The sequence below is a fragment of the Dendrobates tinctorius genome, unplaced genomic scaffold (assembly GCF_039654945.1).
Source record: "Dendrobates tinctorius isolate UK_male_01 unplaced genomic scaffold, ASM3965494v1 ptg000020l, whole genome shotgun sequence".
Lineage (NCBI taxonomy): Eukaryota > Metazoa > Chordata > Amphibia > Anura > Dendrobatidae > Dendrobates > Dendrobates tinctorius.
Window position 1 is genome coordinate 21,856,223 of NW_027361688.1, and position 144,179 is coordinate 22,000,401.

The following is a 144,179-nucleotide window of genomic DNA, read 5'->3' on the forward strand; positions in this document are numbered from 1 at the left end:
TTTGAATGGAATGAGGAACTGGCGAGGTCCTTCACTCGACTGAAGATGGCTCTCACAGGAGATGAAGTTCTGGCCTATCCAGATTATGACCAACCATTTTTCTGTATACTGATGCCAGCAATGTGGGACTGGGAGCAGTACTGTCACAAGTACAGAATGGCAAAGAAAGAGTGATCTCCTACACCAGCAGGAAGCTTCGTCCCACTGAAAGGAACCCTGACAACTACAGTTCCTTCAAGCTGGAGTTCCTCGCCATAGTCTGGGCTGTGACTGAACGATTCAAGCATTACCTAGCTTCAGCCAAGTTTACCAACTTCACGGACAACAACCCGTTGACTCACTTGGAAACTGCAAAACTAGGTGCACTGGTGCAGCGATGGATGGCCCGGCTGTCTAACTATGAATTCACCATCAAGTACCGAGCGGGGCACAAGAATGCCAATGCTGATGCGCTGTCCAGAATGCCCAGTCTGCCAGATGCAGGAGAAGACCCTGAGGCACTCGAAGAAATAGAGTTACCTGCCTTCCACCGGCCAATTGCGGCCCAACGTGCCCAAGGAGTGAGAAACAGACGATCTATCGTGAAAGAAGCCACCCTAAATCCATTGCCTCATCATGACTGGGCAGAAACCCCGGATAGCGACCCCGCAGTCCGCCTGGTAAAGGAACTACTGTCACAAGCTGACTCACGCCCAGCTCCAGATGCTCCTGAAGAAACCCAGCAGTTGTGGAAGGAGAGAGGCCGGTTGTTCATCTATGCGGGAAAGCTGTGTCGAAGGAGTATCAATGCCCGCACTCATGAGTTGGTCTGGCAAGTGGTAGTCCTAAAGAGGGAGGCGTCAATGGTCTTGGAAGCATACCACAATGGAGCTGGACACTTCGGATGGAAGAAGTTGGAGGCCTTGCTCTGGGAGAGGTTCTACTGGGCTGGTATGAGGAAGGCCATTGAAAATTGGTGCCGGGAGTGTGGACAATGCAACCTGCGCAGGAAGGACCGTAACAGCCAACGAGCTCCTTTGCAGCCAATAATAACCAAACAGCCACTCGAGTTGGTAGCCCTGGACCATGTGAAGCTGGTTCCAAGCCGTTCAGGCTACGTTTATGCTCCTACCATCGTTGACCACTACTCGAGATTCCTGGTAGTCGTGCCTGTCAAGGATCAAACAGCCAGGACAGCAGCCAGAGCATTCCAACAGCACTTTTGTCAACCACACGGATATCCCGAGCGAGTGCTTACAGATCAAGTCCCAGCCTTTGAGGCGGAAGTGTTCCAGGAATTCTGTAATTTGTACGGTTGCAAGAAGATCAGGACAACACTGTACCATCCACAGACCAATGGCAAGTGTGAAAAGATGAATCAAGTGGTGATCGATCTACTGAAGACCTTGTCTTTGGAAGAGAGGAATCTGTGGCCAGAAAAGTTGCCAGATCTGGTAGACCTCTACAATCACATTCCTGTGAATTCCACCAACTACACTCCAGCCTACCTAATGAGAGCGAGGCCTGGCAAGCTGCCTATTGATTTGGATATGGGAGTCCTGACACCTGAAGTGACATCACCAGATGCTGACTGGGATACAGAACGGCAGCAACAGTACCGTAGAGTACAAGAGTGTGTAGAAAAGAGTAGCTCAGGCGAGACAAAAACAAGAAAAGAACTACAATCAACATGCACCTGCAGTTCCTTTGTCACCAGGAGAACAAGTCCTAAAGAGGAAAAGAAGGATGCATAAATTGGATGACCAATGGGAAGCTGAACCCTACAGCGTCTTACCATCAAACTTCGACAACACCAAAGTGTGCCTTATCAGTAAGGATGGAGGAGAAACCTCATCAGCAGTGTCGAGAGATATCTGAAACTGTGCCCTGACCAGCTAAAGGAAAGGATGGAAGAACTGCAAGTACCTAAAAATAAGCGCTAGGAAGGAGACTACACAACCCATCTGCATAGAGAGATTCCTAAGTTGCTTCCAGGCTAGCCAGCTCCTGTGCCATCTGTTATCTGGACTGCATTTGCCAAGCAAAGTAAAGGTGAAGAAACTGCACCCTGTTGTGTCCTTGCCTTCTTCCTGCAAACTCTCCAGCACTGCTACATCTCTGTGACAAACACTACACCCTCTTCCTCAACACCTACCCTCTTCATCTACTCGGCCCTGGGACTACAGCCCTGCCTGTGGAGGGCTACACCATCATTGCTGCACCCCACCGCTGCTGTGACATCCCCCTCTGAGAGACCGGCCCGGTACCCCACAGCTCTGGGAGGGCTACCCACCTGTCCATCAGTCCATCTTATATACCTTCCCTCTGCCCAAAGCTTGGCACCTTCCACCATCAAAGAGTGAAACCTCGACAGAGCGTCAACATTGCCATGTAGTTTCCACTGTAGGTACCAGCACCAGTACCCAATCCCCAGGGTTGAAGTGTCTCACCCTCGCTGATCTATTGTACACTCTCGACTGTGCCTCTTGTGCTTTGAGAGGGTGATCTTTCACAAAGGGCATCATCTTGGCAATTCTCTCTTGCATCTGGACCACATGTTCGATTACACTCCTGTAGGGTGTAAACTCCATCTCCCAAGTCTCATTTGCTACATCCTTTAGTCCATGGGGGTGTCGGCCATACAAGCGTTCAAATGTGGAGAAACCAGGAGAGGCCTGTGGAACTTCTCTGATGGAGAATAAAAGGTACAGCAGTAGACAGTTCCAGTCTCGTCCATCCTTCTTTACAACCTTCTTTAACATGGCCTTTAAGGTTTTATTAAACGTTTCCACCAAACTGTCCATTTGTGGGTGGACTGAGGTCCTGAGTTGTGTGACTTGCATGGTTTTGCACAGCTCTCTCATCACCTTTGACATGAACGGAGTCCCTTGATCAGTTACGATCTCCTTAGGTAACCCCGTTCTGGAAAAGAAATGGACCAACTCTCGAGCTATCCACTTAAAGGAGGAGTTTCATAGTGGTACGGCCTCCGGATACCGAGTAGCATAGTCCAGGACTACCAGGATATACTGATGCCCTCTGGCAGATTTGACCAGGGGTCACATTAGATCCATAGTTGTGTGATCAAACAAGACCTCAATGATGGGCAACAGCACTAAGGGGCTATGGAAATGAGCCACTGAGGAGGTCAGCTGACATGTGGGATAGGGCCTACAATAGTTCATAATTTCTCGGTGACAATCGGGCCAGTAGAACCTCTGGAGGATCTGTAGATTTTTTCTACCCCAGATGATCACCTAACACATGCGTATAGGCCATGTCTAACACACTGTATCTGTATGGCCCTGGCACCAGTAACTGCTTATTTACCTCACCTATCTGCTTGGTGACTCAATATAGTAATTTCCCATTTACGGCAAAACATGGATATCAGGTGTCAGCCCCAACTCTTGACTAACACCATTAAGTACAATCACATTATCAAATGCCCCTTTTAGTCCCCGAGTTGGGTTGTTCTAAAGTTTCCCACGGACAACTCCAGCTCAGGGATGTTGGCCTCCGGGGATGTTGCCTCATCCTCATCGCTCACATGCACATAAAAGGGAAACCTGTCAGCTGCGGTTTGCAATGAGGTTTCTTTAGGAGCGACCTGGCTGTCGTCTGAGCCACCAGGCGACCTCAGTTTCCCCCACAACTCCCAAAACAAGGCAAAGTCCCGCCCTATTATAATAGGGTGTAATAGGTCCTTAACTATGCCAACCTCATGGGACTTGCCTCCACAGTTTGTGTCCATGGCCAGTCTGGCCACAGGGTAGTCCCCAAGGATACAGCGGACATCCACTATCTTCCCAGAAATCAGCTGATGAGGAACTGTGGCCCTCGCTAAGGTTATCAAACTTCCCTAGTCCAACAGACCAGTCATTTGAACTCAATTTTACTGATACGGGACATGCCTGTTGTTCCGCGCCTGGTTAAGGGACAGCACTGCAGACAGGGAATGCAAAATATGAGCAGAGCAGTCCAATGAAGAAGTCCATTGGCTCAGTGCTTTTTGAGTCACAGCGCGGCTGTGGCCCGGAATGAGACACCTCCAACAAATCACGGTATTAGATGGGGCCTTGGGCAACAAATCACATGCTTCCTAGGCCCTTGGATGCCTCCGGATGTGGCTCTAGCGTCTAGTCCCATTCTCTTGACTGTCAGCCGCCCTTTGGGAAGCCCAGTATGGAAACGTTAAAATCCCTTGAACTGAACTGAAATAAATTAACTTTCTGCAGATATTCTAATTTTATGAGATACACCTGTTTGTAAAAATTTGGTTTTCTATGTCTCCAGTGTCCTTAGCCTTTAAATCAAAATATCCAGTTGCGCAAAATGAGGTTGTCATGAATTACCAGAGTGGGATAGGTGTAGTGAAATATGTATATATATGGATGTATGACGGGCAGTAAATTGACATATGCTCTAGGCTGCAGCTCTTCACACAGGCCATGACCTATGTTACTATGTTATCCAGAGAAAGAGACAGTCTTTCTGGTCCCAACCCCAGGACCCCAGGAGATTTCCTGAGAACACACAAAGTGGAAACATTTCACACCTTCTGGTGTCTTTGATGGAGAGACACCAATTGCAGCATGACACTATTTACTATGAGAAAGGTCACACAGTGTTCAAAGAAAAGTAATGTATTCATTGGTAAAATAGCTGGGATCCAGTCACAAACCAAGGATTAGAATATTAACATGAGAGGCTGGTCTAGAAATCTGATCTCCAGGTTAAGCTATAAATTAGGCCTGTACACATAGAAACCGGTTCACATGTGAGGGCAGCATGGACAGCTGATGTGCTCCATTTCATATTTCCCCCTCCCTCAGGGACAGAGTACCAGACTGCAAACTTCGATATTTCTGCAAGTTTTCTCCCTTTTATTTTATCTCTGTTTTTACATATTTGAATGTCACTTTTTATTTCCATTTTTAGATTCTTTTTATTGTAAGCACTGTACTTAAAACTTTAATAAGTCTGAACCTTGTTGCTCTAAAGAATCCATAGCCTTAGAGTGTGTGCTCCTGGTGATTGGCACATAGTAGTAGTAGTACCTCTGGGACTCATCGCCCGTGTGTTCGGTGAGTGGTGGCAGCGTGTATGAAATGGGGGGTGTGGTCTGTGTCGGGTTGTGATTTATGCTACCATTGCAACATAGGACAGAGGTTGAATGCTGGACTGAGTGAGAGGAGATACATTAACCCTTGGATTTATGTCCTGCAGGGGGGGGGTCAGCTGCGGACTGTTACCCCTTTCTACAAAGGTTAAAAGTGATTATTCCTGATGTCAAGCGACATGAAACTAACACTGCATTTGTCACCACCCTGCAAAAGACACAGTATTTATAACGACTTGGAAAAAAAATTTCCTAAAACAGTCTTTGCCAAACCACTGAGAGTTTTCTAAAACTTTCATGTGGGTACTAATAAGAAGCTTCAACTTCCCACAATGAAGGCGTGTGAATGTTCTTAAAGGGGTTGTCCAAGATTAGAAACAGTTGCACTTTTTTGCTTCTAGAAACAGCGCCCTCCTGTACATGGGCTGTGTCTGGTATTGCAGTGTTTCTTTGGCTCCCATTGGCTTCATTTGACTGAACCATAACATGGACGGCAATTTATATTGCAGACATCCCTGGATAAAGGGAAATTGGTGGCTAGTGTAGTAATTTGCTCACCTGCTAAGCTTGCTAGAAGCTTGTAGAAATATGTCAGTGGTTGGCTGGATCCCCACTGGTATGTAAAAAACACTAACATTCTTAAAGGGTTTGTCCAGTCCAGGACTATCATGTTTTTATATTATGATGGGTAGCTGCTAATTTCCTGCCTGTTCTACCCAGCTCCACTCAGAGCGATCACCGACCGCTCCTGCCAGTGATTCAGCTGCTCCATGACAACAGAGCAGCTCTGCCTCTACCGGACTGCTCTGTTGATGGGACGTGACTGCCGGACATCATGCTGATTGACAGTTGGCTCCCTGCAGTTAGGCAACGGGGAGCTAGCTGTCAATCACACGACGTTGGCAGTCACCAAGCTTTGGCTCTGTCGATGTAATGTCAGCGCAAGCGGCTAAATCGCCAGCAGGAGCGGTTTGCGCCCTCACTGTGAAGTCAGAGATCAGCGCTGGGCACAACAGGTAGATAGTTGTGAATTCTCTATTCAGTGATGACAGATTTTCTCTCCTTTTGGAAATAGATGACAGTTGGTGCTTTTAATCTTCTCCGGAGAGACGAGGAGCTGGAGGCCAAAGCATACATTGTGCTGCAAGTTATCCTGAAGCAACCGTTACAATTCTTCATAGAACTTTATGAGCACCAACTGTCATGTCCCTTCTCAGTAATGGGGAAGCCTGTAGTCACTGAAGACTAATTTCACCCATGAATTGAAAATTTTGAGAATGCTAGATCAGTTCAGGAAGAGAAAAAAAGCAGATTTCTCTTATAAGATATATTACAAAGTTTCTTGTTTTCATGTGTACTATTGATTTATTGGGGGGAATGTTTTTAAAAAATAAAACAAGGGTTTCTCTTTAATGATTTTGCTCAGTGAAATGCTTAACACATCTGGATTATGAACCACTTTATGACTGGGCAAATTTCTGCCTACTTGTCCTTACTGTTTTTAAGTATTTGTTGCTTTAATGGCTGGGTTATAACTTTTTGCTTATTAGGACTTGTTCACACGCTGCATTTTTGCAACGCGTTTGTGTCAGGGGGGCAAAAAACACAATGTATTACAGAACCAGCAAAGTGAGCGATATTTCTGAAATCTCATGTACGTGCTTATTTTTTTCGTTTCGATAATTCTTTCAGCTTTTTTTACAGCGTTTTTCACACATTCAAATGAATGTGGAAGAACGCACGTAAAAACTCATGCATTACAGTCAGCGTTTTTCCTGCCAGCACTTTTTTGCTGCAAGTACTTAACGTGTGCACATACGCTTATGGCTCATTCAGATGTCTGATTTTCTCACGTGGGATAAAAACGGAAGGATTTTTGGGATCAGACTTTGATAAGAGTCAGTTTTTCTGGAGGGAAAAACGAAAAATAAAAGTTTCTCCATCTTTTCTTTCCTGACAGTCCGTGAAAATCGGACCGCGCTTGGATGTCATCTGCTTTTTTCACGGACTCATTGACTCGCATTGACAATTTTGATCTGACCCTTGGCTAAAAATTGGATATGTCTCCGTGATTTTCTGCGGACAGCTAGGTCCACGAAAAATCAAGGACATGAGAACGGCCCCATAGACTATAGATACGAGTGCTAGCCATGAAATCCATGAAGGTAATTGTACGTGAAGAATGGACGTCTGAATGAGCTCCTTGGCTTTGCTTCACCTGGGTTAAAATACTTCGTCCGCGGTATCTAAATATCCTGGCTCGGGCAGAGTGACTAGTTGGCTTCTCCCCTAGGACCCACAACCAGTTGCACGATGCCAGTTTCTCCTCACTATGTTATATGCAATTATATTCTTTTTTATGGTTTTTGGTCACTTTAGACCTCATTTTGGAGCAACTTTGGTCACAGCTAAAAGTATTGATTTTGGGAGTTCCGATCAACTCAGCACCTTTCTGGACACCCTTTATTGTCCTCTGCCATGACCCTTTCGTCCCACAGGAGATGAAGACCCATTTGACAACTTAAGTGCTGTGTCTTGTCAAGTTGCATTTGATCAGACATGTCCCTTTCTCTGTCGGAGCGTCGGTCCCTCTCTAAGGGAAGCTGCGTGTCAGCACCAGACATGTTTAGATGAAAATGTAACTGAAAAGCCGTCTGTTACGATTTCTCCATGGCCCGTCTGATTTTTGAGACGGGCTATGACAACACTTTTACTCACATGACGAAACAAGAGACTACAGGGGGCTTTTAAACAGAGTGGATCTCCTGCTGTCAGAAAGATTCAGGTGTCCAGGGTCTCGGCAAAGACAATGGGTATGGTAAGCGCTGTTAAAAATCTGGGTCATGTTTGTCTTCCGTTACGACCCTTGGGGAAATGGAAGGACAAGAAGTAAATGAAACATTCAGTTTTCTATTTTGCTCGTATTTTTTATTTATTTTTTTTTATTTTGCTAGGATTCCATTTCAGTGGCTATTATGGAGGTCAGTAATATAATTTTGGAGAAATGTCTCTCTACAGTAGACCATTCACCAAGGAGGACTATGGCTAAATAAACTCTCAAGACATAGGGCGGAATACATTTGTATCGATCATGATACTGTTTGTCAAAATGTCCCATTTAATTGGATGGATTGTACAAAAATCCAGGAGTTTCTCACCCAAAAAATCCTATTTTCTAAGAATGGAATTGAATTTCCACCCAAATACCTTCGAGTTTTAAAGATGTATTTTATATAAAAGTACCGTATTTTAAAAATATCTTACCTGGTGTTTCAGGTGACTGTTCACAATAAGCATGGGGAATAAGACTATTTCTGCCCATTACATGACTACATGACTGCATATTATACCATTTTCACCCACTGAAGGCTCTATTTCTACTTTCCAGTTCTCTCTGAGCTAGTGGGTTGAAAATCATAGAATCATAGAATCGTAGAGTTGGAAGGGACCACCTGGACCTTCTGGTCCAACCCCCTGCTCAAAGCAGGATTCGCTAAATCATCCCAGTCAGATGTCTGTCCAGCCTCTATTTGAAGACTTCTATTGAAGGAGAACTCGCCACTTCTCGTGGCAGGCTGTTCCACTCATTGATCACTCTAACTGTCAAAAGATTTTTTCTAATATCTAATCTGTGTCTCTTCCCATTCAGTTTCATCCCATTGCTTCTAGTCTTTCCTTGTGCAAATGAGAATAAAGATAATCCTTCTATAATGTGACAGCCCTTTAGATATTTGTAGACAGCTATTAAGTCTCCTCTCAGTCTTCTCTTTTGCAAACTAAACATTCCCAAATCCTGTAACCTTTCCTCATAAGACAGGGTTTGCAGACCGGTCACCATTCTGGTCGCTCTTTTCTGAACTTGCTCCAGTTGGTTGATATCTGTTTTAAAATGTGGCGCCCAGAACTGGACACAGTATTCCATTTGAGGTCTGACCAAAGAGGAGTAGAGGGAAATAATGACTTCACGTGATCTAGACTGTATGCTTCTGTTAATACATCCCAGAATTGCATTTGCCTTTTTTGCTGCTGCATCACACTGTTGACTCATATTCAGTCTGTGATCTATTAGTATACCCAAGTCTTTTTCACATGTGCTGTTGCTTAGCCCTATTCCTCCCATTCTGTATGTTTTATTTTATTTTTATTGCCCAGATGTAGTACTTTGCATTTTTCCCTGTTAAAAACCATTCTGTTAGTTGCTGCCCACTGCTCCAGTTTATTTATATCTTTTTGAATCCTCTCTCTCTCTTCTCTAGTATTAGCTATCCCTCCTAGCTTTGTGTCATCAGCAAATTTAATCAGTTTACCCTCAATTCCTTCATCTAAATCGTTGATAAAGATGTTGAACAATACAGGGCCCAGGACAGAGCCCTGTGGTACCCCACTTGAGACATTCTTCCAACTGGATATGCAGCCATTTATGACCACTCTTTGGGTCCGATCACTAAGCCAGTTATGAATCCACCTAACATACTTAGTGATTTTTTTCAATAAGGATTGTGTGAGATACTTTGTCAAATGCTTTGCTGAAGTCAAGATATACTATATCTACAGCATTTCCCTGATCCACCCAATCAGTGATTCCGTCATAGAAGGAAATTAAGTTAGTCTGACATGACTTATTAGTAGTTACAAACCCATGCTGACTCTGTTTAATCACTCCATTCTTATCCAGGTACTGACATACATATTGTTTAATAATTTGTTCAAAGATCTTTCCTGGTATAGAAGTCAGACTCACCATCCTATAGTTGCCTGGGTCCACCTTCTTCCCCTTTTTGAAGATAGCTGTTATGATTTCATTTCTTAAAACACAGCACATATACATGAGGAATTTGGGCTCCTGTTTCTATGTAGGACATGTTCAGAATAAGCAGCAGGGAAGACATTATGGAGCATGACTGAGCAGTGTAGCTGTGAATGCTGCTTTGAGAGTGAGCTAGCACAATTACTGTAAAAGGAGCAGCTTTCTTTTTTCACTCTAGTCAATTCTCCTCCTACTTCCCCTCCATATAGAATTAAATAGGCACCTATAATCTGATATCTCAGTGAGCTGGCAGTCTATCATTATATGGAGCGCCCTCCAGAGGCTTCAAAAGGAAATACTTTTCTGTCTCTCCAGATATTGGATATTGGAAAACAGCCCCTGTATTGAAGATGAGGTATGAAAAAAGCCTTTGTTCAATGTTGGGTGCCAACACCTATGTGTTTTTAATAACTGCTCATCACCTTTGGATTTTCAGCTTCTATTAGGTAAAAAGGGGTTGTCCAAAAATTAAATATCATATTCCTTGTGCATATCGTAAAAAAAAAATGTTTACCATTTGCCTGCTATTACAAGAAGGACCCCCATCATGTGTTATGATGAGTCTTTTACTTACACAGTATGGCGTCATCTGGTGTACAAGACACGTGCTCAGTCACTCAACCCACAGCCAGATCTCTATGACCAACATAAATAACTTTCTGGACTGCTTGTTAGGGACGGAGCAGTTAAATTACAGCTGAGAAAATGCATCCTGTATGGAAATTGAAAAGGGACTATGTCAGCTGCCAGAAGGAGAAGGAGATTGATTTTATCCAAAGTTAGACCCAAAGGCACAGATTAACATAGAATACAACGGAAACATAGAGGCAAAAAAAATAATTAAAAAGTATATTTTTAATGCAAAAAACACTGTAAATAATTTAAAAAATGGTATAAAAATGTCTAAAAAAAGATAAAAAAAGGACAGCACTTGTTCTGAAATGCCGCTTCTTTTCAATTCTGTATGTTATTGAAACCAATAAAATATATTTAAAAAAAAAAAAAAGGACAGCTCACTTTATCCCTATTATCCAATGGAAGACAATAAGGAACATGATAGGAAGCTTATCAGCCGTCCCTTATCTGCAATTACATGTGACAATTGCAATTAACTGGAGGAGCGCAATTGATCAGTTAAGATTAATGAGACACTAATTTGTATTTTAGGAGATAATTGGCAATCTTTCAAGACGGTATGGGACAAGTGGCAGCCACTTCAAGTTTAGATTACTTTCTAGTATGTCAGCTGCTACGTCTTTTAATTATTGCACAGGATACATGCAGGATATAGTATGCAGACAGAGCTGGGGATCAAAGGGCGGACGCTCCCTTCCACACTCTGATCTTCGCTCTCCTTCTCTTTCCTACCTGTAGTATTTGTTTTTACTTAGGCTATAATTATATATATATATATATATATATATATATAGAAACAGTACATGCATGTATACTGTATATACAGTATACTACATTTTATATAAATCAGTGGACTAAAACAATCAGAGTAGGAAGCAGGTGAAGCCCTAAGCTTTTGGGATCCACAAATACTGTGATATCCCCACCTGACTGACATACAGCTCCCGGCAGACAGCCATAAGCAGCGTCATGTACTGGCTTCACAACAGAGTCAGTAAACGTTCAGAGCATCAGTGATCCTATTGAAGGTCTTCACTCCCATGCTTAACCATCGGACCCGCCCCTGAGGGACTCATCATTACAACATCCTTCAGGCTGCCCACCAAAGTCCAACCTGTTTACCACCATGAGGTTTTACATCCTCTATTAGTTAAATTTTAGTCCGCCGTATCTTAGCTGCAACTTCCACTTGACTACTCAACCGCAAGGCTATGACAGTGTTACACTTAAAGGGGTTTTCTGTTTTTGGAAAACCCATGTCCCTGGCTGACAGCGCTGCAGCCAGTCACTGAGCTCAGGGGAGTCAACGTGACATAAGCACTGCAGACAGGAGCAGACACCGGGAGCATACGTAGACGCCCAGCACTGGACCCGGGGAGGGTGAGTAAAGGACAGGATCACCCTTCCCTTAGGCTTAGAAGGTTAATGGCAACTTTATCTCATTTTAGCCATGATATATGAAACATGGTGTCAGATATACAACACCTACTTCTACTAAGGCAATAAGCCATGCATCACTATAGAATGGCATTGGTAGATAGTGATTGTAAGAGGGCAGCAGGAAATGTTTCCTCCAGTTCTTCCGATGTGATAAAGAGATAAGAGAGGAAGTTATATGTCTTTATGCGCCGCACCCTCCTCACGGTAAGACAGGCACACACACACCGGGCTTCCAACTGCTAATGCTTTTTACAATGCACCTATGGAAGCCATTGGAGGTATAGGATACGCTATATAGACAGAAGTATTGGAACACATGTTTTGATCATTGTATTCAGGTTTCTCATCCAGTACCATTGACATTGGAGTATAACTTCCAGCCCTTCATCCCCCCCACTGTGTATATAAAGTTAGTTTAGGACATTCTTCCCTCCTAAATCTTCCCCCATCACCTGTGAGTGATAATATTGAGAAGTGGAAGGAATCACAGCAACTCAGCCACAAAGTGGGGACCACATAATGTTACAGAGCGGGGGTTCAAGTAGTCACCAAGTCATCATATCTGCAGAATCCTGGCCTCCTCCGGTATTAACATCAGCACAAACACTGCGCCCCGGCCGGGAGCTTCATGGCTGAGCAGCTGCATGCAACCGTACATCACCAAGCACAATGCCGAGCGTTGGATGGAGTGGTGTAAAGCCGCCATCACTGGACTCTGGAGGAAACGTGTTCTGTGCAGTGATGGATCACACTTCTCTATCTGGTGTCTGAGTCTGCTTTGGACGAGAACATTACTCGTACTGTGAAGGTCCAGCTCTCAAAACCCACCAATCGCTTCACCCATAGGACAGAATCGGTAAGCTTATCATCTAGAGCAGTGGTTCCCAAACTCCAGTCCCTCGCTGACCCCAACAGGTCATGTTTTCAGGATTTCCATAGTGTTACACATGTTAGAGAATTCCAGATGCCTTGATGATACTTCCATCACTTGTGAAATGCTAAGGAAATCCTGAAAACATGACATGTTGGGGTCCGCGAGGACTGGAGTTTGGGAACCACTGTTCTAGAGGGAGCAGAGCACCATACTGACTCATAGACTTTCTCCTGAGCCCATAGACCACTCTAATCATGGTCCAGCATATCTAGAAGGGGTTAACCATTTCAGATCGTGGCATTTAAATTGTGAGGCTGAAGAATCTCTAACATCATCAATGGGCAGACAATTAATCCAAGGACCAATGAAGGATCCCCAGCACTGTCTAGCCATATGTCTTGTTGTTAATGCAAAAAAAAAAAAAAAAAAAAAATCTACATAAATGCACATTTTTTTAACAATAATTTAACTTTACTAAATGCAAAACATAAAATAATTTACATATATTTGGTAGTTTCAAAATTGTATCCACCCGTAGATTAAATTATTAGCATCGATGCATGGTGGATTGCTTTTTTACATGTATTTATACATATAATTTAAATGCTAGACCAAGCAAGCAAAAAAAAAAAAAAAAATCGTAAAATTGTTCTTCTTCATATGGACATGTTGCACAGGCATTCACATACATCCGGTGTTACCACGCAGCAGTTCCAAAATTGAGCCTCGGTGCTTTTTTAACTGAACCGGCACTTGTCATGTCATCATTTTTACAGAAGAGGGAGCTCTTTGCAGCTTGGATGAAGAACCTGGATGTGAAGCAAACAACACCAAAGTAAAAAAAAAAAAAAGATATAGAAATAAAGAATATAACTAAATCATTATGTTTAATATATCTCAAAAATATTTTTCGTTATATATATATATATATATATATATATAATGTACCTATACAAATATATACTGTATATACACACACAATGGGGACAACAAGTATTTGATACTATGCCGAATTTGTAAGTTTTCCCACCTACAAAGAATGGAGAGGTCTGTAATATTTATTGTAGGTGCACTTCATCTGTGAGAAACAGAATCTAAAAATAAAAACCAGAAAATCACATTGTACGATTTTTACATAATTAATTTGCATTTTATTGCGTGAAATAAGTATTTGATACAATAGAAAAACAGAACTTAATATTTGGTACAGAAACCTTTGATTGTAATTACAGAGGTCAGACGTTTCCTGTAATTATTGACCAAGTTTGCACACACTGCTGCAGGGATTTTGGCCCCCTCCTCCATACAGATCTAGAGCTCTTTCAGGTTTCAGGGCTGTCGCTGGGCAACATTGAGTTTCAGCTCTTCAAATCCAAAGATTTTCTATTGGGTTCAGGTCTGGAGACTGGCTAGGCTACTCCAGGACCTTGAAATACTTCTTACGGAGCCACTCCTAAGTGACCCTGGCTGTGTGTTTCGCGTTATTGTCATGCTGGAAGACCCAGCCACGACCCATCTCCAATGCTCTTACTGAGGGAAGGAGATTGTTGGCCAAATTCTCGCGATACATGACCCAATCCATCCTGTCCCCTTTGCAGAAAAGCACCCCCAGATGTTTCCCCCACCATGCTTCATAGTTGTGACAGTGTTCTTGGGGTTCTACTCATCTTTCTACTTCCTCCAAACTCGGCGTACGTAGTCGATACCAAAAAGTTCTATTTAGGTCTCATATGACCACATGACCTTCTCCTATGTTTCTTCTGGATCATCTAGATGGTCAATGGCGAACTACAAATGGGCCTGGACATGTTCTGGCGTGAACAAGGGAACCTTGCATGCTCTGCAGGATTGAAATCCATGACGGCATAGTGTGTTACTAACGGTAATGTTTCACACTGTGGTCCCTGCTCTCTTCAGGTGATTGACCAGGTCCTCCCGTGTAATTCTGGGCTGATGCCTGACCTTTCTCAGAATCATCCTTACCCCACGAGGCAAGATCTTGCATGGAGCCCCAGACCGAGTGTTCTGTCCTCACTAAAGATCTGGGATTCATGTAGCTTATACAGGCAGCTAAACCGCTATACCGGGGGTCCAATAAGGGAGACAGTAGTTGAATCTGTATTTTATTGCATGTAGGGTATATTGGCACGGTGAAACTACAATACAAAACATATACACAGAATCAGTACTGGGTTCATAGGAATACATAATATACATAATAGCTAACCAGGGGAGAGCTAAGTAAGCAGGGGGATCAAAGACAGGAATTAGATGTGGGAAGCGTGATTACCTACCACAGATACTGACACAAGGGGGAGTAGAGGAATGAGATGTTCACAGGAAGCAGGTTTGAGAGAAAATGGCGAACTGGAGGGAACAATGGGGTTGGGCAAAACCATAATGCTTTGCAAACTTACCCAGATTACATTGTGAATTGGAGGGAAAGAGAAGATTAGAAAGTGAAACTAAGACACACAATAACACTGCAGTTATGACTTTGGTCAGTAGATGGAGCCAAAGATACAGAAAACATTAAATCTATGGCTGAAACTGAATATTCTGGATATTCACAGCAAATCATTGTGTATATATATATATATATATATATATATATATAAACAAATAGATAGTCAAGGATCATGAATTATGTCGGAGACAGAACACCGAGGAAGATTGAAAGCCATCTTGTGTTTCTTCCCTTTTCTAATAATTGTGCCAACAGTTGACTTCTCACCAAGCTGCTTGCCTACTGTCCTGTAGCCCATCCCAGCCTTGTGCAGGTCTACAATTTTCTCCCTGGTGTCCTTAGACAGCTCTTTGCCATGGTGACATAGCAACAGAGTAACATAGTTAGCAAGGCCGAAAAAAGACATTTGTCCATCCAGTTCAGCCTATATTCCATCAGAATAGATCCCCAGATCTACGTCCTTCTAAAGAACCTATTAACAGTAAGATACAATATTGTTACGCTCCAGGAAGACATCCAGGCCTCTCTTGAACCCCTCGACTGAGTTCGCTATCACCACCTCCTCAGGCAAGGAATTCCAGATTCTCAATGCCCTAACTGTAAAGAATCCTCTTCTATGTTGGTGGAAAAACCTTCTCTCATCCAGACACACAGAATGCCCCCTTGTGACCATCACCTTCCTTGGTATAAACAGATCCTCGGAAAGATATTTGTATTGTCCCCTCATATACTTATACAAGGTTATTAGATTGCCCCTCAGTCGTCTTTTTTCTAGACTAAATAATCCTAATTTTGCTAATCTCTCTGGGTATTGTAGTTCCCCCATCCCCTTTATTAATTTTGTTGCCCTCCTTTGTACTCGCTATAGTTCCATTATATCCTTCCTGAGCACCGGTGCCCAAAACTGTACACAGTACTCCGTGTGCGGTCTAACCAGGGATTTGTACAGAGGCAGTATAATGCTCTCATCATGTGTATCCAGACCTTTTTTAATGCACCCTATGATCCTGTTTGCCTTGGCAGCCGCTGCCTGGCACTGGCTGCTCCAGGTAAGTTTATCATTAACTAGAATCCCCAAGTCTTTCTCCATAGTAAAAAAAAAAAAAAAGGATAAAAGGTTGGATTAAAGGCCCCGTCACACACAGCGAGATCGCTAGCGAGATAGTTGATTTTGTGACGCAACAGTGATCTCGCCAGCGATCTCGCTGTGTGCGACATGCATCAGCGACCGGCCCCCCCACCGGGTATCACTGATTGTGCTTGAACGTCCTGGGCCATGTTTTGATCGTGGGTCTCCCGCTGGCCAGCGTGCATTGCTGCGTGTGGCAGCGGGAGACCGACGATCAGCGAGTTCCCAGCGCTGTAAGCAGACGTTGGGAGCTGGTATTTAAGGTAAACATTGGGTAACTAAGCGTGCACATCACTTAGTTACCCGCTGTGTACCTTAGATACCTGCGTGCTCGCGCTAGGACGCTGGTAACCAAGGTAAACAGCGGGTAACTAAGTGACGCACGTGCCTAGTTACCCGCTGTGTACCTTAGATACCAGCGTCCCAGCGCGAGCACGCAGGTATCTAAGGTACACAGCGGGTAACTAAGTGATGTGCACGCTTAGTTACCCGATATTTACCTTAGATACCAGCGTCCTCGCTGATCCTGATCGCTGGCGAAGCTGCCTGTTTGGCAGCTCACCAGCAATCATGTAGCGAGGCACCAGCGATCCTGACAAGGTCGTATCGTTGTCGGGATCGCTGGTGCATCGTTTAGTGTGACGGGGCCTTAACTCTGAGCTGCTTGAAAGATAAAAGTCCAAATGGATATTCAGATGAAAAAGTGCCTTTTTGTGGTTTCCTGATGAAGGAGTCATAGTACTCCGAAACCCGTTGAATAAAGCCACTTTTTCATCTTGATATCCATTTGGACTTCTATCTTTCAAGCAGCGTGGAGTTAATCCACCTTTTTATTCCATTTTTTTACTCTGGCTGGTCACGAGGAGACCCTGCAGCAGCTAATGAGCCTGTTTTTGGGCTCTATCTGGTGAGTAAAATCTGATTAGAGGTATCTCTTAATACCCAGATAAGACCCTATTGTGCTTTTTCTTTCCTTCCAGCTTTTTATTAAGTCCTTCTCCATGTCAGATTTACCCAGCGGCTTCCCGTTCAGTGTGTAATGGTGATATTGATTCCTTCTTCTCATGTGTATAACCTTACATTTCTCATTGCTAAACTGAATCTGCCACCGTTCTGCCCAAGTCTCCAACTTATCCAGATCCATCTGGTGGAGAGGTTGGAGTGTGATTGAGTGTGTGGACAGGTGTCTTTATACATGTAACGAGTGCAGAGTAGGAGGGCTTCTTAAAGAAAAACTAGCAGGTCTGTGAGAGCCAGAATTCTTGCTGGTTGGTAGGTAAATAAATACTTACTTCATGCAATAAAATGCAATTTAATTATGTAAAAATCATACAATGTGATTTTCTGTTTTTTATTTTTAGATTCTGTCTCTCACAGGTGAAGTGTACCTACGATAAAAATTACAGACCTCTCCAGTCTTTGTAGATGGGAAAACTTGCAAAATCGGCAGTGCATCAAATGCTTATTTTCTCCACTGTATGTATGTATATATTGTGACAAAGCCACTGGTAAAGTGCTGGAGGGGAGATATGTTTCACTATGCTTAAAGGTTTCAGTGATATAAAACTCAGAGTTTTTGCTCCAGCACATAAAGTTAACTAATTTGTATAATGGGCTGGCTTTTATGTGGACATCCATAGAGTGGGTGGGAGGATGCCCACGTTATCTCCACCCCATGGTGTGGTTTGGTCTGGGGCTTAAATAGCTAGACTCCAGAGGCAGTCTTGGTTCAGCAGGGCTGAAGAGAGGATCTCCAGTGGTTTGTGTCCTGAGGAGGAAAGCCTAAACCTGTGTTGCTCCAGAGCCGGCCACTCCCCGCAATTGAATACGTCGTGTTGCAGCATTTTGTTTTCTTTGTTTTCCTATTTTGCCCCAATGGGCTGTATTTATTTTTTACTTCATGTTGGTTTATGCCGACTGTCTAATAAACCAACAGAAGATTTAAAGAGACAGTGTTCCTGCCTTCTACCTCCATAATAAGCTGAAATACCACAATATATGTATATATATATATATATATATATATATATACACTGCTGAAAAAAAGTGAAAACTTAAATGCTACAATGTAATTACCAGTGAATCACACTTCTGTGAAATAAACCTGTCCAGTTATGAAGTAACACTGGCTGTGAATCAATTCCTCCTGATGTTGTGCAAATGGAATAGACCACAGGTAGAAATTATTGGCAATTAGCAAGACAACCCATATAAAGGAGTGGGTCTGCAGGGGGTGACTACATACCATTTCTCTGTTCTCATCCTTTTTGGCTGTTGTTTTGGTCACTTTTGCATTTTGTCATGGCTCTCATCCCTAGAGGTAGTATGAGGAATTGTCTACAACCCACAGAAGTTGCTCAGGTAGTGCAGCTCATCCAAGATGGCACATCAATGTGAGCTGTAGAAAGAAGGGTAGCTGTGTCGGTCAGCACAGTGTCCAGAGCATGGAGCAGATACCAAGAGACAAGTCAGTACACCAGATATGGAGGGGGGGTCATAGGAGGGTATCAACCCAGCAGCAGGACTCTTACCTCCTCCTTTCTGCAAGAAGGAGCAGTACCAATGCCATGCAAAATGACCTCTAGAAGGCCACTAACATGGCCACTAACATGACTCCATGAGGGTGCTATGAGGACCTGACTTCCACAAGTGGGTGTTGTACTTACGGCCCAAAACCATGCAGGGCAATTGGTATTTGCCAGAGAACATCAAGATTGGAAGATTCAACACTGGCGCCCTGTGCTCTTCATGGATGAGAGCAGGTTCATACTGAGCACATGTGACAGAAGTGACAGAGTCTGGAGAAGCCGTGGAGAACATTCTGCTGCCTGAAACATTCTCCAGCATGACCGGTTTGATAGGGGTTCAGTAATGGTGTGGGGCCGCACAGCCTTCCATTTGCTAGCCAGAGGTACCCTAACTGCCATTAGGTAACGGGAAGAGATACTCAGACTCATTGTGAGACCATATGTAGGTGCAGTCAGCTCTGGGTTCCTTCTGATACATGACAATGCTAGGCCTCGTAGCTGAAACACGTCAGCAGTTCCTGCATAATGAAGGCATTTATGCTATTGACTGGCCCGCCCGTTCTCCAGACATGAATCCAATTGAGCACATCTAGGACATCATGTCCTGTTCTATCCGCCAACACCATAAAATGATAGATTCTATCATTTTCTGCATGCTTCTAGCGCTTTAAGTTGCACCATCATTTATGTTATTATGATTTATTAATTCTTTGCGGTGCTCCTTTTCTTGCTATACTTGGTATCCACAATGCCATGTTGCACCACAGATTGTCCAGGAGCTAACTCATGCTTTAATACAGGTCTGGGAGGAGGTCCCTCAGGAGAACATCCATCGCCTCATCAAGAGCATGTACAGGCATTGTAGGGAGGTCATACAGGCACATGAAGGCCACACACACTACTGAGCATCATTTCCTTGTCTTGAGGCATCTCCACTGAAGTTGGATCAGCCGGTAATTAGATTTTCCACTTTGATTTTGAGTATCATTTCAAATCCAGACCTCCATGGGAAATTAATTTTGATTTACATTGATCATTTTTATTTTTTTTTGTTCTCAACGCATTCCACTATGTAATGAATAAATATTTGCAACTAGGATGTGGTAGTTTCGTGTTCCCTTTATTTATTTATTTTTGAGCGGTGTATATGCTGCTGATTGACAGCCTGCTTTTCTTATTATTTACTTTAAAGGGAATCTGTCGCCTATTTTTTCGCATATAAGATGCGGCCACCGCCATCAGGGCCTTATCTACAGCATTCTGTAATGCTGTAGATAAACCCCCATATAACCTGAAAGGTAAGAAAAATGAGTTATATTATACTCACCAGGGGGGCGGTCTGGGTCCTCCCGTCTTCTAGCGATCAAGTCCTCTTCTTTGCTTCCGGTCGAGGCTCCGGCACAGGCATACTGCTCTGCCCTGCTGAGGGCAGAGCCGAGTACTGCAGTGCGCAGGCGCCAGGAAAGGTCAGAGAGGTCCGGCGTCTGCACACTGCAGTACTCTGCTCTGCCCTCAACAGGGCAGAGCAGTATGCCTGCGCCGGAGCCGCGACGGGAAGCAAAGAAGAGGACGTCATTGCTAGAAGATGGGAGGACCTGGACCGCGACCCCCATCAGACCTGGATCGGACCAGACCACCCCCCCCGGTGAGTATAATATAACAGCCAACCTCAATGGAGCTAAAGGTACTGTCACACTTAGCGATGCACCAGCGATCCTGACAACGATATGGATCGCTGGTGCATCGCTAAGTGGTCGCTAGTGAGCTGCCACACAGGCAGATCTCACCAGCGACATAGCAGTGGTCAGAGGTCGCTACTTACCTGTCAGAAGAGGCGATCCTGACATCCTCCCGCCTGCGTCCACGCGTCGCTTGTCGGCGCCACAGGAAGCCCAGCAGGAAGCTGACGACAAGAAACGGCCCAGGCCGTTCTCGCGGAATCAGCGGGGAGGAGCCGGTCGGAGGTAAGTATCAGACATAGCAATATCGCTAGCAATATCGCTGCTGCGTCACAAAACCAGTGATGTTACAGTGATATTGCTAGCGATATCGCTTAGTGTGACGGGGCCTTAAGGGCAGAACAGGACCTGGGTGGACTCTTCAGACACCTCCACATGGGACGCTATACACATGAAATGCCTATCTCAAAAGAGGGAGCCACAACCCTGTTTGTACAAAGTACAAAAAACTACAACAAAACCAAAAGAAATGAGCCGGAGTATAAGTTGGTATACGAGCAATGTCAAAGGGCCACAATGTAGTCATACTATGGCCATTTCTCAGACAAAACGAAAGAAGAAAAAAAAGCAAGAAAAAAGCAAAATGGGCATACACCCCATAGTAACTAAATAAATAGTAATAGTACATGTAAATAACATAGGGCACTTAGTTAACACTATTTTGATTAAAAAAAACCTAAAAGCCATCCCACTGCACCAAGGTGAACCTAATCAAGATGGTCCTCTCCTGTCTCTAGTATTAAAACCTTATCTTGTGTCAGCCAACGTCAGTGTAGATAAAGTTCAGCAGCATTAGATATATTTGGATCAGCAGCATTTACCAGCCAGAAAGACATAGGGGAAATAGGTTGGAGAAGTTGCTGAACTTTCTGCAAAAAAAGATCTACAGCAAGTATGCAAGGTGTGAACATACCCTGAACGGGAAAAGGCTAAGCCTTGCTGAAATCAGAAAAAAATGTTCGATCCTCACAATTTAACCCTTTCTGAAATGCAATTTACGTATGCAGGTGAAGATTCCAAAAAGGGATGAGGTTCCAAATGACCCTCAATGTAAATGTTAGGGCTGTTTTTTTTTTAATTACCGTTTGCCTCTTTATCGGATAATACAGTACAGTGAGCTACATAGTTACAGAGGTTGAAAAAAAGATGCAAGACAATGAAGTTCAACCTTCCTCAACCAATTATACATTATGTTAGAGGACTTATAACCCTTAAAGTGGCTATCCAGGAAAAAAGATGGGCGATCGCGTACAGTAAAGTTCGGGATCCGTACAGAACACCTACTGTTCAGACACGGACCCCGAATTCAGACTTCACCAGAAAGTCTGTGATACTGTTCGGAATCGGCATCCCGAAGACCAGGTGTTTCTCATGATGTCATCTGCATAATAGCGCAAAAAAACTCCGGGATCTCTGATAGTACGTAAGTTTAATACTACCAGTCAGAGTGCTGTGGTTCAGCTGTGGCCGGAGGTAAAAAGTTTACCTTCAGTCACTGGCGTCAGCTGATGGGACTTTTCCTCCCCTGTATTTTACTATGGGACTACTACTTCCCTGGGTTCCTCTGTATTCTTGATAACCAGCCAGGTAAAACTGACAGCTAAGGGCTGTAACTCCCAGCTGTCAACTTCAGCAAGGCTGGTTATCAAGATTAGAGGGGTCCCCACGCATTTTTTTCTTTATTTAAATAAATGAATAAATAAAAAACGGAGTGCGGAACACACAGCCAGAATAAAGTCTTTTATTTGAAATAAAAGACTTCTATTAGTGGGTTGCTATTTTTAGGCTGAGGGATGCCAATATTCATGGCCCATTACCAGCCAGTCCACAGCTGTTTGCTTTAGCTTGGCTGGTTGTCAAAAAATGGAGGTGACCCGACGCCATTTTTTTTAAATAGTTTTTTTTTTTTAAATGGTGCTGGCACCCATCTATTCTTGATAACCAACCTTGCTAAAGCTGATAGCTGAGGGTTACATCCTGCAGCCGTCAGTTTTGCCTGGCTTGTTATTAAAAATACAGGAGACCCATGTTGTTGTTTTTTTTTCATTTATTTAGAGCGCAGGCGCTGGCTGATGAATACTCCCATGAGCTGCTGCCTGCTCTCGCTGTTATTAGTGGCAGCAAGCGTAGGCTAATGGTAGTGTTTCACCAGCTAATGCCAGTGACCGGAGGTAAACTTTTTACGTCTGATCACAGCTGCAGATTCACGCTGTCAATTGACAGCATAGGAACTGCGGCTCTCTGACCGATGGTAATGATTTTACCTCCGATCAGATGCAGTGTTTGCTGCACTGTCATGCACATGACAGCATGGCCAACACTGGATGTTTGGGCCCTTCATTCAAATGAATGGGGTCGGGGTTTGGGTACTGTTCTGGTACTTGAATCACAACTTTTTTTACTTGTTCGGATGAATCTGAACATCGAGGGGTTTGCCCATCACTATCCAGGACTTTAATATTTGTGGCCTATCCACAGGATAGGTCATCAATGTCTGATCTATGGGGTGCAACACCTGGTACCCCCGCTGACCAGCTGTTCCTGTTGTCGGCGGCCAGAACTGATCAGTTATGGAGCTGCATGACACAGCTTGTAGACGGAATAGTGGCTGCTGCCAGGTACTGCCAACCACCACCTATTCAATTAAATCTGTCAACTCAGCAGTTCCGGCCGCCACCAACACAAGGAACAGCTGATAGGGGGAGTGCTGGATGTCGCACGCCCACCGATCAGACATTGATCGCTTATTCTAAGGATAGGCCATCAAAGTTAAAGTTCCGGAAAACCCTTTTAATACCATTTGTTAATAATTTATTAATAGATAATCATCCTGCCTATTGTGTTGACATAGTGCGTCATCAATGCCTTTTGCAGTCAGGCATTCCACAGTCTGTCTACACTAACTGTAAAGAATTCTTCCTGTTTAGACAATCAGAATGTTGGAAGGGACCTCCAGGGTCGTCGTGTCCAACCCCCTGTTCAATGCAGGATTCAATCAATAAAGCATCTCAGACAGATATCTATCCAGCCTCTGTTTGAAGACTTCCAATGAAGATGAAGGGTATGTGCACACGCTGCGGATTCTGCTGCAGATATGCAGCGGTTTTGGTCCTATGGATCTGCAGCAGTTTCTGCTGCGGTGTACAGTACCATTATAATCAATGGAAAACAAAAACCGCAGGGCACAAGGTGCAGAATTTTCCGCGCGGATTTGCTGTGGTTTCAAAACCGCAGCATGTCACTTCTTTGTGCGGAATCCACAGCGGTTTTACACCTTCTCCATTGTCCAGGTGTCAAACCGCAGGGGAAAACCGCAGGCTAATCCGCAGATAAACCGCAGGTCTTCTGACCTGTGGATTTTGCAAAATCCGCATGGAAAATTCCGCAGCAGAATCCGCAGCGTGTGCACACACCCGAACTCACCACCTCTCATGGCAGCCTGTTTCACTCATGGATCTCCCTCACTGTCAAAAAAGCTTTTACTAATATCTGTATCTTCTTCCTTTTAGTTTCATTCCATTGCTTCTCGTGTTTCCATGAGCAAATGAGAATAATGCCGGGGTCAGACTTGCGAGAAACTCGGATGAGTCTCTCACTCGGATCGAAGCGTTCAGCTGCATGTATTTCTATGCTGCTGAACGCTTCGATCTGAGTGCCGGGTATTGAAGTCTGACCCCGGCCTTAGGATAATCCCTCTACACTGTGACAGCCCTTCAGATATTTGTAGATGGGTTTTACGTCTCCTCTTAGCCATCTTTTTAGCAAGCTAAACATTCCCAAATCCTTTAACCGTTCCTCGTAGGACACACTTAGCAGTCCACTCACCATCCTGGTAGCTCTTCTCTGAACTTGCTCCAGTTTTCAATGTCCTTTTTAATACATCCTAGAACTGTATCCTTTTTGCTGCTGCATCACACTGTTGACTCATGTGCAGTCTGTGATCTATTAACATACCCAAGTCTTTTTTACACGTGCTGCTGCTTAGTTCTATTCCTCCCATTCTATAGATGTAATTTTCATTTGTCTTGCCCAGATTTGTCCCTGTTAAATACCACTCTATTAGTCGCTGCCCATTGTTCAAGCTTATCTAGATCCTTCTGAATCTTTTCTCTTTCTTCTCTAGTGTTAGCTATCCCTCCTAGCTTTGCATCGTCTGCAAATTTGATTAGTTTAGCTTCAGTTCCCTTATCTCGATCATTTATAAAAATGTTGAACAACACTAGGGCCAGGACAGAGCCTTGTGGTACCCCACTTGAAACACAGTTCCAATTGGATGTGCAACTGGGTTGCCCTCCCAGGGCCAGGGCTGTGGGGTACTCGGTACCGGGCCGGTGTCGGCGGGATGTGTCACAGCAGCGGTGACCCGGACCGTGGCCCTGGGCGCCCAATTAATGGGGGGGAATTGAAATGGTGGTGGAATGTAGTTAGATGAATAGTTTGCGACGCCACCTGTGGTGCTCGGCAAGTGAGGTGTTAGGCCGACGCTGCATGCAGATCCTCTGGGACTGGTGGTGTGTTGCAGCCAAGATGGTGAAGCTTCCCACAGGTGGAGCTGTAGTCCCAGGGCAGTGTAGATGTGGAATTAGAGGAGAGGCACAGGCGGTGTAGAAGCTGGTACCCAGATGTAGCGGTGCTGGGAGCGTTGGCGCGAGAATGAATGGAGGACACCAGGGCTTGTAGTTCCAAAGCTTTACTCACAGTCTGTAGTATACCCAGGTGCCTGCCTCCGTACCGTGTCCTTCGGGTCAGGGACTCAGTCAACCTGCAGACAAGATGGAATGCTCCCTTCCAACGCTCCGCCAACACGTACCATTCTGAACGTCTCCTCTATAGCGCCTTTAAGTGTGAAGTACTCCTAGTACTGAGTTACACTGGAGTTCCTCCTGACAGATGTTCCCAAGAACTCTACTTGTACGGCAGACAGCTGTAGCCTGCTTCGGGGACTCCTTACTCCTGAGTCCTGGCTCTCTATCCAAGTTGCTGTTGTGCCCCCAAGTCTGAGATGGGAGTAGTGCATTTACAGCCCACTACTCCACTGGTGTCTGCTGCAGAACCATTAGTGCCATACAACCTCGGGGACCGGCCCCGACCTTGCGCTTAGAACTTCTTGGCAGGGTTCTCTCCTAATCCACGTCCTCTGTTCCCTTTTTCTCCTTCGTTCCGTACTAATCTCTCTCTCTTATGGAAGATCAGGTTTCAGTTCAATATCTTTCTCCTTCTTTCCTTTCCCGTGCCAGCTGGCTCAGATCACTGAGGCAGCTGCAGCACTCCTTCCTCCATCCCTCTTCCAGGGATCCCCACTCTTTTCTGAGTGGCTTCCTCTCTCAGACTCCCCGTCTGAGTGACCTGTAATTCTAAACCTTCCCAGTCTTTTATGTATTCTCAACTCCACCCGCCTCCCAGCACGTTTTGTGTTCCAAGCAGGGAACCACCAAAGGTGCTCTGCTTCTCTCTAAGCAAGGAGACGCAATGTGGCTTTGCTGAACTACTGTGTTGTGTGGGGTGCGGATGTTGGAGCGTGGTCAGGAGCCTCCAACTTACCTGGATGGTGGGGCACCACACCTCAGGAGGAGGTGCAGTACCTCTGTGGCAACTGAACCCTCAGGGGCGCACTCAACCATTTATTACCATTCATTGAGTACGATCACGGAGCCAGTTATGAATCTAGCTAACTGTAGCCTTGTCAGTCCCATTCTTTGTCATTTTTTTCAATAAGGATGGCATGAGATATGTTATAAAATGCTTTTCTGTAGTTGAGATCTGCTATATCTACCACATTTCCCTGATCCACCCAGTGATTCCATCACAGAAGGAAATTAGATTAGTCTGGCATGACTTGTTTGCTACAAACCCATGCCAGCTCTGATTAATTACTGTGTTCTTATCCAAGTACTTGCATACATGCTGGTATAGAAGTATGGTTCACTGGCCTGTAATTTCCTGGCTCCATCTACTCTCCTTTTTTGACGCTAGGGATGACATTTGCCCTTCTCCAATTTCCTGGGACTTCTCCTGGTCTCCAGGATTTTTCAAAGATTCTGGGTTAGTGGATCCACAATGTCCTCTGCTATCTCCTACAGTACCCTAGGATGTAACTCATCAGGGCCAGGACATGTCTATATTGCCTTTCCACTGCATGTAATGAACGTTCCCCGGTTCTTTACAGGGCCTATTAAAGCCATACACCATGTGTCAGTCCTTTTTGGTGACCACACATGTAAATGAGATCACCTCCGAACAGACCTAAGCGAAAATACAGGCCATGATCGCCATTTTTCCAGATTCTTAAGAATCGAATCCTTAAAAAAAATTCAGACTCACCAGGATCTGAAATTTTAAGGGAAATTCTATACGGAACCTGTAAAAAAAAAATTAAAGTGTTTTTATTGTGCGAAAGCAAAAAAGAAAAAAAAAGATGTCTCCTGGAAGGCAACAGAAAAATAGCAACTGCTTTTCAATAAAGGGTTAAATTTCTGCCGGGTCACAAGCAGGTAAAGGACCTGCACCAGGGGCAGTCAGGAGAGTAATGCGTCAGCGTCCCGCCCACAGATGCTGACGTTGCCCTTTTATAGTGATGGCCACGCCCACATCTGAGTGACGCACTGGTCATTACTCCGTTACCATGACGCGCCTTCACTAGTTACCTGCCTTTTACGTCACTTCCAAGGTGGAGCTCGTTTGCCTGCGTGGAGAGTCGGAAAGCACAGGTTGTACGCGCATGCGCAGTCCAGATATTCTAACTACGCATGCGCAAGACCTTTGGAGTTTCGAGCTTCCTCCCGCCGAAGCGCATGCGTCGTCTGGTTGGCGAGCGACACATAGCACAGCGGCGCTTGCGCAGAGTGGTTGGCGGCAGGCCGGAGCTTGCTAGTACGCAGGCGCGCGTTGTCGTTGCGTGTAGCAGAGGGGGGGATCTGAAGCGGTTGCGCGAAGTGACATCGGTGAGTGAGAGAGAGAAAGAGGGGGAGAGCGAGTCCGTCCGGAGCGGAGGAAGAGATCGGGAGCGAAGATGCTCAACATGTGGAAAGTCCGGGAGTTGGTGGATAAAGCGTAAGTTGCCACGATGTGCTGGGCAGGGCCTGTCACACGGCCCCCGGCCCTGACCTGCTCTGATGCCATCATCTATGCTGTATATGGTCCTGATACTATAATGGTCATGTGACCTGTACTCCAATGATGATTGGTGGTGACCCGGTGCGACCGCCATTGTTTTCCCCCATCATGTACGTATATATTGCACCCCTCCAGTCTTTACGTCATGGCGTGTTGCGATCTGGCGCCCGGCTTCAGTGTATTCGCTCGTTTTGTTGTGTGATCCACTGGCTGATAACTTGTGGATGCCCCCGAAAAGGGGTTATCCGGTCCGAAAATGACCTTTAAGGTGGGCTCAGATCGTCGGAGGTCCGACACCCGGCGTCGGTCGCTGTGTAGGATCCACGACGGTGTCAGACCCCCCCGTCACCGATATCCTCTGACCTTACGAACCTTTCTCAGCCATCTCGGAGCCAGAACAGACGGCTCTTCTGGGCAGGCTGACGCCGGTCTGGTGGGCTCCAGCCGTCCTTTTAGTTACGCACAAGAGGACCCTCCGGCCCTTATGAGAAGACTAATACTACTAAGGAGAGATTCTGCCTTAGGGCCAAGGGGCTTTAAGTTGCGCCGCTGGGAAGAAGAGACTGGTGGGGTACAGGGACAGCAACGGAACGTGGGCATCAGTGAGGAATATATGGCGCCTTTTACATGTTTTTAACCCATTCTGAACCATTGATTAACAAAAAAGGTTATGACCCCATTTAAAGGGGATCTGTCAGTAGGATTAACCCTCCTAATACGTCTATATGGGCATGTCGGCCATAGGTAGCTGAATAAAATGATACCTTGATATCTGCGATCCGATGGCTTGATCCAGAGAGATCCTATGTTTTTCTTAATATGTAAATGAGCTGTTAAGATCTATGGGCCGGACATAGATCTTCCCGAGAATCTGCTTATTTTAAATGAAAGGAGGAGTCACCAGTGTGAGACATGTAGCTCAGGAGAGCAGGCTGTCAGTCTTTACATGTCTTACATTTTAGTGCCCCCTTTCATTTAAAATAAATGCAGGTACTCGGGGAGATCTATGTCCGGCCCATAGATCTTAACAGGTCATTTACATATTAAGAAAAACGTGGATTTCTCTGGAATAAGACATCGGATCGCAGATATCAAGGTGTCCTTTTATTCAGCTACCTATGACCGACATGCCCATATAGACGGCTTAGGAGGGTAGATCCTACAGTTTCCCTTTCGGTGTGAAGATGCAGGTTTTCTGCTGTACCAGGGCTGCTCCACCCTTCTCCCTTCTGGAATTCATCACTTGTCGTCATCTGACTCCTAATCGCCCTGGAATTTGATCTCTTCGTTTTACTGAAGCAGAATAATTTAAAAAAAAACAAAAACAAAAAACAGGTAAACTAACAGGAGTGTAAACAGGAGGCGAGAAGTGTCGCATCTTGTGCCCGCGGCGGATTGTGCAACCGCCTGGTTGTAATATTGTAATATGGCACACGCAGCTGGCCGGGGCTTAAAATAAAAAAAAAGTTAAAAAACTCTTGTACATTTATGAAAATTAAATATTGGTGACACAGGGGCTTCCGATAGGACTATGTGGCAGCGTGCAGAGATTTCCTTTCTGTCTGCTCTGAACACATCATATTCAGTCTGAGCAGAATTGTTCCCAGAGGAGGAGACTAAGCAGAATCCAGTGCTAGGCTCAGTACGGCTCTGGTATGGAGCAGAACTATGCACGCAGCTCTGAGGCTATGAAGGAATGTAGGGGGTGGTACAGTGTCCCACTGTTGCGCTATGTGACTGTATCCCAATACTAATGCTTTAGCCTTTCCGGATTTAAAGGCGATGTCCAGCAGAATGAAAATATTTAACAAAAACTACCAAAGGTTTAAAATAAGTTGTTCCTGCTGCTCCTGTGCTGGCGTCTACCAAGACCCCTGCACATTATCGCTGACCAGGGGGGCATTTAACATGTAGGTGAGGTTTTATTTCCCTATTTTATAACATTCTCTGCTCTTGGATTCATTTTTTGGAAAACCCCTTTAAAGGAGTGGTTCTAATTTATCACCTATGCACTTGGCCATTTCCAACTCTGCCATCATGAATGAAAGAAGCGGAGATGAATCTCGTATATTGCTCTGAATGTTTACGCCTCTTCTTTTGTGAGGGGCACCAGGATGGCTACAACAGAAGAAAGGTGTTTGGTTTTTTTTTAAGTAAAGTTACCCTTTTAAATGTTTCCTGCGCCAAAAGAAGTTTGTGCACCCACCGTCCCCCAATCTAGAGTTTTTATCTCCTCCTTATGAGATCGCTTTGCATCTCTGTGCTATCCCTACTATGTGGCCAGATAAGGTGGTCTCTATCTCATTGTAACCTGCCCTGGGTGGGCTTTTATAGCAAATCCTGTTTGTATGAATGCGACCTCGAATTTACAATGAATGGGCAATTCCAGATTGACAGCCAGTCGCTGCGGACTTCTCAATGTGGAATCTACAATGATCGCAGCAACGGGAGATTTTGGCTGTTCTGCGCTGACATTCTCGTGAAAACACCGATTTCAGAGGGAAATCTGTTAAAATGAGGCTCTTTGAATTGAAGAGGTCACATTGATGGCCCCTCCTTTGGACAGGTAATCAATGTCTGATCGGTGGGGGTACGACGCCTGGCCAATCAGCTGTTCCCAGTGTTGTTCGCGGTCGGAACTGCTCAGTTATGGAGCTGCACAGCACAGCTACAGAATAGTGGCAGCGGCCGGGTACCGCATATCCGCCTCTATTGATTTGAATAGGGGGCAGATGTGCAGTACCCACCCGCGGCCACTATAGAGTTGACGGAGCTGTGCAGCTCCATAACTGAGCAGTTCCGACCGCGAACAACACTGGGAACAGCTGATTGGCCAGGCGTCGTACCCCCACGATCAATCAGCTGTTCCCAACTCTATAGTGGCCGCGGGTGGGTACTGCACATCTGCCCCCTATTCAAATCAATAGAGGCGGATATGCGGTACCCGGCCGCTGCCACTATTCTGTAGCTGTGCTGTGCAGCTCCATAACTGAGCAATTCTGGCTAACACACCTGCTGATAGGTGGGGACACCGGATGTCGCATCCTCACTAGGGGGTGGGCGGATCGTTGGAAGTTCGGGTTCTGGTACCTGACCCAAACTTTTTAAAAAGATTGGATACCAAAACAGTATCCGAACTTCCAACAGTACCTGAACCCTATTGACAATAAAGAAAAAAATCCCTCTCCCTACGGACCTGCCCCCCCCAACACTGCAGCGGGCTTCAGCAGAAAGTCTGTGTTTGGCGTTTAGGACCCGAGCAGTGACTGTCCGGTACAAATGCCGAACATTTCTCTCTGGTTCGCCCATCTCTAATCCTCACTGATCAGACCTAAAGATAGGTGATCAGTGTTAAAGTAGTCAGGTGCGACTCGATTTGCAGGTCCCGGATTATCAGCCATGTCAGTATTCGGTGGCTTTGGGACAGAGGCCCTGAGAACCGCTACCTACCTTCAGGATTCCGGCTCTTGTTGTGATGTTGCACCAGGCTGGCTAATCAAAAGAGCAGCCACAGATGCCGGCAGGTAGGCAGCGGCACTCAGGGCTCCCGCCTAATGGCCACGGCTGGCCAAGTCCTGCAAATCAATTTGCACCAACTCTACCTCCATGTGACCATATCTGAATGTGAGTACGGCCAGCTGAACCATCTCCTACATTCTTCTGTGTTGGTGATCTCTGTACCAAGGGCACCTCCACATGGACGGGCGATGACGGCTGTGTTGCCTGACACTTGACTCAGGAGTGATCCGGAATATGCATCTGTTCCGGAGGTGGTTATTACTCTCCTTTTGAAAGCGACAACTCCTCCTTGCATTAAAGGGTTGAGATGGGAAAAGGAATAGTTATGAGACGTGGCTTAGGGTTTCCTTTTACCGGTTGTATATAAATACCATTGCCAGTGCAAGCTGCTGGTAACCCGTCACCTACGGCACGTGCCTCACCGCTCCCCTTCTATTATCACCACCGATGATCCATTTTTTTTTTTTTATACAGGGTTACTTTTTGGAAAGATTCAGTTTCACGCAGGGGTAATCGGGGACTAGGAGCATATTCCCCGTTCTCTCCCTGTAGGACCCATTAGCAGAATACAGGCTGCAGCATTGTGTACTAGATTCATCGTGAAGGTCCATTCATGCCCCGAACTAAGGCTGAGTGCAGTACTCTAAGATCATATTTTACACTTGACGGGCAGAACTGTCGTAGGAATCTATGCAAAAATGAAAGCACCGGTAGCATCGAGATGGTTGTTATAAGTGATCCCTGTATGGTGCTGGCATCCCTCCCGGTTCATACCAGAAACGGTGCTCTTATGGCATTACAGTTAGGGCCCCTTCACTATTCGCAAGGCAGAGGGAGTCCCAGTCCTTGATCTTAGACAGCTACTAATAACTGATTTTTGTCACAGCCATGTTTTACAGGCTCCCATATGGCGAAACGGTGGATAATCCCTGACCGGTCGATATCATGAAAGGCTTTAGATTCCTCTCCATCGTGATATTGCGACACCTGAGATTCCGGCCAATTTAAGTGTGATGTGTATTGATTAAAAATCAATCAATATCAGATCCGTGGTGGTGGTGGTGGGGGGGGGGGTGTCCAACTTCCGGCACCACCAACAATCTGCTATATGTAAACTGTGGACTGAGCAGAACAGCACAGCTCCACACACTGTTTAGTGGTCATTGCCAAGAACTGCGGCTTGGCTCCTATTCTCAGTCCTGGTATAATGTAGATGATGTGACCTGTACATCGTTCTTCGATGGCAATCACGGCATCAGCTGACAGGAGGCTTCATTTAGAAAGACAGTCCTGTATGGACAATCCCTTTAAGGCATCAGTTTTGATGATGAAAGTTCCTATTAGGAAATATGTTAAAATGTCGTGTAGGTGGTTGGAAAAGAGTCCGGTTGACTCCGTGTGTCCTTCAACTTACGATGCTATCTGATCAGAATTCTCTCTTTCCTATGAATCTTGGCTCTTAAAGGGCAATTTCTATCATCAAATGTTATGTCGAGGCTTCAGTCAATAACCTCTGTTGGGGTGCTCTCGTGTCTTAGCAGAGGTGCAAGTATAAGCCCATAACGGAAGTCAAACTAGGCCGTATGCAATCAGTGCTTCTGGGAGGAAAACTCATTTTAAGGGGTATTCTCAAATTGTCTCTTGAGCAGCTCAGAGCTTTCCAGTCTTTTGCACTTCCCGGTTTACGTAAGGGCGGGGGCTTCCTTGTTGATTGACTGTTCTGGTAAGTAGCAGGACTCTAGTATTAGTAGTACACTGCTATCAATATATTTACACGTAGAAAGAACATGACAAGCACATCGCTGGAGGGGATTGCGATTTTTAAAGTATTGATAAGAGCAGCTCATCAGGAGCTGAGTGACAACAGAATTCCTGTATTGAAACCAATGGGCTGGACAGTGCTGACTGGGATGTTATTAGCTAATGGGAACCTGTCACCAGGTTTTCCCCATATGAGATATGGCCACCACCTTTAAGACCTCATATACAGCATACCAATATGTGAGCCTGCAAGGCAAGAAAAACACCTTTTATGATACTCACCGGAGGGGTGTCAATGGTCCTGGTCCGGCACCTCTCTTCTTTTGATGCCATCCTCCTTATGTGCTTCCTGTGGATGATGCGCCCTACATCATCTACCCAGTGTTCCCCGGCATTGCGCTCCTGTTTATGCATACTTCTCTGTCATGAGTAGTGCAGAGCAAAGTACTGCAGTGTGTATGCGCCAGGAAAGGTCAAAGAGCCCCTGCGCATGCGCACAGCAGTACTTTCCTCTGCCCTAGTCACGATGCCGGGGAACACTGTGTGGATGATGTAGCACACGTCATCCACACAAAGCATAGCAGAAGGACGGCATCAAAAGAAGAAGGGAGGTGCTGGACCAGGACCATCGACACCCCTCAGACCCGACTGCCCCACAGGTGAGTATAATAAAAGGTGTTTTTCTTCTGTTGTAGGCCGGATTGGGGTCATACAGCATATTAGTATCTCATATAGGGCAAATCTGGTGGCAGGTTCCCTTTAACTCCTCTCCTAGAACTTTACTGCTCAGAGCACTGTCACCAGTAGCCCAACTCCATGGAAACCAGCTGTGCATTATGTAAGAAAAAAGCTCTCCTTGCAGGAGAATGACAGCAAATCAATTGCCAACTCGCTTATTTTCATGTGTCAAACTAAAGCAGGTTATTAACGTGAGAATACCTCTTCAAGTACCATGATTTTAAACGGGTGATTGATATTTTGTGAAATGATAGATTTGCCCAGTTTGCTGCTTAGAATGATGTACAGTAGTTGGCATTTGACCCACTGAGGCTTAGGTAATGAGATCCGTGGGGTGTGAGTGACAGCACGGCGTCATTTCACTGCACTTTTGTACACGTAATTTGTATTTTCGCTGTTCTCCGGGCACTTAAGATGCTAATAGCCCTGAGTCTCGAGACGGCGTTAGAAAGCTTCTACCATACTTTGCACAAGTCATTAGTACAAATGAATCAAAGAAATTTTATAATATATCATACTAGAGAGATCCGCTTCTTTCTCCACTTATGAGACACTTTTTCCCTTGCCACGTGAACTCTCCATCCACTCTGCAAAAAAAAAGTTAATCCATCTTGAGCGGGTCAAAGTGACCTGCCAGCGCAGTGAGGTGTCAGTTTACAGCAACTTGTTGACGTATATGGAGAGGGAAGAAAAAGATACTATAGAGAGGCAGCTCACCTATGTGTTTTATCACACACCCCCCCCTTCCCTGAACTGGATTTACAGCTGCACTGCTCAGTACTTCTGAACATCCGTTACATAGAAATAAGAGCGCAGGAATCCCCTTTTTGTGTGTGCCGTGTATAGGAGACATCATAAATAGCTGCCACACACCAACTTGGAAAAAAATGAAAATTAGAGTGTGAGCCTACAGAAATGGAAACTGATGAAAAATGGTGGGTGCAAGACGCAAAGTACAGGGGTGTGCCACTAAAAATCAGATACTGCAACCACAAACTGAGTCCCCGAGGGCCCCCTGACTGTCAGCTGTAGGGGAGTTTACTCTTGACAGGTGCATTGGTCTGAAAGAACGCTACATCTGCTGATGGTGAAGCCGCCATAGTGAGTTGTGTAACTTCTGTCTCTCTCGATGACGCTTACTACCTGTTGCATCACTTCTGAGAACGTGCCGAAACTTGGGCTGGCATCTGCTGCTTTCGGAAGTAAAGGAAATAAACAGTAACCGGTTCAGAGCTACAACCCGGGGACACGGAGGGACATACGGCCTCGTCAGCAGAAAAATATAAAGTATCTGATCGCTGCTGGTTGTCAGCACAGCGGCAGAAATCTTGTTTTTCTGAGAGGCTCCCCCCTCCGTCCTGTACATCGAGTTTTGGTCAAAATCATCTTTTTATTTTTTTAATAGGGTAATTTTAGTTCTTGAATCATAGAATCATAGAATCGTAGAGTTGGAAGGGACCTCCTGGGCCATCTGGTCCAACCCCCTGCTCAAAGCAGGAGTCGCTAAATCATCCCAGTCAGATGTCTGTCCAGCCTCTGTTTGAAGACTTCCATTGAAGGAGAGTTACTATATATATATATATATATATATATATATATATATATATATATATATATATAATATTATGCTGCCCATTTGTGAAAGTGTTTCATTGACCCACATACACATCCGTTTTAATAAGCGACCCGCGAGATTCCCAGCATGTCTCATTCTGATCAGTTTCGCGGGTTGGACCAGCGTCAATCTGAATAACTGGGACAGCCCTTTAAATGAGGAGGCATTGCTTATGCTCAATACTGGCTCTTCTTCACCACGGTTGTGACCCACCCCCCCTTCCCGTCTAGAGCTTTCTGGTAAGTTTGTTTTTCACCCTCCCGAGTGCTGGATTCACAGGTACACCGCTCAGTACTTTTACATATTGTCCTCCAGACTGCTTCTATTCATAAAGACAAGGGAGCCAGGAATCTCTCGCGTCTGTGTATGCTGTGTATAACATGTCGCCCCCTGGGCAGGTGACTAGTGCGCTATGATTGCAGACAACATCATGGAGAATTCATGAATCACAGACTGTCCCCTTTTTCTGTTTCCTGCGCTCAGCGGTGGCTGTATCTGATTACACAGTATCTCATGACACTGTCATTGTGCTGCGCTGATGTGCCTGTGCGATTATCAGCCCCGCGGATCATCTCTCACCATGCGAGCCTCTCTGCAGGCCGCTACGTTCATAATCTCATGACTAATACTTACATTTGACAGTGCAGAAAATGCATCATGGGTTATTTGCGTCCAGGTGGGATGTTGCCGTCTATACATCTCATCATAAAGACGCTGGATTATACATTTAAAGGGACCATGGCAGAAAGTCTCATTCATCAGAATACCCCTGATTTATACCATTCACATGACATGAATATAACTCTGCTAACTTGCCACAGACACATTTTTTTATCCGCTGCTGCATGCTCCATCCTGGTTTAAAGGACCAGAAAATTGTATTTTTTTTCAAGAGCGCCCCGCTCCTTCTGGCTCCCTGCTTACGGGAGTGACAGTGCGCTCCTGATGATTAACAGGTCAGACCAGCAGCGTGGCTGAGCCGTTGGCCCGAGCTTTGCACGGTCTCTCATGCTACAAGCAGATAAAGCTTTGCCTCGATATTATCGGAGGAGGGCGTGGTGGACTGAAGAAGGATTCCGAGAAGCGCTTGCAAGGAGACCGGCCACCTCTGATGGACTGCAGAGGTGGCCAGTAACCAAGTCATAAACTATAGAATTAGAAATCCATCCGTTCTTGGGAGCGGAGAGGAATTTTAATAAGAGGTGAATTGCAATGTTGCTTGTTTTTACAAGTACTTTGCTACTCGTTTAAGAGCCAATCCTTTAAGGCGGCATTTGCAAAGCATGCACATAGGGTCTGATTAACCCATCGGAGTGTGTATATCACTAAGCCATCATAAAAGCTATGCAGTAAAACAGTGCGGTATGCATTTTTGTACGATCGAGCCTAATGGGGCTGACATAAGGAGATATATATGTCCTACAGAGACCATTAAAGTCACTTTCATAATAGTGTATATTGGGGGCTGCTGTTTGTGCCTTATGTATAGTGAGCGCATTCAGCAGGTCGTATATACCTAGAGGAAGTCCATGTAAGTAAATCGCCATCTCGCTGCCGGGGTAATCCAAGTAATTATAGGTTTTTGTGAGTTATGCCCTTTGTTCTCCACATTTAGCTGCAGGCAGATTCCGAAACCTGGATACGACCATGGAAAAATGCTTATAAAAGTGGCGAGCATGGACAGGAGTGCACTGCATGGGCATGTAAGGGGGTAAGAGCCGAGGGGCACTGGATGGCGCAATTCAGGGGGATGGATTGGAGCAATAGGTCTTTAAGGGAATCTGTCACCCCCTCCTAAACTGCCACCATAACTTTGCATAAGCCAATCCCTGTATTACAAGAAGGTCTTGTATTATGCGCCTTACTTAAATTTCAGTGTGTTAAAAATCAATGCATATTAGCCAGGACTAATCCGGTCGGGGTGTTGATTACTCCACACCAGTGCTGCTTTGGTTCTTGATGGCAGATGGCGTTATCACAGCGCGCTCACTACTGATTGCTCTCCCAGTGCCGCCACTGTTGGAAGCGAGCAGCTGCAGGGAGGATAGAACTTTATTTTCTCCCTGCAGCTGCACACCCATAAGACTGCTGAACATGTATACTATTTTTTCATTTGTTCTTCAGAAGTGAGTAACTTGTATCCTTAACCGACATAGTGCCTTTCTTTGTGACAGCGGTAATCCCTATTGACAGTGGCCTCTTTCAGCAGGATAATGCCCCAGCCAATGTTCAGGAATGGTTGGAGAATCCTGACCAAGTGATGAGTCGTCTCCAAATTCCCCAGATATGAGTCCGATTGAGCATCTGTGGAATGTGCTTGAAAAACCGGTCCGTTCAACGGAGGCCGCACCACACAAATTGCAAGATTGTAGGGATCTGCTACCTGGCGTCTTGGTGCCAGGTGTCACAGGACGCCTTCCGCGTTCTTCTGGTGTATTAGTGATGAGCGAACTTACTCGGATAAGATGTTATCTGACCATGCTTGGGTGCTAACAGACTGACTTCAGAGTGCTCAAAAATTTTGTTCGAGTCCCTGCGGCTGCATGTTTCGCGGCTGTTCAACAGCCACAACACGTGAAGGCATTGCCTAACAAACCGACGATCCCTGCATGTGTTGTGACTGTCGAACAACCGCGAGACATGGAGCCGCGGGAACTCGGACATGTTTTTCGAGCACGCACCTTATTCGAGCACATTCGCTCATCTCGCATGTCTCCATAGGTCAGACCTGGGTTTTTTGGGGGAGAGGCACGAGGGTGACCTGTAAAAATTTTGGGTGGTTTTAAATGTTCTATCCAATCAATGTAGAAAGGAGTATTAAACAGACAGTGTCGCTTTTCGAAGAAATGTCTAATGGCACCTCCATCGGGAGGAGAGCTCATCTACATGGCTTTTTATCCCCATGGATCACTGGCTAACATATAAATCCCTACTCCAGAAGAGCCCTCTGGACATGGACAACCCCTTGAAACTCACCTTAGAGCCTTTCAGCACCTCTCGGGGGTTTTTCGTGTTTGTTTTTCCCGGGCCTCCGCACATAGCCTCCGGGTAAATACGCGGATCGCAGTGTTGCCTATTGAGCTCGGCGCCATTGTCACGTGCAGACACATTAATAACCGCTTCTTTCTCTCCTTTTTTTTCTTTTTGTGAGTTTTCATATCTTGTAATGATTCCTGATTGAGCTTTCAGACATTACAGCCGCCATTTCCTCTCCGAGAAGCCATTTCCGTGTGGTTCCGACCCATCTGTCTGTCTGTTTTACAGCAGGGATTGCTGTACATCTCACTCTCTCTTTATTATATTTGCGCTCTTGATTAGTTGACCGGTTTATTACGCCTTTTCTTCATTTAAAGGGAACCTGTCCTTGTTAACCCCTTCTCGTTTCCGTTTTAGATTTTCCATTTTTTTCCCCTCCCCTTTTTCCCACAGCCATAGCTCTTATCTTTCTGTCCATATAGACATATGAGGGCTTGTTTTTTTTGGTTTTTTTTTGCTGGACGAGTTGTACTTTTGAATGATGCCATTCATTTTACCTAATAGTGTTCTCAAAAACTGGAGAAAAAAAAATTCCAAGTGCAGTGAAATTGTGAAAACAATCCAACAATAATTCTGGCTTTGTTTTTAGGAATTGTTTTCACAGCTTACTTTTTGTGGTAAAAAAGACCTTCCAATATGATTCTCCTCATCAATACGATTACGTCGATACCCAACATGGCCATATTTTTTATTAGTTTAGTGGTGGGAAAAAAACCCAGAAGTTTGTAAAAAAAAAAAAAAAAATGGGGGTTGTCTCCATTATCCGAGACCTGCATCTTTCTTTATTTTTTGCGTCTCATGGCTTATTTTTTGCAGTGCAAGACGACATTTTATTTCCATTTTGGGATAGATGTGACTTTTTTTGATCTCTTGTTACAGCATTTTTTGTGGCATTGCGGCGACCAAAAAAACATAATACACAGCCATTTGGATTAGAGGAACTGTAGGATGGGTAGCGTTGCATCTCAGAAAGATGACACAAGTTCGGCCTCTGGCTGTCTCATACCCCGAGTGTTCTCCATGGGGAGATGGGAATAAGTTGCTGCCAGACGCACCTCCGCGAGAACGAAGAGTCAGGCCTGTTAACATGGCTGATTCCTGACTCTTTAAAAATGAATGACGTGAGAACTAAAGACGTTCCCTAAAGCTCAGCTCCACGCCAAAATACGTCACTTATATTCCATTTAGAACGGAAGTGACAGTGCGCTTGCTCCATTCATTCCGTATAAGGCTGCCGAGCGCTGCACCCTTTTTTTTTTTTTTTTTTTTCCCCTCTAGATAACTTGTTTTCTCTCGACAACCCCTTTAAGAGGTCTTCGTACACCTTAGATTGGCCGGATCCTGCTTAGACCTGTTGACTCCTCTTGGATGCATGTGGACACTTTAAAGCGCGCCGTGCATCAAAATATTGAATGCTTCTTCCCTTTGTGCAGTAAATGATTAACAATGAGACCATTGTCACCCGTCATACATAATCAACCGGTCACATCCTGAAGTGACGTCGAATTGCAAAAAAAAAAAAAAAATTCGAAACTGTTGCGTGTGGATTATATTCAGTCCCATTGTCACGTTTAAAGGAGGTCTAATCTTTTAGACTGGATAGCCTGGTGTACTTACGAAATCCTTATAAGAATTACTGTATAGCGTCCAGCTCGATCTGTGCTCTTAAAATTATACTAATTTGCGTACCATGCAGTCACTCTGTCATGGATTCTCAAAAGTACACCGGTCTCATCAGGACTAGTCTAGGAGAGCTATTTAAAGTGACTGTCAGCACAGTTTTAGCACCTACAGTCCTGGCAGAATGCAGAAGAGGAACCTGGCTCTGTCACCAAATATCACAGTACATACGGCAGATGTTATTAAAGAGACTGTCAGCATAGAATGACAGTTCAAACCAAGTTCAGGCGCTCGGCGCATCATGGCGAGGCCAATCCTCTATATACACCTTCCCGCCTGCTGGTTTTCCATCTCCAGTATTTTCTGTCTCTATGAAGCTAGAGCTGTCAATCAAATAAGAGGTGGAGGGGGATAAAGAGAAAACGAACAAGTAGGTGCAAAGGTGTACTTAAATGTGTGCCCCCCCCCTCCCTTCCCGAAGCACCCAGTGCCTGTGCTTGGTTTGAACAGTCATTCTATGCTGACAGTCTCTCTAATAACATCTGCCGTACGTACTGTGATATCTGATGACAGGGCCAGGTTACGTTTTGTTCAGATTCTCTATAACTTGTCATCCTCTTTATTTGAGTGTGCGATTCCTCTTCTGCATTCTGCCAGGACTGTAGGTGCTAGAACGTCCTTTCCCCTCACTTCGTAGAATGCATTGCTTGCAGTCGTGAAGTAGATTAGCCGCTTGAGATCTTTTTCATGGTTTGTTTTTGCCTTAATTGTGAACATTGCAGCCCCCCCCCCCCAAAAACAAAAAACAAAATCCTTTCTAAATAGGCAGTTGCCTGATCTTGAGTTCATACGGGGTGACGCTGCCTTGTGCGCTCTGTTTGCCAGGCTTGTGGTTCTAGCAAATCTCTGTATTATGCAGTGTTTGCTCTGTGGAGGGATCCTGACAGGTGGACACGCGTGTGTGAGTGCTCCCATACCCTCCTGTTTGGTATCTGCTATTCTTTACTAGTTTCTGGACGATGATGGGCATCACTGCCAAGGAGATGCAGTGACATAGATCAGTCCTGCAGGTGTCCTGGGCGCCAGCTTCCGCCAAGCTCTTGATCTCCTTCTATTCCATCACTGCTGGCATCGGTGCCTGTGCCAGCTCGGACCTGATTCAATCACATGAATCGGCCTCATGTCTTTAGCGGCTTATTCAGTTGGCACCAGAGTGTTGTGATCTAATGGATCAGGGCAGGCCTAATTCTCGGAGCGGGGAAGCAAGTACATCTAGAAGTATTATACTGTGTTTGTGTTCTGGCACTTGTCTTGGCATGACCCGCTGAGTACTAAGCGGGTATGTCAGGCCTGTGACAGCCTGGGGTAACATGATCAGCTGTTGTGCTTGGCCAAGGTCATTGTGCATGGCTACTGCAATGTCTCACACCATTTTAATTTGGCTCCTGGGGAGAGTAAGACAGCGATGATCCTTACTTTACTGCAGTGATCAAAAACTGCTGCGAAATGATTGCGGGGGCTTGTAGTTCTGCAACTGTTGAGCTGCTGGATGTAGTGATGGATACACAAGAACCAATCCTGCCAATTAGCCCAGATCGAAAATGTCCAGATCTGTTGCATGGTTTAATTTGTTTTTATTTTGGGTGAATTGTCTTCATATATTATCAGTGCACCCATGCTTTCACCCAAAACCAGAGTAAGAGCTTGGTCCTGATTCCTTCATCTCCCCCATAACAAGGTAAAACGGCTTTTGATGCACATACCAGTCAATTCTGTCCCTGTAACTTGCCATCCGTTCTTTTATGTGGGTGGTTTTTACTTAATTAGCATTCTGACAGCATTATAGGTGCTGGAACTTCCTTTGTCTCATTTCCAGCTTGCCTTACTCCAGCCATTGTCCAATGTTTCGCTTACCCCGAACTGAAGGTTCACTTGTCTGTTCTGTCTGTATGCACTTTGTTTCTCTGCTCCTGCGTTCGTGTCTTAGACCTACCCCGGCTCCCTGTAATCTGTTTTTCAGCTGCCAGAGGTGGATTGCACTGGATAACTGGCGGTGGATGGCATGCGAGAAGGGAGACCCATCGTGGCCACCACTTTGGAGTGATTTTTCAGACACAATGGATCTTCATTACATAACTAACAAAGTTGCCCTTTGTACTATAGCATGTAAAGGTGAAATATAAATTGCATTACTGCTCTAGATAATAAGAAAAAACATGGATAAACTTGGCACATAATTTGGCCAATTCATGATGCATGCCCAGTAGCCAACCATAAGGTGATTTGTTATTGCTGGGAACCTACCTAATGTGAATTCACATAGGTCACCTTGTTGTTGCCTGCTGGGCATGCATGAATTGGCCAAATTATGTGCGAAGTTTCTCCATTTTTTTCTTATTATCTAGAGCAGTAATACAATTCATATTTCATATATTTCATGTTTACATACTATAGTTCTACAGAGTGTTATATATAGAGATGGCTACTCTTAGTTTGCACCTGTACGCACCAGTTTTCTGTTTGGAAGTCACGGTCAGCCTTTTGTTATTCATTAGATCTTTTTTGATGGCCCAAACTGGGTCGGTAAATAGTGAACAAACTGTTTCACAGGAAATGATAAACGATCATAGAATGTTAGAGTTGGAAGGGATCTCCAGGGTCGTCGTGTCCAACCCCCTGCTCAACGTAAGATTCACTAAATCATCCCAGACAGATGTCTGTCCAGATTCTGTTTGAAATGGTGAGTTCCCCTTTAATGGAAGTCTTCCAACAGATGTCTGTCCAGCCTTTGTCTGAAGACTTCCATTGAATGAGAACTCACCACCTCTCTTGGCAGCCTGTTCCACTCATTGTCAAAAAGTTTTTTATAATATCTAATCTGTATCTTCTCCCTTTCAGTTTTATGGTTATTTTAGGTCACTTATCTAAATTGTATGAGCCCCCATTAGGCTTAAAACAAAAGAAACCATTGATTTTGACCTGCTACTTTCCAGGCCCAAGTCTTGGCAGTAAACATACTTGCAGGACATGTTGTTTTTTTTGCATTCCCCCTTTCTTTCCTGCACTGGGATTAGCATCCACTGATAAGACCTGTCGCCATCACGTCAGCGACCGCGGTCTGTCGTCTCGCAGAGGTGGTACGCCAGGAAACATTCTGGGGCGGACTTAGGAGGCTGAACACATAGTCTGATTAAAGGCTTACCCCGTTGGTATAAGCGGCACTGCCCTTTACTTAACAGAGGTTGATGCTAGTGATAATATCCCAGAGGAAACTGCTCAAGCCTCCCCGAAAACTGTTAACTATTTGCGGCCAAAAAAATGGTAAAAATTCGATATTACGCGGCACACGTTATTGCAGGAGGCAGATGGGGTCACATTGACCTGACGTGTGCCGTATGGTCCCGTGACAGCGCTAGCATCCCGCGTTATATCATCCATTGCCAGGGATCATAAAGTTTCCAGATTACGAGCAATATAGCGATTAATCGCCAAATTCCCACCATAGGAAAATGACGCTAAGGCAAATCGAGAATCCCTTTAAGGAGCTGTCTGCTTTTTATAATCCCTTTTATTAGCAGGATTCCCCCCCAATTTTTTGTTTCTTACTAGTAACAGTAATCAACTGTGATTAATGTGGGAATCCTGCAGTAAGCATTCAAGTTCCCTGCAGTGCCCCCGCAGGAGAAATGAAGCATTGCACTGCGCTCATTGAAATCTATAGGCTGCTTTCATATGCATGGACGCGACGGGTCCTCCAAAGAGGAAGACAACCGCCGATAGCTATGATATTCTATGCGACCCCACATGTCGTTTTTTGTGGCGTTTTTAGGATTTTGAGGTGCGTGTTCCAGGTGTGCTTAATAAAGGTAGAAGCATCACAGAAACAATTTTTCACGCTCATTACGTTCTATGGGTGAATAAAAACGCTGCTAAGATGCGTGTGAAAGCGCTCCTTTTTTGTTTTATATGCATTTTTCCAAAAGACGTTTTTGATGCCGAAATGTCCGCAGCAAATACTATTAAAGGTGATGTCCAGGGTTTTGAAACCAAAGCTTCTTTTTTTTCCGGATATAGCACCACCCCATAGGTCATATGTGGTATTGCACAGGTGTTTGATGTATCTGTTGTCCATATAGTTCAAGAATATAATAATCAGGCAATGTATCTATGTCAACCAGTTTGGCTCATTCTCACAATGCATTTTTATATCTTGCATTTTTCTTTTTTTTTTTTTTTTTTTTTTACCTCTATGCATTTTTTATATGCAGCATTTGAATTCTTCTACATTTACTGCAATTTTTTTTGTTAAGATTAAAAAAAAAAAGTATAAAAAAAGACCACCAAAATGCACTAAAAAAAAAAAATAAAAAAATAATCAGCAGAAATGTCCTTCTCTTTGCTGGTACTGTAAGCTGCAGCATTTTTTACCCTAGAAAAAAAACATGGCAAAAATGCTGCGTGTGAACAAGCCCAAAGGGTTCAGTACCTTTTTTATACATAACCTTCTATGGAACCATAACACGGAAATAGATCTCTTTCTGGCAGAGAGTGCAGCAGCCTAAACGCTGGGGTGTAAAGCTGACAGACCAGTTCTTTACATCACATCTTGTGAATTGGTGAAGTCGCAGTAAAAGCTACGCCTCCAAGTTTCTTCTCCATAACTTCACAAATTGGTGACGCAACACTTCCTGAGTGAGGCCACAGGGGGTGGCGTAGACCATCCAGTGAATCCGCGGGGGGGCGTAGGCCGCCCAGTGAGACCGGGAGGAGGCATAGGCTTCCCAGTGAAACCGGGGGCAGGAGGAGGCGTAGGCCACACAGTGGGGCCGGGGGGCAGGAGGAGGCGTAGGCCGCCCAGTGAGACCGGGGGCAGGAGGAGGCGTAGGCCGCCCAGTGAGGCCGGGGGGAGGAGGGAGCATAGACCGCCCAGTGAGGCCGGGGGGAGGGAGGAAGCGTAGGCCGCCCAGTGAGGCCGGGGGGAGGAGGTGTAAGTCGCCCAGTGAGGCCGGGGGGAGGGAGGAAGCGTAGGCCGCCCAGTGAGGCCAGGGGGGCAGGAGGCGTAGGCCGCCCAGTGAGGCCAGGGGGGCAGGAGGCGTAGGCCGCCCAGTGAGGCCAGGGGGCAGGAGGCGTAGGCCGCCCAGTGAGGCCAGGGGGGCAGGAGGCGTAGGCCGCCCAGTGAGGCCAGGGGGGCAGGAGGCGTAGGCTGCCCAGTGAGGCCGGGGGGGAGGAGGTGTAAGCCGCCCAGTGAGGCCAGGGAGGGGGAGGAGGCGAAGGCCGCCCAGTGAGGCCGGTGGTGGAGGCGGTGTAAGCCGCCCAGTGAGACCAGGGGGGCAGGAGGCGTAGGCCGCCCAGTGAGGCCAGGGGGGCAGGAGGCGTAGGCCGCCCAGTGAGGCCAGGGGGGCAGGAGGCGTAGGCCGCCCAGTGAGGCCAGGGGGGCAGGAGGCGTAGGCCGCCCAGTGAGACCGGGGGGCAGGAGGCGTAGGCCGCCCAGTGAGGCCGGGGGGCAGGAGGCGTAGGCCGCCCAGTGAGGCCGGGGGGGAGGAGGTGTAAGCCGCCCAGGGAGGCCAGGGAGGGGGAGGAGGCGTAGGCCGGCCATGGAGGGGGAGGAGGCCGCCCAGTGAGGCCAGGGGGGAAGGAGGCATAGGCCGCCCTGTAAGGCCAGGCGGGAGGAGGCGTAGGCCGCCCAGTGAGACCAGGGGGGAAGAGGCGTAGGCCGCCCAGTGAGGCCAGGGGGAAAGGAGGCGTAGACCGCCCTGTAAGGCCAGGGGGGAGGAGGCGTAGGCCACCCAGTGAGGCCAGGGGGGAAGGAGGCGTAGGCCGCCCTGTAAGGCCAGGGGGGAGGAGGCGTAGGCCGCCCAGTGAGGCCAGGGGGGAGGAGGCGTAGGCCACCCAGTGAGGCCGGGGGGAGGCATGAGGCCGGGGGGGAAGGTGTAGGCCGCCCAGTGAGGCCGGGGGCGTAGGCCGCGTGCTGTAACACTCTTTACAAAATAATGAAATATTTACAGATTGGGTTATTTATGTGGGGCCTTACATGGTCTGGATCTTCCTGTATGTATCAAGCTAGCAACCCACCCATTCACTTTTATGGACGCAGCTATTATGGATGGAAGTCCCATGATTAAAGCGGTTGTCCATAGAATAGTTGATAACTTACTGATCGGTAGGGGTCGAACACGAAGATGAGCAGAAAGTTTTTGTAAGGCTATGTGCACACGCTGCGGTTTTGGCCCTGTGGAAACGCAGCAGTTCCGCAGACATGGTACAGTACCATGTAACCTTATGGGTTTTCAAAACCGCAGTGCTCACGCTGCGTTTTTTCCACGCGGTTTTGCTGCGGTTTATAAACCGCAGCAAGTCAATTGTTTCTGCGGATTTCGCTGCCGTTTCACACCTTTAACATAGTAGAGGTGTGAAACCGCAGGCCAAACCGCAGCAAAACCGCAGGTCACTTTACCTGCGGCTCCGCGGTGAAAAACCTGCAGGTGATTCTGCAGTGTGTGCACACAGCCTAAAGAGTTCTTTTGCACAAAGCCTGGGTAAAGCTTCAGCAATCCCTGATATCTACCCTCACCACTAGGTGGAGCCACTGAGTCATAGTCATTACATCCCAAGATTTCATATACAGCCCTGGAGGTTACTTTATGCCAGGCTGGGAAGTGTCTTGTGGGCGGTAGGGGGTTAAATCCGACACCATTTTTGCTCTGCTGGACCCTTTCCAACTGGTATTGTCGACTTACTGGAACTGGCTGTGAAATCTGATCTGGATGAATGATCGGATTTGAGCAGGTATTTATGTAATGACCCCTGCTGCGTATGTCACATCCCAACGGTGAGTTTATCTGTGTCTGTGAAAATGGCGACGTGATTTTTTTTTTTTTAAATTCCTCAACAGCACCAGAACGGTATGTGGTCATATGTGGTATTGCACCACCACCATATTGATGGGTTACATTCTCCTGGCCGTGTTGGGGTGTAGGGTGCTGTTTGCAGGGACAGACACTCGTGGGAACTCACAATGTGGTATAACAGGAGCGGCCATTGTTTTGTCTCATCGGGGCCCTGGGTAGGGGAGAGAGATTTTTGTGTACTATCACATTTCCTGTTTTTCCAGATGAGCCGTCCAGCTTTTCCTACAGGTGAAGCAACCTTTACCAATACTGGATTAGTGCAGAAGTTGGGAGGGTCAGGCTGGGGCACATGTGCATCAGGTCAGGTGTGAATGCCCGCTCTAAGCACACAGTCCTCTCCCCGGGGTGTGCCTGCTGTGAACAATGACCTAGTTACATCTTGTCTGTGGACACAAAAGTCCGGAGGTGGATCTAATACTTTTAAGTGTCCCCCAGCACCCACAGATAACATCAGGAAAGTGACGTATCAGGCTTTTCGAATTTCAACACCCACTCCTATTATTTTTAAGGGACATAAGCTGCTGCCAGAGGGTCTGGCAGAGGCTTTCTCCGTAGCCAAGCACTCCTGTTTACAGAAGAGTGGAGAGATGGCTTTCTGCCAAACAAACATGCAGCCAAGTAAGGGTCCCAGAAATTAGCCCCCAAATCCATGAGATAGGGGATAACTTTCCAATCAATAGGTCAACTAGATATTTGTAGAACCAGGGCTTCCAAGAGCACTGGGCAAATGGAGTGGGGGCGATCATGTGCAGTGCCGTTCCTTTCATCCTAATGGAGGTGCTGAAGACCACCTGATAATTTACCACCGCTCCATTCACACGCGGATTTGTAGGGTTCCAGCAGTCGGACCCCCAGCGATCATAAAGTTTTTATTATGATTTGAGCTCTGTTTAATTTAACGATCCAGAACTCCAAACCCTCTGCATTAAATGTAGAACTAAAAGATATTATATCTACCGGCAGCCACCACAAGAGGGCGCTTGCATGCTAATGTACATTGAGCTGTCTGCAGTAATCTCATTAGCTCCCTCTAGTGGCGGCTGTTGCACCCAAACCTCATATCTTTTAAGGGAATTTGGGGCTGTGTAGCAGAAAAAAAGGATCACTGACAGCTATAAATTATATATGTTGATGAACTGGCACAGAATTTTAAGTAAGTAGTAAAATGTGGTCGGTTCGAGGTCTACTGCTGCCATCGCTAAATGAGAAGATGAACGCTGAGATAAGTGATGGCTAACGAGTAGAGATGACCAAATCTGCGGATATTTGGAAGATTCGATGCTTATCTATCCCTCTGGGTGGTCCTCTTCTAGGAGTGGTCTTCAGCTCTTTCATCTCTACCTATGGGCAGTCGGTCTATGCCCTATGCCACTACCCCTTCCCTCTGGGTCATGTGTCCTTTTCTTCTTGGTTCTGCCGCCGCCGCAGAAAACATTAAAGCCGAGCGTCTGATCTCTCCGGAGCCGCGGAGGTAAACGTTTGCTTTGCTAATTATAGTGGTTGCAGGCGGCGGTGGCCACCATTTATTTAGATTGCACTGAGCCAAGTAACCAAGTTTTGGGTCAGAAGAAGTGCTTGATGTGTGCGCTGCCGGCCCGATGGCTGCTTTCTATTGCCTGAAGTATGTGGCTGTTTGACTCCGCAGTAATGATCTACAATTTTTATGCAATTAGAGCAGTAATTACAGATTTGGCAGACGAGACACAACTTTTCATGTGCTGCACCGATGTACACGCAAATGTACTTCCCCCATTGCAGCTGAAGAAACGTCTGTGTAACCGTATCTGGGATGTATCGCAATTATAGGACCGGTCCTGCCAGCAATGGCTGCCGCGGATTACTGCTTGTCGGGGTCAGATGTCCCCAAGCTGGTCTGCCCCCCAGGAGGACTCTCATATTTGGTGGCCAAAGCCACTAATCGTAGGGAAAACCATCCAAGTAGTCCTAATCGTGCTCACTTTTTTTTTTTGCTGTCTTTGAATGGCATACTGACTCAAAGGGTATTCCCATCTCCAAGATCCTATCCCAATATGTAATAGGTATAATAATTTTAGCAAATACCTCCTATTAGAAATGTAGTATAGTTCTGCTGATAAGCTATGTCGCTTACCCCATGTGCAGGGCATTGCAGTAGCTTAGGTGTCCATGGTTACAACCACTAAGAGCGAACTGTCACTATATGAGTAGTTGTAACTATGGATAGTTAAGCTACTGCAATGCCCTGCACATGGGGTAAGTGACATAGCGAATCAGAAAAACTATACTACATTTCGGCCAAACGCTACAGACAGCTGACACTCCCAACTTCCCCGTGTACAAGAACGGATGGAGATGTGAATGGAGCCTTAGCAAATGCTACGATCCGTTAAAGCATTGACTCGTTTACTGCTATTTAATCAGATGGATGCTGCTGTCAATCACCTTCGGTTGCACTACAATGGAGCGATCGGCTCCTGAAGACGCCGCAAAAGTGGTGAAAAATCGAGGAAGGGGAGGAAAAAAAATAAAGTGCAAAAATGTAAAATCGCTCGCTAAAGGGTTGAAAGTAACTGAGGATTGTTGCTTCCAATAGGGGACACTAGTGACCCCGATCTTCCTCTATGAAGAGGCTACTGGCGTATTTCTTGCACACTGCGAACAGTCAGTGATTGACACCTGTCGAGTGCCGCCCTCTTGTGTATGTTTTTGGTATTACAGCAGATATGTTTTTATTCTTATTTATGATCCTCTTTTTCTGATTGACCGCACCTAAAATGTCTAAATCTTCTTTAAATTTTAGCAAATAACGATAGAGGTAAGTAATAAAAAATGTGTGCCTATTAAGACGATATTATTTTTTTGTTGTTGCCCCTCACCAATGAGTGTGACATGGGCTTTTACGTAAGCAGACTGGCATTGAGCGTATATCCGCTCCTGGGTTTTATAGTGTCTGCCACATGTAGACCAGAGCTGTGCCCGGACCGGAGCATTATCAATAAATAATGAAGCTTGTGAGAAAAGTGATGCAGTGTGAATGGTTCCTGGAAACCTGGCTGATTACATCCTCTGCTTCCAGGAATATCTAGTCACGCCACACACCACAAAACTACCATCCGCCTGCCGAGATCACCAGACACTTATCACATTTTGCAAATGCATTTTTTTTTTTCAGACATTTTTACATGTCATATGAGGAGAAACAACAAAAAAAATTCCACATAAAATAGCACTAACGAAACCCTGTGTATATGACCTACTTTTAACATTTCACTATACACTTAAGACTAAGACCTGTCCGCTTAAAATGGCGACAAAACGCCTTGTGTGAACCTGTGCACTGCAGCTTTGGTGGTGACTATAGACTTACACACACCATCAAGGTAATATTCTGTAAAATTTACCTCACGTTCTTTATGATTAAAGATGGTGGTTCACATGGGATATCAGATTTTGGTTACAATTTTCAGAAAACGTGAGGTAACTTTTGAAGAATTTTGCAGATCTCACTTGAACCGCCATCTTTTAATCAGATTTTAGTTACAGTGTGAGGTAAAGAATGTCGCAGATCGCATATGGACAGCCATCTTTGATCAGATTAAAAACAATACTGATTTGTGAGGTAAATTTGAAACCATATTGAATATCTCATGTGAAGTGCCATCTTTGGGATAAAATCTGCAGAAAATGGGAGATCAGTTTTGAAGAATATTGCAGACCCCATGTGAACCGCCAGGGAACCTGTCACCCCCCCAGGGCGTTTTTACGTTAAAGAGCCACCTTCAGCAGCACCAAGGCTGCATTCTGTGAGGGTGGCTCTTCTGTTTCTGACCCCTAGTAACGCTGAAATATTGACTTTTATAAATAGGTCCTCAAACCTGTAATGCGTCCCATAGGTATGGTGTGTCCCCCTGTATCAGCCGCCTCCCATCCATCCATCATGCCTGTGTCTTGCGTCTGGCCACAACCTCCCATCCATCCATCATGCCCCCTGTCTTGTGCCTGGGCGCCGCCCACCATCCGTCCATCATGCCCCCTGTCTTGTGCCTGGGCGCCGCCCACCATCCGTCCATCATGCCCCCTGTCTTGTGCCTGGGCGCCGCCCACCATTCGTCCATCATGCCCCCTGTCTTGTGCCTGGGCGCCGCCCACCATCCGTCCATCATGCCCCCTGTCTTGTGCCTGGGCGCCGCCCACCATCCGTCCATCATGCCCCCTGTCTTGTGCCTGGGCGTCCCCCACCATCCGTCCATCATGCCCCCTGTCTTGTGCCTGGGCGCCGTCCACCATCCGTCCATCATGCCCCCTGACTTGTGCCTGGGCGCCGTCCACCATCCGTCCATCATGCCCCCTGTCTTGTGCCTGGGCGTCGTCCACCATCCGTCCATCATGCCCCCTTGTCTTGTGCCTGTGCGCCGCCACCTCCTGTTTTGTATGCCGGCGCCTGTGCTGTGACAAGAGTTCTCGGGCATGAGCAGTGCGCGCTGCCCGAGAACCGACATCAGGCTATTGCGCCTGCGTGTTGCTGAGGGCCCAGATCCCGCCCCGCAGTGTGTTATGATGCATACAAAACAGGAGGAGGTGGCGGCGCACAGGGGCATGATGGACGGATGGTGGGCGGCGCCTAGGCATAAGACAGGGTGTATGATGGACGGATGGTGGGCGGCGCCCAGGCACAAGGCAAGGGGCATGATGGACGGATGGTGGGCGGCGCCCAGGCACAAGACAGGGGCATGCTGGGCGGCGCCCAGGCACAAGACAGGGTGTATGATGTGCGGATGGTGGGCGGCGCCCGGGCACAAAACAGGGTGTATGATGTACGGATGGTGGGCGGCGCCCAGGCATAAGACGGGCATGGTGGGCGGCGCCCAGGCACAAGACAAGGGGCATGATGGACGGATGGTGGGCGGCGCCCAGGCACAAGACAGGGGCATGATGGACGGATGGTGGGCGGCGCCCAGGCACAAGACAAGGGGCATGATGGACGGATGGTGGGCGGCGCCCAGGCACAAGACAAGGGACATGATGGACAGATGGTAGGCGGCTGATACAGGGAGACACACCATACCTATGGGACGCATTACAGGTATGAGGACCTATTTATTAAAGTCCATATTTCGGCATTACTAGGGGTCAGAAACAGAAGAGCCACCTTCAAAGAATGCAGCCTCAGTGCTGCTGAAGGTGGCTCTTTAACTGAAAAACGCCCTGAGGGGTGACAGGTTCCCTTTAACCAGTTTTTAGTTAAAATCTGCACAAAAAAAAAAAAAAAAAGTCTGAGGTAAGCTTTTTTTAAAGATGGCGGTTCACATGATAACTTTTAAAGAATATTGCAGCTATCTCCCATTTTCTGTAGCTTTTGACCCAAATATGACTAAGGCTGGCTTCACATTAGCGTTTTTTTGTGCATCGCGCGCGTCCATGCGTCATGCATACCTGTGTTTTGCATGCGTTTGTATTGCGCACGATGCGCTGCGGAAAAAAACACTAATGTGAAATTAGCCTAAAGATGGCAGCACACATGAGAGATTTTTTCAGATTTACCTCACAAAATCTAGGTTTTGTAATCTTACCAAAGATGGTGGTACATATGGGATAGTGGTTCACGTGGGATCTGTTTTTACTAGTTCTAGGACCCTTTTATTCAGCCCCCCCCCAGCTTTATAATAGGGGTCCCATTTCAGGTCAGCCCTGTCGTTTAGGAACATGAACTCCTAAGCCACATGAGCGTTTTTTGCATTGATGGATAGGCCTCATTCAGACATTTTTGGCCTCCATTAGCAAATGGACTCAGTTGCCCATAGCAACCAATGAGTGCTCAGCTTTCAATGCTTAAACTGTTGTGATGGAATGAAAGCTGCGCTGTGATTGGTTGCTTTGCCCATTAGTGGATACCCTTTTGTCAGGCAGGGGTCCCCCATAACTTCTTGTTTGCTAATGGGAAAGCCTAAAATGGTAGCTGTTGGACTGTGACTGCGAAGGTCTCTGTTCTGGTTGTAACGCTCCTGACATGCTTGGGTTATGTAGTAATATATGGAGCGGATATGGCTCCGGTGTAATGAAGCTTGGTGTATTGCTAATAATTTATCTTCTTTGCAGTCAGAGGTTTCCCGCGAGGCATTCTCGTGTCCAGGTTTCATATGCCGAATTTGCTTACATACTGAAAACCCTGTCAGTTTTTGTGGGTCTCCCACAGTGCGGAGGGTTTACCGTTCTCCCAGAACAGGGTCAGAATCCATATGCTCCGGAGCCGCGTGTTCGCCCCCCTGTTTTGATTTATTTCCTGTCACACAGACCTAATTCCGTGAGACGTAAAGTTGAAGGGGTGCCAAAGAACTGCCACCACAGCCTAACCCCCCCTACAAAAACCGCCTCATGATTCTCCGCTTAACCCGCGCGGCTAGCGCCTCCTTTCGACTTCGCGGCGTATCCTCCAATATCACATCCATATCAATCACACAAGATTTTATGCTAACGAGGAGCTCGGCCTCCTCCTAACAAGTCCTCCACATCTGGACGTAAATTCCTTCCCTGCGCTGAGGTCACCGGGACCCTGGGTATGGCACAGAATGAGGTCTGAGCTTTACATGGGAAAGGAAGAAAAAGCCGGGGGTCCCCTCCTTCCAAGATGTGTTTCCGATTTAATTGCTTTGGATTAAAGCCACGTAGAGTGTTTTTGGGGGGTTTTCTTAACTCCATGTCCGCCGGGTGATGCTAAATGCATATAAAATGGCAGAAAAACACAAAAAGACGCTAAAATCATGTAATTTGCTGCCAGATTCTGGTCCAAGAAAAGCGGACTAGCGACAGATATGGCCGCCATGAAACCTTTTACCCTGCAGCCCCTTTTATTGTTGCGTTTCACAGCGTCACACTTGGAGGCAAAATAGCCTTATGAAGGACCTTGTTAAATTTGCCTACACGGCAAAAAGGTCGGGCCAAAAAGGCGAAATACACTGACATGAACAACAGTCGATCTGTTATGGAAATCAATAGGGAGAGTTTTCCAAACATTTTTGCTATTTTTGTGGGTTTTTTTTTTTTTTAAATTCTTTTCTTTTTAGAATATAATCTTGCACAGTCCTGTCAATTAACTTTAGTTGAATTTGGTCCTTTAACAGTGCGAAATAATGATCCAGATTTTCTGCTCCACTAGGATACTAGAGTACCCTTGTGCAAACATTTTGTGACATTTCTAAGAGTTGCCATTAATAAAAATAAGCCAAAATCTGAATAATAAAAACCAAGTCACATTGTTTAGTGAGCCTCGAAAAGGAAAAACGTTTACTAATAGATGATGAATGGCAAAATTACAAAAAAGATTTTTTTTTTTCTTGATACTGGTACAGGAGATGGGCGCTTTTCTACTGAAAATCTGTGCAAATGCCCGACTCAATTGTGCAGTTGGTTCTGCAGATATCGTGGCCACCGATTTTTGAAAAAAGTGGTTTCGAGAAATACTCATTAACGTTTTCCGTACTGATAACATAAAGACGCGTTCATTTACGATCAATCAGCTATTCTAGGACCATAGAGCGATCCTTCCTCGTGCTCATAAAATTCCTGTATAGCTGCTCTCTCTTCTGCAATGAGATGTGTCATCTCGAACGAAGTCGGACAAACGCCGCTCCGTCTTCATCCTGAGTTTGCACGTACATCTCCTCTTGCTATCCAATAGTCATTTCCATCACGTCCATTACTGCAAGAATTGGCATAAATCCCTCGTAAAAGATAATTATTGCCAAAAACGTACTTTGTACCCGAGTGAAGATGTTTCGGAGGAAAAGTCCAAAAGAGTGAGTTGAGCAATTTTTGTTTTCATTTTACGTTTCTGTTCCAACAAATCCTCTTCCTATTAGATCGCTGATCAGTGTGAGGTTATTGCTAAGGGTCATAATACTAAGGACAGTTAGTAATTTTTTTTGGTAAGCATTTAAAAAAAAAAAAAAAAAAAAAAAAATCTATTGGGCAAGTTAATCCAAAAGCTAAGAGAGCCTACACGCAAACAAGGCCCGATGGAATACCTCATTGTGCGCCGCATAGTCCGAACGAACCCTGAGCGAGCGTCGTAGATGGTTCCCTTGTGTGTATATATAATTTTTTTTTCCAATACGCTAGACTAGAAGACCCCCCTTAAATGGGTAAAATTGCAACAAGCAAGTTTGCAATTTATTTCTTATTCAAGATAGGTCCATTCTTGACAATAGAGTGCCTCCTCCTGCAGTTTTTCAGTAGTTTTTTTAGGCAAGGAGCTCACACTTACAAGTTGTTTGCTCTATAATTTGTAAGTGCTGCTCCGAAGCTGGACGGATCCAGTGCTTATGGCCTCCTTCGAGGCTGTAGAAACAAAGCCGCCTCTGCTTGCAGCTTCAGGGAATGCTCACTTTGGGCCAGTGCTGCAAACTCTATCAATCAGCGGCGCGCCCTCCCCTCCAGCAAGCAGGAAGTCAGGAGGAAGGGGATCCGTGTGCTCTTGAAGATTGACCATGATGCAAACCACTTTACTGCTCTTTCATAATGCGAAAATGGTTATAGGTGTGGATATGATTTTTTTTTTTTTCTACTAAGAAGCTTGCATTAAAAAAAAGGACAAATTCTGGATTTTTTTTTTTTTTTTTTTGAACTATTGATGCAAACTATGACATCATGTGAATTTCCCCAAAAAATAAATTAATTAAAAGGAAACGTTTCTGTCCAGGATCCATCTGTACAACTAAGGAGGGCTATGTGCAATTATAGAATAAATCATCACCCATTTGAGTGGGCACATTGTTTCCTGCAGTGGCTGCTACATAAAAACCTTGTGGTTGGGTTACAACAGCCAGTGGTAATTATCCCACTGCCAGCAGCAGATCCTCGTTTAGTAAAGGTGCAACAGAACGATCCATTTACCACGAGAACGGTTAATGTCCTCTAATAAATGTGCAGATACTCGGCCTCCCGTTGTATAGTAGTCCTTGCCAGTAGGAGCGGAGCACCGTTCCCCCGCGGGCATCCTGCTACCCTAAATCTTCACTTTCTCAGTATGATCGTTTTATTTTGACCACAAGCCATTTATGCCGGTTTATTTCCAAGGGTGATATGATCCCTGGTCTCATTTGTATTCAAGATCCTAATGGAAAAGGAGGGTGGGAAAAAAAAAAAAAGCCTCCTCTCGGCTAAGTTAAATGCATTGTAAGGTGTCCTCAGGGTATCCGCAGTACTAAGTGCGGCCCGTCCCCGTGCTGTAGAGGCAGCTCATTAAGGAGCCCAGCGGTGTCATTATTAAGTCTCTGTGTGCGGCTCTGGACTAATGCTAATCACCTGTGTTTTCTCTTCTTTTTTTTTTTCTGCAGCACCAATGTGGTGATGAATTATTCAGAGATAGAGTCTAAGGTTCGAGAGGCGACCAACGATGACCCCTGGGGACCTTCTGGGCAGCTCATGGGAGAGATAGCCAAGTAAGTAATGGCTGATTTCCTGGGAGGAGTGAGACAATTCTTTACCAGCTACAACATCTCTGGAGAATGGAGGGCAGAAGCTGGAAACTTTCCTCACCCCCATGGTCTGCGCATAGAATAGAAATGCAATTCTTGTTTAGTTTGACAGCTAGGGATGATCCTGCTGCTTTCCTACCATGGAGTACTCACACCAGCGTGTCTGCTGTGCCTTCACCTGACACGTTTTGCACTTTTATGTCATTATGTGATCGGTACATGTTCTCTATAATCCAAACCAGTGACTTTCATCAGCGTTTCTTACATGTCCTCATGTTATGCACTTATGTGGTCCAGCAATTAAAGGTTAAATGGATTGTTCGACAGCACTTTTGAAGTGGCACCATGGTAAATGCATGATCGGTAGATATCATGTACCTGTACTAATATCACTAGATAATGCCACGCACAAAGGTCCAGGTGTTGGCACCCTTGAAATTGTTCTAGAAAATTAAGTATTTCTCCCTTAAAGGTATTGCAGTTACACATGTTTTGTTATACACATGTCTATTTCTTTTGTGTGTAGTGGAACAACACACAAAAAAAACATTAAAAAAGTTAAGTTGGACATAATTTCACACAAAACCCCACAAATGGGCCGGACAAAATTGATGGCACCTTTCCAAAATTGTGGGTAAACAACTTTGTTTCAAGCATATAATGCTCGTTAATACTTACCTGTGGCAAGTAACAGGTGTGGGCAATATGAAAATCACTTGTGAAATCAGATCAGATTGAAGGGGAGAAGTTGACTCTGTTTGCATTGTGTGTCTCTGTGTGCCACACTAAGCATGGAGAACAGAAAGAGAAGAGAACTGTCTGAGGACTTAACCAAAATTGTTGAACAATAACAACAAACTCAAGGTTACAAGTCCATCTCCAGAGATCTTGATGTTCCTTTGTCCACGATGCACAACATAATCAAGAGGTTTACAACCCATGGCACTGTAGCTAATCTCCCTGGATGTGGACGACAGAGAAAAATTGATGAAAGGTTGCAACGCAGGATAGTCCAGATGGTGGATAAGCAGCCCCAATCAAGATCCAAAGAAATTCAGGGTGCATTAGTGTCAGCGTAAACTATCCATCGACATTTGAGTGAAATGAAATACTATGGCCAAGACCCAGGGGGATCCGACTGCTAGAGTGCAGATAACCAAAATGTACGTGAGTAAGCCAAAATTTTTCTGGGAAAGTGTTTTATGGACAGATGAAAACAAGAGAGAGCTTTTTGGTAAATCACATCATTCTACTGTTTGTCAAAAATGGAATGAGGCCTTCAAAGAAAAGAGCATAGTACCTAGAGTCAAATATGGTGGAGGTTCAGAGATGTTTTGACGTAGTTTTCCTGCCTCTGGCACTATGTGTCTTTACTATATGCAAGGCATCATGAAAGGATTTTGGGTCTCATAGAATCGTCTCAATGTAGTGCCCAGCATCAGAAAGCTGGGTTTGCGTCCTAGCTCATGGGTCTACCAGCAGGACAATGACCCCAAACATACTTCAAGAAGCACCCAGAAATGGATGGAAACAATGTGCTAGAGAGTTCTGAAGTGGCCAATAATGACTCCGTATCTAAATCCAATTGAACACCTGTGTGTGAGAGATCTTAAAGTTGCTGTTGGAAGACGGCGCCTTCACATATGACAGACCTGGAGCAGTTTGCAAAAGAAGAGTGGTCCAAAATTCCAGTTGAGATGTAAGAAGCTATTGGTGGTTATAGGAAGCTATTAATTGCAGTTATTTATTCCAAGGGGTGTGCAACCAAATATTAAGCTGAGGGTGCCAACAAGTTTGTCCGGCGCAGTTCGGGGGTTTTGTGTGAAATGATGTCCAATTTGCGTTTTATGTCTCAATTTTTTGTGTTACAACACACAGAGGAAATAAACGTGTTTATAACAAAACTTGCATAATTGTAATAATAATCTGGGAGAAATGCTTCATTTTCTGGAACAATGTCGGCCATGACTGTATATCCTCTGCCGCCATATGATCAGTGCCACTTTCCCCCAATGTGAAGGGGACCTGTCCCGTCGGATAATGCCATGAACTTGTAGATGTAAGGTTAATCGCGTTAGAAAGGTGCCCTGCCGTCTTACTGAAAGTCTGCACCCAGGATAAAATGAACTTTATTCCTCCCTGGAGCCGCCGGCTTTTACCCATACAGGCTTGCCGGTGCGGGTAGAGTCACCGACATGACCGGTTCCCTTTAAGTCCACATATTCGCTATGAAAATGTGCCGCACACTTAATTTTCTGCTTGGAAAATCTACGCAACTTGTAGACGAGACTTATAAAACTTGTCTATTTTGGTCTGGTTAAAGTCACAGCAAATACAACACTTGTGAATTCGCTCTAAAGGGCCTGTCACACTAAGCGATATCGCTAGCAATATCGCTATAACGTCACTGTTTTTTGAGATGTTATAGCGATATCGCTATGTCTGATACTTACCTCCGACCGCTCCCCGCTGGTTATCGCTGATCGCGAGAGAACGGCCTGGGCCGTTTCTCGTCGGCCACTTCCTGCTGTGACGACGAGCGACGCGTGGACGCGGGCGGGAGGACGTCAGGATCGCCTCGTCTGACAGGTAAGTAGCGACCCCCCGACCCCTGCGATGTCGCTGGTGAGATCTGCCTGTGTGGCAGCTCACTAGCGACCACTTAGCGATGTACCAGCGATCCTGACCGCGTCATATCGCTGGTCGGGATCGCTGGAGCATCGCTAAGTGTGACAGTACCTTAAGGCCGATTTCACCGCAATGTCCACACCAGTCATGGCTCTCCTATCCCAATCTGAACAGTGTCCGCTGAAGAGACTGATGAATGCAGCCTTATTCCCCCCTATTTTTATGGCAGTCATTATCCTGATATCGCCGATCCCGGTCTTTGCGTAGAGACCCATCGTTCAGTTATAGTCGGGCTTTTGTAGGAATTGCGCGGTCCCAGCTCCTCCCATACATGTGTACTTCCTATTGATGACGTGCATGCTTTTAATTTTGTAATAACTGGTTAATATCTTGTTTAATGAAGGTCTGTGTAGAGGACTAAGTTGGTGAAACCCAACTTGGCGATGTAACCGCGTGTTAGTAAGTGCTGCGGCCGATAATTCCTAGCTCCCCCGTGCAGGGTGAGATGGTAGAGGATCCGAAACGGAGAACATGTCATGTGTTCCCCAGGGGCGCCGCTGAACTCGCGTATGTTAGCTTAGGTCTGCCATCTAGTGGATGAACATATAATTTTATATTTTTATTTTATTTTATTTTTTTTTTATATTATTACTATTATTTTTAATTACCTTGCTTGTGCTTTAGGGCCACATTCATGTACGAGCAATTCCCAGACCTAATGAACATGTTGTGGACCAGAATGCTGAAGGACAATAAGAAGAACTGGCGCCGAGTTTACAAGGTAAGCAGGGAAAGTAACACCTACTGACTGTTTCTTACATTGGTATGTATCAGAATTGATGATTTCTATCTATTTCTAAAAAGAAACCCTGCTACTGAAATCTTTGAATGCGGCACCCACCACCGTCTATTCATTTGCATGGACGTTCCCCCAAAATTACAATTTCTCTAGAGGTCTGATACAGATCAGTGTAGAAAAGTGTGCGCGAGACCACCTCAGTGGTGTGCGACTGGGACCCCGTTCTCAAGAGAGATGCATCAAATCAAACTCCGTCTTCGTCACGATCCGATCCTATTTATCTTTTACAAGACCGTACGTTTTTTTTTTGTTTTTTTTTTAGCACCAATTTCTGAATGAATGAGAAGATATGGAGGATCCCCTAAAGGGTACATGGCCCTACGGCTGATCATGGGGGTGGGTGCCCCAATATTAGATCAGTGGTGAACTATCTGTAGAGGTGCCATATTCCATCCCCACCCCATTGGACTTTGTAAATGCCATTACACTACTACGTCGCTTCCATTAGGACCAGCCGTCGCCAGCTACATTTTCTATAGAGTCTTCACAGATTCAAGAAAATAAAAGAAAAACTCTAGCAATTCTCATCAGTCCTGCTGTGCTGTAAATCCATATACACCTTGTATTTTCTCCTTTAATCTTCCGCGTCGGTGATTGCTCTCTAATCCCACAAGCCCGTATTGATCCTGGAGATGGCCTCAGCGCTCACTTTCTAGTTACAGGTACACAACCCTCGTGGCGTCTTGGATGCTTTGGGTGGAAAGCTGTGAGAACATTGGAATATTTTACCTCTTCTGTATACATATATAATAACTGCACATCGGCAGCTTATAGCCACATGTGCGCTGCAGTTTGATGTATGTTCACCAGCAGATGATGCAGTGCTCAGGGTGACGGGAAGCAGCAGGTTGAGGATGGCTGCCTGCAGGGTGCACGGTGCGCTCTCCCCCTGCGCTCCCCAGAGAGCTGTAGCCGTTAATATTTAATGCCTCCACATACGCACTAGTTATACATCCAGCCTGTGTTCTGAGGATTAGCTGCCGGCCTCGTCCAGGCTCTCTCCTTTATTACTAATGTTCCCCCGCTGCTTTTTTTTTTTTCCTTTTCTGCAACTAAATCTCTGCCTCAGTAATCAGAATCGTGAACCAACTTTGCTCGCCGCTGCAGTCATTGAGCGTCAGTTCTGCGCCCACCTCTAGCACCGGGTCTTTTAGAGAAGGGATATTTGTCTTATTTAATAAGCAGTCACATCAAATTTATGGATCACAGAGTAAAAAATAAAGGTAATAGAACTGCCCTATGCCTGCCATAGATCAGATACTGCTTAGGAGAGCAGGGGCTGCGCGTTTCTAAGAAGCCTGGGTGACTCTGTAACCGCAACGTGGCTACGGAGCGGCGTACAGGTAAGATGTATGTATAGAAAAGATTGCGGTGGGAAGGAGCAGGTTCGCCGGGCTCTGGTCCAGCTCCCATGTCTTTCAAATATTTGTATACTCTTTAAGTGTATAATATTATATATTCAATGTGCAGTCCTCCATGGCAGCCATTTTTTTACATCGTGCTTAGTCATCACCAGGGCCAAGGATGCAAGCTATCACAGAGGACCAGGGATCTAGGCCCGTTTAGATAATGATGAGGCTTGATGGTGGCCGCCAGATGCCTCCTGCCTTTTATAGCAGGTGGCAGTGCCCGTCTGAGAAATCATTTGGTGTAATACAACATCAAAGTGCCTCAACAACCGGTAACCCATGACGCTAAGGGTTTTTTCAGGGCTAATAAATTGCTGGCCTGTCCTTGATTGTGACTGTCGGCACTGCCACCAATCACCTTATTGAAGGAGGTGGCTCGAGAACTACAGCGCCGTATTGTTACCAAGGTTTTGTTCCTCGGACAATTTTGAGTGTTCCTGATAGATTTTTTCATGCTGATTTCAGAAATGACTTCAGTCAGATATGACTTCAGATTTTTCCTATCACGTATGGTTTTTGAGAAATTATACGAAACATATTCTGTTACAATTCTAAAAACTCATATATGAACTTTTTCTAAAACAGTATATTCTGAATTTTCCACTGACATAACTTAATCTACACATAAGTGCTTGCATATTATGCAAATTCCGCACAGGCGCAGTGAATCATTCGGCTGACCATGTACGGAGCATACCCCATCTCCTGGGCAGGGGAGGAATCAAAAGACAATACTGACATACTTAGAGCATGGCTGAATGGATCACAACCTTCAATGCCGTTCGCTGTCCCAATGATATGTAGAGAGCAGAGAGCTCGTAACAGATTGCTACTTCTGCCTTACAAATGTAACAGGATTTTCAACAAAGAACAAGAAATCAATAGACTATCCTAATCTTCCTTCAGCCATAAGACCAGTGCCACACGATGAAAGTCTCCGTGTTCCAAAGCTGCCAAAAGTATGGACAATGGAGGACGATGAAGATGAACTAACAATGTCAGTGGAAAATGAAACTGCTGCAGACCCAGACTTTGAGCCTTCTACACTGTGTTCAGAATTATTAGGCAAATGAGTATTTTGATCACATGTTGTCCTACTGCAAGCTGTATAGGCTTGAAAGCCAACTGCCAATTATGTAAATCAGATGATTTGCATCTCTGTAATGAGGAGGGGTGTGGTCTAATGACATCAACATCCTATATACGGTGTGCTTAATTATTAGGCAACTTCCTTTCCTTTGGCAAAATGGGTCAGAAGAAAGATTTTACGGACTCTGAAAAGTCAAAAATTGTGAGATGTCTTGCAGAGGGATGCAGCAGCAGTCTTGGAATTGCCAAACTTTTGAAGCGTGATTACCGAACAATCAAGCGTTTCATGGCAAATAGCCAACAGGTTTGCAAGAAGCGTGTTGATAAAAAAGGCGCAAAATAACGGCCCATGAATTGAGGAAAATCAAGCGTGAAGTTGCCAAGATGCCATTTGCCACCAGTTTTGCCATATTTCAGAGCTGCAACGTTACTGGAGTATCAAAAAGCACAAGGTGAGCCATACTCAGGGACATGGCCAAGGTAAGGAAGGCTGAAAAATGACCACCTTTGAACAAGAAACATAAGATAAAACGTCAAGACTGGGCCAAGAAATATCTTAAGACTGATTTTTCTAAGGTTTTATGGACTGATGAAATGAGAGTGACTCTTGATGGGCCCGAGGCTGGATCAGTAAAGGGCAGAGAGCTCCGCTCCGACTCAGACACCAGCAAGGTGGAGGTGGGGTACTGGTATGGGCTGGTATCATCAAAGATGAACTTGTGGGACCTTTTTGGGTTGAGGATGGAGTGAAGCTCAACTCTCAGACCTACTGCCAGTTTCTGGAAGACACCTTCTTCAAGCAGTGGTACAGGAAGAAATCGGTATCGTTCAAGAAAAACATGATTTTCATGCAGAACAATGCTCCATCACATGCATCCAAATACTCCACAGCGTGGCTGGCCAGTAAAGGTCTAAAACGGGTGGGGAACCTTTTTCCATCCGGGGGCCATTTGGAAATTTCTACCATCATTCGAGGGCCACACAAAAATGATCACCTTGAGGCTGTGTACCCACGTAAGCGTTTTTTTCGCGTTTTTTTACCAGCAAAAATGCTTAAAAGAAGCATCCCATTCATTTTAATGAATTCCGCACTTTTTGTGCATATTGATTTTTCGTGGAACAAAACGCATCGCGGTAACAAACGCAGCATGCTCATTAATTTTGCAGAAAAATCCACATTTCTAGCTATTTTCTATGAGACTGGGGACGCGCGGAAGAAAAACGAGCGTTTTCTGGGACGGAGTCCGGTTTTCATGCAGAAATTTTCTGCATACGTGGGTACATAGCCTGAAAATTACCCCGGTATATTTAGTCAAACAATTAATTACGGTAACTCACCCTTAATGTGACGGCTGGAGCTGCTTCTCCATCACTGGGGGCTATATATATCACAGGTGGTAGGATATACAGTACTCGGGGGGGATATACAGCACTTTTGGGGTAAATGCAGCAGCTGTGGGGGGGATATATAGCATTGGGGGGGACAGGGATCGTCGGGGAGGCTCATAGATCACCGGGGGGGACAGATCACTGAGGGGTGACATGGAGATCACAGGGGTGCACATAGCTTTGGGTGACAGATCACAGGGGGCACATGAGAGCACAAACATCACAGGGGGTACATAGCAGGTGGGCACATAGATAACATGGGGCACAAAGCTGGGAGCCACAGATATCACAGGGGTGCACATAGCTGGGGGGCACATAGATGGAGGGCACAGATCACAGGGGGTATATATAGGTGGGGGGCACAGATCACATGTGGAAACATAGCTGGAGGGCACAGATCACGGGGTATATATAGGTGGGGGGCACAGATCACATGTGGAAACAGCAGGCGGCACAGATCATGGGGTATATATAGGTGGGGGCACAGATCACATGTGGAAACATAGCTGTAGGGCACAGATCATGGGGTATATATAGGTGGGGGCACAGATCACATGTGGAAACATAGCTGGAGGGCACAGATCACGGGGTATATATAGGTGGGGGGCACAGATCACCTTTCTTTACGATGCTCAGTGCGCGCTGCCAGAGAACCGACATCAGGCTATTGCTCCTGTGTGTTGCGGAGGCCCCAGCTCCGCAGTGTGAATACATCATAACACACTGCGGGGCAGGATCTGGGGCCTCCACAATGCGCAGGCGCAATAGCCTGATGTCTGTTCTCGGGCAGCGCGCACTGCGCATACCCGAAAACACTTGTTACAGCTCAGGCGCCGGGATTCAAATCAAGAGGAGGCAGCGACGCATGGGGCATCATGATGGACAGATCGTGGGTGGCGCCGAGGCCTCGGACAGGCATGATTGACAGATGGTAGGTGGTTGATACTGGGGGACACAACATACCTGTGGGACACATTACAGGTATGAGGAGCTAGTAATAAAAGTCAATATTTTGGCATTACTGGGGTCAGAAAAAGAGCCACCTTCACAGAATGCAGACTTAGTGCTGCTGAGGGTGGCTCTTTAACTTAAAAAAGCCCTGGGGGGGGGGGGGTGACAGGTTCCCTTTAATAGAAATTTTAACTTGAACATATGTGATGATCTAAAAGTTGTTGCACTTCTTCTTGGACTGCAGCTTGGGTATACCAAGTGTTGTTTTATTTGTGAGTGGGACAGTCTTGCACGAGAAATGCACTATTTCAGAAAGGACTGGCCACTCCGCGAAAACCTGGTTGCTGGACAGAAGAATGTTAAACATAATCCTCTCGTTGATCCAGCAAAGATATTTCTCCCTCCTTTGCATATTAATCTTGGGCTTATGAAGAATTTTGTCAAAGCCATGAACAAAGAATCGGAAGCCTTTTCTTACTTGCGACAGAAATTTCTAAGAATAAGTAATGCAAAGTTTAAAGAAGGTATTTTTATTGGCCCACAGATCAGAGAGATAATGAATGACAGTAGCTTTGATGGTCTTTTGCAAGGTGCTGAACAAGTGGCATGGGGAGCCTTTAAAGATGTCACCTTCAACTTCCTTGGCAACAGCAGGGCACCGAACTTTGAACAACTCGTGGACAGCATGCTCATAGCATATCAGTTGATGAAATGCAATATGTCACTAAAAATTCATTTTCTACATTCTCACTTCGATTTTTTTTCCAGCCAATCTTGGTGCCGTTAGCGATGAACACAGTGAAAGATTTCACCAAGACATTGTGCTGATGGAGAAAAGGTACCAGGGAAAGTGGAGTACGTCAATGCTGGCTGACTATTGCTGAAATCTTATTCGAGAAGCATCTGACACAGATTATAAATTAAAATCGTCTGCAAAACACTTTTGAACAATTGCTTCTGCTACTGACATCGATGCACATGTATGTAGTGTCTCGGACATCATAATGTAGACTATAAACTGTTGTTTCATAAAAACCTTACGTGATACAGACTTTTGGAGCACATATTTGTGTTCAGCATATCGAAATCTATAAGATACAATAAATGTTTCTCAGGGGACAAGAACTTCCCTGAAATTTGTTGCTCAGTGTTATTGAAATATTAGCACAGATTACTTCTTTTTCTGTAGTTGCCACATACGTTAGTGTCGGCCCTCTCCATAGCTCACACGTTTTGGTCCTGCTTATTATAACGGCAGGCATCAGTTACACAAAGACGCTTGTAAATTGTTTGCATATGGGGAAAGGAAATAAAAAATGACTTTCTATCTCGGTGACATTCCTTGCGGTGACCTCTGCGTAGACGTCTCATTGCCGACCTCACCCGCGCCGTGAGAGGACTTAAATACTTTTTTGCCATCTGTGAGTATCCAGCCATTTTTCATCCCATCTGTACGTTGATTATTAAGCACAATTGAGCACATGCTCCGATGTCGATCCGCCGCACTTGTCTCCAGTCATGTGCACTTCCATTTGGTAAAAGAGTCAATTGGAAGCACGACCCGCTCCATAATTCACATTTAATAGCTTTTGTGTCTTTGTCCCATATGGTTAACTCCCGACAAATCCCGCCGAATGTGCAATTACGCCTCTGCTTTTACTTTTTTTTTCTGGACAAGTGAAATAAATTCTTAGAAGTAGTAGAGTTTTCATTAGTGTCGCTGTCTGAGGATGATGAGCGTACATGGTGATAAGAGACCAGGAATGAGGAGAATTTATTCTATCGATGTTATGTAAAAGCTAGAAGAACAGCGTCACCCTTGCCCACGGGCTATGTATATATTGCAGATCGTCCCTTTTTTAAAAGCATGAGACTGAACTGAAATACTGGGCACGTTCTGGTGGGAAAAAAGCAAGTTCTTTTTTTTAGGGCTGAACAAATTTTTTAAAGTGTGCACCCCCCAAAAAGATGCCTAACAAACAGGCAATGTCTGCACGGGTTGCGGCTGTCAAACAGCCGCGAGATATGCAGCCGTGGGGACTCGAACATATTTTTCGAGCACGCCACAGTCACTCAGTTACCACCCGAGCATGCTTGGATAACATATTTTCCGAGCGCATTCGCTCATCACTGGTAGTTGTACATGAGCCGGAAGTGAGCTGTGACCTCAGCTGTTGTGAAAGGTGGATCATGTGTTATCTACCATATATAGGGGTGGTATCAGTCATAGTCATAGAAAGTTAAGGCCCTTTTACATTTAGCGACGCACCAGCGATCCCGACCACGATACGACCCGGTCAGGATCGCTGGTGCATCGCTAAATGATCGCTAGTGAGCTGCCACACAGACAGATCTCACAGCGATGCAGCAGCGATACAGCGGACGATACTTACCTTTCAGACGCGGCGATCACACGTCGCTTGTCGGCGCCAGCAGGAAGCGCCCGACGAGAAATGGAGCTGCGCGATCAGCGACAGACAGCGGGGGAGCCGGTCGGAGGTAATTATCACACATAGCGATATCGCTATAACGTCACAAAATCGGTGACGTTATAGCGATATTGCTAGCGATATCGCTATGTGTAAAACCCCCTTTAGACGTGGGAAGGGACCTCCAAGGTCGTCATGTCCAACCCCTGCTCAATGCAGGATTCACTAATCCATTTCAGAGAGATGTCTGTCCAGACACTGTTTGAAGACTTCCATTGAAAGAGAACTCACGTGGCAGCCTCTTCCAATCATTGATCGCCCTCACTGTCCAAAAGTTTTTTCTAATATCTAATTTGTATCTTCTCCCTTTCAGTTTCATTCCATTACTTCTCGTGTTTCCATGTGCAAATGAGAATAAGGATGAATCCTCTACACTGTGACATCCCTTCAGATATTTGTAGACCGCTATTACAGTGGGTATGGAAAGTATTCAGACCCCTTTTAAATTTGTCACTCTTTGTTTCATTGCAGCCATTTAGTAAATTCAAAAAAGTTCATTTTCTCATTAATGTACGCTCTGCACCCCATCTTGACTGAAAAAAAACAAATGTTGAAATGTTGAAAATTTATTAAAAAAGAAAAACTGAAATATCACATGGTCATAAGTATTCAGCCCCTTTGCTCAGTATTGAGTAGAAGCACCTTTTTAGCTAGTACAGCCATCAGTCGTCTTGGGAATGATGCAACATATTTTTCACACCTGGATTTGAGGATCTTGCCATTCTTCCTTGGAGATCCTCTCCAGTTACGCCAGGTTGGATGGTGAACGTTGGTGGACAGCCATTTTCAGGTCTCTCCAAAGATGCTCAATTAGGTTTAGATCAGGGCTCTGGCTGGGCCAGTCAAGAATGGTCGCAGAGTTGTTCTGAAGCCACTCCTTTGTTATTTTAGCTGTGTGATTAGGGTCATTGTCTTATTGGATGGTGAACCTTCGGCCAGGTCTGATGTCCAGAGCACTCTGGAAGAGATTTTCATCCAGGATATCTCTGTACTTGGCCGAAATCATGTTTCCTTCACTTGCAACCAGTCGTCCTGTCCCTGCAGCTGAAAAACAACCCCATTGCATGATGCTGCCACCACCATGTTTCACTGTTGGGATTGTATTGGGCAGGTGATGAGAAGTGCCTGGTTTTGACCACACATACCGCTTAGAATTATCACCAAAAAGTTCTATCTTTGTTTCATCAGAACAGAGAATCTTATTTCTCATAGACTGGGAGTCCTTCATGTGTTTTTTAGCAAACTCTATGCAGGCTTTCATATGTCTTGCACTGAGGAGAGGCTTCCATCTGGCCACTCTGCCATAAAGGCCCGACTGGTGGAGGGCTGCAGTGATGGTTGACTTTGTGGAACTTTCTCCCATCTCCTTACTGCATCTGTGGAGCTCAGCCACAGTGATCTTGGGGTTCTTCTTTACCTCTCTCACCAACGCTCCCACGATTGCTCAGTTTGGCTGGACGGCCAGGTCTAGGAAGACTTCTGGTGGTCCCAAGCTTCTTTCATTTTTAGGATTATGGAGGCCACTGTGCTCTTAGGAACCTTGAGCACTGCAGAAATTCTTTTCTAATCTTGGCCAGATCTGTGCCTTGCCACAATTCTGTCTCTGAGCTCCTTGGCCAGTTCCTTTGACCTCCTTATTCTCATTTGGTCTGACATGCACTGTGAGCTGTGAGGTCTTATATAGACAGGTAGCGCTTTTACAAATCAAGTCCTATCAGTTTAATTAAACACAGCTGGACTCCAATGAAGGTGTAGAACCATCTCAAAGAGGATCACAAGGAAATGGACAGCATGTGACTTAAATATGAGTGTCTGAGTAAAGGGTCTGAATACTTATGACCATGTGCTATTTCAGTTTTTCTATTTAAATAAATTTGCAAAAATTTCTACATTTCTGTGTTTTTCAGTTAAGATGGGGTGCAGTGTACATTAATGAGAAAAAAAATGAACTTTTTTGCATTTACCAAATGGCTGCAATGAAACAGAGTGAAAAATGTAAAGGGGTCTCCTTTATCCTTCTTTTTTGCAAGTTAAACATTCCCAGATCGTTTAACCTTTCCTCGTAGGACATACTTTGCAGTCCGCTCACCGTCCTGGTGGTTCTTCTCTGAAATGCTCCAGTTTTTCAATGTCTTTTTTTTTTTAAACTTCGGGCCCAGAGCTGGACACAGTATTCCAGATGAGGGTTGACCAACGAGGAGTAGAGGGGGATAGTTACTTCATGTGATCTAGACTCTATACTTTATTTAATACATCCTAGAACTGTGTTTGCTTTTTTGCTGCTGCATCACACTGTTGACTCATGTGCTAGCGATATCGCTGCATGTGATACTTACCTCCGACCGGCTCCCCCTCTGGTTATCGCTGATCGCGCGAGAAGCTGCTGGACCATTCCTCGTCGTCCACTTCCTGCGGCGCTTCCTGTGGCGCTGACGAGCGACGCGTGGAGCCGGGCGGGAGGACGCAGGATCGCCGCGTCTGACAGGTAAGTAGCGATCCCCGTCCCCAGCGATGTGGCTGGTGAGATCTGCCTGAGTGGCAGCTCACTAGCGACCACCTAGCGATTCACCAGCGATCCTGACCGCGTCATATCACTGGTCGGGATCGCTGGTGAGTCGCTAGGTGTAACGGTACCCTAAGTCTCACTTGCCTGTATTTTCCTGGCTCCATCTGCTTTCCTTTCTTGAAGACGGGGACAACATTTGCCCTTTTCCCATCTTCCAGGACTACTTCTGTTCTCCAGGATTTTTCAAAGATTCTGGCTAGTGGTTCTGAAATTTCCTCTGCTAACTCGCAATACCATAGGACAGTGATGGCGAACCTTTCTGAGACCGAGTGCCCAAACTGCAACCTAATACCCAATTATTTATGATGAAGTGTCAAATGCCCCATCATGATCCCCTTCTTGTAGAAATATGCCCCATCATGATCCAATTCATGTAGAAATGCCCCATCATGATCCAATTCATGTAGAAATGCCCCATCATGATCCCCTTCATGTAGAAATGCCCCATCATGATCCCCTTCATGCCGAAATATGCCCCATCATGATCCCCTTCATGCAGAAATATGCCTGTTCATGATCCCCTTCTTGTAGTAATATGCTCTATCATAATAATAATAAATTTTATTTCTATAGCGCCGACATATTCCGCAGCACTTTACATTTCAGAGGGGATTTGTACAGACGATAGACATTACAGCATAACAATAATCACATAGATCATAACAGATACCAAGAGGAATGAGGGCCCTGCTCGCAGGCTTACAATCTATGAGGAAAAAAGGGAGACATGAAAGGTGGGTGGTAACAGTTGCCCTGATTGTATGGACCAGCCATAATGTTAAGTGTGTAACAGTACAGACACAGAGGGCTAATGAATGTATAAAGCATGTGGGAACATGATGTGGGGAACCTGGTTATGGTAAAAACTTTTGGCTGTGCCACACAGGGATAAATTAGGTTAATGTGTTGAGGCGGTAGGCCAGTCTGAATAAATGAGTTTTCAGGGCACACTTAAAATTGTGGGGATTGGGGACTAATTGTATTGCCCTGGGAAGTGCATTCCAAAGAATTGGCGCATCACGTGTATAGTCTTGGAGACGGGAGTGTGAGGTTTTGATTCTTGTGGATGCTAACCTCAGGTCATCAGCAGAACGGAGGGCACGGGTAGGGTGGTATACTGAAACAAGGGAGAAGATGTAGGGTGGTGCTGAGCCATGAAGAGCTTTGTGGGTGAGGGTAATAAGTTTGTACTGGATTCTGGAGTGGATGGGTAGCCAGTGTAATGACTGGCACAAGGTAGAAATGCCCCATCATGATCCCCTTCATGTAGAAATATGCCCTATCATGATCCCCTTGTAGTAATATGCTCCATCATGATCCCCTTCTTGTAGAAATGCCCCATCATGATCCCATTCATGCATAGAAATGCCCCATCATGATCCCATTCATGCATAAATATGCCCCATCATGATCCCCTTCATGTAGAAATATGCCCCATCATGATGATCCCCTTCATGTAGAAATGCCTCATCATGATCCCCCTTCATGCAGAAATATGTCCCATCATGGTCCCCTTCATGTAGAAATATGCACCATCTTGATACCCTTCATGCATAAATGTGCCCCACCATGATCCCATTCATGCAGAAATATGCCCCATCATGATCCCCTTCATGTAGAAATATGCCCCATCATGATCCCATTCATGTAGAAATGTAGTTATTGCCCATTCCACCACCTCCATCATTTCCTCCTCCCCATCACCCCATCGTTGCCCTCTCCCCCACCACCATTGTTGCCCTCTCCCCCACCACCATTGTTGCCCTCTCCCCCACCACCATTGTTGCCCTCTCCCCCACCACCATTGTTGCCCTCTCCCCCACCACCATTGTTGCCCTCTCCCCCACCACCATTGTTGCCCTCTCCCCCACCACCATTGTTGCCCTCTCCCCCACCACCATTGTTGCCCTCTCCCCCACCACCATTGTTGCCCTCTCCCCCACCACCATTGTTGCCCTCTCCCCCACCACCATTGTTGCCCTCTCCCCCACCACCATTGTTGCCCTCTCCCCCACCACCATTGTTGCCCTCTCCCCCACCACCATTGTTGCCCTCTCCCCCACCACCATTGTTGCCCTCTCCCCCACCACCATTGTTGCCCTCTCCCCCACCACCATTGTTGCCCTCTCCCCCACCACCATTGTTGCCCTCTCCCCCACCACCATTGTTGCCCTCTCCCCCACCACCATTGTTGCCCTCTCCCCCACCACCATTGTTGCCCTCTCCCCCACCACCATTGTTGCCCTCTCCCCCACCACCATTGTTGCCCTCGCCCCCACCACCATTGTTGCCCTCGCCCCCACCACCATTGTTGCCCTCGCCCCCACCACCATTGTTGCCCTCTCCCCCACCACCATTGTTGCCCTCTCCCCCACCACCATTGTTGCCCTCTCCCCCACCACCATTGTTGCCCTCGCCCCCACCACCATTGTTGCCCTCGCCCCCACCACCATTGTTGCCCTCGCCCCCACCACCATTGTTGCCCTCGCCCCCACCACCATTGTTGCCCTCTCCCCCACCACCATCGTTGCCCTCTCCCCCACCACCATCGTTGCCCTCTCCCCATCACTTCCATTATTGACCCTCTCCCCATCACTCCCATTATTGACCCTCTCCCCATCACTCCCATTATTGACCCTCTCCCCATCACTCCCATCATTGACCCGCTCCCCATCACTCCCATTATTGACCCTCTCCCCATCACTCCCATTATTGACCCTCTCCCCATCACTCCCATTATTGACCCTCTCCCCATCACTCCCATTATTGGCCCTCTCCCCATCACTCCCATTATTGGCCCTCTCCCCATCACTCCCATTATTGGCCCTCTCCCCATCACTCCCATTATTGGCCCTCTCCCCATCACTCCCATTATTGGCCCTCTCCCCATCACTCCCATTATTGGCCCTCTCCCCATCACTCCCATTATTGGCCCTCTCCCCATCACTCCCATTATTGGCCCTCTCCCCATCACTCCCATTATTGGCCCTCTCCCCATCACTCCCATTATTGGCCCTCTCCCCATCACTCCCATCATTGGCCCTCTCCCCATCACTGACACACACACACACCCACACACCACAGCAGCTTCACTGGCACAGTGGCCACACTCACTTCTCCGCCCACCGGCAGCTTCCTTCCTCTCATTGGCACAGCGGCTGCGGAGCGGAATGATGATGTCATCCAGCCGCGGCCATGCCGCTCAATGTGTGAGGCAGAAAGCTGCAGCTCCGGAACAAGGATGAGGCGATGCTGCGTGCCAGCTGAGGGCTCTGCTTGCCCTATCTGGCACGCGTGCCATAGGTTCGCCATCAGTACTAGGAGATTTAACTTCATGTAAATTAGCTAAGTGTTCCCTCACCATCTCTCTGTTTATGGATAGTGTGGATTCTTTTGTTCCTTCAATAGCACCGTGAAGATCAGTTGATGTTACAGTTGCTTTCTTAGAGAACACTGATGCAAAATGGGTCATTGTACAGGAGGAGGAGGTGAGCTGTGACATCAGCTGTTGTGAATGGTAGGTCCTGTATATATTGGGGTTTTCAGTCATTGTACAGAAGGGGGAAGAGGTGAGCTGTGATATCACTTATTGTGAATAGTGGATCTTGTTATGCTATATATAGAGGTGTTATCAGTCATTCTACAGTAGGGGGAGGAGGTGAGCTTTGGTGGATCCTGTGTTATCTGCTGTGCGTATAGGTTTTCTCTGTCATTGTAATCCTGTGTGTGATGGCGAGAATACTGAAAAGTCTTCTGTACAGAGCACAAAGTGAGTCATTATAGGATCTACTAACAAGTGCAAGGCTTCTGACATATTTTTTATATCGATAGGAATATGGAAAATTAAAAAAATTGATTTAACATAAAAACCTGTCTAAAATTATAGGTAACTTTCTCCTGACCTATTCCCTTTAGCTCCCACAGCTAGGGGGTTTGTATAATACTAGCAACCAAGTGAAAAGGATATTTGGGAAGATCGTGTACAGAGTGATGTCAGCCAATTAGAATTGCAGAAAACACTTCTCGTTGATTTGATTGGCCGAGAGTAGTTGTATGATTTCAGTTAGCGCATTAGCAAATTCTTAGCCCCTCCCCCTATGTCTTTTTCCGCGGGATGCCAGGCGTGTAAAACTGTCCATAAACATCTCAACTGGGAGCTCAAAAGTGGAAGCTGTTAGCACCAACCCATGAAGCCTTTATCTGAAGTTCTCCTGTCCTGTACAGGGGTATTTTTAATAGGCTCCTGAATTAAAGGGCGAAGTAAAAAAGTGACAGCTTATTTCTGTTGTAATAAAGTTGCCTTATATTCTACCCAAGTTTTACCGTTCCCGTTATGATCCGCCGCTCCAGATTCTCTCTTACCTAATGAATAGTTGGTTGATGCTAATTTTTTCTTTGTGGTCCCAAGTGAATGGTTCGGTTTTTTGATCCAATTTCAGGGTTCACTTTGTGAATGTGTAGGTGTCGGATACACTTCACTGCTTCATTATAACTTGAGCACCTTCATTCTCAGTCACTTCAGCAAATATTAGTCTGGAGAACAGAGGGGACACCAGTAACATGGTCTTTCTGCACTACCAGGTCAATAGTTGCCCCTCTGTGGCCAGCCAGCCTCTCGTAATACCCTCCCCCCATAAATGACATGTCAGCAATCGATAACCATTTAACCCCTGACTGTATGAGATGTGAAATATCCATAGATGCCGGTCAAAAAATATCCAACACTGTGCGGCCCTCCAAAGAAATGCCACCCCACACTATTACTAACCCACTGCCAAACCGGTCATGCTGAAGGATGTTGCAGGCAGCAGATCGCTCTCCACGGCGTCTCCAGACTCTTACGTCTGTCACATGTGCTCAGTGTCAACCTGCTTTCATCTGTGAAGAGCACAGGGTGCCAGTGGCGAATTTGCCAATCCTTGTGTTCTGTGACAAATGCCAAGCGTCCTGCACAGTGTTAGCTGTGAGCACAGCCCCCATCTGCAGTGCTCCTCCTGTTCCTTCTTGCACAAAGGCTGAGGTAGCGGTCCTGCTGCTGGGTTGATGTCCTTCTACGGCCCCCTCAATGTCTCCTGGTGTACTGGCCTGTCTAGTGGTAGCGCCTCCAGCCTCTGGACACTACGCTGACAGACACAACAAACCTTCTTGCCACAGCTCGCATTGATGTGCCATCCTGGATGAGCTGCACTACCTGAGCCACTTGTGTGGGTTGTAGAGTCAGTCTCATGCTACCACGAGTGTGAAAGCACAACCATCATTCAAAAATGACCAAAACATCAGCCAGAAAGCATTGGTACCTGCCGAACCACTCCTTTATTGAGGGTGTCTTGATAATTGCCAATAATTTCCATCTGTCTATTCCATTTGCATAACAGCATGTGAAATTGATTCAGTCAGTGTTGCTTCCTAAGTGGACAGTTTGATTTCACAGAAGTTTGATTTACTTGGAGTTATATTCTGTTGTTTAATGCTGGGTTCACACGTAGCGGAACTCTCGCGGAAATTACCGCGAGAATTCCGGTATTCCATTCCGCGGGAAAATCGCATTTTAAATTCCAGCGATTTTCCCGCAGAAAAACTAGCATTTTGCAAGTATAATTATCTTGCAGAATTGCTAGCGTTTTCCAAGCGATCTGTAGCATCACTTGGAGAACTGATTGTCAGGTTGGGCACACTCGTCAAACATAGTGTTTGACGAGTGTGACCAACTTTTTACTATTGAGGCCGCCTATGCGGCATCAATAGTAAAAGATAGAATGTAAATAATAATTAAAAAAAAAAATGGTTATTCTCACCTTCCGACGTCCCGCGCAGCCTTCCCGCCTCTCCACTCTCCCGGTCCCAGTAATCCTTTGCAACAATTACCGCGATGACGTCCGTTCTAGCGGTCATTCGCGATGACCACGAGACTTTGCGATCCCGCGAGAACGGACGTCATCGCTCGCAAAGGCTTACTGGGACCGGGAGCGTGGAGAGAGGCGGGAAGGCTGCGCGGGACGTCAGAAGGTGAGAATAACAATATTTTTTATTTTAAACTCTATTTTTTACAGGGATATGGTACCCAAAGCCCGGAGGACAGTCTCCTCTCCTCCGGACCGCGGGTACCATCCGCAAATGTTCTGCTTACTTTTCGCATGGTGTGCACAGCCACATGCGGAAAGTAAGCAGAACAATTCATTCCTATGGGTGCGGGATCGCCGCGATTCCGCGAAATTAATGAGCATGCTGCGTTTTTTACCGCAAAGCAATTCCGCCGCGGTAAAAACCGCAGCATTAGCACACCATTGCGGAATCCCATAGGAATGCATGGGATGCTTACTTTTCGCGTTTTCGCTGCAAAATCGTTCGGTAAAAAACTCCACGTGTGAACTCAGCCTAAGTGTTCCCTTTATTTTTTTGAGCAGTGTTTTTATATATTACATAATTAGGTTTACATAATTTATTTAAAAATATTTACAAAATATATATACATATATATATATAATTTATATTATATTTTGGAAAAATGTATTAAAGCAGATTTTATGTCATTTTATTGTACTATTTCTATTAAAAAATATACATGCATATAAAAAAATTTGAAAAAAGTGTACATGAGTCTAAAACTAATTTTTGCTATTTGGTTTCATGAAAAATTTTGCTTTTAGAGGTTCTTTTGTTTACCTGAACATCGAACTGTGATGTGGTCATAAATCAGTGCAGAAGAAAACAGATAAGAGTTACAGACTCTTTCAATCTGAATGAGCTCACTGACAGATCCTTAATTAACTCGTTCCGTAGCAAGGAATAGATGGCTTAACACTGTTGGAGACTATAGTAGCTGAATGGTGGAAAATTTTTGATGACACCCAAGTGCAAATATTTGTATTTTTACTTCGGCATGCAGGCATTTAATTTAAAAAAAAAAACATCCAAACTAGGCAATATAGCAGCTGCATTTCTACTTTCTATCAGTACGACACTTCTCACCCACATACTTCCATACTTAAAAATATCGGGAGGGGGGAAAAAATCCTCCTGCCTGTTTCCACCACTAGGGGGCCCAATCTGTATACCACGTGCACACCAGTAAATGCTAATTCATTGTAGTACACCCTTTAGAACTGGAGGTGTCGCGGTTTCTAGGCTGTTTTCTATTGCAGGAGTAGAGATCAGCTTGTCCCAGTCTGCTTTATATCCTCATTTTCCACCATTTATATAGGACCACAGCGCATTACAGAAGGAATTAGGGGGGGCTCGTGTATACAGACGGATGGGGCTCAATGCCCTCAGTGCAGATATCCTTTGCCAAGCAGCCAGATATAGCCATGTATATCAACTTGTTTCTACCCCTGGCACACATAGGGTTACAAATCACTAATGCACCCCCGGCGGTTGCGGCAGCTTCCGAAATGACTAATTTCCACCTTTTGTCTCTCCCCTCCCTCCAGTCCTTGCTGCTGCTGGCGTACCTCATACGGAACGGATCGGAGCGGGTCGTCACGAGCGCCAGGGAGCACATTTATGACTTGCGATCCTTAGAAAATTACCACTTTGTAGGTGAGTATTAGCAAAGAAGAGGAGAGAAGGAAAAAAAAAACCTTGGGAGGGAGCAAATTAAAGCAGTTGTTGGACTTGTCACTCACCCGAACGTCTTCACAGGCTGCGGAGGCCTAATTGGGCCCGAGCGGCTGCAGGCTGTGTGAAGAACACATTCCAAGACACGGGGCCCTAGAGTATTAATTAGCGAGGAGAAGAACTTTTTTTTTTTTTTTTTTTCTTGCCGAGAGGAGAAACCTAATAACACAAGCAGCACAACACAAGCAGCCCGGGTTTATATTAAAATATGCACCAGAGTCTGGTCCCCTGTGGCGGCAGGAAGAAAAGGGAGCTCTTTAATTATACAGCGGGAAAAAGGTCGGCCCTCCACCACGCGAGCGCGCGGCTGTTTGAAGCTGGGTTTATTCGAGCCCGCCGTCCCTCTAGCCTGCGCCAAGTCGTATTTACAGTGCAAAGGAAAAGCCGGGGTGGGTTTTGAATGCATTAAAAAAAATAAATAAACTAATAATAAGGGGGGATCTAGTAGCGGAGGAGGCGGCAGACAGTGTATTATTCTACGCCAGCGGTGTGGCTGGCTCTTTCACAGCCAGGTTATCTGCAATTAGGAGACCCTGACGCGCGCCGTGTGTTGTCTGCCCAGTAAAACGTGTTAATTTGCCTGAAATTGGCTCTTTGTGCGTGCTCGCCTCTTAATGGGAACAGGAGCGCAGTTGTAGTAATGAGGAGGCGGCATGGGAAGTCGTGAAATATTTAATTTTTTTTTTTTCTGGCAGCGTGTTTAACTCAGTATAGATTTAGTTTTCACAATCAGATGTAATATATTGCAAATCCTATGTAAAGGTGTTGTCTAAGGGGTACAATATTAATTTTACTGTTGCGATCAATAATCAGTATCAAGTTGATGGGGTCCAACACCCCCACTGATCAGTGGTTAACAGGTCCCATGGCCACCAGGAGTACAAATCAGCACAGCGCCATGTATTAAGTAGTGGTCTTCACGGGTACTGCAGCTCACACCCACATTTGCTTAAAGATAAGAGCGAGAACGGCTGCTATATGGTTTATCATGGGGTTGCAAAGTACCAATCTGATATTGATGGCTGAATCCATGGATAGGTAATGAATACCATAGTCCTGGACCAACCCCTATAATACAGAAAGTCTGATGGTTAGCACTCACTGTGCCAGCAGCAGCAGTAATTTAAAGGGATGTGTCCATCTAGGACTTAGATTACCAATTCTGAATGGTGAAATACTGATCATGCAGATCCAAAATTCTGAGACTCACTGGCATCAGTTGTAATGTGCAGCACCACCTTAGGTGACATTACACATTTCACATTGACCGGCGACGTTGAGGGTCTTGTCGTTGGACTGTAAGGAAGTGGCGGAGTCCTAAGCGCGGATGCTGATACCGGCCAAGTGCTGAGCGGTCATACAGACCTATGAGGGTCCACACCGCCAAACCCTTTAACGTTGTCCTAAATAATAGAGAAGCCAGAACAGATAACCTCCCAAATGGTCGTTTCTCCGCAGTAGACGTCCCTAATGTGTTTTATTATTCACATTCTAGATGAAAACGGAAAAGACCAGGGGATCAACATCCGGCAGAAGGTAAAAGAAATGGTGGAGTTTGTCCAGGACGACGACCGCCTCCGAGAGGAGAGGAAGAAAGCCAAGAAGAACAAGGACAAATACGTTGGGGTGTCCTCAGAAAGTGCCGGGGGGTTCAGATACAGTGAGTACCGGGCGTGTGCTGCACAAATGGCCTTGGCAGTGGGAATCACAGTGATTATAGCTTGGCATTGTGCGGGCATACTGCAATGAAAGCACGCCATCATTCCCCCTTTGGACTAATCTATATTAATGATGAGCGAACGTCCTCGAAAAAGGTATTATCTGAGCATGCTCCGGTGCTAACCGAGTGTCTCTGGCCTGCTCGAATAATATGTCCAAGTCCCCGCAGCTGCATGTCTTGCGGCTTTTAGGCAACCACAACACATGCAGGGATTGTCTAACAAACGGGCAATCCCTGCATGTGTTGTGGTTGCCTAAGAGCCGCAAGACATGCAGCTGCAGGGACTTGGACATATTATTCAAGCAGGCCAGAGACACTCAGCACTCGAGCATGCTCAGATAATACCTTATCCAAGCACTTTCGCTCATCACCAATCTACAGTCAACCATGTAACATTATGGTCTGTGCCTAGTTTTAAATGGATGGTTTGGGACTTTATCACATGTGGCGAGCGCTCTCGTCAAGGGCAGGCCGTAACATACTAGTCATGATGATCACACCCTGGCACAAATGGTGATGATGACAAGGACTTCTCCAGTGCATTCAGGAATATAGATGGGAGTGATTGGTGGCCGTGCCATGTGGAGGTTATACTATCCAGGGTGCATTATAGGACCCCCAAGGATGGCTGACTAGACTGCTTATTGTTAACCATTCCCTGTGGGCTGCGAGTCCCACCATATTAATAATATCTTATTAAAAAAAAGCTTTTTATTCAAAACCCTTTTATTAAAAAACATAGTGCAAAAAAAAATACAAATAATGCAGAGATCAATGTGCAGCATTAAAAAGAAATGGATCAAATATTTTTTTGTTCTGCATTTTTTTTCCCACAAAGTCGGTTAACTGCTAATCTCTTTATGTACCAAAAAATGACATCTGAAAGACAAAAGGGGCCATGCTAGGGCTCACTCAGATAGTGATTTTATTTATTGTTTTAGTACAAAATAAAAGGCTCCAAATTTCATCAGTTTGGTAAGTTTTTACCATAAGTTTTTTTTTTTTTTGTTTGTTTTTTTTGTCGGATGATAAAAAATTGATGGGAGTTCCTCAATCATCCGTGCGGTGTTTTTCTGTTTTCATAAACCCATAGACTTGCATTGACGAGTTTGATCTAACACATCATTAATACCAGAAGCTTTTTGGTCCGATGGAAAAAGGAAAAAAAAAAAATCAGACGTGAGCTCCCCCCATAGACATTCATAGGTTTGAGTTCCATCCGTGAAAAACACAAACGTACGAGAAGAACTGACGTCTGAATAAGCCCATACAAAAAATGCCGAAAATGGCTGTATGTTGGTATATAATAATAATAATCTTTATTTTTTATATAGTGCTAACATATTCCGCGGCGCTCTACAGTTTGCACACATTAGCATCACTGTCCCCGATGGGGCTCACAATCTAAATTCCCTATCAGTATGTCTTTAGAGTGTGGGAGGAAACCCACGCAATCACGGGGAGAACATACAAACTCCTTGCAGATGTTGTCTTTGGTGGGATTCGAATCCAGGACTCCAGCGCTGCAAGGCTGCAGCGCTAACCACTGAGCCAACCTGGCGCCCAGGTCTCCACGTCTCGGCATCTCCGTGTTTTGTTTTGTTTTTTATAGTGTTACTGTAGAAGATAAATGAGCGAAGAGAGAAACCAAAAGTGTGTAGTAAAGCAGCGGCAACTGTTCCAGGGTGGTCTGTCTAATGTGGGGGATTACTGCAAGGTCCATAAAGTGTACGTTGTCGCCAGACTCATTTATTGATGTAAATGACCAATCGGAAATAGAGAAGTTTATCGTCAGATTTCAGCCATGCCCAACTAGGGAGCCCCCTCAATAGTATAACAGGGGAAGCCAGATAGAAGTACGATTTTTGGGCACAAAGTTTTCCTGCCCAATGGTTTTCCATCCCATGTATAATGTATAAGGCATCCGAAACATGTTTACATGCTCCCCCCCCCCCCGTACCAGGCCTTCCTTGCAGTGTGCCCCCGAGCTTGCGCTATTTAGCTCTGCTGTTTCCGACCTCTCCCCGCTGTCTGTGCAGCACAGGCGCGGCTCCCTGCATCTGTTCCCCTCTCTTCTTTCTACTTCAGCAAAAATCCCTCCAAGATGTTGACATTTTAGGCTATGTTCACACGTTGCATTTTTTGTATGTGTTTTTTTTAATGCTAATTTTAAGCTGTGTTTTACAATACCTGCAAAGTCTGAGATTTCACAAATCTCATGCACACACATTGGTTTTATTTTCCTGACTAATTTGGAAACTGCAGCATGTCACTTCTTTCAGCGTTTTTTTCTGTGTATTTGCAGCATTTTTTCACCCTTAGGAAACAATGGGTAAGTGCAAAAATGCGGGTATCAGTTAAGGAAGTTGCACCATGATTTTTTTGGGGGGGCACTAAACATTATCATGCACAAGAGACAATAAAAGCACAGCAAATATGCAGGAAAACCTGATTTATTTATTTTATTGCAGCAGCTTTGAGGAGGTTTTACCTATTGAAAAAAAAAAAACGCAGCAAAAAACCCAACATGTGAACATATGCTAACTAGTGATGAGCGAGTATACTCGTTGCTCGGGTGGTCTCCGAGTATTTTGGCGTGCTCGGAGATTTAGTTTTCGTCGTCTCAGCTGTATGATTTACGGCTTATGGACACGCTGAACACATGTGGGAATTTCCAAACAGGCAATCCACACATGTAATCAAGCTGTCTAACAGTCGCAGATCATGCAGATGAGACAACGAAATCTAAACCTCCGAGTACGCCAAAATACTCGGAGGACACCCGAGCATCAATGCTATTCGCTCATCACTAATCCTAACACTTTACCAATTATGACAATCGTAACCTGGTGGTTTTAGTGATTCATGATTTGCTCTATGGTCTTGGCTGAATTAATTCCCTGATTTAATCTTGGAAATTTTCTGTCTGCAGATGAGGAATCCTCTACTAATGCTACTCTGAAATTCCCGATTAGAAGGAAGCGCTGGTGACGCATCCCAAAAATGATAGGATGCTGAACCAGCAGTCTCATAGACAGTGTATCTAAAGATGGTGCCTGTGCGCCATGATGATGGGTGGTTTCAGAGTCACCGGGGTTCCCATAGGTCGGGATCCCCAGCGATCAGGAAGTTAGAGCTGTAAAATAGCTTTTTTTTTTTATTTTACTTGTCAAAGCTCTGCTGTGCCGTTGCCCCCAACAGTGATCATTGATAGGGGTGCAGCGGTGACCTCATTGTGGATGACACGTGACTACTGAGGTTAATCGGTCTGTTCAGCAGGATGTCACCACCGCAGGCTCATCAACAAAGATCGTCAGGCTTTAGCAGGCAGATTATTCTTGTTTTGTTTTTTTTTACAACTTTACAGCATTTCAAGACTAGGGTGCCTTTTTCTGATCCTGATTAATCCCTCTTAAAGGGGGTATCCAGAATAAAAAAATAAAAATAAAATAAAACTGCTGCTTACTTCCAAAGAAATAGCGCCACATCTATCTTCAGGTTGGGTGTGGTATTGCAACTCGGGCCCATTCACTTCTTGGAGGCTGTGCTGCAATATTAGATGCCACCATGTGTTGCTTGATGCCAGGTATGGAAACTTGCACAGGTTATTCTGTAGAAGGAATTGTTGGAAAACATCAAAATCAATCGTAAAACTATTTTAATGGCCTCAAAGTTTAGGAAATGACTGAGCAAAAACCAGGGCATATAAAGAGGAATCAAGTTTTATGCTTTTGCGCCTTGACAATAGCACCTGTTTTATGGCCTTGTCTGTATACAACGCTGCTCTTTATTTGTCACAACCTGCATTAATAAATGTCAATCATATGTAATCCGCACGCTGCTGCTGCTCCGTGGCTCTGTATAGGAAGCGTCCTTGATGTCTTATGTCAGATTAATATTTCCCGTTTTCTCTCACACGATTTGGGAGCTTGTTGGGGCTTTAATGTCTGTGCTGGATGCCCTACAGATGAACGCTACGACTCGGAACCTAGATCTAAATGGGACGAAGAGTGGGACAAAAGTAAGACGGGATTCCCATTCAGCGATAAGTTAGGGGAGATAAGCGACAAGATCGGGAGCACCATAGACGACACCATCAACAAGTTCAGAAGGAAAGACAGAGAAGAGTCTCCTGAGAGGGGCAGGTGAGTGACTTGTTGGGAAAAGACACATATCCCTTACATTTTTGGAGGAAGCCAAGAACTGGACTCATGGCAATAAAATATGGGTAGGTTGGTTATTAATGGGGGAGGTGTTGTCAAGATGTGACCACCTCTTTAACCACTTCATGATATGTGCCATATATGTCCGGAAGCAGGTGTATGGAGGGGGATCACTCAGCGAGCCTACCCCATACGTGTCAGGTGATGGCTGTGTATTATACCGTGTTTCCCCGAAAGTAGGACCCCCCGAAAGTAAGACAGGGTGGGGGTTACGGGGGGGTCCTTCAATGGTAAGGCCTCCCCCGAATGTAAGGCAGGGTTGGGGGCCGCTGTGAAATGTAAGGCCCTTACCTTTGGGCCGCCGCTGTCCCCCATTGGGTCCCCAGGCTCCAGAGGTGTCCTCAGGTGCAGCTGGGCGGGTCCAGCGCTCATGGGGTTAACTCGCCGTGTTAACCCCGCAATCCGCCCAGCTCAACAGCTCATTGGCCGCCCCTGTTCCCCACGTCACCGCCGGCCCCCGGCTCGAGCACTGATTGGTCCAGCAGCTCGGGCTGTAATTGGCCGCCCCAGCCCCACGTCACCGCTGTTTCCCTGCTGATTGGCACAGCGTTCCCTGCAGCACAGGCCTTCCGCACCCACAGCCGCACCGCAGAGGAAAACGTCCAGCATTTAAAAACCAAGTAGGGAAACATGTACTGTATAGGGTATGGGGCTGTGTGCAGTGGGATACGGCACTGTTATGGGGTGTGGGGCTGTGTGCAGTGGGATACGGCACTGTTATGGGGTGTGGGGCTGTGTGCAGTGGGATACGGCACTGTTATGGGGTGTGGGGCTGTGTGCAGTGGGATACGGCACTGTTATGGGGTATAACAGCATGTTAATAAATGTTAATTTATTGGTTAAAAAGAAATTGTCATTTTTTTTCGGCTAATGTAAGACCTCCCCCGAAAGTAAGACAGGGTGGGACTTTTTGGGGTAAAATTAATGTAAGACAGGGTCTTACTTTCGGGGAAACACGGTAGTTAGCACATGCCCCTAACAATGGCTAGTGGAGCAGTGCTTCATCCTCAATTGTTGACTTGTTAAATGCCGCTGTCAATCTCTGACAGTGGCATTTAACACTCACCGACGTGCCCGTGACATAATCGCGGGTTGCCAATAGGTTCTCAAGACAGCCGGAGGGGGGTCTACTGATGACCCCCATGCTTGTCATTTTGGAGCTGCTTTGAATCCCTGCCTGTGGCCGGCCTTCAAAGGAGACCGTGATTTCTGCTATATGCAGCCATGTTGTGGCACTGCTGTATATAGCACAAGCAATCAGACGATTATATCTTCAAGTTCCCTAAGGGGGCGAACAAGAACAGTAAAGAGTAAAATAATTTAAAAAAAAAAAAACCCTAATGGATCAAATCGCCCCCATTGGAAATACCCCCAACTCCTCCCCCAAAAAACAAGCCCTCATATGTTTATACGCGGGTCGTCTTGTCTTACACACGAGTATATACTGTGTGTGTGTATACAGTTGTGGCCAAAAGTATTGACACCCCTGCAATTTTGACAGATAATACTCAGTTTCTTCCTGAAAATGATTGCAAACACAAATTCTTTGGTATTATTATCTTCATTTAATTTGTCTTAAATGAAAAAACACAAAAGAGAATGAAGCAAAAAGCAAAACATTGATCATTTCACACAAAACTCCAAAAATGGGCCAAACAAAAGTATTGACACCCTCAGCCTAATACTTGGTTGCACAACCTTTAGCAAAAATAACTGCGACCAACCGCTTCCGGTAACCATCAATGAGTTTCTTACAATGCTCTGCTGGAATTTTAGACCATTCTTCTTTGGCAAACTGCTCCAGGTCCCTGATATTTGAAGGGTGCCTTCTCCAAACTGCCATTTTTAGATCTCTCCACAGGTGTTCTATGGGATTCAGGTCTGGACTCATTGCTGGCCACCTTAGAAGTCTCCAGTGCTTTCTCTCAAACCATTTTCTAGTGCTTTTTGAAGTGTGTTTTGGGTCATTGTCCTGCTGGAAGACCCATGACCTCTGAGGGAGACCCAGCTTTCTCACACTGGGCCCTACATTATGCTGCAAAATTTGGTGGTAGTCTTCAGACTTCATATTGCCATGCACACGGTCAAGCAGTCCAGTGCCAGAGGCAGCAAAGCAACCCCAAAACATCAGGGAACCTCCGCCATGTTTAACTGTAGGGACCGTGTTCTTTTCTTTGAATGCCTTTTTTTCTCCTGTAAACTCTATGTTGATGCCTTTGCCCAAAAAGCTCTACTTTTGTCTCATATGACCAGAGAACATTCTTCCAAAACGTTTTAGGCTTTTTCAGGTAAGTTTTGGCAAACTCCAGCCTGGCTTTTTTATGTCTCGGGGTAAGAAGTGGGGTCTTGGTCTCCTACCATACAGTCCCTTTTCATTCAGACGCCGACAGATAGTACGGGTTGACACTGTTGTACCCTCGGACTGCAGGGCAGCTTGAACTTGTTTGGATGTTAGTCGAGGTTCTTTATCCAACATCCGCACAATCTTGCATTGAAATCTCTTGTCAATTTTTCTTTTCCGTCCACATCTAGGGAGGTTAGCCACTGTGCCATGGGCTTTAAACTTCTTGATGACACTGCGCACGGTAGACACAGGAACATTCAGGTCTTTGGAGATGGACTTGTAGCCTTGAGATTGCTCATGCTTCCTCACAATTTGGGTTCTCAAGTCCTCAGACAGTTCTTTGGTCTTCTTTCTTTTCTCCATGCTCAATGTGGTACACACAAGGACACAGGACAGAGGTTGAGTCAACTTTAATCCATGTCAACTGGCTGCAAGTGTGATTTAGCTATTGCCAACACCTGTAAGGTGCCACAGGTGAGTTACAGGGGCTGTTAATTACACAAATTAGAGAAGCATCACATGATTTTTCGAACAGTGCCAATACTTTAGTCCACCCTCTTTTTTATGTTTGGTGTGGAATTAGATCCAATTTGGCTTTAGGACAATTCATTTTGTGTTTTTTCATTTAAGACTAATTAAATGAAGATAATAATACTAAAGAATTTGTGTTTGCAATCATTTTCAGGAAGAAACTGAGTATTATCTGACAGAATTGCAGGGGTGTCAATACTTTTGGCCACAACTGTGTGTATGTATATATGTGTGTGTGTGTATATATATATATATATATATATATATATATATATATATATATATATATATATATATATATATATATATTACACACACACATATGTATATATATGTGTGTGTGTATATAGATAGATAGATAGATAGATAGATAGATATATAAAAATAATATTTTTACATCCCCTTAATCATGCTGACCCAGGAGAATCCTGCTTCCCACATAATTTTTTTTCCTATTAACTGACCCTCCTAAGCTGTTCATATAGCTGATTGATTTGTCTCCCCTATCTAGCGACAGCGAAGAAGAGCGGAAAAACAACCGGGTAAAACAAACAGGAGAGTTCAAAGATGAGGAGGAGACAGTCACCACCAAGCACATCCACATCACTCAGGCCACAGAGACCACCACCACCCGCTCCAAACGTACGGGCAACCCATCTAAAATCGACCTTGGCGCAGCGGCACACTACACCGGAGATAAGAGTCCTGACCTCACCTCATCTACCAGCCATCCTGCTGCAAATAAGGTCAGTCTATTGCTCTCTGTTATCTGACGTTTTATAGGAAATAGGTTAGCCGCTCTGATTTCTGGAGGGGCTTCTCTATTGTATGCGAGTCACAGAAGATGGCATCAAATGATTGATTTTATTTGGTTATAAAAGGCAGCCAAACAGCTGCAAAAACTGGACATGCAGCCAACGCTGTCTGACTTATAATTGTAGTAAGATGGGGGTCACCGAGCCCATGTTCTTTTTACTGCGCTGCAGGAGCTGAGCCTGCACAATCACGACATAGCTGTAATGGCCGGTATCGTCGCCCTGTGGCGCCCATATCTGCCGGTATCTGCGTATTAGAGTTCATTAACTCCCAAAAGAGTCATGTCCTTAAGGGGATAATTCCCCTTTAATTGTACATGACAATGAGCTGCCACATGGTTATAATGTCCTTATTAGTGATGAGCGGACGTGCTCTGATAAGGCTTTATCTGATCATGGTCGGGTGCTAACCAAGTATTTCGGCGTGTTTGAAAATATGTTCAAATGCCCGCGGCTGCATATTTCCCAGCTGTTCGAAAGCCGAAACACATGCAGCTGCGAGGACTCAAAACATATTTTGAGCACACCGAAGACACTCGGATAGCACCCGAGTATGCTCAGAAAACGTCTTATCGCTAGTCCTTATACTTTTTATTATTATGTTCTATGAATTGTGCCGTTCTCTTTTCCAGGCTGCTTCTGGTGAGGCGAGTAAGAAGGCGTCCAATGACCTAGTGGAGCTATTTGATTCAGAAGCAAAATTGGGTAATATATGGGCAGAAATGGGCAAACGGGGAAGTTTGCATAGTGTGAAGCCGGTCATATACTGTGCGATCTGTCAGCTGCTTATTCCCCTCTTCTCAAACGTGCGACCATGGTGGGAAACAGCTTTGTCACATATTTGGTAGACTTAAGGCCTCATTCAGACGTCCGTGAATCGCATACATGTTCTATCTGTGGTTTTTACAGATTAAACACGTACCCATTATAGTCTATGAAACCTTTCACACATCCATGTTTTTACGTATGATACAAATCACGGACGTCTAAATGAGGACTGAAGCCCCCCACGCACATTAGACTAAAGTCAGCCAAACCCACCACTGTCAACGGGTTCGGCCAACAATCTAATGTGTACGGTGGTCCCGGACAACTGATCATCAGGGAGTTGTCGATCATACATGTTCGATTTCGGACTGCCAATCACTTTGTTCTCCCGGAGATAAGCTGCCACCAAACATGTCTGGAAACAATTCTTCCATAGAGAGCCCATGACTGAACAAGAGCCGGTGTATGGGAGAGGCGGCCGAGCCACCATTTGGCCAACAGCCATCGAATGTGTATGGCCGGCTTACGACATGGCCAAGGAACCATGTCGCTATTACAACAATGAGCCAAATTACACTCTATCCCTTGGTGGTTCGCGCTCCCTCCATTCCTCATTGATCTTGTGTTTCCAGAGATAATGAAGTTTGTTTGTGTACAACGGATTTTTTTTTTCTTTATTTTTATGCCTCGGTATTTGGCCTCCCAGCAATTTCCCAAGCCGAACACTTTTTTTTTTTTTTTTTTTAATGTTCTGTCCTGTTGGTTGTGCCAGATGGTGAGAATTTCTTGTAGAGTTGTGGCAGCACGGGCATTGTGCCAGGCATCAAAAATGGTCTTCAGGGATCTTTGAGTGCCGGGCAGATGTTATGGCACCACCTGCTTTGCCAGCTGTGCCGAGAGGATGGTCACAGGGTAGACACGTCCGACTCTGTCAAGAACCGACCCAGGCAGCCCCGCTCCCCCATTATATTTTATGTGCGGATTGTGCTCGCTTTACTGTTTAATCATATTATGTGCTCCAATTTTTTATTTTTTTTTCCAAATAACTTGGAAAAACTTTTATATTTACACGTTAGATACTTCTAAAGCATCTTCTGCCAATTAATGTAATAGATGGTGAAAGCTATTCACAGATATGAAAGCTGATTTGTGCGCTGTAATTATTTTTTATGTATACATCTCCAATGCAGACCAATGCGTGTTCATGGTAACAAACTCCAAACAAGCCTTGAATATTCTGATTCTGCAGATGTGTTACTCTACTTTCACTGCCCCTTTTCCTTGGTACCCTACTGACAGTCTATATGAGAATTTTTTTTATTTTAAATCCGCAGTAAATTTGCTAAGTCTGAGTTCACACTAAGCTAAGGGAGAGGCGTAACACACAATTGCAGGAACTGATTGTACATAGGGTTTATTTCAATTCTGTAACCAGAGATGGACATTAGCTCTTCACAGGAGCGGTATACATCCTTTAATAAGATCTGAGTCGCTTCCCTATAGATCACGGGTGGGCAATTAATTTTCCCGAAGGGCCATATGAGAGACCGTGACTTGAGGTCTGACTCAATATGTTGAAAATAATTCTATTTAATGAACAAATCTATGCTTAATTTATATTTTATTGTATATTATTGAGTAGATCAGAGCCATATAGTATCCTGACTTTTATAAAGTGTGAATGTATTATGCCCCCACACACAGTTTGATGGTCCCACATCTCCCCATACACAGTATGATGGCCCCCACAGCCGGCACAAAGTATGACGCCTCCCCCAAAATACAAGTATGATGCCAGACACTTTGTGGGAGTCATAATAAATTATGACCCCCACCTAGAGATTGATGACACCAGCAATGTATGATTCCCTACAGCTCCTTATATACAGACTCATAACCTTCCCATAGCCTCCAACGCATTACGATGGACAGGACAGCCTTCAACCAGTATGATGGCCGCCCACACCCCCCTGTACACAGTATGATGCCCCCCCACAACCCCCTATACACAGTATGATGGCCCCCTATACACAGTATGATGGTCCCCCACAATCCCCTATACACAGTATGATGGCCCCCACAACCCCCTATGCACAGTATGATGGCCCCCACAACCCCCTATGCACAGAATGATGGCCCGCACAGCCCCCTGTTCACGGTATGATGGCCCCCCCCCACAACCTCCTATACACGGTATGATGGCCCCCCACAACCCCTATACACAGTATGATGGCCCCCCACAACCCCTATACACAGTATGATGGCCCCCCACAACCCCCTATACACAGTATGATGGCCCCCCACAACCCCCTATACACAATATGATGCCTCCCCACAACCCCCTATACACAGTATGATGGCCCGCACAGCCCCCTATACACAGTATGATGGCCCGCACAACCCCCTATACACAGTATGATGGCCCCCACAACCCCCTATACACAGTATGATGGCCCCCCCCACAACCCCTATACACAGTATGATCACCCCCACAACCCCCTATACACAGTATGATCCCCCCCCACAACCCCCTATACACAGTATAATGGCCCCCCACAACCCCCTATACACAGTATTATGGCCATCCACAGCCCCTATGCACAGTATGATGTCCCTCCACAGCCCCCTATACACAGTATGATTGCCATCCACAGCCCCCTGTACACAGTATGATGGCCCCCACAACCTCCTATACACAGTATGATGGCCCTCCACAGCCCTTATACACAGTATGCTGGCTCTCTGCAGCCTCTATACACACAGTATGATGGTCCTCCACAGCCCCCTATATGCAGTATGATGGCCCCCACAACCCCCTATACACAGAATGATGGCCCCTACAACCTCCTATACACAGTATGATGGCCCCCACAACCCCCTATACACAGTATGATGGCCCCCCACAACCCCCTATACACAGTATGATGGCCCCCCACAACCCCCTATACACAGTATGATGGCCCTCCACAACCCCTATACACAGTGTGATGGCCCTCCACAGCCCCTATACACAGTGTGATGGCCCTCCACAGCCCCTATACACAGTATGATGGCCCTCCACAGCCCCTATACACTGTGTGATGGCCCTCCACAGCCCCTATACACTGTGATGGCCCTCCACAGCCCCTATACACTGTGATGGCCCTCCACAGCCCCTATACACTGTGTGATGGCCCTCCACAGCCCCTATACACTGTGTGATGGCCCTCCACAGCCCCTATACACTGTGTGATGGCCCTCCACAGCCCCTATACACTGTGTGATGGCCCTCCACAGCCCCTATACACTGTGTGATGGCCCTCCACATCCCCTATACACTGTGTGATGGCCCTCCACAGCCCCTATACACTGTGTGATGGCCCTCCACAGCCCCTATACACTGTGTGATGGCCCTCCACAGCCCCTATACACTGTGTGATGGCCCTCCACAGCCCCTATACACTGTGTGATGGCCCTCCACAGACCCTATACACTGTGTGATGGCCCTCCACAGACCCTATACACTGTGTGATGGCCCTCCACAGACCCTATACACTGTGTGATGGCCCTCCACAGACCCTATACACTGTGTGATGGCCCTCCACAGACCCTATACACAGTATGATGGCCCTCCACAACCCCCAATACAATGTGTGATGGCCTCCCACAACCCCCAATACTCCACAGCCCCTATACACAGTATGATGGCCCCCCACAACCCCCTATACACAGTATGATGGCTCCCCGGCCCCAACAACCCCCTATACACAGTGTGATGGCCCCCCATAACCCCCTATACACAGTATGATGGCCCCCCATAACCCCCCATACACAGTATGATGGCTCCCCCCACAACCCCCCATACACAGTATGATGGCTCCCCCCCACAACCCCCTATACACAGTATGATGGCCCCCCATAACCCCCTATACACAGTATGATGGCCCCCTATACACAGTATGATGGCCCCCATAACCCCCTATACACAGTATGATGGCTCCCCCCACAACCCCCTATATAAAGTGTGATGCCCCCCCACAACCCCCTATACACAGTATAATGCCCCCCACAACCCCCTATACACAGTATAATGCCCCCCACAACCCCATATACACAGTATGATGGCCCCTCCACAACCCCCTATGCACAGTATGCTGGCCCTCCACAGCCCCCTATGTACAGCATGATGGCCCCCACAACCCCCTATACACAGTATGATGGCCCCTATATACAGTATGATGTCCCCCCCACAACTCCTGGCTCTACACAGGCCCTATATACAGTATGATGGCCCTCCACAGTCCCCTATATACAGTATGATGGCCCCCACAACCCCCTCTATACAGTATGATGGCCCCCCACAACCCCCTATACACAGTATGATGGCCCCTATATACAGTATGATGGCCCTCCACAGCCCCCTATATACAGTATAATGGCCCTCCACAACCCCCTATACACAGTATGATGGCCCCTATATACAGTATGCTGGCCCTCCACAGCCCCTATACACAGTATGATGGCCCTCAACAGCACCTATACACAGTATGATGGCCCCTCCACAACCCCCTATACCCAGTATGATGGCCCTCCACAGCCCCTATGCACAGTATGCTGGCCCTCCACAGCCCCCTATGTACAGCATGATGGCCCCCACAACCCCCTATACACAGTATGATGGCCCCTATATACAGTATGATGTCCCCCCCACAACTCCTGGCTCTACACAGGCCCTATATACAGTATGATGGCCCTCCACAGTCCCCTATATACAGTATGATGGCCCCCACAACCCCCTCTATACAGTATGATGGCCCCCCACAACCCCCTATACACAGTATGATGGCCCCTATATACAGTATGATGGCCCTCCACAGCCCCCTATATACAGTATAATGGCCCTCCACAACCCCCTATACACAGTATGATGGCCCCTATATACAGTATTCTGGCCCTCCACAGCCCCTATACACAGTATGATGGCCCTCAACAGCACCTATACACAGTATGATGGCCCTCCACAACCCCAATACAATGTATGATGGCCTCCCACAACCCCCAATACAATATATGATGGCCCCCCACAACCCCCTAAACACAGTATGACGGCCCCGCACAACCCCCTATACACAGTATGATGCCCCCTATACACAGTATGATGGCCCCCCACAACCCCCTATACACAGTATGCTGGCCCTCCACAGCCCCTATGTACAGTATGATGGCCCCCCACAACCCCCTATACACAATATGATGCCCCCCCCACAACACCCTATACACAGTATGATGGCCCCCCACAACCCCCTATATACAGTATAATGGCCCTCCACAGCCCCCTATGTACAGTATGATGGCTCCCCACAACCCCCTATACACAGTATAATGGCTCCTATATACAGTATGATGGCCCCCCACAACTCCTGGCTCTACACAGGCCCTATACACAGTATGATGGCCCTCCACAGCCCCCTATATACAGTATGATGGCCCTCCACAGCCCCCTATATACAGTATGATGGCCCCCCACAACCCCCTATACACAGTATGATGGCCCCCCACAACCCCCTATACACAGTATGATGGCCCCCCACAACCCCCTATACACAGTATGATGGCCCCCCACAGCCCCTATACACAGTATGATGGCCCTCCACAGCCCCTATACACAGTATGATGGCCCTCCACAGCCCCTATACACAGTATGATGGCCCTCCACAGCCCCTATACACAGTATGATGGCCCTCCACAGCCCCTATACACAGTATGATGGCCCTCCACAGCCCCTATACACAGTATGATGGCCCTCCACAGCCCCTATACACAGTATGATGGCCCTCCACAGCCCCTATACACAGTATGATGGCCCTCCACAGCCCCTATACACAGTATGATGGCCCTCCACAGCCCCTATACACAGTATGATGGCCCTCCACAGCCCCTATACACAGTATGATGGCCCTCCACAGCCCCTATACACAGTATGATGGCCCTCCACAGCCCCTATACACAGTATGATGGCCCTCCACAGCCCCTATACACAGTATGATGGCCCTCCACAGCCCCTATACACAGTATGATGGCCCTCCACAGCCCCTATACACAGTATGATGGCCCTCCACAGCCGCTATACACAGTATGATGGCCCTCCACAGCCGCTATACACAGTATGATGGCCCTCCACAGCCCCTATACACAGTATGATGGCCCTCCACAGCCCCTATACACAGTATGATGGCCCTCCACAGCCCCTATACACAGTATGATGGCCCTCCACAGCCCCCAATACACAGTATGATGGCCCCCCCACAACCCCCTAAACACAGTATGATGGCCCCCCACAACCCCCTATCCACAGTATGACTGCCCCCCCCACACTACCCCCTAAACACAGTATGATGACCCCCACAACCCCTGTACACAGTATAATGGCCCCCCACAACCCCCTATACACAGTATGATGGCCCCCTATACACAGTATGATGGTCCCCCACAATCCCCTATACACAGTATGATGGCCCCCACAGCCCCCCATACACAATATGTTGGCCCCCCCCACAACCCCCTATACACAATATGTTGGCCCCCCCCACAACCCCCTATACACAGTATGATGGCCCCCCACACACAGTATGACCCACCCCACAGCCACCCAGCACAGAATGATGACCTCAAGATTATTAACTCACCGCTCCTTAAAACAGAATTATGTCCCCCCACAATATGTTCTTTCACAGTCTCCTGACACATAATGATGGCCCCACATATACCTCCCCCCCCACAAATGAATGCCAAAAACAAGCAAATAGACACTACTCATTCCCCTTGCTCACGCTGCTCCGGTGCTCTACACACTGAAGCTCCATAGCAGGTGCCATCTAATAACGTTATTGCATTTACAGGTTGTTTATAGCAGTGCTGATCCTAAAAATCTATAAAACTTTGCTCCACATCTACTGGTTTCTTGTAGTTTTTTTCATGTTTTTATTTATTTTTCTTATAGGCTCCACATCAGATCCTTTTGGTGGTTTTGCAGATTTTAATTCATCGGCTGCTCAGTCTTCCATCTTCCCAGCAGCACAAGGTAAAGACCTACAGAAAAAAAGGCTAATCTAAAATCACTTTCTCCCCATATCTAGTGGGGAGATGAGCTGCTTTCACAAGTTTCTAGCAGAGACTTGTATCTCGGTATAACATTGCCCTGATCTTGAGTTACAACCTGTATTCTACCCCAGAGCTGAATTCATAATTCTGCTGCTTTTGGAAGAATCCCTACCATCTTCAATTATGCAGTAGGACAGCTGGCTTTTCCTACATCCGATTTATTGTAATGTTCCTGATGTAAAAACGACATTTTACAGAATGCAAATCGCCAAATAAAGTCTAGGAATGTTGGACGATTTCAGCTCTGCAGAATTGTAAATGCAGCTCCTAACCAATAACTGTAAAATATAATTAAGATAAGTTTGGCCATGTGTTTTGAAAGCGAATCGACTTTATAGAGTATTTCTGTATAAATTTATTTTCATTTTTTTTCCCAGGCTCAACAGCATCTGGTAATGGAGACTTTGGAGACTGGGGTGCCTTCAGTCAGTCAGGAACAGCCCCTCCAGTGCCGGCCACTGATTTGTTTGCAGTCTCCCAACAGAACACAGATATGTTTGTTGCTTCCCATCCGCAACCCACCCCTGCGGCCTCAAACACAGCAGACCTTTTTGACCTTATGGGGGCTACACACGCCACCATGAGCACGTCCCAGAGCTTGAACCTGTCCATGATGAGCACCGCTTCATTAGGAATGTCGCTTCCCATGTCTAGGTCTCAGGTAGGCCACGCTACATGTTTCACCAAGCTGGGAGGGCAGTTTTTCTCAGTCTTAATGCATGGAGGACATCTTCGTCAATGCTTTTGGTAACTTACTGTTTATCAGCCGCTACAGAGTCTTCAGAAGCAAAATACAATGCCCGCACATGGAACGGACATGAAGATCCCAGGAAAATCACTCCCATCCACCTGGTCTGACCCCAGTGTCAACATCTCCCTGGACAGTCTCATGCCAGGCATGCAGCCCTGCAAACCATCCCAACCCTCCTTAAACGCCATGATGCAGCAACAAAGTAAGTGCAGAGATCTTGGGAGTTGTCCACAGGGTCCTTACACGCATGAGAGGGTTTAGCTCTGTGTGCCTGTTTACAACATGGGGGGGCACACTGATTGTCGGTAATAAAAGTTTGGCTTGATTTAATCAGTCATCATGTGTCTTTGACTGCGGGATTTAACAGACTTATCTCTGACAGCGTCATTTAACATGCGCCGACAGTGAAGCACGCCATTCCACGCTCCCATCTGCGCCTGTAACATGATCGCGGGTGCCGATGGGTTGTCGAGACAGCCGAGGGTCTGTTGAAGACCCTGTGCCAGTCATTACGATCCACCTGTGAAAGCCAGCGTTTAGCTGACGTTCATAGGAGATTGTGGTTGTCTCTACACATGGAAGTTCTTTTTTTTTTTTTTTTTATTTCTCTTACACCACCCCAAAAAAAGGAATAAAAAGCAATCAACATATCATATGTACCTCAAACATGTCCTAATAAAAAATGCAGCTTGCCATGCAAACAGTAAACCCTCTTACGTACTTTGATGGAAAAATTAAAAGTTGTATAAAAAAAAAAAAAATTTGACTAAGGCCGGTTTCACATTTGCGCTTCAGGGCGCAGCGACGGCCTGCGCTCGGCCGCCGCTAAGCCCCGCCCCCTGCCGCGCCTCCGCCGGTAGCTCCCCCTCCGGGCGCATGACGCTGCATGCGTCATGCGTCCCCTATCTTTATCACTGAGGACGCAGGCCGTGCGCAGTATGCGTTTGGCGGCGCTTGCGTCCTTTTGACGGTGCGCCGAGCGCAACCAAATTGCAACAGGTTGCGTTTGGCGCTGGTCGGCGCACCGTCAAAAGGACGCAGGCGCTGCAAAAACGCATACTGCGCACGGCCTGCATCCTCAGTGATAAAGATAGGGGACGCATGCAGCGTCATGCGCCCGGAGGCGGAGCTACTGGCGTGGCAGGGGGCGGGGCTTAGCGGCAGCTGTGCACAGGCCGTCGCTGTGCCCTGAAGCGCAAATGTGAAACCGGTCTTAAATAAAACAAACCCATGCCGATGTATGTTTGGTAACGCCGTGATCATACAGACCTGGAGAACAATTCCCAGCACCGTGAAAGCTGACCTCTCTTCTTATTCCGCAGATATTCAGTCGCCTATTGGGATGTTGCCGCAGAGCTTTGTAAATATGAACATCGGCGGGACCCCAGGCATGATGCCCATCAGACCTCAGACCAGCCCCATGCCAGGAGGCATGGGCATCCCTAACATGATGACTGGCACAATGGGCATGTCCGGAATCCCTCCAATGATGAACCAAGGTGTGATGGGCATGCCCACCACTATGGGAATGCCTATGGGCTTAGCCCCCGGAGCAATGCCACCTAAACAAGATGCCTTTGCAAACTTTGCCAACTTCAGCAAATAAAAGCTTTATCCAGCCGATCCCACACAGATCTTGGGGGAAAATTTGAAGGATTTTTATTCAACTGCACACACAACGTTGACGAAGAAGATGGAGGAGCGGGAGAAGTCTTCTCTGACGCGAAAATTAATATCTTTTTATAAATGAATCAAAATGGACTTCCAGACGAGCTGTTTGTAGAGGGGAGACTGGGGACGGTGCGGAGAGACACGGCTCTGTAGTGAGCACTGTTGCCTTTATGTACCAGACAGGTTTAAGCGGGTACACAATGTCTGCCATCAGGGTACGTGACCAGGCGCCTTTATTTCCCCTTCATCTCCTTGCTCTCATTTTAGGTTTCCGAATTACTTGGATTGGGTTTTGCTAGGCACAGACACATTTAACTTCCACATTCCTGACCTCGTGAACCGTATCAGCCCCTCTGCTCCATTGGGAACGGTTTCCTTTTTTTTTTTTTTTTTTTTTTTTTTATATAATGTAATATATAAGAAATGATTATTTTTCTTCAATGTAACTTGGGCTGTTCAGTCATTGCTGCTTCTAAGTACATACATCTTGCAGTTTTAGACCCATACTGCTAGGACATAAATCCCCCACCATCGGGTATACAGCTGGGACCAGAAATACGGTCCTTTACAGGGACCCCCATGCATGTAGGCTTAGAGACATTGCATGGCGTTGTATGGGTAAGGATTGCTTTTCCATTCCCCTTTTCTCGGGCCGTCACCTCTGCCTTAGTTGCATGGTTGATCTACCTAAGATAACCTTGCCCTCTACTAGGTGGCATCAGACTCTTAAAGCCATAAGCCCCCAAAATGACCCTTTTAGCGCTGCTCCTCTTTAGGCCACATTGCTGTTTTGCATTTTTTTGCACCCCTGCATCATAAACCCCCTTTGACAAGTTTTAAGGCTATATACTGTACATACAATGCAGATTTTCTGCTGGAAATCCAGTATCAGGCAAAGTAGATGAAATTTTTTTAAAAAGTCATTCACGCCCTATGGAAAAATCAGTACAAGTGGAAGCAACCATTGCTAACAACCCGGAGCTGGAGAGCTGCGCTGATCTTGTGCCGCTCTGATACACGTGCAATACATAGTCAGTCAGTCTGGCATTCGCTGGCAGCAAGCAGAGATCTTACACTGTATGGAAACAACACACAAAGTATATTAGAGAGTTGCAGAACTTTCCCTTTCACAGCGATTAAAGGGATTGTCTCACATAGAAAACACCCCTTTTAAAATACTAAATTAGGGAATACGGAGTTAAAGGGGTATTCCCGTCTCCAAGATCCTATCCCAATATGTAATAGGTGGAATAATATTAGCAAATGCCTCCAATTAGAAATGTAGTATAGTACTTCTGATAAGCTATGTCGCTTGCACCATGTGCAGGGCATTGCAGTAGCTCAGGTATCCATGGTTACTACCATTCAGATAGTGACAGTGGTAACCATGGATACCTAAGCTTCTGCAATGCCCTGCCCATGGGGTAAGCGACATAGCTTATCAGAAGAAATATACAATATGTTTGTGTCGCTTACCCCATGTTCAGGGCATCGTAGTAGCTCAGGTATCCACGGTACTACCATTCATATAGTGACAGTTAGTGGTAGTAATCATGGATACCTAAGCTTCTGGAATGCCCTGCACATGGGGTAAGCGACATAGCAAATCAGAAAAACTATGCTACATTTCTAATTGAAGATATTTGCTATTGTTAAACCTACTACATGTTGGGATTAGATCTTTGAGATTGGAATACCCCTTTAATACAATGGGGTCCTCCCCCCCCCATTCAGTAGCCAGAGCAGTGATTTCACCTGGAACGCTGAAGTACTGCAAGTCACCTGTGGTGGCACTGCAGAGAAACAGAAAAAGATCTATGCCAGATCACAGCAGTAATTTTGGGGGCCCTACTTAAAAAAAAAAAAAAAAGTCTCAGATTACCACAGTTCCCTGCGCCATGACTTTCTGGTAAGTGTAGGGTCCTGTACAGACCCCTCTCTTGGCTGCTGTCCTCCTCTACAAAGCTTAGCATGATTTTAGATTTTATAAAAAAAAAAAAAAATTTTTTTTTTTTTTTTTGTTTCCCTCCTTCGCTTCTCTCCCCCTGTACATTAGGCAGCGGGCGGTGTTGGAAATCAGTTATGAAATTAATACAGATCTATATTATTACATGAGGTGAGCTGTTGCTGCCGTTTAGATTTATTGGCTTGAAATAAATATGTATTAAAAAAAAAAAAAATTAAATCTGATTATTTTTTTTTTAAAGTCTTTTTCTGATTTTGATTTTTCATTGAGATGATACAAGACGTCTTCACGTGGCGGGGGGAGGGGGATGGTGCGAGGCAAACTCCACCGAGCATGTCAAAGCAACTGTTTCCCCCATTGTCCCTTACCCCCGTGTTTTTAGGCATTGATCACGTACCTGTCTCGGTAGTGTTCCAGATGTTTTCCACCATTAAACCTTCTGACCCGGGCTCTTTCCTGCCTGCTTCATTCCTTCCGCCGTTTCGCACCAGCATTCACACAGAGAGGAAATAATTACAATTTTGGGCAAAGTAATTTTCATAAAAAATTTAAGATTGTTTAATGACATCTCCTCCGTGCTGACGGGCGCGGGGGTGCCAGGACCAAACGACGCTTCATCTCCAGCCCTACTAATTAGACCAAAATTCATGGGCTGCAGCTAATGGTGATGGAACATGATTCACGGCCTGAATAAGAGATGAGGAGCGGGGGTAATTAGCACGCTGTGGTTTTTAATCTTTCAACAATTCACCCTGGTTAAATTGGTTTCAAAGAATAGGAGCTTTCATGTGTTGTTACATCAACGGCTCCGGCACTCACCTAGGACGTGTCTGAGCTACTGTGCGGGGGGATGTCTGCTGTATGGGGGGCAATGTCATGGTGGAGGTGGACTGTAAATGATAGAGGCTAACTCTGTATTACCAGTCGGGTTTCATCAAAAGAACCTACTTAATATGAATATACCGGTATGCATACGTGTGTGTGTGTGTGTGTGTATGTGTGTATATATATATATATATATATATATATATATATATATATATAATGTGTATATGTGTGTGTAATGTATACAGTTTAGAAAAAATATATAAATATTTTAAGTGTATAAAAAATATATAGAATCTAAAAATATTTTTTAAATAGTATATCTGCTAAATATATTTAGTACATAAGCAATTAAAAAATATATTTTTATATTCTGTATAATTTTTATACACTTAAACAAATATTTCTTATATATGTAGAATAAATATACCGTGTGTGTATATATGTGTGTGTGTGTATATATATATATATATATATATATATGATACACTACCGTTCAAAAGTTTGGGGTCACCCAGTCAAGTTTGTGTTTTCCGTGAAAACTCATACTTTTATTAATCAAATGAGTTGCCAAATGAATTTAAAATCTAGTCCAGACATTTACAAGTTTTGAAAAAAAGATTTATTACGTTTTTAGGCATATAGTGTAGGATTACTGTTAAAGGGAGTCTGTAGGCAGGTTTTTGCTATGTAATCTGATAGCATGATATTGGGGCTGAGACGCTAATCCCAGTGATGTGTCACTGGGCTGTGTTTCAATTGTTTCAATACAATCAATGTTTTATCAGCAGGAGATTCTCATTACAAGACAACTGGCCTTGTGCCTCTTGGTTTAACCACACCCCCAGCACTAATTGGTTGCTTTGTCACTATACACAGTGGCCAATCAGTGGTGTGGGCGGGGTTACACACTGCTCCACATTCAGAGTTCTGTAAGATCTGTTGCAGAGTAAACTGTGATTCTATTACAATTGCTGCACCCAGGAAACTACTTGATACATCGCTGGAATCAGGGTCTCTGATCCTATATCATGCTGCTGTCAGATTACATAGCTAAAACCTGCTGACAGATTTCCTTTATATCCTGTTGTGTGCAGCCTCCATGATTTCTACAGATGTTCGATCGAATTTGGAGGCAGAGTCAGCAACATGAACTTGGACATTATCCTGCAGAAAGAGGCTGCTGCCACGTCTGAAGGTACTTGGTCTGCACTGGTTACTGTCACATCCGTAAACATGCCAGAATTTGTGATTCCTTACCAGTACGTTGCCCCATAAAGCTGCCACCACCAGTTTGTTTTTTGCATGGCGCATCCTTGTGCATCCGGTTGTGCACATTATGTCATAGAAAATGTCATTTGTCAGACCAGATCATGTTCTTTCAGTGCCAGAAGGTCCAATTCTGCTGCTCACATGCCTATTGTAGTGGACCAGTATGAACATGACCATAAATCAATAGTGCACTTGAAAATAAGAAATTCTGTAATATATCTTGTAAGAGGAATCTTCTTCTTTCTCCTCCTGGACAGATCATTCATTATCAAAATTCTCAATTCACCGGTAAAATCTGCGGTGACTTCAGAATTTCCCATTACTGAGAGATGACAGTTGGTGCTCATAAGGTTCTGTGCAGATCTGTAACAGGAGAACTAGAGGCAGGAATGTCTGTCTGCCTGTAGCTCCTTCATGGAATGTCTGTGCCTGCCTCTAGCTCCTCCCTGGAATGTGGAAGCCTGCCCTCTAGCTCCTCCCTAGAATGTCTGTGCCTGCCCTCTAGCTCCTCCCTAGAATGTCTGTGTCTGCCTCTAGCTCCTTCCTAAAATGTCTGTGACTGCCTCTAGCTCCTTCCTAGAATGACGGTGCCTGCCCCTAGCTCCTCTCTGGAATGTCTGTCTGCCTCTAGCTCCTCCCTAGATCGTCTTCCTCCAGCTCCTTCCTAGAATGTCTGTGTCTGCCTCTAGCTCCTCCCTGGAATGGCGGTGCCTGCCTCTAGCTTCTCCTCCATAGAATTCTTATAGCACCAACTGTCATCTATTATCTCTGTAATATGAAAATCTGTCTTCACTAAACACAGATTTTACCCATGAATTGAGAGTGAAAGATCAGTCTTAGGAGGAGAAAGAAACAGATTTCTCTGATAAGATGCAGAGTTTCTTATTTTCAATGTGTTCTATTGATATATGAAATGAAAATGACTTTATTCTATTCAGATTTACCGTTACATGCTTTTTCTGGTAGTTGTCACTTGCTGATTGGTGGGGATCTAACCACTAGGTACCCCCCCCCCAGTGATTCCAAGAATGGGGCTATGAAATGTCCAATCATTGTCTATGGGACTGGTGGAGACGACCAAGCACTGCACTCACTTATCTCTGACAGTCCCATAGACAATGACTGGAGCGATGTGTTGCAGGCGTTGCCATCACTCCATTCCAAGGAGCCCTGTTTTAAAGTTAGGACAATTCCTTTAAGGACAGAACTGGATTGGAGGCAATTTTGCACTAGCATTGACAAATTTATACAGAAATCGGTATTTGATGGAAATTTGGTTTCAGGAGCCATTATAGTGGAAATATTCTGACCATGAGAGCCTGGAAAAACACAGCTGCAGTGGGGAAAAAAAAATCATTTGAACTATTAGGAACAATAGCGCCACCCTATGGCAGCCAATAGCATTGCAGGCATACACTAACTTCTTTAGCTGCTCAGTGCCCTGAGATTTGTTTCCCTGCTCTTGAATTTGGCATAGTAGTTCATTTCCTTAAAGGGGCTATTCGGATTTGGGATAAAAGTCTGCAGTCACTATCGTGACAGCGTGTGGTGCGCCCACCTTCATGATTTCCTGTTATTGCTGGTGCAAGTGGTCACAAATCAGTTTGTAGGAGCTGAAAAAAACGACAGATAAAAGCGTAACCAATTCCCCCCCCTCCATCTGAGCTCACTGAGAGATTCTCAGTTCACTCATTCTGCAGCCCAAAATGCATATAATAAAGAAGGCTAAATGGAAAACAATAATAATTTATGCCCAATTCCTTGCATTTAAGTAAAACAAACCTCCCTAAAAGGTGGCCGATCCTTTAAAACTTTACCTCCAATAAGTTCCAAAATGTCTTCAAAGTTCCTTCCTCTATTTTTTTTTTTCCTTTTGTTTGGTAAAGACCCCATTACCGGTGAAGGTGCCAGCTGTGCAATTAACATTTTTTTTTTCTAATTTGACCACAATTACTTCTGTGTCAGGAGAAAAGAAATAGTTTGCGTTAGCATTTCTCTCTTTGGCATCTGGGATCTACAGAACAGCTGGCTGGCTAATGAATATGCATCTGCTTAAGAGCCTGCAGTTCATTAATAAACCAGTAGATGGAAGGGAAGAATTGTGCTCATCAGCTTCGGAGAAGATGAGAGTCGGCGAGCTGTGAAGTGTTACTGTCACACGCAATCCTGTTATACCAGTAACTTCTGCGGGATGGCTGAAGCGATGAGAGGGGACAGGCTGGACGAGCCCGATCCGATCTCATCTCACACTTGCGATACTTAAAAGTTCATTAACTTGGTCTAACATTGGCTGCGCACACAACACAAGCTGACCATCGATCTCGCCTCTGTATGTGGCTACTTAACCTCTATCAAAACCTTATTGCAACCACCACCCTGTTCATGGGCTGCATCTGGTATTGCAAAGATTCACTTCAAGGGAATCTTTCATTAGTTTTTTCTAAGCCTCGCATGACATAGGGGCTGAAACCCTGATTCCAGTGTTATAATAATAATAATAATAATACATTTTATTTTTATAGCGCCGACATATTCCGCAGCACTTTACATTTCAGAGGGGATTTGTACAGACAATAGACATTACAGCATAACAATAATCACATACAGTAGATTATAACAAATACCAAGAGGAGTGAGGGCCCTGCTCGCAAGCTTACAGTCTATGAGGAAAGAGGGAGACACGAAAGGTGGGTGGTAACAGTTACCCTGATTGTATGGACCAGCCATAATGTTAAGTGTGTAACAGTACAGACACAGAGGGCTAATGGAGGCATAAAGCATGTGGGAACATGATGCGGGGAACCTGGTTATGGTAAAACTTTTGGCTCTGCCACACAGGGATAGATTAGGTTAATGTGTTGGGGTGGTAGGCCAGTCTGAATAAATGCGTTTTCAGGACACGCTTAAAATTGTGGGTATTGGGGACTAATCGTATTGACCTGGGAAGTGCATTCCAAAGAATTGGCGCGGCACGTGTAAAGTCTTGGAGACGGGAGTGGGAGGTTCTGACTATTGAGGATGCTAATCTCAGGTCATCAGCAGAACGGAGGGCGCGGGTAGGGTGGTATACTGAAACAAGGGAGGAGATGTAGGGTGGTGCTGAGCCATGGAGGGCTTTGTGAGTGAGGGTAATAAGTTTATACTGAATTCTGGAGTGGATGGGTAGCCAGTGTAATGACTGGCACAAGGTAGAGGCATCGGTGTAACGATTGGTGAGGAATATGATCCTGGCTGCAGCAGTCAAGACAGATTGGAGGGGGGAGAGTTTGGTAAGAGGGAGACCGATTAGAAGAGAGTTACAATAGTCGAGACGAGAATGAATAAGAGAAACAGTAAGAGTTTTTGCAGAGTCAAAGGTAAGAAAAGGTCGAATTCTAGAAATGTTTTTGAGGTGCAGATGACAAGAGCGAGCCAGTTATATCACTTATTGTTCTGCATGCTGTCATTTTTATATAATCGCAGTTTTCTCTGCTGCAGAGCTCGGAACTCTGAGCTGTGTATAACTCCTCCCACAGCACTGATTGGCAACTTTCTGCGTACACTGGACATTATCTACCAATCGTGTTGGAGGCGGGGTTACACAGAGCAGCTGACTAGTAGGCACATGACACTTAGTCCTGCCGTGATCTTCTCCTGCTGATAAACTGATTTTATAGAAACGGCGACATGCAGATCAGCTCCTAATGAAGTGAACGGAAGCCGAGCTGTAGTGATTGACACTATTCCATAGGCAGTGTACACATCATCAGAAAGGTCCCTTGACAATAAGATGACAAAGAAGCCGATCATTAGGGGCACGAGCTGTAGCACCACCAGTGGAGAATCGCAGCATTGCAAAATGCTTGTCCATGTCAATGGCTTTTTAGTGTAGTGCAGGACAGGAGACCCTGAGCCCCCCCTCTATAACTTAGAATTAGTGTATGTGCATGCACCCCGACACAGACGGTCTGTAGATGAGTTTCTGGCTTAGAATGTATCCCTGGTAATGTAAGGCTCATTAAAAGGTCAGACAGTAACTTATAAGGTTGCCACCTCTCTCAATACAACCTAGGGCTGGACATTGACATACTGGGCAGCCACCTCTCCTAGGTGGTACTTGCGAGAGAGCTAAGTAGCATACTTTTCGTGTAGATCATTGCCCATAAGACTGTATGCTCAGCTGGGCTCTTTAAGGAGAGCCAGTACTTTCCCAAATTAGTGTCTATGAAAATGAGTTTTCTAGATTGGGCATGGAAAACCCCTTTAAAAAAAAACCATCCATCCCGATATTTCTTCCAGTTACTCTGGCTGTACACTGATCCTCACCGTGTGGAAGGTCAGCTGAAGTAGAGAGTTTTACGGCCATGGTACATATTAGATGGCTGTTGGCCAAACGATAGTTTAGCCAATCGTTCGGACTACAACCATCTCGATCGTCTCGCCTATTCACAGCAGCGCTCCTGTGTTCTCCAGGATAAAGCCACTGGAAGACAAATCTGCCGGTGATTTATGTTCAGGAGAATAAGGTGATTAGCAGTCAAAAATCCAACATGCCTAATTGATATCCTGCCCAACCGAAATCCGACATGCCTAATTGATATCTTGTCTGACTGAAATCAGACATGCCCAATCGATATCTCACCCTACTGAAATGGGACATGCCCGATCGATATCTCACCCGACTGAAATAGGACATGCCTGATCTATATCTCACCCAACTGAAATAGGGCATGCCTGATCAATATCTCACCCAACTGAAATAGGGCATGCCTGATCAATATCTCACCCAACTGAAATAGGACATGCCTGATCAATATCTCACCCAACTGAAATAGGGCATGCCTGATCGATATCTCACGCGACTGAAATTGGACATGCCGATCGATAACTCCACCCTACTGAAATCGGACATGCCCGATCGATATCACGCCCGACTGAAATAGGACGTGCCTGATCGATATCTCGCCCGACTGAAAAAGGTCGTGCCCGATCGATCTCTCACCCTACTGAAATTGGACATGCCTGATCGATCTCTCACCCGACTGAAATAGGACATGCCCGATCGATATCTCGCCCGACTGAAATCGGACATGCCCAACTGGTATTTCACCAGACCGAAATCGGATATATTCTCGATTTGATGTCTCGCCAGACCAAATTCGGACATGCCCGATCAATATCTCACCCTACTGAAATTTGCTCCCGGGCTCATACATTGGTGCTAGATTTGATTATTCCTGTCTGATGCCCGATATTACCACAAACACCAGACGCTGCTGACCACACACAAACCAATAACTTAAATCTTTTCTTGGCCTTTTCTTTAGATCTTCTGGTTCCTTAATTAGGAGACAAGATGAGATTAACGGCCTTTTCTTCGTTGCTGTTCTGCAGTTGGAATACAGATCACCCTTTGTCCGCAAGTGACCTTAATTAGTTAATAAAGTAATTGAATATTAAAAAGGATGTTGCAAGTGATTAAAATGTAAGGGGCTCTCAGAACATTATTAAATCCATAAATCATGCATCAGTCTGTTCATTTACATATGCGTACTGCCATGTAATGTTCCCGCTCCTCTCCAATTAGTCTGCGAGCACAATGTGTAGAGAAGATTTGATAATCTCAGAAAAAAGGAAAAGAAAAAAAATCACGAAGGCTGCACAGGTAAAACATCCCCGACATGAGAACCACTTATCTTCATTAAAAGAAAAGATTTAAAAAAAGAAAAAGGTGCCGACAAAAATGAGGACGATTTGCTGCGTTTTTTGTAGGACACAATACATAAGGTTTTGCTGCAAAAATCATCCAAATTGGTCACGGGAGGGAAATTTGATGCAGATTCTCACGCATGATCGCCCTTGCAAAAGGTCTCAACAGGAAAAATAGTCAAACACTCCATGGACAAAAGAATTGAATTTAAGTTTTTAATTTAGCCCCTCGTTATTCATTCAGACTGCCTTTTGTGAAATAATATCTTGTTCCAAGTAGATCACTGAATTCCAGCATGGTCCTATCATAGGAAGCTACCAATACATCATGGCCAAGCAGTAGCATGCAGCCTTACATCACCAAGCACAATGCCTGCCGACCGTCGGATGGAGTGGTGTAAGGCCTGCACCACTGGACTCTGGAGGAAAAATCTTCTGAGCAGTGACCGATCGCACACCTATCTGGACTACTCCTTTCTAATTCTCTTGGATCTCTCGGCAGCATTCGACTTGGTGGATCATCAGCTCCTCCTCACTATGCTCCACTCCATCGGCCTCAAGGACACCGTTCTCTCCTGGTTCTTCTCCTATCTCTCTGACCGTTCCTTCACTGTATCTTTTGCTGGCTCCTCCTCCTCTCATCTTCCCCTTACTGTTGGGGTTCCTCAAGGATCGGTTCTAAGCCCCCTCCTCTTCTCCTTGTACACTGCCCCTATTGGTCAAACAATCAGATTTGGTTTCCAGTACCATCTCTATGCTGATGACACCCAATTACACACTTCTCCCGATATCACGCCAGCCTTTTTAGAAAACACCAGTGATTGTCTTACCGCTGTCTCTAACGTCATGTCCTCCCTCTCTGTTTCTCAACTCCAGTCCTCAAGACCCACCAACAGGTCATGTTTTCAGGATTTCCTTAGCATTTCACAGGTGATGGAATTAATGCTTGAGCAGGTGTTGAAATCACCTGTGCAATGCTAAGAATATCCTGAAAACTTGACCTGTTGGTGGGTCTTGAGGACTGGAGTTGAGAAACACTGCTTCTATCTGAAACTGAACCTGTCAAAAACTGAACTCCTCGTTTTTCCTCCCTCTACTAACCTACCTTTGCCAGACATTGCCATCGCCGTGTGTTGTTCCACCATTACTCCCCAGCAACAGGCCCGCTATCTTGGGGTCATACTTGACTCCGAGTTTTCCTTTGCACCCCACATACGATCACTGGCTCGCTCTTGTTATCTGCACCTCAAAAGGATTTCTAAATTTCGACGTTTTCTTACTTTCGACTTTGCAAAAACTCTTACTGTTTCTCTTATTCGTTCTCGTCTGGACTATTGTAACTCTCTACTAATTGGTCTCCCTCTTACCAAAATTTCCCCTCCCCAATCTGTCAATGCTGCAGCCAGGATCATATTCCTCACCAATCGTTATACCGATGCCTCTACCTTGTGCCAGTCATTACACTGGCTACCCATCCACTCCAGAAACCAGTACAAACTTATTACCCTTACTCATAAAGCCCTCCATGGCTCAGCACCACCTTACATCTCCTCCCCCGTCTCAGCCTACCACCCTACTCTTGCCCTCCGTTCTGCTAATGACATCAATAATTAGAACCTCCCACTCCCGTCTCCAAGAGTGTTCACGTGCTGCACCAAATCTTTGGAATGCACTACCCAGGTTGATACGATTAATCCCCAATTCCCAAAGTTTTAAGCGTGCCCTAAAAACGCATTTGTTCAGACTGGCCTACCGCCACAACGCATTAACATAACTATCCCTGTGTGGCCCATTCAAATTTTTTTTTTTTTTTACTATAATCAGGTTCCTCGCATCATGCTTTCACACGCTTTATGCATTTAATAGCCGTCTGTGCCTGTACTGTTATATACTTAGGCCGATAGCCGGTTCATGCAGCATTACAGGAACACCCGATTCTTACACTATGGCTGGGCCAAACAATAAAAGTAATTGTTACCATCAACCTTTTGTGTCTCCCCGTTTTCCTCATAGACTGTAAGCTTGCGAGCAGGGCCCTCACTCCTCTTGGTATCTGTTGATCTATGTGATTATTGTTATGCTGTAATGACTATTGTCTGTACAAGTCCCCTCTGAAATGTAAAGTGCTGCGGAATATGTTGGCGCTATAGAAATAAAATTATTACTATTATCTACGACTAAGATCCTCATTACATTCTTTTTATTGTAACGCTGTTGCCGGCACCCCTGCAAGATGTCCCCTTCTTCCTCTGTGCAGGGACGCCGGCTTAGGCCGGTTTCACATTTGCGCTTCAGGGTGCAGCAACGGCCTGCGCACGGCCGCCGCTAAGCCCCGCCCCCTGCAGCGCCTCCGCTGACGGCTCCGCCTCCGGGCGCATGACGCTGCATGCGTCATGCGTCCCCTATCTTTATCACTGAGGATGCAGGCCGTGCGCAGTATGCATTTGGCGGCGCCTGCGTCCTTTTGACGGTGCGCCGAGCGCAACCAAATTGCAACAGGTTGCGTTTGGCGCTGGTCGGCACACCGTCAAAAGGACGCATGCGCCGCCAAACGCATACTGCGCACGGCCTGCGTCCTCAGTGATAAAGATAGGGGACGCATGACGCATGCAGCGTCATGCGCCCGGAGGTGGAGCTACCGGCGGAAGCACGGCAGGGGCGGGGCTTAGCGGCGGGCGTGCGCAGGCCGTTGCTGCGCCCTGAAGTGCAAATGTGAAACCGGCCTTACTCACTGTCCTGGTGCTCAGCGCAGCCCCCGGCGTCTCCTGCCTCCTTCTGGGCGGCGTGCCTAGTGCATGCATGCATGAGCTCCCCTTTTCTTAAACACATGGTAAATGCCCCAAGCTAAGGGTGAGTGCACACGTAGTGGAAGGTGCTGCGGATTTGGAAAAATCCACAGGTGAAAAGACCTGCGGTTTACCTTCAGATTAGCCTGCGGTTTTCCCCTGCGGTTTGACACCTGGACAATGGAGCAGGTCTAAAACCGCTGCGGATTCCGCACAAAGAATTGACATGCTGCAGATTTGAAACCGCGCGGAAAAATCCGCAGCATGTGCACTGCTTTTTTTTATTTCCATTGATTATAAAGGTACTGTACAACGCAGCAAAATCTGCTGCAGATCCGCAGAGCCCAAAACGCTGCTCCCCAATAGGCAGGTGCCTGAGCAACCCCTATAGTTTAGTGTTAAGGTTGTGCCACTGTATGTTGCCACATCCCCCGTCCTTAGTCTGTTTAACTTGTTGCCATATCTCTTATCCTGTGTCCCGTTAGTTTAGGAAAGTTAGTCCTTGTCCCTGTGGCCGGCCTGTTGACACAGTCTGAACCTGTCCCTGTGGCTGTCCCGTCTGCTATCCGTAGACTGCACAGTCGGAACCTGTCCCTCTGGCCATCCCGTCAGCATAGTCTGAACTTATCCCAAGTGGCCATCCTACCTGCACAGTGTGAACTTGTTCCAGTGGAAGTCCTGTCCTGCCTTGTCCAGGAGTCTGGATTATGGCTTAGACCCTTGGAGTCAACTGCTACTGCCGGCCGTCACCCTGGAGTGGCACCTAGCAGCTATCTGCCGCACAAGCCTGTCCTCACCACTAGAGGCTCCAGTGAACACCAAAGTAGCTGCTTAGTCACGGCCCTCCATGGTAGGTCCAGTCCGTGGCACAGTGGGTCCGCATACCACGTGCGCCGCCTGCGTGCGTAACACATATCCCGATCTAATATTATAGCAGATTAATAATTTCTGATTCCATTTCTGTTTCTTTATTATTTGATTATTTCATGTAAGAAGTCTGAATTTATTTATAAGATCTATAGTATTATCATGGGGGCACAATTGCATCTATTATGTCTGTAAAGCGCTGTGGAATTAATGGCGCCATATAAGTGAGTAAATAGATAAAATATTAGGATTATATGCGGTCAGGCAGGGATCTAATGGGGTGTGTTTATTATGGGGTCCACGCTCCCTGTGCCAGTACATATTAGACTTTTTTTTATTATTACTTTCATATTTTCTACACTGTTTAGATCTTCTTTCAGATTATCTACCATCTTACTAATAAACTCTGTATCTATTTTTATTGTTTGAATCTACGGTTAGTAATAGTACCTGGGCCTACCAGGTTTTTGTTTAGTGTAAATAAATAAAAGTAAGAAAAAAAAAAAATAATTATAGTACTTTTTTATGCCAAAAAGCTGGTGACAGATTCAATTTAATTGCCAGGAGCCACCACTAGAGGGCACTTTAGAATTATCTGCATGTGACTAAGGCCAGGTTCATACTGCGTTTCAGCAGCCTGTTCAACGCATATGCTATACCGCTAGCGCAGATGACGGAGCCTCAGACGCAGCAGCCTGCGTCCGAGGCTCCGTCACTGAATGACGGCACATCGCAAACGCGTGCCGCTTTACGGCATGCGTCGCAATGCGCCCGACAATGGAGGGCAATGGCAGCGTTAACGGACTGCCACACTGAGCTCAAAAATGAATTAGTATTCAATTAATAGACTCTTATGGCGGCTGCAGGACGCCAGAATTTTGTCACGTAGCTCCATATTTATGCAGGAGATTTGGAGATCTGATGATTAGAAGCAGATTTAACCCTTCCCACACTGCACATTTATAGCACTGGCAGATACTAGTTCTTGCACAGCGAGTGTGTGGGCCCTATAAACAATATGGAAGTATTGGCCCTCATTTTCTCCACTCAGGTTTGGCGAAAACAATAAAGATGAACCCACCAACAGTAACTAAGAGGATAAGAACTTGATTATTAAAATGTCTCTTTAAAAACTAAACAAGCTGGAGGTAGAAAGTTGGATTATAGCAAAGAACCATCACTGATGACTCACTGTTCTTACTTAAGATTTTCTGATGGCAAGCACTTCAGCAGCACTTCCTTTACACTAAAGCAATCTCCTTCACGGTGCAGTACAGCAGCCATAGCGCTGGTCATTGTCCTTCTCTTGGTCTCCTCTACTGGCAGCAGCATCCTACAGTAGCTCTTGTCTAGCAATTTGTACATGTGACGCCTTCTCTCCTATCACAAATTCCTCACCCACAAGACGGGAGCGCAACGATCCAGCATGAAAGCAATGTGACCGGACCGAAAGGAAAAGATGGACCACCTGCACCCCCTGCAGACTATGATTTTAACTGTATCAGCTTTTTCATGATGCTCCTCCCTAATCCTTCTCTAGTTCTGCTAAGGGACAGGCTGCTTAAGGTCCGCGACCTACCAGAGGGCAGTACTCTTAAGAAGACAGGCAGCGCAATGATGCCCCAGTACTGCGCCACCTGTATCTGACCACTGGCTACAGGAAGAAGAAGAATAGCTCATCCTGGTAGAAGGATGAGATAAGTGGGGGGTTTAATTGAAAATGGGAGCATCAGTGGTCACAAAGAGTGATGTCATTAGTGTGATATACTAGTCTGTGAAGGCAGAAAGGGGAAATCACTTTTGTATGGGGGCAAACATGACATTATTGTGTGGGGTAAATATGGCATTATTATTGTAAAGGGCGACACAGCATTAATTTTATTGTATGGGACACAAAATGGTGATTATTATATTGGGGCACAAAAATGGATATAGTTATTGCATGGGGGCACAAAAAGGGACATACCGTATTTTCCGGCGTATAAGACGACTTTTTAACCCCTGAAAATCTTCTTAAAAGTCGGGGGTCGTCTTATACGCCGGGGGTCGTCTTATGCGCCTGGTGCAGACCAATGTGCATATTGTGGGGGAGTAGTCCGGATGACGAAGGGAGGGGGTGTCTCGCAGGGAAGATGTAACTAGAGTTATCATCCCCCTTTTACCTCATTGGTGGCAGCGGTGCTACACGTTTTGTTATACATCTGTTTAATTCCTTTCTGGGTATTGGGACAACACCAAAAAAAAAAAAACAGGAAAAAAGGCAAATTGTACATAATCTAACACAATACCCCAAAAATGGGCCAGACAAAATTGTTGGCACCTTTTCAAAATTGGGGGGAAGCAACTTTGTTTCAAGCATGTGATGCTTGTTCAAACTCATCTGTGGCAAGTAACAGGTGTGGACAATATGGAAATCACACCTGAAACCAGACAGAAAGGGGAGAAGTTGACTCACTCTTTGCACTGTGTGTCTGTGTGTCACACTAAACATGGAGAACAGAAAGAGAAGAGAACTGTCTGAGAACTTGAGAACCAACATTGTTGAACAATATCAGGCTGCATTACTTGTTCTCCCCGTCTCTGCTCTGATGTCCGACCTCCTGTCACTGCTGAACACTGCGAGTACCGGTGACAGGAGGAAACTGGAGCTCAGCTCATAGTGCTGGGCTGCAATAAGATGGCGCCATCTACACGTACAGTAATGCACTGGGCAGCTCAGGAGACGTGCAATGTTTGCAGCTGCGATAGCACCAAGCATAGAAGTAGAGATGGACGCCTTATAGCCCGGGGCTTTAGTATTTGTGGTGTGCAAGTGTCATTCTCTGACACACATGCGAAAAAAAATGGCAGACCCCAGTGGATGAGTAAAAAAGTAATAAACAAAAATGTTAATGCAATAGATGTTATTATGCTTAGAAAATTATCACAAAAATAAAGATGCTGATACAGAGCCGTACACTAAATCGTTTAAAGGTAAAGTTCACATGTTGCATATTTGGTGCTAATTCTTCCACAGCGTATCTACCGCTAATTCGGCATGATAATAGTCACAGGACAGAGATATATTATTTTAGTTGGGAGCTTTATGTCAAGAGAACCTTATAATTCCCCAAATCTAATGAGGGATAGTATAGAGTATACTCCAAATGATACACAGTGGCGTGTAAAAGTTTGGGCACCCCTGGTCAAAATTACTGTCATTGTGTGAACAATTAAGCAACTTGAAGAATAAATGATCACACGGCACATTTCCTTTGCATTTTATGCAAAAAAAATATATATTTTTTCATCTTTTACATATTAAAAATTACAAAAAAAGGAAAATTGTACAATGCAAAAGTTTGGGCACCCTTGGGGAGATTTGTGTGCTCAGAGAACTTTGACCAAAGCTTCAGACCGTAATTAGCCTTTTAGATTTATGACATCTTCACTGTCATTGTTAGGAAAGACCTGGTGATGGAAATGGCCCAGCTTTATAAACCCGGCCTCCTCTAACCTTGTGCCAAATACACAGCTGCCATGGATTCTTCTGAGTAGCTGCCAAGTAGAGACGAGCAAATCTTTCAAGGTTTGGTTCGGTTCGGTTGTGGGGTCATTATATCAGGACATCTGGACAGAGCAGTATTCATATGGATCACCCCAGTGAGATTATACTAGAAGCAGAGTGTGACCTCTGAAATATCGTTATGGACTGAAGGGACGTCGGCACCGCGGGACTGACAGATATAAAGGCCACATTTATAGGGGTAATCAGGACCAATCAGAACATCCTCTGATCCTTCAGTTCTCCAGTTATTCCCTGACTATTGCATTTACTATTTGCCCCTGAGGATGGGCGTATTCCTGTGTAATGCTTTATTCTCATCAGTGATCTAGAGATAAAAGTAATAATATTAAGAAACACATATAAATGGATGAAGCTGCTTGATCTTTAGTGGTTACAGGTATGTAACTTCACTCGTGTTCCGCTCCTCTGTGATGTCACAGTGAGATCACCATTGTGACATCACTCGTGTTCCGCTCCTCTGTGATGTCACTCGTGTTCCACTCCTCTGTGATGTCACTCGTGTTCCGCTCCTCTGTGATGTCACAATGAGATCACCATTGTGACCTCACGGACTGAGGGGTTATACGGAGTGACACTGCAGGAAGAGGCTTTGTCTGGAAAGACTCACTGTGTGTTACACACTTAGCGATATTCCTCCGGGATAATCTGCTGTTTTGATTTCTTCTGATCGTGACTGACTAATAAGATCTTTACAAGGCGCTCCTATCAACATCCGCCGCCAGCATTCCGGGGCTTTGGCCCCTGGAGGTAAGTGTTTTCCCAGATATTTATCCAATATGGGGTTATTGTTAGTAAGTCACATGTTGCATTTCTTGGAGGATTCTTCCTGTGTTACCTGTAATTTCAGGAGCCTTCTCCCATCATGTATTCCCTATTCCAGGCTCAAACAAATTGTAAACATGAATGGAGATCCCCTGTAAGCGAAAAAGAAGTCACGTGTATCTCTGATCTTCATATGTGTGACTTCATGAATACTTTGGGGGAAAATAATTGCAAATTTATGGTAATATCATGATCCAGGTCGGGGTTTGCTTCTTGATTTTCTTTCCCTGGCTTGGTCATGGAGGGGTTAATTTTTCCTGCCTCTCTTTGGTTCTTGGGTGGCTATGTATTGGTGCTGTTTTTGGTAGCCTTTGTCAGTGATAGCTCTGGTCCTTGGCTTGAGCAGCTGATCTGTATACCCTATCTGTATACAGTAAGTGCAACCCTTTTCCCTGTAACAGCGCCCCCTGGTGGTGGCTGCTCCGCAGTTGCATTACAGGTAATTGGGGAATTTCTCCAACTTGTTGGGATTTTACTATTTTCCTGATCTGTTCACTACTAGAGTTCAGGCCCCCATACACATGAGACCAGTGACAGACCAATTCCCCAATATCAGCAGCTCTGCCGACAGTCCAAGTGTTGATCCTTTTGTTCTCAGCTAAATAAGCCGCCACCAGAGGAATCTACCAGCGGCTTTCTTACATAGAACACAGGTGCGATCGGCAGAGTTAGCGCTCCTGTCTATGGAGGAGCCAGGAGAAATATCTGCCGGCTGAACAGATCAGCTGAACCATGGGCCGACAGCTATGTGTTGTGTATATGTGTCCCCTTACTCATAGGAATGGTCCTAGGTCTGGTTACGTACATAAGGTGCAAAGTATAATGTCTGTATTAGTAGCTCCAAATATCTGACCTCTATTCTTCTTCTTCCAATAGAATACTTCATTATGGTTACTCTACATCCTGCCGTCTACTTCTTCCTTGGATCCTTCTCCGGTGTCGCCTGTACCATCATCTGTGGGTAAGTCTTATACTGATTTGTGGGCTACACGGGAGTCTATAGAAGAAACATCCCATCTTCAGGTCATCACACGATTCAGGAAAGGGAATCATCTAGAGGAGATGTTTAGTGGGTCATAAGCCGGCTCTGACCGGTCCGAGCACAATGGACTTTTCTGTAGAACTGAAAAAAATGCTGATTGTCATAGATCACAAAAATGACTGCAGATCGGGAGAGACAAAATAGACGACGAAAAATAAATGTCTTCATAACATTCTGCAGAACACAGATAGACTTTACTCTACAATTTGCTACATGACTTCTGTTTTATCATTTTATAGACTTCTGATAAAGAAATGCTGGAGAAAAGATACAGGAAAAGACACCACGAAGGCAGATACAGAGAATAGGGCTGATCCTGACGGTACGTACAGCCTCACTAACCCCACACTATTATCTATGTACAGACAAAGACTTCTTGGCGGCTTTTCTATTACATGGTCGCAGTCCACATTGTAAAGCTGAATAATTACTCCAGTCATATTCTGATTAGTTTCTTTCCGTAAATGAAATCTGTCTCAGAGTACGGTCACACTAGGCGGCTTTTTTTTTTCCATTGTTTTTTTTCTGCAGCAAAACCTGATCTCTTGGCAGGAAAGAAGCTGCAGAAACAAAATCTGTTTTCCTTGTTTTGTTTCTTGCATTTTGCAGTGTTTTTGATGTTGTTTTGTGTGTTTTTGCAGCGTTTTTGGCGTGCTCGATTCATCTCTTGTGCATGCTGATAAAGTTTAGCGTTAAAAAAAAAATCCTATTCCATAGAATCAGGTTTTAGCACAAAAAAATACAGCAAAACATGATATTTGCATATTTGGTGCAGATTTTCAGCGATTTTTCACCACCCATTTAAGTCAATGGATTAAAAACGCTGAAAGACGTGACGTGCTTTATGTCCAAAGAAACCTGCAAAGCACAAAATACTGATGATAAAAAAGCAATGTGTGTGCAGGGGATTTCTGAAATCTCGTCGGTTTTGCTGGTAATGTAAACCGCAACTGAAAATTAGCATAAAAAAACACAAAAGCACTAGTGATGAGCGAGTATACTCGTTGCTCGGGTGTCCTCCGAGTATTTTGGCGTGCTCGGTGATTTAGTTTTCGTCGTCTCATCGGCATGATTTACGACTTGCAGACAGGCTGAATACGTGTGGGAATTCCCTAACAAACAGGCATTCCTCACATGTATTCAAGCTGTCTAGCAGTCGCAAATCATGCAGATGAGACGAGGAAAACTAAATCTCCGAGCACACCAAAATACTCGGAGGACACCCGAGCAACGAGTATACTCGCTCCTCACTAAAAAGCACCTTTTTAAATTAAAAATAATCTCTTAATTAGAATCGAGCGAAACGGGTCAGTCAAATTCAAAAGTCGCCGACTTTCGCTAGAGTCTGGTTTCGCTGAGCGAAACCTGACCATAGCGTGAGGTCGGCCATGCAGTCGCCGACCCAAGCGCCAAAGTCGGACTTCTCCAATTCCTCCATTTGCAGCTGCTGAATGTCCAGGCTACACATCAACATATGCCATGTTTTCAACCTCCCTAACTGGGCTGCCCCCCCCCAGGGTCAGGGTCACCACTTGGCGCACCCAGGCAAGTGCCGTTGCCCTGAACAGGTGAGTGGGCCCACTCTTGAGCGACGGCACTGGCACAGGGCCCCTCATAATACAATAAAGTGTCTCTGACGGTGGGGGGGCCCACTCACCATCAGACACACCGGCGTACTATGAGGGGCCCTGTGCCAGTACCACCGCCCACGAGTGGGCCCCCCTGCTTGCTCAAGGCCCCAGCAATTGCAATACTTACCTCTCCCTGCTCCACCGCTGTGTAGTCTGGGCTGTTAAATCCTTCACAGGGACAGCCATTACAAATTATTCTGTATGGCACACTATGTGGTGGCCATAATACTGTATGGAGTTATATACTGTCTGTTTTTTGAGCTATTGTAGAATTTAAAATAGATATCAGTCATGTGATGTAAGAAGTGAAGTATTTGTCATTGTACTATACCTATATTTCTCTGCCGTATTGGAGCATCATGAATTGTGGCATGTGTTAAAGGGGCCACTGACACTCTTTGGCCCGGGGCACACTAAAACCTGGAGCCAGCCCTACCCCCCCCACAACTTTAGCCAAATAACCCCCCGGTTTCAATGCGTAACTATTATTATAAAGTAAGTTAAGGTTGACAAGCTTAAGTAATAAGAATTGATGTTGTTGGCATTTAAATGGGCACTGTAGGTGTGTTTCCTCTCCTCCACTCCCTGCCAACTTTGCTTCCCCATTGACTTGCATTGGGTTTCGTGTTTCAGTCGGACCCTCGACTTTTCACGATAGTCGGCCGATTTCGTTCGACTCGACTTTTGAGAAAGTCGGGTTTCATGAATCCCGGCTCGACCCTAAAAAAGGCAAAGTCGCTCATCTCTACTCTTAATAGATCTTGATAGTGAATTTACTGCAGACATAAAGCAAACAATCTAGAAGAAACATAGAATATTTTCCTTTCGAAATGCTGATTTCAATGTTTTGTGTTACAGGAAAACAGGATTCTCCTCCTGAACCCAAGGCTGACAAGAGAGATGATCTCTGTAAAACCAGTATCCCTCCGTCTGGCTCCAATGTTTCCATCAATCCTTGCTACGAAAGTAACAATTCAAGCTCCTCATCTGTCGGTAAGTTCTCAGGATTTTATAACATGTACTATTAGATGTGCTCAACAGGAAAAAACTGGATAATAACAAAAGCTCTAAAAGGAGCATGTCGGAGAATAACCTCATACCTAAAATATTACTCCGAGGGATTAGTCTGTCTATTTTATAATCTCTTAATAGATCTTGACAGTGAATTTACTGTAGACATAAAGGAAACAATCTAGAAGAAACATAGAATATTTTCCTTTCGAAATGCTGATTTCAATATTTTGTGTTACAGGAAAACATGAGGATGAAAAGACGATTATAAATCAGGATTCTCCTGATGGACCCACGGCTGAAGAGGAAGATGATCTCTCTAACACCAACAACACTTTTTATACCCAGAATGTGTACTTCATTACTAAGTACCAAAGTGAAGCCATGAGGAGGACCTCATCTGTCAGTAAGTTCTCAGGATTTTATAACATGTACTATTAGATGTATTTCTATTAATAGGAAAAATCTGGATAATAACAAAAGCTCTAAAAGAAGCATGTCGGAGAATAACCTCATACCTAAAATATTACTCCGAGTGATTAGTCTGCCTATTTTATAATCTCTTAATAGATCTTGACAGGGGATTTACTGCAGACATAAAGGAAACAATCTAGAAGAAACAGAATATTTTCCTTTCGAAATGCTGATTTCAATGTTTTGTGTTACAGGAAAACAGGATTCTCGTCATGGACCCATGGCTGACAAGAGAGATGTTTGCTGTAAAACCAGATTCCCTCGGCCTGACTCCAATGTTGTCATTAATCCTTGCTACGAAAGTGACAATTCGAGCTCCTCATCTGACAGTAAGTTCTCAGGATTTTATAACACGTACTATTAGATGTGTTTAACAGGAAAAAACTGGATAATAACAAAAGCTCTAAAAGGAGCATGTCGGAGAATAACCTCATACCTAAAATATTACTCCGAGGGATCAGTCTGCCTATTGTCATAATTAATTGTACCATTTAGAGATTATGGATAAATTTTAATATTTGTAACAAACATATAGAAGCTTTTATTTTCACAATGCTAATGTCAATGTTCTGTGTTACAGATGATGCAAATGATGATGCTCCTCATGGACTGACGGCCACAAAGGCAGATGACGTCAAAAACAACGATAACTCTTCATCTGACCCTGGTTATGTCGTCAGCAATAGAAACCCAGATGAGGATGTGATCGTCTCCTCTGACGGTAAGTTCTCAGATTTTCATCATATGTTTAATAGAAAAAAAAACTGCCTAATAAAAAATCTCTAAAAGGAACATGTTGGTGAATAACCCCATACATCAGGGGCAGACATATCATTGATGCAACCACAGGGGCCCAAGAGGTAAGGGGGCCCATTACCACCTACAAAGTAGGTGAAATTTTGCATTATGATGATCTATTGGACTGTAAAGGGCCTTTATACTATTCTTGCACAGGGGCCCTTTTTGGATTGTGTCCGCCAGTGTCATACATGAATGATACCCGGAGGATTTGGCCATTCCATCTTTCGTAATTAACTGCACCATTTAGAGATGATAATACTTTTGTCATTTTAATATTTGTAGCAAACATATAGAAGCTTTTATTTTAATGATGCTGATGTCAATGTTCTATGTTACAGAAGAACAAGAGGATGACAACTCTAACGTCAATGACGATGCTCCTCATGGACCAATGGCCGAAAAGAGAGATGTGTGTACAAACACCGATAACTCTTCATCTGGCCCTGATTATGTGGTCATCGATATAGGTCCAGATGAGAATATGATCATCACCACTAACAGTAAGTTTTCATGTTTTCATAGTCTCTGAAAGAAGCGTGTAGGTGATTGCACCCTATACACAGAGGTAACTCTTGAGGTTTGCTCCCCCTATTTTTATACTGTACTGTATCGTCAACCTTTTTCCTTTGATCACACTCATCTTCATGATGCCCTACGCATGTCCGTCAGACAAAAAAACTATTTGATTTTCTAATATTTTTTTAAGAGACTATGATACTTTTAGATATTTTTTTAGAATATGGGTGAAAAGAGACTAACGGCTGTGTGAGGTCATTATAGTGGGATCTCTTGGCAGTGCAGGATTTATATTGATTACCCCAATGAGCTTATATGTGAAACAGAGAGTGACCACTAATATATGGTAATGGGCTAAAAGGGGAAGTCAGCACCACGGGACCTACTGATATAAAGGCCACACTATCTGTGTAATCAGGACTGATCAGAAAATCCTCTGATCCTTTAGTTCTCCAGTCGTTCCCTGCTTATTGCGTTTACTTCTTGCTGCCTGATAATAGTCATCTTCCAGCATGAATCCTGTCAGGGTCGGACTGGAGCACCTTGGGCCCACCAGAGAAAATCATTCTAGGGGCCCACTATGTAGCTACATAGAAACAAATACAAGACCACCAACTGTGTGGTAAAACACGCTAATGTCAGGGTATAATGTAAAGTAATACATGTCTTAATTATGTAGCAGGGGTTGGGGTAGCCCCCTCATAGAATAATACGTAGCCGCCTCATAGAATATAATGTAGCCTCTCTCATAGAATATAATGTACCCTCCCTCATAGAATATAATGCAGCCTCTCTCATGGAATACAATGTAGCCTCCCTCATAGAGTATAATGCAGCCCCCCTCATAGAATATAATGTACCCTCCCTCATAGAGTATAATGCAGTTCACCTCATAAAATAATGCATCTCCCGTCATAGAATTTAATGCAGCCCCCTCTTATAGAATATAATGCAGCCCAGCTCATAGAAGATAATGCAGCACCCCACAAAATTCAATGCAACCCCCTCATAAGGTATAATGCAGTTCCTACCATAGAATATAATGTAGCACCCTCATAGGGTATACTGCAGCCCCCCTCATATAGTATAATGCAGCCCCACCACAGAATATAATGCAGTGCCCCAGAGTATACTGTAGCCCCCTCATAGGGCATAATGCTGCCCCCTCATATAGTATGATGTAGTCCCCTGAGAGAATAATGCAGCCCTCCCACAAAATATAATGTAGCCCCCCCTCATAGAGTATAATGCAGCCCCTCTTCAATTCACCTCCATCATTACCTTCTCCCCCACAACCCCCATTATTGCCCATTCCACCACCTCAATCATTTCCTCCTCACCCACCACCACCATTGTCCTTTCCAGCACTACCATCATTGTCCTTTACACCACAACCATCATTGATTCCTCCCCCACAACCCCCATCATTGCCAATTTCAACACCTTCATCATTGCCTCCTTCCTCACTACCCTATCATTGCCAATCTCCAATACACACACACAGCACCACTCCCTCACTCACACACACACAGCACCATACCACTCTCTCACACTCACACACAAAGCACCGCATACACACAAACACACTCGCATGCATGCAGACACACACAGCACACTCACCTCTCCGCAAGTTCCCCGCAGCACATCCCGGCAGCCACTTCCTAGCTGGCAGCTTTCTGTCTGAAACATCATCCAGCTGCGTTGTCTCAGACAGGAAGCGCCAGGCAGGAAGCGGGGTGCCGGGATGTGTGCAGGGAATTTGTGGAGAGGTGAGTGTGCTGTGTGTCTGTCTGCGTGCGTGTGTGTATGTGGTGCAGTGCGGTGCGATGCTTTGTGTGTGAGAGTGGAGCAGTGGTGGTGGGGCTTTACATGTGGGCAGTGTTAGCTGCAGCTTGCAGCTAACGCTGCCTGCCTTTAAAGTAAAATGGTATTCACTCCTCTCCACACCCATGGGGAGACGTGAATATTCATTTCTCTTCCTGTCTCCAGCTGCTACTTTGCAGGCACAGGTTGGCCCCTTTCACTCAGGGGCCCCATAGCCACTAGCTGGAGGCCCCTGAAGCAGAGGGGGCCCTAGGCAGCTGCTGGCCAGTATGCCAGCAGGTGTCAGTGCCTGGGCCCACCGGAGAATCCTCCAGTTCTCCGGTGGGCCAGCACCACCCTGAATCCTGTGTAATCAGCGATCATCTCCTCTGACAGTAAGTTCTTGGCTTTTATAACATATGTTTAACAGAAAAAAACAGTCTAATAAAAAAAAAATTCTAAAAGTAGATAGCTGGTTGTTTGATCCTTCTATTTTCATACTTTACAATTTAGCGGTTATAATCTGTCACCAGTTTTCTGCTACCTCATCTGAGAGCAGCCTGATGTAGGCAAAGAGAAGCTGAATCCAACAATTTATAACGTGGATTACTGGGTGCAGCCATTCTCACACAATCAGAGCTTGTAGATTTAGCAATGAAGCAGAGTTGAGAAATCTTCCCCCGCCCACACCAGGCTCCGTCCATAGACAGTGAGCTGCTTATTACAGGAGGGGGCGTTGCCGGACCAGGAGGTATGTGCTCTGAGTCACAGCAATACTAAGCTCCTGGTGCTAAAGCAACCATTAAAGGCAAACAACAGGATGGAGCTTGATAAGGGAGGCATCACTCAAATCTGTGTTTTCACCCCTACAGCAGGCTGTCTCCAGCTTACATAGTAAAAGCCTTCTGACAGATTCCCTTAAATATTGATTATCAAACTCATAAGCTTTAATTGTAAAAATGTTAATTTCAATGTTACACCTTACAGGAGAAAAATGGGATGAAATAATTATTGGACGCAATGTCGAAAACAAAGATGTCCTCGAAAACAACAAGATTTCTATTTCTGGTCCCGGATATGTAATCATCAATAATGAACCAGATGAGGACGTGACCATCATCTCTGACAGTAAGTTCTCAGGCTTTTCTGACATATGCTTAATAGAAAAACAGCAGCCTAATAAAAAATCTCTACAAGGAGATAACTGGTTGTTTGATCCTTCTGTTTTCATACTTTACAATTTAGCCGTTATAAAACCTGTAAAATGTTGATATTCTTTAACAAACATAGAAGCTTTTATTTTAGTAATGTTAATTTGAATGTTACGCCTTACAGGAGAACATTTGGATAATATGAATATTGTAAATGACGAAGCTGCTCATGGACCCACTGCCGAAAACACCGACATCTCTACGTCTGGACCCGATCATGTAATCATCAACATGCCAGATTAGACTGTGGTCGCCGCCTCGGACAGTAAGTTCCTTTTTTTTTCATGTTGATTAGAAGAATGCTTACTACCATAAATATAATCTGTTCTAATCTCCATAACTTGCATAAATTAAAAATCTGTCATTTTACGCAATATATAATTGAACTGCAGTTCAAGCAATTTCTTATAATTTCCTGGCCCTCAATCTCAGACCGACAGAGAAGAATCAATGTCCATTAATGAACAACTAATTTTTTATACACTATCATTTACAAAACAAGAGGGCAGAGAACTTATTCCGCCTCCTCCTCTGACTCCTCCTTTGTCTACTCCTCCGCCTCCTCAAAATTTTGAGAAACATCTTGGCCTGGACAAAGACATAGAGAAATATAAAGTCGTCATGAAGTTTGTTTTTCAGGAACTTCATGCCTATGCCGACAAAACCCACATGTAAGGTTTTAGAGCTTTATAAATATGTTTTATGATCTATTTTATGTATTAGTATTAACAGGCAATAGGCTAAATAGTTAGTAACTGGGCACTAATGGCCTAAATATCGATGCGTTACTTTTCTTTATGCAAGCTATATCATCAGTCTGTGAGCCAAGATTTGCTGGACTACAGGAGAATGGATGTTATCATTCTCAAATCACAAATACGATAAAGAATAATATAAATCATCTTTAATAAATCACAATACTTAACAATATTGGATGAGTATATAACTACAAATAAAAAACACAAACTACAGTGGGTGGTCATGGCAAAAGCAAACAGATGAATATTTAATCATGATCACATTTTATACATAGCAATACTGACTTAAAGTGCAAATGTAAAAAATCAAAAGAGCTGATGGCAGAATAAAAAGTGCTCTAAATCCAATGTACTACCAGATGCCATAAGCAAATACTTGCACAAATGCTAAGCCTTAGTAACACAGAAAACCAATAATAAAAACTCAAGCCAGTACTAAGTACATTTAACAATGCTATAGTACCAAAACTGCCACTCCACCACTTAACCCTGACACTTGTTTCACCATCAATCACAGCTTTTTCAAGGGGTTATAGGAATGAGGTGCAGTGCTGTATATATACCATGAGGGAGGGATTGCTAGTAAGCTGTAATCTAAACATAGAAGATCCAAAAATAATAGGCAGGGTGCTATTCATAACACAGCACTGATAGGATGTATAACATACAGTGGGGCAAAAAGGTATTTAGTCAGTCAGCAATAGTGCAAGTTCCACCACTTAAAAAGATGAGAGGCGTCTGTAATTTACATCATAGGTAGACCTCAACTATGGGAGACAAACTGAGAAAAAAAAATCCAGAAAATCACATTGTCTGTTTTTTTTCATTTTATTTGCATATTATGGTGGAAAATAAGTATTTGGTCAGAAACAAAATTTCATCTCAATACTTTGTGATATATCCTTTGTTGGCAATGACAGAGGTCAAACGTTTTCTGTAAGTCTTCACAAGGTTGCCACACACTGTTGTTGGTATGTTGGCCCATTCCTCCATGCAGATCTCCTCTAGAGCAGTGATGTTTTTGGCTTTTCGCTTGGCAACACGGACTTTCAACTCCCTCCAAAGGTTTTCTAGAGGGTTGAGATCTGGAGACTGGCTAGGCCACTCCAGGACCTTGAAATGCTTCTTACAAAGCCACTCCTTCGTTGCCCTGGCGGTGTGCTTTGGATCATTGTCATGTTGAAAGACCCAGCCACGTTTCATCTTCAATGCCCTTGCTGATGGAAGGAGGTTTGCACTCAAAATCTCATGATACATGGCCCCATTCATTCTTTCATGTACCCGGATCAGTCGTCCTGGCCCCTTTGCAGAGAAACAGCCCCAAAGCATGATGTTTCCACCACGATGCTTTACAGTAGGTATGGTGTTTGATGGATGCAACTCAGTATTCTTTTTCCTCCAAACACGACAAGTTGTGTTTCTACCAAACAGTTCCAGTTTGGTTTCATCAGACCATAGGACATTCTCCCAAAACTCCTCTGGATCATCCAAATGCTCTCTAGCAAACTTCAGACGGGCCCGGACATGTACAGGCTTAAGCAGTGGGACACATCTGGCACTGCAGGATCTGAGTCCATGGTGGCGTAGTGTGTTACTTATGGTAGGCCTTGTTACATTGGTCCCAGCTCTCTGCAGTTCATTCACTAGGTCCCCCCACGTGGTTCTGGGATTTTTGCTCACCGTTCTTGTGATCATTCTGACCCCACGGGGTGGGATTTTGCGTGGAGCACCAGATCGAGGGAGATTATCAGTGGTCTTGTATGTCTTCCATTTTCTAATTATTGCTCCCACAGTTGATTTCTTCACTCCAAGCTGGTTGGCTATTGCAGATTCAGTCTTCCCAGCCTGGTGCAGGGCTACAATTTTGTTTCTGGTGTCCTTTGACAGCTCTTTGGTCTTCACCATAGTGGAGTTTGGAGTCAGACTGTTTGAGGGTGTGCACAGGTGTCTTTTTATACTGATAACAAGTTTAAACAGGTGCCATTACTACAGGTAATGAGTGGAGGAAAGAGGAGACTCTTAAAGAAGAAGTTACAGGTCTGTGAGAGCCAGAAATCTTGATTGCTTGTTTCTGACCAAATACTTATTTTCCACCATAATATGCAAATAAAATGAAAAAAAAACAGACAATGTGATTTTCTGGATTTTTTTTTCTCAGTTTGTCTCCCATAGTTGAGGTCTACCTATGATGTAAATTACAGACGCCTCTCATCTTTTTAAGTGGTGGAACTTGCACTATTGCTGACTGACTAAATACTTTTTTGCCCCACTGTACCTGAACATAGACAGTAAATAATACCCATTATGTATTACATAGCACAGTATTATAATCTATAGATAAAGGATGACATGTAAACGTCTTCTCTTGCCCCTCTCATTATACTCTGTCTGCTTGTACATGTATTAATCTTTACTGTTTTGCTAATTTTGTGACATTTATATTGCAGGTGAGGCAGAGCAGGGTCTCGCTGTGAACCCACAATGAACATGGGATCCAGCTGGAGGCGACTTTACATCAGCAACAAGAGGCAGATTCCGGGCTCGGTCTCTGTTCTCCACCATTGGATACAACATTACTGGACTTTCTGCAGCTAGACCCACTCACTGAACAAGTGGGTGTCTTACTGCACAACGAGGCAGATTCCGATCTCGGTCTCTGTTCTCCACCATTGGATACAACATTACTGGTCTTTCTGCAGCTAGACCCACTCACTGAACAAGTGGGTGTCCTACTGCACAACTAAGCAGATTCCGATCTCGGTCTCTGTTCTCCACCATTGGATATGACATTACTGGACTTTCCGCAGCTAGACACACTCACTGAACAAGTGGGTTTCCTACTGCACAATGAGGCAGATTCCGGGCACGGTCTCTGTTCTCCACCACTGGATACAACATTACTGGACTTTCCGCAGCTAGACACACTCACTGAACAAGTGGGTGTCCTACTGCACAACTAAGCAGATTCCGATCTCGGTCTCTGTTCTCCACCATTGGATATGACATTACTGGACTTTCCGCAGCTAGACACACTCACTGAACAAGTGGGTTTCCTACTGCACAATGAGGCAGATTCCGTGCACGGTCTCTGTTCTCCACCACTGGATACAACATTACTGGACTTTCCGCAGCTAGACACACTCACTGAACAAGTGGATGTCCTACTGCAGAATTAGACAGATTCCAGGCTTGGTCTCTGTTCTCTACCACTGGATATATTTACTGGACATTCCACAGCTAGACGCACTTATGGATAAAGTGAGAAACGTGCTGCGTACAAGACAGATTCCGGGCTCGGTCTCTGTTCTCATCAGTGGATAAAATATTTTATGGGCTTTGTGCAGCTCATCATCATTATTATTACACAAAAGCGGGACTAACTCCTAGCCGCGGTCTACGGACCAAACATTGGGCATGGGCAGGGCCTTGGGGGCAGTTCCCAAGTGCGCTCAACCATGTGAAACAGCTTACGCTCAGGAACATTGAGGGATAGCACTATCGGATAGCTCTACCCGTTCATTTCCTTTAGGAATAGAGCTATGGGATAGCACTACCCATTCACTTTCTTCATGGATAGCGCTATCGGATAGCTCTACCCGAACAGTATTAACGACAGAGCTTTTTCATACTCAAGGTAGGAGTGGCAGGAGAGGTACACCAGGTATTTATGTTTGCTATTAGTCTGCACATATGCCAGTCTGGTGCATGGTTACACCCTATTGTGAGGTCAGTCTGATGCGTGGTTACACCCCATTGCGTGATTCATAATCACAGCACGTGCCCACATTGAATTACGTTAATAAAGAAGTCAGTAAAAAATGTGTAGCAGTGTATCTGAGCTTCTATGGATCTTTACAATACATCAGAATATATACAATAATGTGAGGTGGGAATATTTAATGTAGTAGTTAAACATATGGCAGCTTATATTTGTGTTTTCTAACAAACTTATCTAATACAAATTTAAGATTCCTCTTTAATCGTGCCCATCATCTTTGGCCTGTTCCACAATGGGGAAGGGACTTCCAGCTTGACCAGGACTTTAACATCACTGTATATGTTACCGCCTTGATGCACATGATGACATAAGAATGTTATGTCTTGCGTCACCCAAGGACTAGTAATTGTCTCTGAGGAGGCATGCCACTGGCAATTGGCACTGTAACGGTATGGCTCACAGAGGCCTGATTAAGCTGGATGTTCCAATACAAGGTGAAATAGACAGAAGATGGTTGCAACAAGAGATGGCAAAATAAACTTATGCCCTCTATGGTTCAACAAAACGGTGGATGTCGTCATATTGCTCAATTTATAAGGAGAGAATTGAAAAAAAATCTGTATTCTGGTGAATACGAATTTTTGTAGAATGTGAGTTGAATTGTCTCATTTCTATTAAATAGTCTTTCTCCGAAATCTGACATACTATCCCGTCCATATGCCCTGGGCTTGTCTGACCATGGACAGGATAGTATGTCACCGCGATCGGCTGCGCAGCCGGGTTTCAGCTGATTCTCACAGCTGACACCCGGCACTAAGTGCCTGGAATGGTCACAGACCACTCCCGGCTAGTGATGAGCGAGCACTAAAATGTTTGTGTGCTCGTTGCTCAGGTCAAGCAAATTGGAATACTCGGGTACTCAGTCAGAGCAACGAGCCCAATATAAGTCTAAGGGTGACCCGAGAATTTTTACTGTGATCCCCGGGGGTCCTTTTATGATCTAAAACATCTGAAAATGATGGAAACACTGCTCAAATGACACGAGGACATCATCGGGATCGCCCCTGGAAGCATTTATGACTCCTAATTCACAGCTTTAAACAATGTTGTCAGAGTTTGATGCCACTTTTACCGGCACACCAAAAAACATACCAAAACAAAACCAAAGTGGATGTTGTTGGGAGATATGCTAAGGTACATCCTTTCCAGGTTAATGACTTGTATATAAGGCAAAATAATTAACCCCAAACCAAAATGTTCCTCCCACACTTGGGCTATGTTCAGACACAGGGTTTTTAAAGCGTTTTTTAACTTTAACATTGCTTTTAACCAATACAAATGCATTTACTTGGAAATGTCATTGTAACATTTAACAGCCCTAGCTGGCCATGTGGTGTGTGTCACATACGCAGACACATCTTGTTTCTCTAAAACCAACTTCTCCACCATGACAGAAGATCAGCTCTCCACCCTCCTTTCAAGATCACACCTCACCACTTGCACGCTTGACACCCTCCCGTCCCACCTCATCCCTAACCTCGCCACAGTCTTCATCCCAACTCTAACACACCTCTTCAACCTCTCACTTACAAATGGTGTGTTCCCCCTCATCTTTCAAACATGCCTCGATCACACCCATCCTCAAAAAGACCTCCCTTGACCCATCCTCTTTGTCTTGCTATCGCCCGATATCTCTTCTCCCTTATGCCTCAATCAGGCTTTAGACTGCATCACTCAACTGAAACTGCCCTAACTAAATTCACAAACGACCTACTAACTGCCAAGAGCAAGCAACACTCCTCTGCCCTCCTTCTCCTGGACCTATCTTCTGCCTTTGACACCATGGACCATTCCCTCCTGCTCCAGGTTCTCTCATCTCTGGGCATCACAGGCTTGGCTGCTGTGAGTTCATTTTCCCCTTCACCTTTGATGTCTGATGAACTCCCTCTGCTGGTGAAGAGAGGTAGTGAAATTGATTGGGATGGGAAGAACCTGTCATCTGAACAGGCGGAGTGTGATTGGACATCTGGAATTTCTGAGTGGATATAAGGCAGCCGACGCCCTGCAGGGTTTGCTGGTGATCCTTTCTGCTCTGAGCTCTGGCATCCAGTTTTAGTTCCTGTCTACTAAAAGCTAAGTTTTTGCCCTGCTATTATTCCATGAGATTTTTTTCTGGTTTCCTTAGTGTTTGTATTCAGCCAGTCCTGGTTGGGACTGGCTGAATTCCATTTTTGTCTCTGATCAGTTGATCTCTTTGCTCTGTTTTCAGAATATACCTGAGTGCTGATATAGTGATTTTGAAGTCTAGCGACTTCAGGGCCTTTTTTCCTATCAGACGGTTGGGACATTTTTGTAGGGTTTTTTGCGGATTGCAGCCAGCATCTTTTCTGTCCTGTCCTATCTAGTTAGTTGGGCCCCATCGTTTGCTCAGCCTGTCTTTCTGTCTGTGTTTGTGTTTTCATCTGTTTTTCACCGACAATACATGTTGGGGGCTGTCTATTGCTTTGGGGTCTGCTCTGGGGCAGCTTAGATTTCCCCTTTCTTTAGGCTTATGTAGTTCTCCAGCTGTGACGAGGGGTCTAGGGCACCGTAGGAACCCCCCACGGCTACTGTTAGCTGTGGTGAATAGGATCAGGGGTCTGCAATCCGATAGCAACCAACCACTCCGGTTTTCTGGACTTAGCTTGTATTTTTGTTTTCTCCTCCTCCGGTGACTCATTCATAACAGAATCACCAGCCATACCGCAGATTCTACGGTACTCAATAGCAGGAAAGAATTGTAAAAAAAAAAAAAAAAAGTGTCAGAATTTTTTTTTTGTGTATCTTTTTTCCTCTATTTCTCTGAGGCCATAGGAGGAATTTTTTCTCAATGGAGATTAAGCAATTGTCTGATCGTGTGGAGCAGCTTACTGCTGAAGTGCGGGGAATTTCTGACTATCTTGCTCATTCACATACTGCTGAACCAAAGATCCCCACTCCTGATGTGTTTTTTGGGGATCGGTCTAAATTTCTGAATTTTAAGAATAATTGTAAATTATTTTTTGCCTTGAAGCCTAACCAGTGGCGGATTATAATGAGGTCAATTTGGGCAGTTGCCCCGGGCCCAGTGGGGTTAAGGGGCCCACAGCCCAGGCCAGTAAATTGCCCCATTATAATCCGCCACCGCGCAGGGCCGGATTATAGGCAGGGCAGGCGGGGCTTCAGCCCCAGGGCCCCCACCACAAGAGCTTCTAAGGGGGCCCCCACCACATTCCTGCTGGCTGCTGCAATGGCACTCCATCTTCTCCCCACCTAAAAGTGAGTGACCGTGGGGGCGGCATTATGTGCTCTGCTACCAGCAGCATCTGCAAGTAGCGTGAACGCTGGTGCTGCTGGTAGCGTGCAAAGGCTTGTGATGAGATCACAGGAGGTAAGGTGTCAGGGCCCCCGATCATGTGACCCCTGTCTCCTCCCCTCCTGTGACCTCATCACAGGTCCTGTGCGTACAGCACAGAGCACTGAGAGCAGCCATGTATGTGGAGTGCTGCTCTGTGGGTGGAGGTAGGTGCTGGAGGCCCCATTATTCTCTATGTGGAGTGCGGCTCTGCGGGTGGAGGTCGATGCTGGAGGCCCCATTATTCTCTATGTGGAGTGCGGCTCTGCGGGTGGAGGTCGGTGCTGGAGGCTCCATTATTCTCTATGTGAAGTGCGGCTCTGCGGGTGGAGGTCGGTGCTGGAGGCTCCATTATTCTCTATGTGGAGTGCGGCTCTGCGGGTGGAGGTCAGTGCTGGAGGCTCCATTATTCTCTATGTGGAGTGCGGGTGGAGGTCGGTGCTGGAGGCTCCATTATTCTCTATGTGGAGTGCGGCTCTGCGGGTGGAGGTCGGTGCTGGAGGCCCCATTATTCTCTATGTGGAGTGTGGCTCTGCGGGTGGAGGTAGGTGCCGGAGACTCCATTATTCTCTATGTGAAGTGTGGCTCTGCGGGTGGAGGTCGGTGCCGGAGGCTCCATTATTCTCTATGTGGAGTGCTGCTCTGCGGGTGGAGGTCGGTGCTGGAGGCGCCATTATTCTCTATGTGGAGTGCGGCTCTGTGGGTGGAGGTCAGTGCTGGAGGCCCCATTATTCTCTATGTGGAGTGCGGCTCTGCGGGTGGAGGTCGGTGCTGGAGGCTCCATTATTCTCTATGTGGAGTGGGGCTCTGCAGGTGGAGGTCGGTGCTGGAGGCTCCATTATTCTCTATGTGGAGTGCGGCTCTGCGGGTGGAGGTCGGTGCTGGAGGCTCCATTATTCTCTATGTGGAGTGTGGCTCTGCGGGTGTAGGTCGGTGCTGGAGGCCCTATTATTCTCTATGTGGAGTGTGGCTCTGTGGATGGAGGTCGGTGCTGGAGGCTCCATTATTCTCTATGTGGAGTGTGGCTCTGCGGGTGGAGGTCGGTGCTGGAGGCCCTATTATTCTCTATGTGGAGTGTGGCTCTGCGGGTGGAGGTCGGTGCTGGAGGCTCCATTATTCTCTATGTGGAGTGGGGCTCTGCGGGTGGAGGTCGGTGCTGGAGGCTCCATTATTCTCTATGTGGAGTGTGGCTCTGCGGGTGGAGGTCGGTGCTGGAGGCTCCATTATTCTCTATGTGGAGTGTGGCTCTGCGGGTGGAGGTCGGTGCTGGAGGCCCTATTATTCTCTATGTGGAGTGTGGCTCTGTGGATGGAGGTCGGTGCTGGAGGCGCCATTATTCTCTATGTGGAGTGCGGCTCTGTGGGTGGAGGTCGGTGCTGGAGGCCCCATTATTCTCTATGTGGAGTGCGGCTCTGCGGGTGGAGGTCGGTGCTGGAGGCTCCATTATTCTCTATGTGGAGTGCGGCTCTGCGGGTGGAGGTCGGTGCTGGAGGCTCCATTATTCTCTATGTAGAGTGTGGCTCTGCGGGTGGAGGTCGGTGCTGGAGGCCCCATTATTCTCTATGTAGAGTGTGGCTCTGCGGGTGGAGGTCGGTGCTGGAGGCCCCATTATTCTCTATGTAGAGTGTGGCTCTACGATTCGTGACCCCCGTCACGTGACGAGGGGGGCCCACAGAGTCTGAACTGCCCCGGGCCCTGGCTACCCTTAATCCACCCCTGAGCCTAACTCATCGGGGAGCTCCGCGCAGCAGGTTAAAATTGTCATCTCTTTGCTGCACGGCGATCCCCAGGATTGGGCGTTTTCTTTGAAACCTGATGATCCTATTCTGACTGATGTGAACGCATTTTTTCAGGCCTTGGGGTTGTTGTATGATGAACCTAATGCTATTGATCAGGCTGAAAAGGCCCTGTTGGCATTGAGCCAGGGTCAGGATTCTGCAGAGTTGTACTATCAAAAATTCCAAAAGTGGGCGGTCCTTACTACCTGGAATGATGGTGCCTTGGCAGCTCTCTTTCGGAAGGGTTTGTCAGAAACCATAAAAGATACTATGGTGGGATTTCCTGTTCCCTCTGGTCTTGACAATTCTATGTCATTAGCCATTCAGGTTGATCGGCGTTGGCGTGAACGCAAAACTGTACGAGAGGTGTTGCCACCTGTTGAACAAATGTCTGAACCTATGCAATAAATATGAACCTAGCACTCAACTTAAAGGTATTTGTAAGGCGGTTTATTGTAGTACACAAAAAAAGACGTTTCGGTCAATGTGACCTCCTTCAGTTACGTGTGGTATATAGATTGTGTAGAGCTTATAGGCATCTATCAGAAAGGACGATGATGCTTTAGGCATTGAGAAGAATGATCTCGCTAAGGTAATGAGCTTGTCAGTATATAGGAGAGGGGCAAACGTGCCTCCAGATGCGGTGTCCACCGGCCATCTCTGTGGACACCGCATCTGGAGGCACGTTTGCCCCTCTCCTATATACTGACAAGCTCATTACCTTAGCGAGATCATTCTCCTTAATGCCTAAAGCACCAACGTCCTTTCTGATAGATGCCTATAAGCTCTACACAATCTATATACCACACGTAACTGAAGAAGGTCACATTGACCAAAACGTCTTTTTTCGTGTACTACAATAAACCGCCTTGCAAATACCTTTAAGTTGAGTGCTAGGTTCATATTTGTTGCTTTAACGGTTTGGGAACCTAACCTTAGCACCATCTTGAGTTGTGCTCACGGTGTTCTTTCTATACGTGAACCTATGCAATGTGATAGAGTTTTGTCTAGGGCGCAACGTCAGGAGTTCAGAAGGCGTAATAAGCTGTGTTTTTTCTGTGGAGATGCCTCTCATATGATTTCTGTCTGCCCTAAACGAGAGAAACGTTTTGCACACACATTTGCTGTGGCTGGTGTTCAACCTAAGTTTCTTCTGGCAATTACTCTGATCTGCTCCCTGTCCACATTTTCCGCTAAGGCTTTTGTGGATTCGGGAGCAGCTCTGAACTGATGGACTTGGATTTTGCTAAACGTTGTGGGTTTCCTATGACACCTCTGCGGACGCCTATCCCTTTGAGGGGTATTGATGCTACTCCTTTGGCGAAGAATAAACCTCAGTTTTGGACCCAGGTGGTAATGCGGGTCGCCCCAGACCATCAAGAAAATTGCAGATTTTTGGTGTTGCATAATTTGCCTGATACCATTGTTCTGGGGTTTCCCTGGTTGCAAATCCATAATCCGGTTTTGGATTGGAAATCTGTGTCTGTGGTGAGTTGGGGTTGTCATTGTGCCCTTAGTGACGCTCCTGTTTTCTCCACCTCTCCCCAGTCGCATGATGTTCCTGACTATTTGGCTGATTTTTATTATGTATTTAGTGAGAATGAGTCTGCGTCTTTGCCTCCTCATAGGAGTTATGACTGTGCAATTGAGCTGAGCCCTGGGTGTAAATTTCCCAAGGGTCGACTTTTCAATTTATCTGTACCCGAGCACAAGGCTATGCGATCCTATATTAAGGAGTCGTTGGAGAAGGGTCATATTAGACTATCCTCTTCACCCTTAGGTGCTGGGGGTTTTTTTGTGGCCAAGAAAGATGGTTCATTAAGGCCTTGTATTGACTATCGTTCCCTCAACAAAATTACTGTTAAATATCAGTATCCGTTACCCCTGATTTCTGGTCTATTCTCCAGAGTTAAAGGTGCTTGCTGGTTTACCAAGCTTGACCTCAGGGGGGCGTATAATCTTATTCGCATTAAGCAGGGGGATGAATGGAAGACGGCATTTATTACTCCGGAAGGACATTTTGAGTACCTGGTGATGCCTTTTGGGCTCTCACTAATGCCCCTTCTGTCTTCCAGTGCTTCATGAATGATATTTTCCGAGATTTTGTGGATAAATTTTTGATCATCTATCTGGATGATATTTTGATCTTTTCCAAGGATTGGGACTCTCATGTGGAACATGTTCGGACTGTGTTCCGGATTTTGAGGGAGAATTCCCTGTATGTCAAGGGATCGAAATGCCTTTTTGGTGTACAGAGGATTTCATTTTTGGGATTTATTTTGTCTCCGTCAACTATTGAAATGGACCCGGCCAAGGTACAGGCCATTTATGATTGGGTTCAGCCCACTTCTTTGAAGGCCCTCCAGAAGTTTTTGGGTTTTGCTAATTTTTATCGTAAATTTATAGCTAATTTTTCTGGTATTGCCAAACCATTGACTGATTTGACTAAGAAGGGTGCTGATGTGCTGAATTGGTCTCCGGAGGCTGTTTCTTCTTTTCAGGAGCTGAAGCGAAGGTTCACTTCTGCCCCGGTTTTGTGGCAACCTGATGTCTCACTCCCGTTTCAGGTAGAGGTGGACGCTTCTGAGATTGGTGCAGGAGCTGTTTTGTCCCAAAAAGATACTGTAACATCTAAAATGAATCCCTGTGCTTTCTTTTTCCGAAAGTTCTCCCCATCCGAACGTAACTATGATTTGGGGAATCGGGAACTGTTAGCCATGAAATGGGCATTTGAGGAGTGGAGACATTGGTTGGAGGGAGCTAAACATCAAGTCGTGGTCCTTACTGACCACAAGAATTTGATTTATCTGGAGTCGGCCAAACGCTTGAATCCTAGACAGGCTAGGTGGGCCTTGTTTTTTACACGTTTTGATTTTGTGGTCTCTTTTCTTCCGGGCACTAAGAATGTCAAGGCAGACGCCCTCTCTAGGAGTTTCTTTGCTGATTCTCCTATTGTGACCAAGCCTGTTACCATCTTAGGTGAGGGGGTAGTTCTTTCTGCCATCTCGCCCGGTTTGAGATGTGCTCTAGAAGAGTTTCAGGAGGACAAACCTGTGCGTTGTCCCATTGGAAAATTGTATGTTCCTGACCAGTGGAGGAAGAGAGTGATGTCTGAGGTTAATTGCTCCGCATTGGCTGGTCATCCAGGTATTTTTGGTACTAGAGATTTGGTGAGTCGGTCTTTTTGGTGGCCCGCCTTGTCTCGTGATGTCAGGAATTTTGTGAAGTCCTGTGGGACTTGCTCCCGGTCTAAACCTTGTTCTCGCTCTAGTGGGTTGTTGATGCCTTTGCCGGTGCCCAGGAGGCCATGGACCCATATTTCAATGGATTTTATCTCTGATATGCCTGTCTCTCAGAGAATGACTGTTATCTGGGTGATTTCTGATAGATTCTCTAAGATGGTCCATGTTGTACCACTCCCTAAGTTGCCATCTTCCTCAGAGTTGTTTTGCAACAGGTGTTTCGCTTGCACGGGATTCCTGAGAACATTGTATCTGACAGAGGAGTACAGTTTGTTTCTAGATTTTGGAGGACTTTCTGTTCCAAGCTGGGAATTCAGTTGTCCTTCTCCTCTGCGTTTCACCCTCAGACCAATGGGCAGACGGAGAGAACAAACCAGACTTTGGAGTCGTATTTGAGATGTTTTATTTCTGCTGATCAGGATGATTGGGTTTCATTTTTGCCCTTGGCCGAATTTGCTTTAAATAATAGAGCTAGTTCTGCCACTTTGATGTCACCTTTTTTTTGTAACTTTGGGTTTCATCCTCGATTCTCTTCAGGGCAGGTGGAGTCTTCTGCCTGCCCAGGTGTTGACACTGTGGTGGAGAGAATGCACCAGATCTGGAACCAAGTGGTGGATAAGTTGTCTCTCTCCCAGGAAAAGGCCCAGCAGTTTTCCAACCGGCATAGGACCATTGGTCCCCGGTTTAAGGTGGGTGATATGGTTTGGTTGTCATCAAAGAATATCTCTATGAAGGTGGCTTCTCCAAAGTTTAAACCTAGATTTATTGGACCTTACAAGATTTTGGAGATTCTTAATCCGGTCTCTTTTCGATTGGCTCTTCCTGTTACATACAAGATCCATAACGTGTTTCATAAGTCTCTGTTAAAGAGGTTTGTTGAGCCAGTAGTTCCTGTGGTGGCACCTCCTGACCCTGTTAATTGGTTGAAGGTAATGTGGAATATGAGGTTGAGAAGATACTGGATTCTCATCTGGTTAGACGGAGACTCCAGTATTTGGTTAAATGGAAGGGTTATGGACAGGAGGATAATTCTTGGGTCCCTGCATTCGATATTCATGCCGAAAGATTGGTTCGTGCTTTTCATCTGGTCCATCCTGATCGCCCTGGTGGCGTGGATGAGGGTTCGGTGACCCCTCCTCAAGGGGGAGGTACTGTTGTGAGTTCATTTTCCCCTTCACCTTTGATGTCTGATGAACTCCCTCTGCTGGTGAAGAGAGGTAGTGAAATTGATTGGGATGGGAAGAACCTGTCATCTGAACAGGCGGAGTGTGATTGGACATCTGGAATTTCTGAGTGGATATAAGGCAGCCGACGCCCTGCAGGGTTTGCTGGTGATCCTTTCTGCTCTGAGCTCTGGCATCCAGTTTTAGTTCCTGTCTACTAAAAGCTAAGTTTTTGCCCTGCTATTATTCCATGAGATTTTTTCTGGTTTCCTTAGTGTTTGTATTCAGCCAGTCCTGGTTGGGACTGGCTGAATTCCATTTTTGTCTCTGATCAGTTGATCTCTTTGCTCTGTTTTCAGAATATACCTGAGTGCTGATATACTGATTTTGAAGTCTAGCGACTTCAGGGCCTTTTTTCCTATCAGACGGTTGGGACATTTTTGTAGGGTTTTTTGCAGATTGCAGCCCGCATCTTTTCTGTCCTGTCCGATCTAGTTAGTTGGGCCCCATCGTTTGCTCAGCCTGTCTTTCTGTCTGTGTTTGTGTTTTCATCTGTTTTTCACCGACAATACATGTTGGGGGCTGTCTATTGCTTTAGGGTCTGCTCTGGGGCAGTTTAGATTTCCCCTTTCTTTCTTTAGGCTTATGTAGTTCTCCAGCTGTGACGAGGGGTCTAGGGCACCGTAGGAACCCCCCACGGTTACTGTTAGTTGTGGTGAATAGGATCAGGGGTCTGCAATCCGATAGCTACCAACCTCTCCGGTATTCTGGACTTAGCTTGTATTTTTGATTTCTCCTCCTCCGGTGACTCATTCATAACACTTGGCCCTATCCTGAATCTCATCATATCTAACAGACCACACATTCATTGTCTCCATCACCCACACCACCTCCTCACCTCGCCCCCTGTCTCTCGGTGTTCCTGAAGGCTCAGTTCTAGGACCCCTACTCTTTTTCACCTATATCTTCGGCCTGGGACAGCTCATAGAATCCCATGGTTTGCAGTATCATCTCTATGCCGATGACACGCAGATCTACCTAGCTGGACCTGACCTCAGCTCCTTACTGACCAAAATCCCACAATGTCTGTCCGCTATTACAGCTTTCTTCTCTGCTCGCTTTCTAAAACTGAACATGGAAAAAACAGAATTCATAATCTTTCTCCCATCTCACTCTACCCCGCCACCAGACCTATCCATCAATGTCAATGGCTGTTCACTTTCCCCAGTCCCGCATGATCAGTGCCTCAGGGTGATCCTCGACTCTGCCCTCTCTTTCAAGCCACATATCCAAACCCTAGCCTCCTCCTGCCATCTCAAACTCAAAAATATTTCCCGGATTCGTGCATTCCTTGACCATCAAACCACAAAAACACTAGTGCACGCCCTTTTCATCTCCCGCCTCGACTACTGCAACCTCCTACTCTCTGGCCTCCCCTCCAGCACTCTGGCATCACTCCAATCCAACCTACATTCTGCTGCCCAACTAATCCACCTGTCTCCCCATTATTCCCCAGCCTATGCCCTATGCCAAGCCCTTCATTGGCTTCCTATCATCCAGAGGCTCCAGTTCAAAACCCTAAGGCCGGTTTCACATTAGCGCATTTTCAGCGCGCGCACGGTGCGCCGTGCGCGCCAAAATCAAACTTTTCGGATTTTGGCGCGCACGGCGCACCGTCAAAAGTGCGCAGCGCAGGTCAAAGCGCAACTAGCGCACGGCCTGCGCACGATCTGCGCACCCTATGCTAAAGATAGGGTGCGCCGATCGCAGGCGCCGCTGTGCGCTAGGAGGCGGCGCTACAAGCAAGGGGCGGGCACGCCGGGCAGAGAGCCGGCTCGGGGGCGGAGCTACCCCCGGCCGTGCGCGCGCTGAAAATGCGCTAATGTGAAACCAGCCTAACTATGACATACAAAGCCATCCACAACCTGTCTCCTCCATACATCTGTGACATGGTCTCCCGGTATTTACCCACACGCAACTTTTGATCCTCTCAAGATCTCCTTATCTACTCCCCTCTTATCTCTTCTTCTCACAACCGCATACAAGACTTCTCCCGTGCTTCCCCCATGCTCTGGAATTCTCTACCCCAACACATCAGGCTCTCGCCTACCATGGAAACCTTCAAAAAGAACATGAAGACCCACTTCTTCCAGCAAGCCTATAACCTGAAGTGATTCTGTCTACTGAACCGCCGCACGACTAGCTCTACCCTCTCCTGGTGTATCCTCACCCATCCCCTGTAGACTGTGAGCCCTTGCGGGCGGGGTCCTCTCTCCTTCTCTACTTACCGTATATACTCGTGCATAAGCCAAGATTTGGGCTGAAAGTCCCCCTCTGGGCTTATACATGAGTCAGATACCTGGGGGTCGGCAGGGGAGGGGGAGCGAGGGTGTCACAGATCATACTTACCCTCCTTGGCGGGGTTTCTGCAGCCCCCCTCGTTTCTCCACAGTCTCCCTTCCTGCCTTCAGCGGTCACATGGTACCGCTCATTAAACACATGAATATGCGCATATTCATGAGTGTAATGAGTGGTATCACGTGATCACTGAAGGCAGGAAGGGAGACCGTGGAGAAGCGGGGCTGCAGAGACCGCGCCAGGAGGGGGTAAGTATAGCGTTATTTACCTGACCCCCGGTCTATCGCTGCTCACCGTTCTCTGCTGCGTCCTCTGTCTGAAATGTTTAGCCAGCAGAGGGCTCGGTGACGTGGTTAGTGCGCGCCATGCCCTCTGCTGCCTGAACGTCACTGACAGACGACGTGGCAGACAGCGGTGAGCAGCAATGGACCGGGGGACAGGTGAATATCTCAGGTGCCGGGTCCTGAGCAGGAGAGGTGAGTATGACTTTTCTTTGCAGCAGCATATGGGGGTGTAATATATGGAGCATCTTAGGGGGTCAGCATATGGGGGCATATTCTATGGAGCAGCATATGGGGGCATATTCTATGGGGCAGCATATGGGGGTATATTCTACGGAGCAGCATATGGGGGCATATTCTATGGAACAGCATATGGGGGCATATATTCTATGGGGCAGCATAAGGGGGCATATTCTATGGGGCAGCATAAGGGGGCATATTCTATGGGGCAGCATATGGGGGCATATTCTATGGAGTAGCATATTGGGGTATATTCTATGGAGCAGCATATGGTGGGACATTCTATGGAGCAGCATATTGAGGAAGCATATTGGGGCATAGTCTATGGAGTAGCATATGGGGGTGTATTCTATGGAGCATCATATGGGGCAGCATATGGGGGCATAGTCTATGGAGCAGTATATGGGGGCATATTCTATGGGGCAGCATATGAGGGCATAATCTATGGAGCATCTTATTGGGGCATAATCTTTGGAGCATCTTATGGTGGCATAATCAATGGAGCATTTTATGAGGCATAATCTATGGAGCATCTTATGGGGGAATATTCTATGGAGCATTTTATGGGGCCATAACCTTTATGGAGCATTATATGGGGCATATTATTCTATGGAGCATCTTATGGGGGCATTATTACCTTTGTGCAGCATTATATGGGGTGTATTTTGTATGGAGCATCTTATGGGGCCCATCATGAACTGTATGGAGCATTATATGGGGCTCCTGATTCAATATGGATATTCAAAAACATTTAACAGTTACTGATGTCTCAATTAATTTTACTTTTATTGGTATCTATTTTTATTTTTGAAATTTACCAGTAGCTGCTGCATTTTCCACCCTAGGCTTAGATGCGAGTCAATACGTTTTCCCAGTTTTTTGTGGCAAAATTAGGGTGGGTCGGCTTATACATGGATCGGCTTATACACGAGTATATACGGTATGTGTGTCTTGTATTGCTCATGTTTATTGTACTTGTCTATATTTGCCCCTTTTCTCATGTAAAGCGCCATGGAATAAATGTCGCTATAAAAATGTATAATAATAATTTATGAAGGAGGGACTCTTAAAGTCACAGAGTCTATTTTTACGGGGGCATAAGGCGTCATTAATCTTCTTAAAGGGCCATTATTAAACAGTGGGTCTCCTAAACTGTTGTTGCCTATGCAGTGATTGGATGGGTTGCCAAGAATTACGACGCACCACAATACCCCTTTCATTAGAGGTACAGGAGGGCTTCCAGAAAAAATGTTGCATTGAATGCAAGGCCTGACTTGCCCCAAAGTTATATGCACCCCAATAAGCTTTTCAAGCCACATACTGGATGGCCACCGGAAAGTTCACTTCACATTATTCATTTCGTAATCCCAAACTCTTTTCTTATGCATTGACTGCAAGGCCTGACCTGCTGCCAAGTCATATGCACCCCAATATGCCTTTGAACCCAGGTACTGGATGGGCACAGGAAAAGCCACTTCTCATTATTCATTTTGTTCTCCCATACAGTTTTCTTATGCATTGACTGCAAGGCCTGCCCTGCTACCAAGTCATCTGCACCCCAATTTGCCTTTGAGCCCAAGTACTGGATGGGCACAGGAAAATCCACTTCACATTATTCATTTTGTACTCCCATTCTGTTTTCTTATGCAGGGCTACCACTAGGAATTTCGGGGCCCCATACTGGCAAAATGTTCGGGGCCCCCTTGAGACTCCACCCAGGCTCCACCCCGTCCACAGTCTCACCGCTCTCTCTTGGAAAAACTCCACTTCTCACCAATCACACATTAACAGTTCCCATCTCCAGATCACACACATAGCCAGCAGCTCTTGTTTTGGGCAAAAGATTTTTTTAAATCTGCCACCACGATAAGGTAGACTCTTTTGGCCAGGCCCTACTCTACTCTAACCTATTAAACATTTGTTAAAATATCCAATACAATTTAGGCATATTTTTTTATTTATTTTTCAATTTTTAAAATGACCAATAAAATCACATCCAAAGGGGCAAATACCACCCCACCATGTCCAGACCACATATTACCACCACATAGTGACCTATAATACCACATACAGGGAACAAATACAGCCACACCATGACCAGACCACATATTACCATCACATTGACAGAATAATGCAGGATAGGAAAAAAAGTGGTCAGACAATCCGCGCTGCGAATCACTAAGAACAATTATTATTACCAGTAGCGTAGCTACCGGGGGGCAGAGGGGGCGGTCGACCCGGGCTCCGAGCTTTGAAGGGCCCACCGAACTACGCTACTGTATCTGCGTGCACAGCGCGCCCATACAGTTACATTCTGCGGCAGAGCAGGGAGAATCGATCTTCCTACTCTGCCCCAGCCGCTATGGGCCCCTGAGAAGGCGGTGGGGGGCCCTGTGCCAGCAGTGGGCCCCCCACCTCACAGCCAGCAATGTCATCCTGGACTCCTAGGCTTTAATTTCTGTGCGCACAGGACCTGTGATGAGGTCACGGGAGGGGCGGAGTCAGGGGGTCACATGATCAGGGGCTTCAGCTGCTGCAGGGCTCTGCTGTGCTGGTTGTCATGGTGCTGGATGAGGTGAAGTAAGTTTCTGTATGGGGTCAGGATTGGTTTACAGGGTGGATGTAGCAGAGCTGTGTGTATGAGGTGTACAGAGCGGAGCCGTGTGTGTAGAAGGTGTACGGAGCAGAGATATGCATGTATGTGGTGTACAGAGGAGCGGAGCCGTGTGTGTATGGGGTGAGCAGAGCTGTTTGTGTACGGAGCAGAGCCAAGTGTGTACGGGGTGTACAGAGCAGAGCCGTGTGTGTACGGGGTGTACAGAGCAGAGCCGTGTGTGTAAGGGGTGTACAGAGCAGAGCCGTGTGTGTAAGGGGTGTACAGAGCAGAGCCGTGTGTGTACGGGGTGTACGGAGCAGAGCCGTGTGTGCGGCGTGTACAGAGTGGAGCCATATGTGCAACGTGTACGGATTTGAGCCGTATGTGTACGAGGTGTATGGTGCGGAGCCGCGTGTGTACGGGGTGTGCGGAGCACAGCCGTGTGTGTAGAAGGTGTACAGAGTGGAGCCAGGTGTGTACAAGGTGTACGGAGCGGAACCGCATGTGTACAGCATGTACGGAGCAGAGCTGTGTGTGTATGGGGATATCAGGTGCAGTAATAGGGACACATACATCAGCAGCGGCTCAGCATTGGGGTATCAGGTGCAGTAATAGGGACACATACGGCAGCGGCGGCTCAGTATTGGGGTATCAGGTGCAGTAATAGGGACACATATGGCAGCATTGGCTCAGTACAGGGGTATCAGGTGCAGTAATAGGGACACATACGGCAGCAGAGGCTCAGTATTGGGGTATCAGGTGCAGTAATAGGGACACATACATCAGCATCGGCTCAGTATTGGGGTATCAGGTGCAGTAATAGGAACACATACGGCAGCAATGGCTCAGCATTGGGGTATCAGGTTCTGTAATAGGGACACATACGGCAGCAGTGGCTCAGCATTGGGGTATCAGGTGCAGTAATAGGGACACATACGGCAGCAGT

General features: G+C 45.7%; 1 protein-coding gene across 2 annotated transcripts; it reads left to right on the top strand.

The window, feature by feature from the left end:
• The first annotated feature begins 27,477 nt into the window (after nt 1-27,477).
• CLINT1 (clathrin interactor 1) lies at nt 27,478-99,857 on the top strand. Of its 2 annotated transcripts, none has more exons than XM_073567873.1 (12): nt 27,478-27,771; nt 56,343-56,447; nt 59,796-59,892; nt 77,294-77,402; nt 78,976-79,140; nt 83,168-83,345; nt 86,810-87,044; nt 87,746-87,818; nt 94,861-94,941; nt 95,399-95,682; nt 95,797-95,974; nt 97,095-99,857. In XM_073567873.1, exons 1-12 carry the CDS (start codon nt 27,731-27,733, stop codon nt 97,376-97,378), a joined length of 1,830 nt encoding a protein of 609 aa, XP_073423974.1. In that variant the 5' UTR covers nt 27,478-27,730; the 3' UTR covers nt 97,379-99,857. The 2 variants fall into 2 exon arrangements, with proteins under 2 accessions (XP_073423974.1, XP_073423973.1); XM_073567872.1 differs by having other exon boundaries at nt 27,480-27,771; nt 95,788-95,974.
• The last annotated feature ends 44,322 nt before the right edge of the window (nt 99,858-144,179 follow it).

What these genes read in the sequence shown, in the direction of transcription:
- CLINT1 (XM_073567872.1), top strand. Translation starts at nt 27,731, where the DNA reads ATGCTCAACATGTGGAAAGTCCGGGAGTTGGTGGATAAAGC. An exon ending in CATCTTCCCAGCAGCACAAG is followed by an intron (nt 94,942 to 95,398) that starts GTAAAGACCTAC and finishes TTTTTTTCCCAG; the next exon opens with GCTCAACAGCATCTGGTAAT. An exon ending in CGCCATGATGCAGCAACAAA is followed by an intron (nt 95,975 to 97,094) that starts GTAAGTGCAGAG and finishes CTTATTCCGCAG; the next exon opens with ATATTCAGTCGCCTATTGGG.